General features: G+C 39.7%; 9 protein-coding genes, 1 long non-coding RNA gene and 1 pseudogene across 16 annotated transcripts in view; 6 read left to right on the forward strand and 5 right to left on the reverse strand.

Moving 5' to 3' along the window:
• The window catches only part of LOC5519379 (protein GPR107), a 33,798-nt gene extending 17,873 nt beyond the window's left edge, over positions 1–15,925 (forward strand). The window contains exons 7-19 of one of the 3 annotated variants that reach the window (XM_048731736.1): positions 8,391–8,476; positions 9,078–9,153; positions 9,599–9,672; positions 10,104–10,221; positions 10,938–11,006; positions 11,302–11,363; positions 11,745–11,788; positions 12,074–12,123; positions 12,531–12,578; positions 12,964–12,999; positions 13,096–13,139; positions 13,875–13,958; positions 14,437–15,925. In XM_048731736.1, coding sequence (XP_048587693.1) covers positions 8,391–8,476; positions 9,078–9,153; positions 9,599–9,672; positions 10,104–10,221; positions 10,938–11,006; positions 11,302–11,363; positions 11,745–11,788; positions 12,074–12,123; positions 12,531–12,578; positions 12,964–12,999; positions 13,096–13,139; positions 13,875–13,958; positions 14,437–14,524 — 879 coding nt within the window. In that variant the 3' untranslated portion in view covers positions 14,525–15,925. Of the gene's footprint in view, positions 1–8,390; positions 8,477–9,077; positions 9,154–9,598; positions 9,673–10,103; positions 10,222–10,937; positions 11,007–11,301; positions 11,364–11,744; positions 11,789–11,823; positions 11,868–12,073; positions 12,124–12,530; positions 12,579–12,963; positions 13,000–13,095; positions 13,140–13,874; positions 13,959–14,436 lie in introns of all 3 variants that reach the window. The other 2 variants (XM_032364193.2, XR_007312622.1) reach the window with 2 other exon arrangements.
• On the reverse strand, positions 15,382–19,506 carry LOC116603145 (zinc finger protein 37 homolog). The gene is made up of 2 exons (XM_032364195.2): positions 19,284–19,506; positions 15,382–17,699 (listed from the first exon to the last, which is right to left on the reverse strand). Exon 2 carries the CDS (start codon positions 17,691–17,693, stop codon positions 16,041–16,043), a length of 1,653 nt encoding a protein of 550 aa, XP_032220086.2. The 5' UTR covers positions 17,694–17,699; positions 19,284–19,506; the 3' UTR covers positions 15,382–16,040.
• A 1,376-nt stretch (positions 19,507–20,882) lies between these two features.
• On the forward strand, positions 20,883–32,899 carry LOC5519349 (ATP-dependent RNA helicase DHX58). Its single transcript, XM_032364224.2, has 16 exons — positions 20,883–21,252; positions 21,625–21,699; positions 22,302–22,432; positions 22,794–23,037; positions 23,133–23,186; positions 23,546–23,593; positions 24,263–24,439; positions 24,810–24,997; positions 25,381–25,545; positions 25,962–26,250; positions 27,183–27,421; positions 28,151–28,400; positions 29,568–29,751; positions 30,426–30,573; positions 30,959–31,274; positions 32,309–32,899. The coding sequence occupies exons 1-16, from the start codon at positions 20,976–20,978 to the stop codon at positions 32,461–32,463; spliced, it is 2,940 nt and encodes a 979-aa protein (XP_032220115.1). The 5' UTR covers positions 20,883–20,975; the 3' UTR covers positions 32,464–32,899.
• A 3,676-nt stretch (positions 32,900–36,575) lies between these two features.
• Positions 36,576–40,103, reverse strand: LOC116603158 (somatostatin receptor type 4). The gene is made up of 2 exons (XM_032364226.2): positions 39,166–40,103; positions 36,576–38,176 (listed from the first exon to the last, which is right to left on the reverse strand). Exon 2 carries the CDS (start codon positions 38,159–38,161, stop codon positions 37,247–37,249), a length of 915 nt encoding a protein of 304 aa, XP_032220117.1. The 5' UTR covers positions 38,162–38,176; positions 39,166–40,103; the 3' UTR covers positions 36,576–37,246.
• A 373-nt stretch (positions 40,104–40,476) lies between these two features.
• On the reverse strand, positions 40,477–48,433 carry LOC5519351 (high mobility group protein 20A). The gene is made up of 9 exons (XM_032364225.2): positions 47,919–48,433; positions 47,085–47,194; positions 46,481–46,590; positions 45,263–45,469; positions 44,056–44,173; positions 43,782–43,831; positions 42,789–42,987; positions 41,175–41,529; positions 40,477–40,589 (listed from the first exon to the last, which is right to left on the reverse strand). The coding sequence occupies exons 1-9, from the start codon at positions 48,206–48,208 to the stop codon at positions 40,559–40,561; spliced, it is 1,470 nt and encodes a 489-aa protein (XP_032220116.1). The 5' UTR covers positions 48,209–48,433; the 3' UTR covers positions 40,477–40,558.
• Positions 48,434–48,626: 193 nt separating this feature from the next.
• On the forward strand, positions 48,627–96,610 carry LOC5519352 (epidermal growth factor-like protein 8). Of its 5 annotated transcripts, none has more exons than XM_032364227.2 (9): positions 48,627–48,714; positions 50,178–50,639; positions 52,021–52,152; positions 53,491–53,606; positions 54,079–54,180; positions 54,501–54,565; positions 68,643–68,693; positions 90,081–90,150; positions 96,200–96,610. In XM_032364227.2, exons 2-9 carry the CDS (start codon positions 50,419–50,421, stop codon positions 96,232–96,234), a joined length of 792 nt encoding a protein of 263 aa, XP_032220118.1. In that variant the 5' UTR covers positions 48,627–48,714; positions 50,178–50,418; the 3' UTR covers positions 96,235–96,610. The 5 variants fall into 5 exon arrangements, with proteins under 5 accessions (XP_032220118.1, XP_048587694.1, XP_032220119.1 ...); XM_048731737.1 differs by lacking the exon at positions 54,501–54,565 and adding an exon at positions 56,416–56,480; XM_048731738.1 differs by lacking the exon at positions 48,627–48,714 and adding an exon at positions 49,525–49,595.
• LOC116603162 lies at positions 56,729–62,630 on the reverse strand (annotated as a pseudogene).
• On the forward strand, positions 84,107–86,859 carry LOC5519380 (zinc finger MYM-type protein 3). The gene has a single exon (XM_001639192.3). It carries the CDS (start codon positions 84,402–84,404, stop codon positions 86,055–86,057), a length of 1,656 nt encoding a protein of 551 aa, XP_001639242.1. The 5' UTR covers positions 84,107–84,401; the 3' UTR covers positions 86,058–86,859.
• Positions 92,163–94,989, reverse strand: LOC125570267. The gene is made up of 2 exons (XR_007312623.1): positions 94,178–94,989; positions 92,163–93,705 (listed from the first exon to the last, which is right to left on the reverse strand). It is a non-coding gene; the product is annotated as an uncharacterized LOC125570267 (long non-coding RNA).
• A 23,676-nt stretch (positions 96,611–120,286) lies between the features above and the next one.
• LOC125570307 (involucrin-like) lies at positions 120,287–120,766 on the forward strand. Its single transcript, XM_048731854.1, has one exon. The coding sequence runs from the start codon at positions 120,287–120,289 to the stop codon at positions 120,764–120,766; it is 480 nt and encodes a 159-aa protein (XP_048587811.1).
• On the forward strand, positions 120,756–121,421 carry LOC5519355 (involucrin). Its single transcript, XM_032364140.2, is given in 1 exon segment — positions 120,756–121,421. A coding segment is annotated over 1 exon segment (564 nt). The 5' UTR covers positions 120,756–120,766; the 3' UTR covers positions 121,331–121,421.
• Positions 121,422–121,903: the final 482 nt, after the last annotated feature.

Below are 121,903 nucleotides of genomic sequence, written 5' to 3' on the forward strand. Positions count from 1 at the left end.
CAGGTTGTTAGGCATGCAGTACAGATCCCTAGGTCTGTGTATGAGTTTGGCGCAGGTTGTTAGGCATACAGATCCCTAGGCCTGTGTATGAGTTTGGCGCAGGCTGTTAGACATGCAGTACAGATCCCTAGGTCTGTGTATGTGTTTGGCGCAGGCTGTTAGGCACTTCTTACAGATCCCTAGGTCTGCGTATGAGTTTGGCGCAGGCTGTTAGGCATGCAGTACAGATCCCTAGGTCTGTGTATGAGTTTGGCGCAGGTTGTTAGGCATGCAGTACAGATCCCTAGGTCTGTGTATGAGTTTGGTGCAGGTTGTTAGGCATACAGATCCCTAGGCCTGTGTATGAGTTTGGCGCAGGCTGTTAGACATGCAGTACAGATCCCTAGGTCTGTGTATGTGTTTGGCGCAGGCTGTTAGGCACTTCTTACAGATCCCTAGGTCTGCGTATGAGTTTGGCGCAGCCTGTTAGGCATGCAGTACAGATCCCTAGGTCTGTGTATGAGTTTGGCGCAGGCTGTTAGGCATGTAGTACAGATCCCTAGGTCTGTGTATGAGTTTGGCGCAGGCTGTTAGGCATGCAGTACAGATCCCTAGGTCTGCGTATGAGTTTGGCGCAGGCTGTTAGGCATGCAGTACAGATCCCTAGGTCTGTGTATGAGTTTGGTGCAGGCTGTTAGGCATGCAGTACAGATCCCTAGGTCTGTGTATGAGTTTGGTGCAGGCTGTTAGGCATACAGTACAGATCCCTAGGTCTGTGTATGAGTTTGGCGTAGGCTGTTAGGCATGCAGTACAGATCCCTAGGTCTGTGTATGAGTTTGGTGCAGGCAGTTAGGCATACAGTACAGATCCCTAGGTCTGTGTATGGGTTTGGCGCAGGCTGTTAGGCATGCAGTACAGATCCCTAGGTCTGTGTATGAGTTTGGCGCAGGCTGTTAGGCATACAGTACAGATCCCTAGGTCTGTGTATGAGTTTGGCGCAGGCTGTTAGGCATGTAGTACAGATCCCTAGGTCTGTGTATGAGTTTGGCGCAGGCTGTTAGACATACAGTACAGATCCCTAGGTCTGTGTATGAGTTTGGCGCAGGCTGTTAGGCATTCAGTACAGATCCCTATGCCTTTGTATGAGTTTGGCGCAGGCTGTTAGGCATGCAGTACAGATCCCTAGGTCTGTGTATGAGTTTGGCGCAGGCTGTTAGGCATGCAGTACAGATCCCTAGGTCTGTGTATGAGTTTGGCGCAGGCTGTTAGGCATGCAGTAAAGATCCCTAGGTCTGTTTATGAGTTTGGGGCAGGCTGTTAGGCATACAGTACAGATCCCTAGGTCTTTGTTTGAGTTTAGCACAGGCTGTTAGGCATGCAGTACAGATCCCTAGGTCTGTGTATGAGTTTGGCGCAGGCTGTTAGGCATGCAGTACAGATCCCTAGGTCTGTGTATGAGTTTCGCGCAGGCTGTTAGGCATACAGTACAGATCCCTAGGTCTGTGTATGAGTTTGGCGCAGGCTGTTAGGCATGCAGTACAGATCCCTAGGTCTGTGTATGAGTTTGCAGGCTGTTAGGCATACAGTACAGATCCCTAGGTCTGTGTATGAGTTTGGCGCAGGCTGTTAGGCATGCAGTTCAGATCCCTAGGTCTGTGTATGAGTTTGGCGCAGGCTGTTAGGCATACAGTACAGATCCCTAGGTCTGTGTATGAGTTTGGCGCAGGCTGTTAGGCATGCAGTACAGATCCCTAGGTCTGTGTATGAGTTTGGCGCAGGCTGTTAGGCATGCAGTACAGATCCCTAGGTCTATGTATGAGTTTGGCGCAGGCTGTTAGACATGCAGTACAGATCCCTAGGTCTGCGTATGAGTTTGGCGCAGGCTGTTAGGCATGCAGTACAGATCCCTAGGTCTGTGTATGAGTTTGGCGCAGGTTGTTAGGCATGCAGTACAGATCCCTAGGTCTGTGTATGAGTTTGGCGCAGGTTGTTAGGCATACAGATCCCTAGGCCTGTGTATGAGTTTGGCGCAGGCTGTTAGACATGCAGTACAGATCCCTAGGTCTGTGTATGTGTTTGGCGCAGGCTGTTAGGCACTTCTTACAGATCCCTAGGTCTGCGTATGAGTTTGGCGCAGGCTGTTAGGCATGCAGTACAGATCCCTAGGTCTGTGTATGAGTTTGGCGCAGGTTGTTAGGCATGCAGTACAGATCCCTAGGTCTGTGTATGAGTTTGGTGCAGGTTGTTAGGCATACAGATCCCTAGGCCTGTGTATGAGTTTGGCGCAGGCTGTTAGACATGCAGTACAGATCCCTAGGTCTGTGTATGTGTTTGGCGCAGGCTGTTAGGCACTTCTTACTGATCCCTAGGTCTGCGTATGAGTTTGGCGCAGGCTGTTAGGCATGCAGTACAGATCCCTAGGTCTGTGTATGAGTTTGGCGCAGGCTGTTAGGCATGTAGTACAGATCCCTAGGTCTGTGTATGAGTTTGGCGCAGGCTGTTAGGCATGCAGTACAGATCCCTAGGTCTGTGTATGAGTTTGGTGCAGGCTGTTAGGCATGCAGTACAGATCCCTAGGTCTGTGTATGAGTTTGGTGCAGGCTGTTAGGCATACAGTACAGATCCCTAGGTCTGTGTATGAGTTTGGCGTAGGCTGTTAGGCATGCAGTACAGATCCCTAGGTCTGTGTATGAGTTTGGTGCAGGCAGTTAGGCATACAGTACAGATCCCTAGGTCTGTGTATGGGTTTGGCGCAGGCTGTTAGGCATGCAGTACAGATCCCTAGGTCTGTGTATGAGTTTGGCGCAGGCTGTTAGGCATACAGTACAGATCCCTAGGTCTGTGTATGAGTTTGGCGCAGGCTGTTAGGCATGCAGTACAGATCCCTAGGTCTGTGTATGAGTTTGGCGCAGGCTGTTAGGCATGCAGTAAAGATCCCTAGGTCTGTTTATGAGTTTGGCGCAGGCTGTTAGGCATACAGTACAGATCCCTAGGTCTGTGTTTGAGTATGGCACAGGCTGTTAGGCATGCAGATCCGTAGGCCTGTGTATGAGTTTGGCGCAGGCTGTTAGGCATGTAGTACAGATCCCTAGGTCTGTGTATGAGTTTGGCGCAGGCTGTTAGACATACAGTACAGATCCCTAGGTCTGTGTATGAGTTTGGCGCAGGCTGTTAGGCATTCAGTACAGATCCCTATGCCTTTGTATGAGTTTGGCGCAGGCTGTTAGGCATGCAGTACAGATCCCTAGGTCTGTGTATGAGTTTGGCGCAGGCTGTTAGGCATGCAGTACAGATCCCTAGGTCTGTGTATGAGTTTGGCGCAGGCTGTTAGGCATGCAGTAAAGATCCCTAGGTCTGTTTATGAGTTTGGTGCAGGCTGTTAGGCATACAGTACAGATCCCTAGGTCTGTGTTTGAGTTTGGCACAGGCTGTTAGGCATGCAGTACAGATCCCTAGGTCTGTGTATGAGTTTGGCGCAGGCTGTTAGGCATGCAGTACAGATCCCTAGGTCTGTGTATGAGTTTGGCGCAGGCTGTTAGGCATACAGTACAGATCCCTAGGTCTGTGTATGAGTTTGGCGCAGGCTGTTAGGCATGCAGTACAGATCCCTAGGTCTGTGTATGAGTTTGGCGCAGGCTGTTAGGCATGCAGTAAAGATCCCTAGGTCTGTTTATGAGTTTGGGGCAGGCTGTTAGGCATACAGTACAGATCCCTAGGTCTGTGTTTGAGTTTGGCACAGGCTGTTAGGCATGCAGTACAGATCCCTAGGTCTGTGTATGAGTTTGGCGCAGGCTGTTAGGCATGCAGTACAGATCCCTAGGTCTGTGTATGAGTTTCGCGCAGGCTGTTAGGCATACAGTACAGATCCCTAGGTCTGTGTATGAGTTTGGCGCAGGCTGTTAGGCATGCAGTACAGATCCCTAGGTCTGTGTATGAGTTTCGCGCAGGCTGTTAGGCATACAGTACAGATCCCTAGGTCTGTGTATGAGTTTGGCGCAGGCTGTTAGGCATGCAGTACAGATCCCTAGGTCTGTGTATGAGTTTGGCGCAGGCTGTTATGCATGCAATACAGATCCCTAGGTCTGTGTATGAGTTTGGCGCAGGCTGTTAGGCATGCAGTACAGATCCCTAGGTCTGTGTATGAGTTTGGCGCAGGCTGTTAGACATGAAGTATAGATCCCTAGGTCTGTGTATGTGTTTGGCGCAGGCTGTTAGGCACTTCTTACAGATCCCTAGGTCTGCGTATGAGTTTTGGCGCAGGCTGTTAGGCATGCAGTACAGATCCCTAGGTCTGTGTATGAGTTTGGCGCAGGTTGTTAGGCATGCAGTACAGATCCCTAGGTCTGTGTATGAGTTTGGCGCAGGTTGTTAGGCATACAGATCCCTAGGCCTGTGTACGAGTTTGGCGCAGGCTGTTAGACATGCAGTACAGATCCCTAGGTCTGTGTATGTGTTTGGCGCAGGCTGTTAGGCACTTCTTACAGATCCCTAGGTCTGCGTATGAGTTTGGCGCAGGCTGTTAGGCATGCAGTACAGATCCCTAGGTCTGTGTATGAGTTTGGCGCAGGTTGTTAGGCATACAGATCCCTAGGCCTGTGTATGAGTTTGGCGCAGGCTGTTAGACATGCAGTACAGATCCCTAGGTCTGTGTATGTGTTTGGCGCAGGCTGTTAGGCACTTCTTACAGATCCCTAGGTCTGCGTATGAGTTTGGCGCAGGCTGTTAGGCATGCAGTACAGATCCCTAGGTCTGTGTATGAGTTTGGCGCAGGCTGTTAGGCATGTAGTACAGATCCCTAGGTCTGTGTATGAGTTTGGCGCAGGCTGTTAGGCATGCAATACAGATCCCTAGGTCTGCGTATGAGTTTGGCGCAGGCTGTTAGGCATGCAGTACAGATCCCTAGGTCTGTGTATGAGTTTGGTGCAGGCTGTTAGGCATGCAGTACAGATCCCTAGGTCTGTGTATGAGTTTGGTGCAGGCTGTTAGGCATACAGTACAGATCCCTAGGTCTGTGTATGAGTTTGGCGTAGGCTGTTTGGCATGCAGTACAGATCCCTAGGTCTGTGTATGAGTTTGGTGCAGGCAGTTAGGCATACAGTACAGATCCCTAGGTCTGTGTATGGGTTTGGCGCAGGCTGTTAGGCATACAGTACAGATCCCTAGGTCTGTGTATGAGTTTGGCGCAGGCTGTTAGGCATGCAGTACAGATCCCTAGGTCTGTGTATGAGTTTGGCGCAGGCTGTTAGGCATGCAGTAAAGATCCCTAGGTCTGTTTATGAGTTTGGCGCAGGCTGTTAGGCATACAGTACAGATCCCTAGGTCTGTGTTTGAGTATGGCACAGGCTGTTAGGCATGCAGATCCCTAGGCCTGTGTATGAGTTTGGCGCAGGCTGTTAGGCATGTAGTACAGATCCCTAGGTCTGTGTATGAGTTTGGCGCAGGCTGTTAGACATACAGTACAGATCCCTAGGTCTGTGTATGAGTTTGGCGCAGGCTGTTAGGCATTCAGTACAGATCCCTATGCCTTTGTATGAGTTTGGCGCAGGCTGTTTGGCATGCAGTACAGATCCCTAGGTCTGTGTATGAGTTTGGCGCAGGCTGTTAGGCATGCAGTACAGATCCCTAGGTCTGTGTATGAGTTTGGCGCAGGCTGTTAGGCATGCAGTACAGATCCCTAGGTCTGTGTATGAGTTTGGCGCAGGCTGTTAGGCATGCAGTAAAGATCCCTAGGTCTGTTTATGAGTTTGGGGCAGGCTGTTAGGCATACAGTACAGATCCCTAGGTCTGTGTATGAGTTTGGCGCAGGCTGTTAGGCATGCAGTACAGATCCCTAGGTCTGTGTATGAGTTTCGCGCAGGCTGTTAGGCATACAGTACAGATCCCTAGGTCTGTGTATGAGTTTGGCGCAGGCTGTTAGGCATGCAGTACAGATCCCTAGGTCTGTGTATGAGTTTGGCGCAGGCTGTTAGGCATACAGTACAGATCCCTAGGTCTGTGTATGAGTTTGGCGCAGGCTGTTAGGCATGCAGTACAGATCCCTAGGTCTGTGTATGAGTTTGGCGCAGGCTGTTAGGCATGCAGTACAGATCCCTAGGTCTGTTTATGAGTTTGGCGCAGGCTGTTAGGCATACAGTACAGATCCCTAGGTCTGTGTTTGAGTATGGCACAGGCTGTTAGGCATGCAGATCCCTAGGCCTGTGTATGAGTTTGGCGCAGGCTGCTAGGCATGTAGTACAGATCCCTAGGTCTGTGTATGAGTTTGGCGCAGGCTGTTAGACATACAGTACAGATCCCTAGGTCTGTGTATGAGTTTGGCGCAGGCTGTTAGGCATTCAGTACAGATCCCTATGCCTTTGTATGAGTTTGGCGCAGGCTGTTAGGCATGCAGTACAGATCCCTAGGTCTGTGTATGAGTTTGGCGCAGGCTGTTAGGCATGCAGTACAGATCCCTAGGTCTGTGTATGAGTTTGGCGCAGGCTGTTAGGCATGCAGTACAGATCCCTAGGTCTGTGTATGAGTTTGGTGCAGGCTGTTAGGCATGCAGTACAGATCCCTAGGTCTGTGTATGAGTTTGGTGCAGGCTGTTAGGCATACAGTACAGATCCCTAGGTCTGTGTATGAGTTTGGCGTAGGCTGTTAGGCATGCAGTACAGATCCCTAGGTCTGTGTATGAGTTTGGTGCAGGCAGTTAGGCATACAGTACAGATCCCTAGGTCTGTGTATGAGTTTGGCGCAGGCTGTTAGGCATGCAGTAAAGATCCCTAGGTCTGTGTATGAGTTTGGTGCAGGCTGTTAGGCATACAGTACAGATCCCTAGGTCTGTGTATTAGTTTGGTGCAGGCTGTTAGGCATACAGTAAAGATCCCTAGGTCTGTGTATGAGTTTGGTGCAGGCTGTAAGGCATGCAGTACAGATCCCTAGGTCTGTGTATGAGTTTGGTGCAGGCTGTTAGGCATGCAGTACAGATCCCTAGGTCTGTGTATGAGTTTGGCGCAGGCTGTTAGGCATACAGTACAGATCCCTAGGTCTGTGTATGAGTTTGGCGTAGGCTGTTAGGCATGCAGTACAGATCCCTAGGTCTGTGTATGAGTTTGGTGCAGGCAGTTAGGCATTCAGTTCAGATCCCTAGGTCTGTGTATGAGTTTGGCGCAGGCTGTTAGGCATACAGTACAGATCCCTAGGTCTGTGTATGAGTTTGGTGCAGGCTGTTAGGCATGCAGTACAGATCCCTAGGTCTGTGTATGTGTTTGGTGCAGGCTGTTATATGTAGTACATGGCATGCCATACTTGCCAGTATAAATACCATATTTCCCCCCTCCATGGCATGCCATACTTGCCAGTATAAATACCATATCTCCCCCCTCCATGGCATGCCATACATGCCAGTATAAATACCATATCTCCCCCCTCCATGGCATGCCATACTTGCCAGTATAAATACCATATCTCCCCCTCCATGGCATGCCATACATGCCAGTATAAATACCATATCTCCCACCTCCATGGCATGCGATACTTGCCAGTATAAATACCATATCTCCCCCCTCCATGGCATGCCATACTTGCCAGTATAAATACCATATCTCCCCCCTCCATGGCATGCCATACATGCCAATAAAAATACCATATCTCCCCCTCCATGGCATGCCATACTTGCCAGTATAAATAGCATATCTCCCCCCTCCATGGCATGCCATACTTGCCAGTATAAATACCATATCTCCCCCCTCCATGGCATGCCATACTTGCCAGTATAAATACCGTATCTCCCCCCTCCATGGCATGCCATACTTGCCAGTATAAATACCATATCTCCCCCCTCCATGGCATGCCATACTTGCCAGTATAAATACCATATCTCCCCCCTCCATGGCATGCCATACATGCCAGTATAAATACCATATTCAGTACAGATCCTAAACCTTTAACCCTGAAAATTATAGACTGTTGTTAATTATTTAATTTCATTGTTATGCATCCGTCCTCTCCCCTATGTAATAGACACACAAGATTTCAAAGCTTGTCATGAGCAACGTCATACAATTACACCTTGTTGCATACTTTTCACAAATTCAAGATACAGTATATCACTCAGTGTGTCATATGCAACGTCACACAACTTGTCTACCACTTGCTGCTCACTTTGGACACACCCAAGATGTCACAGCATGTCATGAGCAACATACAACTTGTCTCCATCCTGTTGAATACTTTGGACACACACAAGATGTCACTGCATTCCTGTGCATCTATTAGACAACAGACGCGGAAACAAGTGCATACTTTGGACACACACAAGATGCCCAATCTTTGTTTGTGATACTTTAATTTTTTATCCCTGTGCATCTATTAGAGAACAGATGCATACTGCTGCTGTTTTTTTTTTTCTCAATTGTCTTTATATTTTTAGGAGCCTCTACCATTTTTGTTTGGAATCATGGCTGTATTGTTCTTTATCACGGCCTGCTACTGGTTCTACATACTCAGGCGAAACAGGTAAAAAGCTGATAATTTGGCAAGATGCTTTTACTTGACTGAGTACCAGAAAGCAATCGGTAGTGTTTAGCAGACTGTCTGGGAGGTGGGGGTGGGGGTGGGGTGGGGTGGGGTGGGGGGTGGGTACATATTGTCTTTCATTCTACTCTCCCTTGTTCACTTTCACTAAAATGCAAAATGTAGTTATAAAATTTCACATTTTAAAAACATTTTTTTTCAATTTTTATATTTATATTATATTAATTCCAGATATTTAATACTTTTTAGATATTTAACAGGCCTCGATTTGACCTACTGTATGTAGTTTGTAGTTTTTCTCACCCTATGTCCCTTCAGATTCACATGTGGCTCATTCTAGTTACCTTGTAGTTGCTTCATAGATGGAATAGAGTTCATTCTTTTCAATTCAAGGGAGTTTTCATCAAATACCCTAAGGGGGGAACGGAAGATCTTGTGGGGGGAGGAGGGGGGGGCTCTTGAAAAAATGGGCCCCAAGGGGGGGCTCTAATATTTTTATGAATCAAAATAAAAAATGTTTTCTGCAAACATTTTAAGTGCAGGTTTTAGCTGTGAATTTGACTGGGAAATCTCCTTTTCTCAGGGAATATACCTTCAAGGTGCATTACATGATGTTTGTGCTGGTACTGCTCAAATCCTTGGATCTGGTGTTTGAGTCTGTAAGTTTTACTGCTAAGTGAGATTTTATTGGTGTTATATCTCTCTAGCCTGCGTAGCAAGCGTTTCTGTGGAGTTTCACATATATAGAGAACAAGTGAAAGAAATAGAAACTGAGTGAAGAGTAGGGCCAAGCAAAGAATGGGGAGAGAGAGAAGGAAATGCTTGCTCACTTGTAGTATTTCTCAGATACACCTCCAAGTGACAAATCTTGACAAGCATGTATAATTCCAAATAGCTATCAAAAAACCTCCCATCTCATTTTGTTTCTGTTGCAGGGATTGCAATCTAAAGGGCCCCATGTTATAATTGTTTCTCTTTTAATTAAACTGAGAATTATAAAGTGAGCAATGGGACTTTGATATCAGATTAACATTGATTATAATTTAGGATAGGTAATCCCAAATCCCTGTGTTAAAAGGACTCTTTTTTTCTTCTCTTTTTCAGATCAACTATCATTTCATTGGGAGGGAGGGCATACCTAGCAGATCTTGGGCTGTTATGTATTACATCACACATTTGTAAGTTACTGGCCTGATCTGGCTTTGTGATCCTTTTTCACCAAGCAGAATGCTCCATCTCTCCCCCCCCCCCCCCCCCCCACAAAAAAAAAAAAAAAAAAACTAGCTTCAGGTTTATGACAGCCTGCAGGTAGCTCTTACTGTATGTTTGTAGTTTTCAAACTTTGATTATATAGTCATCCCTTGCACTTGCTCATTTAAAACTGCACCAAGTTTTGTACTCAAAAATCAGGATTAGCCTGAGGCCTGCCTAGGAAATACAACGTTCCTGTAAAGAAATTTTGCGCACAAAAAACATATAGGAAAATTGCCCCCCACCTCCCCCCTTCCTCCTCAAATACCTATAAGGCTGTCTCTTTTTATGACCCAGCTTTTGCAAAATAAGGCACTATGCCACTGAGCCAAAGCATGTAATGTACTTCCATGTGCAGGTTGAAGGGAGCACTTTTGTTTACTACAATTGTTCTGATTGGCACTGGGTACTTCTTTGTCAAGCATGTACTAACAGACAGAGACAAGAAGATCTTCATGATTGTCATCCCACTACAGGTAAGACAGGGTTTTCTAATCACCAGCAAATTACAGGGCTCAAATTAACCTTTTTTAAATCTGCTAGATTTTGCCAGCTTTCTGGATTTTGGTAGGGAAAAAAGCTTGCATACTCTAAATCTGAAAGGGGTATAAAGAGCCGGCAATGGCTAGAAAACAGCCAGCTATTGCTGGCAGCCCGCCGCTATTTTAAACCCTGAATTATGATAAGCAAGACCACAGTGCACTAGCACTGAGTAGGCTGCCCAGTGCTGACATTTGGGGCTACAAATTAAAGTTGACTGGGATATAGGTTAAAGAAGGATAACTACATCGCTGAAAGCTAGGAGATGATGTCTTGAAAATAGGGTCTGGTAAATTTGGTGAACAAATATCCCCTTACCCTGCCACCCACAAAAAATTATCCCTGCAGGCCTGGCCAGCTGATCATAGTTTATCAGCATTCCAATATTACATAAATGGCATTGCAATAACAAGCAAGTATAGCACAGTTTAAAGCATGATATTTTACAAAGCATTTTAATCACTACCCCCCATTCTCACTTCCAAAGCCCATCTCCTCTAAGTGTACAGTATCTATATTATGTATCTTTTATAGCAATCTGTCATTTTTTATGGAATAACCATCAAACATTATCATAGTTTAGGATAAGTCAACAGTAGGCTCTCTGCATTGTGCTCCTCGTGATTTTCACAAATGCTGTGTTTATCCATAGATATTGGCTAATTCCGCACAGATTGTCATGGACTCCACAGAAGAGGCAAAAATTCAGTATGCTACTTGGATATCCTTTAATTGACAGGTCTGATTGAAAGGTCTGATTGACATATCCATGAAAAGGGTTCCATTCAACTACTACGTTTTTGTATCATTTGCATATCAAACTTTTGTTTAATAAGCCTAGCCCTGGTTTGCATGAGCTTTTTCTCTATTTGTCCTGGCTTTTAAATAAGCATATGTAGTATGCATGGCAAGCATTGTTTTGCTCTGTTTGTTGTGCCTTGAACATACTATAGATGATTAGCACTCTTTGGTTTATACACATACAATTGCTTATGTGGTTCCTTAATCTTACTCACAAAGAACTGTTTATTCTTGTGGATTTGTTATGCTGTGGAGCAATCCTTTTCCCTGTTGTGTGGTAAGTACCTATACACTATACAATAATCCTAGGAATAACCATAGCATAACCATATACCACAGAACCGCTCTGTACTTCAGCTAACATAGATTTCTCAGATTTCTTTCTGTGTCGATCGCGTGCCGGCTAGGCCGTACGTGATTGGTCAAGGGGACCGAAAGTACGCAAATTAATTAATAGGTGGTCACACTTGGGCTTCTCGCGCTGTTAAGGTCAATACAGCATCTTTTAAGATGTATGTAATTTCTTGTCCAGGTCAATATGGCATCTTATAAGATGAATGTAATTTATTGTCTTAAAGGTCAATACGATGTATGTAATTTATTGTCTTCAAGGTCAATACAACATCTTATAAGATGTATGTAATTTATTATCTTAAAGGTCAATACGGCATCTTCAAGAGGCTTCAAAAACAGATGGCAAAGGTAACATAAGATGTATGTAATTTATTATCTTAAAGGTCAATACGGCATCTTCAAGAGGCTTCAAAAACAGATGGCAAAGGTAACTATCACCTTCTTCCCTTTCCCTTTTTTTTTGTGAGATAGATGTTTTTGTTATTTTTTTCAGCTTCTATATACTTGGCAAAGTTGAATTTGTTTGATTTTTGGCAAAATTGAAGTTGTTTGATTTTTTATTATTATTTTTCAGCTGCTATAAACCTGGCAAAGTTGAAGTTGTTTGATTTGTTATTATTATAATTTTTTCAGCTGCTATAAACCTGGCAAAGTTGAAGTTGTTTCGGCATTTTTATGTCATGGTGAGTATACATCTTTCTAAAAAGTTTTGCTTGTTCTGAGGTACTATAAGTTATCCAGCCAAGAGAATACAAACATGTTTAAGCATACTATATATGGAAATGGTGATGAATCAACAATATGTACATGATGATGGAGAATACATTATAAATAATATAAAGATAATAAACAAATCTGATGTGAATTTTTTTGTTCACTTGAATTCCACAATTTTTCAATATGGCAGGATTTTTATGACATTTTCAATTCACTGTAAATAAATAGGATAAAAAGAAAATAACTCAGTATTTCCAGCTCCAGTTCATTTATTTTAACCACCTTACTTTTCTGAATGCTGAGATATTATGAGGTATTTTTTAAATCAAATCTGGATGTAATTTAGAAGCTCATTATTTACTGTATCTTTCAGATTGTATGCTACATTTACTTCACAAGAATTATAGTTTACTTGGTCAAGGTATGGCATAATCCAAATAACAAATGAAATGGGGTGATGCTGCCATTAAAACTCATACCTTAAAGGGCCCTTGTCAGCCACTCCTTTGTTATTGTTTTGATTTTATATTAGAAGTCACATAATGCACTAAAATCTGGAAATAACCATCTAAAAATAAAGTTTGATACTTTATATTTGCCAAATTTAATAAAAAAATATTGCATTGGCTTCCCCAAATCCGTCGATGGAAATGGATTATTCTTTGCACTTGGTACTTTGCTAGTAGGATGACAAAATGGCGGCTGAAAGAGACTGTTTAAGTGAAATATATGTAATATATTTTTCTATAATATTTACATAGTTTGGTATCATGCATACTCACACACACTTAATGCTTTTTGTCTAGATAACTGTGCCATTCCAATACATGTGGTTCGATGAGGTAGGCCAATTAAATCTTCTTTGAGTTCTCATATTTGTTTTCTGATTGAGTACACCATGTAGTTAAACAATTTTTCTATTTTTTTTTTTTTTTTAGTTTTTCAAAAATGTTGCTTCATATATCTTCTTTGTCCTGACTGGGTGAGTCGATAAAGAAATATTTTTACACATACAGTACCATCTCTGGGTGCTCCAAACTATTGTATGTGTGTGCTCCTAACATTAAAAAAATAAATTGATAATGTCTCAGACACAAAGCCTAAATTTTCTGGATTTAAAGGGGTCTTTAGTAAATATTTTATGCCTGAAATTTGTGATTATTTTAATATACATAATGTCTTTTTAGCATCTGAAGGGGTGCATATGCCCCAGTTCACACTTCTACTTGAGCCATTCTCAGGCAGAAACTGGTGTTATCACTGATAACTATATCCATCAGGTATCGGGGACGATCGCCCCAGGGTACCGCCGCCCCAATCACACTGAGAACAATAGCTCCACTCAGAGAACGATCGCCCCACTCAGATAGAACCATATAGATCACCATGGGGCGTTCGTACCGTAACTCATCCATCAGCTAATAATCTGCCATCTTGGAATTTGGGCTGCATGCAGTCCCTTGAGTGTGCAGGTTTTGGGGGACTTTTACGCCCCATGCCCCCCCCCCGCCCCGCCCCTTTTCCCACCCTACTTACCTGCAGAACTGCGCTCAGCCTCAAGTCTAACTTATCACTGATTAAGTGAAGATGTTTTTGAGAAAAAGAACTATTTACTTCCAGCCAGCAACCTAACTTCTATCTGTGCTTTTATCTGTGAAAGTTTTTTTATTTATAAACAAGAAGTGTTGGTAATAATCATAGTGTTCTGCTGCCTTAGGTACAAGTTCCGCCCTGAGCCAGACAACCCTTATCTGCACGTGTCACAAGAGGACTCTGATAACGAGATGGAGATGGATGAAGTGTGAGTCTACAGTAGTTGATTATTTCATGATTATAAGACTTTCTAATGTGAAATACTGGTGGAGGCCATTGTGGTTATCTAAGCTGAGGCCAAGAGGAAAGGCTGAATATCAGAGGTCAGAGATGAATTGAAAGTATTGGATGAAGATCCCATTATTACTGCAGTAAAAAAACTCTAAAGATCTGAGTGAGCCTTAGTTTCCAATTTGTTCTAAATGCTGGGACTTAAAAATGTATACCTCTGTGCCTATTTTGACAATAAAAGGACCATCAATGGTTTTGTTCATCGGATTTTTCCATTGATTAGGAGCAGAAATTTGTCGAAGGAAAGGAGGGGGCAGGCTTTGAGCAGCTTTTGTTCTCTAAGTGGGGTCAGATTTAGCGATTATGAGGTTAAAATTATTCTGTTATTTTACACTGTTTTCTGTCACCCCTACTTCTGATACAAGCCCAGTCTTGATTTTTAATCTCTTTTCCAGTGTGACAGCCCAAGGATTTATGGAAGGGATCTCAAGGAAAAATCCAACACTTAAGAACAGGGACACTTCTGGTGTTGCACACTTCTGAGCATTGCTTGAAGAGTCTTTCTATCTTAGATTCTGTTGTCAATGGTCTAGACTAAACATATTGAGCTTCCTTCAGCACTTGACTGGTCTCAATAAGTGGTACTAGGTCAGAAATTATGACATTTCCATCATTGCTGTTGAAATATATATTACAGTAATATCCTTTACAGAAACCCAAAAATGGATTGTTTAAATATGTTTGCATACTTTTCAAGCTCCAACCAATCACCCAAGTTCGGCTTTGAATTTCGATTTTAAATGGCTTTAACTACATTTTGGACACAAAAATAAACAGAAACGTGAATTACAGTATTATAGCACAGGGCGTAGTTCAGCTGGTTTACAAATGCAAACTATTAAGCAGTCGATTGACAATGCTTTGTGATGAAATGCAACGGAAAACATATTCTCATGTGCCACCTTTCCAATTTTATTGTTTGTTATTTTTTGCTGTCTTCAAGGTTATTGTCTGTAATAACCCATGTACAAATACATTGTAAACTGTCCATAACTTTGATTTTTGCACTGTAAGACTTAATTCAATGTACTGTCATGTTTGAGGACTCAACGATCCTTGTTGGGACTCTAGTGGCCATAGAAAAAAAGTTCTGGGACCAAATGAAAGTTCAAACCGGCATCCTTAGCCATGGTAATAGGTCACTAGATCTGTATAGGTACTTTTTCTACCTAAATGCACACGTAAGATTAACCATCTTCTTAACTACCAACAAAGTCGTCAATCAGAAGTGAACTCATCCCCTCACATTAGCAGGGTGGGGTCCCCATCATCCCCCCCCCCACTCTGGACATGTGTCTCGACCAGTCATATGGTGTTTCCTGAAAAGACTTTGACCAATGTTTTCTGCAAATAAGTTTTAATATATTTTAGATTTCCTTCAAAGTCAAACTACCAGTAACAAACGATTCCAAGTTGAGCATTACTGTGCAGGCTGTGAGCTCATGAAAGAAAATAACACAGACCAAAAATTATCTAATAGTTGAAGATATTTTTTGTTTTGTCTTTGTCTATGATAGTGTAGTTTTTTTCCAGATGCAGAAACAGTAATTCTTCAGGCAATGTCAGAGTTCAATGCTCCACTAATTTCTCAGTGAAATGTAATGTTTTGAGTAGAGAATAGATGTATATAATTACAATTTACAAAGAAAATTTTGATGAAGTATACAAAATATGTAAAAAAAAGAGAGAATAAAATTATTTATAAGCGTCTATCATGCTAATTCGTGGTGACCTTTTTAGGTGAGGTGTAATCTTTACTTTGTCCCCCCATGATGAAAAGATCACCACAGATTGGTTTATTTCAGTTGATCATGACTTGTCAACATCATTGTGGTAGTAGCTTGTGTAAAATCCATTTATGTGATTAAATATTGTTCATCAGTATTTTTTTCCAATATCATCATTTAATTCCATACTATGCATAATATATATATATATATATATATATATATATATATATATATATATATATATATATATATATATATTTAGATTTACTTCAGTTCCTCCCCTCCCCTCTATTCTCATCCATTTTTTGCCCGTGGGTCTTGATCACATGTCTTTGTAAACTAATTCTTTGCCGAAAAGACATTTTGCAGTCTGAACACTTGAATGGTTTCTCCTGGTGAGTTCTCTCGTGGGATCGCACGAGACTTCTTTGCGCAAAATACTTGTCACATAATCTACATCTATACGGCTTTAGTCCTGAATGTGTCCTGGAGTGATACTCGAACAAGTCTTTTCGGGCGAATTTTTTGCCGCAGCGCTCATGCTGGCACTTAAATGGCTTCTCTTTCGTATGTATTCGTAAATGTACGTTATAAACATCTTTCCGATTGAAACCCTTTGCACAGAATTTACAGAAAAACTTTTTACCGTTTTCGTGATTCTGAGAATGGCGTGTCAGATCCCCTTTCTGAGAGAAGGCTTTGGAGCAGATGGTACATTTGAATGGCTTTTCACCGGAATGCACAACAGCATGTCTATTTAAATCAGTTTTGCTGCCCAAACTTTTACCACAAGTTGGACACTCCACATCCTGTCTATACCTTTTCTTTTTTATAATACCGGTACCATTATATTCCTTTCCTCTGTCTGTTTTCCTTTTTTTAGCCCCAGATGCCACTTTAGTGCTGGTTTTGCGCGACTGTTGCCCTGGTAACCACTCGTCACTGTCGTCAAGGGTTTCCTCTCCTGAGCTGGATGTATCGGGGAAATCGTGCTGATCGTAACCATAGGCCTCGTAACGTTCCCGGAAGTCTTCGGCAATGTCTCCGATACAAAGATCGTCCATCTTACATTCAACTTTGACTGTTTCGACAAGCGATCGCTCATGATTCGAAGTAGCCTCGGTCACTTCTCGTTCCTCATTTGCTTCCGTAGTAACCTTGGTCATTATCCGTCCATTCGGAACCTTTTCGTAGCAGTCTCGAGCTATTTTTCTATAACGATCGACTTGTTTGATATCATTCTCAAGAACTTTACTATCTCCCACGTGGCTGTTTTTTTGTCTTTTATCCAAATTATCTTCCTTTTGTCGCTTTAATTCACTTACATTATTGTCAGAAATTAAATGCTTTTTCGAATTGTTCTCGGTGCTATTTTTCTGTTTCATATTGGCCCTTATTACAAGACGTCGTATGGCAGCCATAAGCTTACTTTTAGGTCGATTTGCGATCGTTTCAATACCTATAACATTTTGCACTTCACTTGCGCTTTCTTCGCCACGCTGATTGGTCAACCTCTTTCCATCTGAACCTCGTGTCCCACTCGTATCCATGTCGCACTGACGATTTGTGCTCGTCCTGTCTTCGTGGACTCGAAAAATATTCGTGCTCTTGTTGTGCAGTCGAAAATCCCTAGAATCATTTTCGTCCTGTCGTACCTGGTTCGTTTTGCTATCGGCCTCTGAAAGTTGACACCTTCCATCGGTATTTTGCATTTCTTCGCATTTATTCACGTTTTCGTCTCGTATCTCCGATGTGCTCTCGTTGCAATGTCGAGAATCATCCGAGCTTTTGCACATCCTTCGTGTTTGATTCTTAACCCCGTCGATCCATCGTGTCTCGCCCGTAACAATATGACGATGCCCTAATGTTTCCCCTAATTCTCCAAAGAATGGAAGCCATTTCTGCCTTTCACAGCAGTTCATGCTGACCTGCAGGGTTAACCAGTAAAACGTTCTTTGAGACTGTAACTCCATGATAAAAAGTTATAAACAAGGGCTCAAAAGTACCATAAATGATCTAATAAACGCCTCCTACATAATGAACGCACCCCCCCCCCCCCCCCCCCTAGGCTTACAAGTTTGTAATGAATGCCCCTGTCTAACAAAAGCCCCCCTCTATTACCCTCCCATCTTAAAAACAAACGACATAGGAATTTCGGTTAGGGTAGAACTTGCTTATTGTCAAGAAACGCTTCATGTTTGAGGATCCAGCGTAATTTGCGGGCGCTCCAACGCCAATGTAGCGTGTTCGTACGGTGCGCGCGCATCTCCCCAGCAACCCCCCCCCCCCCCCCCCCATTCCCCTGGCCGTCAACAAGTGGACAAGGGGTAAGGTGAATTGGCTAGCCACTCATTCACTTTGAAACACGTCTCAAATGCGAACTTTTTCCTTACTAGGTATCTCCATCTTTCCTCCTCCCCCTAGCATACCTCGGCTCCCAGTTTCCATTCTCCCCGTCGCATTTGACTAGTACTTGGTCTTACCTCCTGATGATAAACCCTGTACTAGAAAACACGTAAGGCTGCTTAACCGTTCAAAGAGTTCTATGAAATATTCTATTCCTTATTTACCGTAATTTATTATACATTTATGTGCATGTTTATGAACTTTTGTTGTTTTCATTATATTTTAACTCACTTCTTTCTCCACCAGCGTGTACACCTTACCCCTTATCAGCCTTTTCGTTTTCCGGTCTATACCTCCCTACCCACTACCTCCTCCTTAATCTTCCCATCCACCCTATACGCCATGGTAAGAACAATTGCATCACTATCCCATACACTCCTTATAGTCCAACTCCACTCAACGTAGCATTATCCCCACAATGACCCTCCCGTCCTCACCCCTGCCACCTACCTCTACCCGTATCACAACCATTATCCCCCTTTTATGTCCCCCTTCTCCCCAGGTGCCATGGTACAAATACCCGCTTTTAACGAAAAACTTATGCCTGGTGCACACTAGTGTCATAAAACGACATTACGACATAGGCACACGCACTCTAATGTTTGTATGTTAATAATAAAATGAAAAATAACATGGAACGTATAATGAACTAAATAAATTTCTTATATTTCTTTTACGACCTTCTAAATAAACCATTTCTTAGCACCTAAAATATTGAGAGCAACAAGGTTTAATCAAGGGAATAAAAACTCCCCCTCCTTAGCGGAAAGGACAACAGAATCCTCGGCCGGCGAAAAAAGAAATAGGTCTAAATTGATTTTGAAACTATAAAACATGTTCTTACGTAGACCATCTCACATTCGTACCTATTTGATTGACTCAAGTTCTGAGATGTCTAAGCCGGTAGAGTTTGTTTTATTTGAAGACTGATGAATGGATTTTTTTCGTTGTCATTTTGGCAAAATATGTGTTTGAGAGAGGGACGATGCTCATATCATGTTTGGGCATCGTATCGGATCCCCGTCTATCGATTTTATTCTTTTAATCTAGAAGAAAAATATCAGGAAAAGCTAGTGGAGATCGTGCTGTTGCAATGACCATCTTACCTGGTTATTCTTGAAGAAATCTGCGAAGATAACATGGGTTTCTTACCAAAAGCTGAGAGCAAGAAGTTCACCACGCTGCCGCCATCTTGAATTCGATACTTACAGGAAAATCTGGAATGGACTTAGAGAGCCGTGGAAAGACATGGGACATGCCACCCACGGGCGATAGGATAGTCCCAGTCTTTAAATTATCTATATCTATCGCCGGAATGGGTAGGAATGGTGGGCCTAAGTAAAACGCAGCCCGCCAAGGCCCACGAGTGTCACGCAGACAATGTGTTCGCAGCCCATTCTTGGCTAGGCCCCGGGTAGCCTAGCCAATGCGAAGCAAGCCCGAACTGTTGGGAAGATGAGAGACAGAGATTCCATCCTTCTCTCCAGGCGCGCGTGGTCTATCCTTCATCTTAATAACCCAATTTCTAGTTCCACTATGTCCGCTGGACTTACAGACTAAGTACGCATAAGTACAGTGTAAGTCTCAATTTGAGACAAATTTCATGCGCATACCAGCAAGAATCTCCTAGAACTTATGATAAAAAAATGCAGAGACTTGTGAATACTTCATGATCTCGCTGGTATTTGCAAACGATTTACTTAAAACCGAGGCTTGCACTGTATTTATGCGTCCTCAGTGCCTATGACCAGCAGGCACAGTGGAACTCGAAACTGGACCATTCTCCAGCCCTTTGCGCTTGCTACGCATGCTGGGTCCCCTGATTTTCAGACGGGGCCTGTGCACTATGTTTCACTCCACCCCCACCCGGGCGATTTAAAGAGCTTTGAAGCTTGTAATGTATGTATGGAGAATTTGCAATGAAGTTAATTTCTATGTTATGTCGAAAAAAGAAAGCTCTGCCAGAGACCATTGTCTGCTATGCTAAATGGTCTGTAAAATGGAGCTTGACCGTCTAACGATAGCTCTAGAATTTCAAAGAGGACCTATACATTTGCAAGCAAAAAGATTGATAATGATCACAAACTAAACTCATGTTCTTTGCATTTCAGCGCTACTCTATATGATTTCATCCAAAACACTGTAAAATGACCCAATTCGTAACATCATCTCCTTACTTTTTTAATTCGCTTTCCTAAAGAAAGATATTAGATGATCACATGCATATTTTACGCCACCCGATTTTATCACTTCCGGTCAGATCTATGACAATTGATAATTCTTAACCATCAATTATCATTTTACCCTGGGTAGCTGGCGGTTATGTTGAGTTTCAGAGCAATTTTCCTATCGGAGAATGCGCGAAATCGTTTGTAGTACGTATTTTTATTAGATTTTTTTATTATTATTATTATTATGAATGGGAGCTTGGCTCCAGCTCTCTTGCGCGGCCATAGAAAATTGCTCTGAAACTCAACATAATAACCAGCTACGCAGGCTATTATCATTTCTTTAAGTGCATTTTGCCATACAACTTGGAGGCCTCAATAGAAATTCTCGAGCGTTCTCTAGCAGGGGAAAGCCCCCGTTTATGCAAGCACGACAGAAAGCAGGGGAAGCCCCCTGTTTACGTTGTCGGGAAAGCTACCATCTATTTATAATTTTTGAATCATCATTTTGACACTATAAATTGGTGGGGCGAGACATTTGCCTGTATCTGCTTCTAAATTGTATACGAGAAAACACAAAGCAAGTGAAATTGAATATTTTGAAAGATAACATAGCATACTAGGTTCAAAATGAGATTTGTAGAGAAAAAGATCCTTGAAGAAAGACTTCAACACTTCGTCGAGGATTTAAACCCGGTGGAGTTGCTACCTTATTTGAAATGTCTGGTTGACACGGATAAAGAAAAAATCGAATGTGACAGCAGAAATGATGGTGAAACACGAGCTACGCGAACTTTAGTTGATCGACTAAAGAAGCGAGGAAACGAAGCATTTACTGAGTTTGTGAGAGCTTTAAGAGAAACCGGCTGTGACCATGTCGCCATGCTTCTTGATCCTCTTTATAACGGTAAGTCGAAATGAACATGGTTTTTATTACATGTGAAATACATCCACTATATATTTGGGAAGACAGAATAACAGAACCATAATTCCAAGGTTTTTTTTTCTCGTTTGGGTTTCCTGTGTTTATTTTACGAAACGCCTGGTTCTTGGTATGATATTGAGAGAAAAATGGCGGCAAAACTGCGATATCAGTTGGGACTATCGTCGAGGATATTTTAGGGGTTTCACACTCAATATGTCTATTGGGCATATATTTGAATTTTCTTGAAGTTGGGAGACTTCTGTGGAATTTACCACACAACAGTGATGTGGGGCATATTTGTTGCATCATTCCATTACTTAAGTTAATGACTTGTTGTGTTTGATTTGTTCTTAGTTGCTCAGGGTCCTATGGAGGAAGACTCCAAAGATGAGTGCTCAACCCGGATACGCACCATGGGCACAGCAATCGGTATAAATATAATTTTGGATGAAAGTTTGAGTAGTTTTACGATCTCGAATTGAGTAGGAAATGGACTCAGTAAGTTATGTAAGTACCTCGGGGATTCCCCTTTGGTGAAGGGGGTTACTCCACTGGGAGAAAACCACATGCTTGGCGGAAAGATAAAATTTTGCCCTAATTGATATCCAGATGGCTTAAGTCAGATATATTTTATCTCCGAACAAGTTTTTAATTTTTGTACCTATTTCATCATAATTTCAACAGTGATGTCATTCAATTAATAAATTTGATAAAATTTGAAAAATAATTTGTACCCCTGGTTAAAGTCCATCTGTACCCCTGATTTTTTTTCCGGGAAAAGGCTGCCAAGCAATTTATCTGCTAACAGGGGCTTATAAAAAGGAGAACAACATCCAGAATTATACAAGACCAGGCCAGTAGCCAGGATTTTTAGCAGGGGAGTTATAACCCATTTTCTCTGAGTTAGCTCATCCTAGCCCTCATTATAGGAGACCTTTCAGTTGAGTGGGGGGTTCTTCCACCCCCCCCCCCCTGTCTATGGGCCTGAAAACTAAGATAAATGGATAACAATTAATTTATTTTGTCTGTAGATGTTCCATTGCAAGCTCATATAACAGATGAAGATGGAAACAGAATTTTGGAGCTGGAGAAAGAAATTGCAAACACCTTTTCCAAGGCAAGATCACAAGCATCCAGAGAAATAAGAAAGAAGTTTAGTGAGGTGAGTGCAATATTTTTGTTTCAGGGTTTAATCTAAGAATTTGAACCTTCTTGCACATGGTGACCCCAAATATTTTTATGTTGTTGTTTTGGCCAGAGATACTTAACAGCTGTTTGCACTGGGCTTAATAATTAAGAACATAGTGTCTACCCTCCTAGCAAATAAAAGGAATGTGTGAGCTCCCAGGGTTCAAAATAATTTTTCTAAATCTGCTAGATTTCTCCAGCTTTGTGGATTTTTGACCGCAACCGGCTGCTATTTTAAACCCTGAGCTCCTCCTTCCCCAAAATCATGATACTGTAATTTGTGCAATCATATCATCAATAATAAAGTGTTGTTTTTCTACTGTTCTTGTTTTCAGAAACTCCCCCAGGGTGCTACATTTCTGCATACCAAAAGTGGGTCCATTGTAACCATGTTTCGACTTTCCAAAGTAGATGCTGCTGAAAGCTTGCTGGAGATGTGCAATGGTTCTCAGATAGTCGATATTCTGACAGAGCTTCTTCTCACTAATGAGATTCGTGGCAAAGTGCCGGACAGAGAACCAAAGCTAACATTGAACATAACAAAGGATTGGTTTTCACACGCAAAGAAAAAACTGGAAGGTATTGTCTATAACATAAAATATAGTTGTATTACGGTTTCAAAATGTTTAAAAATTATCACTCTCATAGTATGATGTTACTTTTTTGTATTTCAGTAATAGAATCTGGTCTGCGAAGTGGAAAGGAATTTGAAATTCAAAACTGCCAGGGTAAGTCTTTCTATTAGGTACTGCAATTGTCACTTTGTTACTGCAATTGTACTCAAAGTTACCTTACTGGTAGATTTTTGACTTGATTCTTTAAAATGCAACTTATGAAATCAATTTGGTTACAACGTAGCAACCATAAGGACACATAAAGTATGAACCATAGAGTATGTTTTAAATCTAAAGAATATTTTGCATCATTTGAAATGACAACAAATGATGGAATGCTTTGTCCCAAAGCATTGTGCATTTTTATTGGTGCCAGTTGTGACATGTTTTTTATTTCAATAAAATAAACAACATTTTGCACACATTATACTGTGTATTTATAAACTATTTGTTACTGTTGTTCTCTTTTCCAGATGATGAGAATTTCACAGATGATCTTCCCAATTTCTACATTCCCCCAGGTACTGAACTGAGCAACAGTTGTTGCCAAACTGCAAAACACAATCGTCAACAAACAAAACTACCTCCTACTAAAAATAGAGTGACTAAAAGGTGCAAGTCACGCCAGTCTCTTTCTAATAAAAAGAGAATGATTTATAAAGATTCATCTAGAGACTGGCGTGGCTGGCATTTTTTAGTCATTCTATTTTTAGTAGGAAGCAATTTTTGCTTGTCAACGATCATGTTTTGCTGTTTGACAACAACTGTTGGTCAGTTTAGCATCATTTTAGAAGGATACCATAAAGGATCTGGTATGACTTTCCAAGTGAGCCAAGTGTTTAGAGGTTATCAAATCAAGAATAAAATGCAGTGGCAATTACTTATTCCAAAACTTATTACTTATTCATATTACTTATTCACATTATTACTTATTATTATTATTATTATTATTATTACTATTATTATTATTATTATTATTATTATTATTATTATTATTATTATTATTATTATTATTATTATTATTATTATTATTATTATTATTATTATTATTATTATTATTATTATTATTATTACTATTATTATTATTACTTATTCACATTACTTATTCACATTACTTATTCCAGGGACATTTAAAAATGTCCCTGTTATGGCACTGATAGCTAGATTAGAAGTTTTTTCCCTTGTTGCAGTTCTTCTTGATGATGGCAAAAGCCAGTCCGTGTTACCACTTGATTTGCGAGGATACCAAAAAGAGCTCTCAGAAAAGGCACTGGAAGGTCATAACACTGTTATATGTGCTCCCACTAACAGTGGAAAGACTTATGTTGCCCTGAACATTGCCAGAAACCATTTGGACAAGAAGAAAGGTAACAAACTATGCGAGGATACTGGACCTTTTGCTATCTTTTCTTGCTATCTCTATGCGGTGCTTAATAGTTGCAGCAAGTGTAGGGAAGGAAGGCAAGTGTAGGGAAGGGAGAGGGGAGGGATCAGGATGCTCAGAGCCTTAGTTATGCATTGTATTTTGTGGGCAGGATGGAGAGGGGAGAGAAGGGCAGACATCACTTTCCTCCATTTGTCAAACTTCAGACTTCCATGGGGCTGCCTTGTAGCTCCTATCACCTAACATACATTAACATTCTGAAAAACTAAAGAAAGACTTTGTGAAAAAGTGATTTCTCCAACAAAATAAGGTAGTGTTTTATTCTTAAATTTTCCTATCTTTCGTCCCCTCAGAGCAAGAGCAAGAAGGCAAAGTTCTGTTCATTGTGAGCACTGTGAATCTTGTCCAGCAACAGACAGAGCGATTCAAGTTATATCTCCAGGACAAGTACATTGTCAAGGACATCTCTGGCTCTAATGGCTGTGACATTCCACTCAGCGGGCTGTTGGGTAGTAGCCACGTGGTAGTGCTTACAGCTCAGGTAATGTTGTGTGTTTTGCTATAATGCTGTAGAAGCATGAAAGGGCTCTCTAAACTGTGAATAGAATTACTTACATAAAATGGCCTACATCTCTCTCAAGCCCCAGGGGATTAAAATGTCCCTAAATTGAGAACCGTAATAAAATGTTATCATTATTGTTAGTCTTTATCACAGTCACCCTAATCTTGATCACTGAAAGTGTTCAGTTCAGCGAACTCAATTGCTTTGCATGATAAAGATCAGAGCAGCTGCAAAGAGGCCGCAATACCAGAGTAGTCCCCAGGTTGATATCCTGGCACCTCTAACATGAACATGTGCCATACTTCTTAAATAATTGCCTGTGGATAAAGAAACACTCTAAATCGCTATTTTTGCTTGTCTAGATCTTGGTTAATGCATTGAAAGATGGAAGCTTGCAGCTGTCATCTGTGAGTCTGCTTGTATTTGATGAGTGCCACCATACACAAAAGGACCATCCATACAACAAGATCATGGAGAATTACATGACGCTTCGCCTGCAGCCGGCTCACAGCATGCCTACTCCTCAGGTAATTATATATCTCAGTACTAGGCAACCACCCTGAAGTAGCCACTTGTCCACATTCAGTCATTGTATTTTATACTGCTATTGTTAGAAGTGGGTTATCTTTTTATGGAATCAAAGCATGCCTTTAGTGGTAACTTTACTAAGAAATGGAATAGATAATTGTTAGCAAACAAGAGCTGTTATTCATTTTGTTGCAAAACACACTTCAAATTGAATGAAAATTTAAGGTAACATTATCTATCTCACTTTAGTTTTTAGCATTTAGATTTCGCTGCAACCCTATTTTTCAACCCTCTGCCCTGTTATGCCAAAAAAAAAAAGAATCTAAGCATTTTTCAGCTAGATTGTTGTTTCTTTCGATTAAAAATGCTAGCTTTAGGGAGGTAGGAGTACTAGACATTTACTACTTCCATTTAGATTGTCGGTTTGACCGCCTCGCTGGGTGTTGGGAAAGCTAAGAACACGTTAGAAGCACAGCATCATATTCTAGAGGTGTGTGCAAATATGGATGCTCAACACGTTGTCACAGTTCAAGATGAGACAAACTTAGAAGAGCTGCGCCTACATGTTGGAACACCACAGCGCACTGTCCACTCTGTCACATGTGACCGAACGGATGTGTTTGAGAGTGTTATTGGAAAGGCCATGGAACAGGTGGAGTTATACGTCAAGGGAACCCCAGTCGACACTGATATGCCCCCATCTGGTAAAGACTACAGTAATATTCTATAACTAAAATTTCTTATGGTATTTTGACAATGATAACAGGGGTTCCATTCATGAGATTGATAAGTAGCGGTAGAAGTTCTTTTAGTAGTTCGAATAAAACTTAAATCAACTTTTTTTTAAAGTAGCCGGTGCTCAGTGGAAAATAGCTGGCAGTTCCGCCGACTGCCAGGGCCTAATGAAACCCCTGGGTAACCTGAAGTCATATACCACATATGTCTATCAGCATAATGTAACTGAACACACACAATTCTTACAACATGTATCTTATTATGAAGGCAAACTCAATTTGTGTGACTTATGCACCCCCAAGTCCCAACCACAAACATACAGTATCTGTAACACAATCATAATGATCACACAAACAAATTATTGCATAAAAAAGTATCTTGCGTTCAATTGTCAGTGGTGTTTGATAAAAATCTGACCATCCCCGAAAGAACGAAGAGGGCTTTTTATTTATGCCTTTGCGGTATATCCACGGGGCGTTTATTGTCAGATTTGGCTACATACCAGAGTGATCTAGCTTATGCTTTATAGTTTTGTCTACAAATAACATGTCTATTGAGAATCAAAAGTGGACATTCGGCCGTTGTGTGTGTTGGGGGGCGGGGTGCGTTCACACCCCTGCACCCCCCTCCCAGGAACAGGCCTGACACTCAGTGCATCATGCAACTCCACCATTACCATACCACACATAACTGTCACACAATTATAATGTGTCACACAACTATCATGCCATGCCATCATGTACAAGACAGTCAGCAGTACAGCTTCTGATGGAAATACTTTGGGGCATAATCCAATCCAGCCATACTTCATCACACAAGACTGTCATACAAGACTGTCATACAAGAATGTCACACAACAAAATTTCAGGCTGACCATTGCTACCTTACATTTATTTATCAGGGCGAGGCAGTCAGCAATACCGTCACTGGTGCGAGACGCTGTACACACAGGGCATCAAGCAGTCCAACCGCTACCTTGTCACATACGCTGAGCAACTGCGTGTGTATAACGTGGCGCTGACCATCAAAGATGCCACTCGTTCCAAGGACGCCATGGCTCACCTAAGTAACTATTTCAACCACCTTGACGAGGACCGCTTCACTGTCGTTGACCGCAAACTTAAGAAGATTTATGAGAAGGTACAGTGGTTTGTACGATTTTGAAATTCTTTACGCTGTCATGGGTGAAGAATTTTGCTGACCACCCCTGTTTGCTAAGTTTTACTGTTGACTGCACCTATTTTAGTTTGACATGTTTTACTGTTGACTGCACCCATTTTTTGCCCCACTCAGAAAACAACCGCCCTACATTAGAAATGTTTGTCTTTTAAAGCAAGAGAGTCATGCAGAAGCAAATATTCTCAACCACGGTAGTTATTTTGATCAAGCAACGGCAAATTTCGATGTTTACTTTTCAATAACAGTACGTTGTATTTTCGTCTTTTAAACAAGAAAGTCATGCAGAAGCAAATATTCTCGACCACAGTAGTTATTTTGATCGAGCAACTGCGATAACAAAGCCGACTAAGTTGAAAACGTTTGTCTGTGAAGAACACGGTAGCAGATTAATTCCCGCTGTTATCGGGCTGACTTTCGGTGGTTAATAACCTGAATAAACATCGTAGGGAAATAATAATTTCACCAAAAGAGAACTGAAATGATGTTCTTTATTAGGGTTTTAAAAAGGTCTGTTGATTTGGATACGAGCCCCTAACGACACAATTTAGACGAAGCAACGATAAGATTCTTGTACACTGTACCAGCTTGCTTATATTCCTAAGCATGTATTGTGACATTTTTAAATAGAAGGAGTCCCATAAAGGGATATAGCTTTGCTGCTATAATTTGAATGTGCTTCCCTTGTTTTAGGCGATAGAGGCAATCACTGAAGCAATACAGCTGCATGGTGAGCCAAGAAACCCTAAGCTGGTGAAACTACAGGAGTTGCTCCTTGATTACCACAAGGGAGAGACTGAGTCAGGCCTTGATCATGCCAAAGGCATTCTGTTCTCCAAGACTCGAGAGTCCACCATTGCACTAGAGAAATGGATCAAAGAGACACCAGAACTAAGCCAGGAACTCATGCCGCTAAGGCTTGTGGGTAACAGCGATGGGCGAGGTAATAGGGGTGCAAATGCTTGTTGGATATGGGAAGAAATACTATAGCTCCACCTGTTAAGGCTTGTTAATAAAAGATTATGGTCTAATTTCACGTAATATAAAAATTCCAGAAATCGACTTACATTTCCGTTATTAACAAAGTATCTTGATGACTGACAATATTCATTTTCATAAGATTATGATGTTTTTGTTTGGATTGTTTTGGCCTGCTAGTAAGTTCCTATTTGGGATTATTCGGAAATTTTATGTATTCAACCATCAGATAGATAAGGGACACCAGCTAGCAGGCAAGGATCTTTTATAGTGTGAAGGGGGGGGGGGGGGGGTAGCTAATACTTTGTAATGCTGACTGGTTATTGCACAGGGGGTGGAGCGGTATAGTTAGTAGTTGCTAATGGTATGGTGCTAATGGTGGTAATAGTATGTTGCTAATGTTATGGTGTTAGCTAATAGTTTGTAATACTAGCTGTTATCATGCACATGGTGGAGGTAGTGATGGGGTGGTATGGTGTTAGCTAATAGTTTGTAATACTAGCTGTTATCATGCGCATGGTGGTGTAGTGATGGGGTGGTATGTTGTTAGCTAATAGTTTGTAATACAAGATGTTATCATGCACATGGTGTAGTGATGGGGTAGTATGGTGTTAGCTAATAGTTTGTAATACAAGATGTTATCATGCACATGGTGTAGTGATGGGGTAGTATGGTGTTATCTAATAGTTTGTAATACAAGCTGTTATCATGCACATGGTGGTGGTAGTGATGGGGTAGTATGGTGTTAGCTAATAGTTTGTAATACTAGCTGTTATCATGCACATGGTTTAGTGATGGGGTGGTATGGTGTTAGCTGTTATTATGCACATGGTTTAGTGATGGGGTGGTATGGCTGGTAGCTGTTATCATGCACATGGTTTAGTGATGGGGTGGTATGGTTGGTAGCTGGTAGCACTAGCTGGTTATCATGCACAAAGTGGTGCTGTTGGGGTAGTATGATGTTAGCTAATAGCTAATAATAATTGTTGGTTATTTTGCTCGTGGTGGTGGCGGGATAATATGGTTGGAGCCAATAGCTAGTTATGCTTGCTGTTTATCATAAAGATGGTGGTGATTGGGTGGTATGGTGTTAGCTAATTATAGCTAGTAATGCTTGCTGATTGTCGTTTAGGTGGGATGACCCAGAGAGAGCAGGAAGAAGTGATCGCCAAGTTCCGCGCCGGAAGTGAATGCAACATCATCATAGCCACCACTGTGGCCGAGGAGGGCCTGGACATTGATGATTGTAGCTACGTCATTCGCTACGACATGATGGGCAACGAGATTTCAAGCGTACAGTCACGTGGTCGTGTGAGGTAGGTCACGTGGCTACATCAGGTATATCACGAGATCGCGTCACCTTTTTCACGTGCCTATAATATCGCAAAGGTTGTCACGTACTGGTCCACATTGGAGTCGTGTGCTCAGCAGGTGACTTGCAAGATACCATGTGGCTTTATTTTTGAGTGGCAAACTTTCGCCAATATGAACATAGAATTGGCTGCAACCGTCATGTCCAAGAGTGAAGACAACGTAAAATCTTTCAATGAAAATAAGCTCTTTCTGAATGGAAATTTTCTGGCTGATTCGTAAGCACATATTGAGTTGCTTTCGATGTTGTTATTTTGCCGCCAAAAACAGGAGCGCGCGCGAGTTTCCGCCAAAATAGTCACATGATTTCTAACTGCAAGGCACTTTGCAATTTGCTCCTTAAATTTATCTGTTTCTAATCATTTGATACTATTCTCACCGGCCTCATTAGTGCGAGTATATGAGATATCCCATTAACATAACCGGGATCAGTTTCTTTTTTGCTCGCGTGCCTAGGTCAGTTCTCTGGAACTGTGTGTCAGTTATGTTTTCTGCCTCTTTGTACTCCCCCCCCCCCCCCCCCTATTACCCTCTCGCTATCTAGAACTCCGCCAGGTTTCACCTCCCATAACTTAATACGAGCACAATGAGGCTGGTGTGAATTGTATTACTATGTTAGGACCAAGACAGGCGGGCAGTACAGCGTGGTAGTAGGGCAGACTTCTGGCGCGCTTGTACGCGAGCAAAGGAACCTCTACCGAGAGTCTCTCATGGCTGATGCAATAGCTCGAGTGCAGAAGATGGACACAGAGAAGCGAAGAAAACAGGTAATGGTAATTCTGAAGCAGGATGGGAGGTGATGGGAGTTATCAAAAGACGGACCGCGTAAAACACGAAACATGACAAAAACAACGATAGATAACTTGTCTATAGGAAGATTGGAGGCCAAGGGATCTTTAACAAAGTTGCGCCAAGGAAATTCAAAAATCGAATGTCTTAAGGCTAGAGCGCTGGTCAGGGCACGGAGAAGAAACATGGGCTTTACATGTGTGAGGGAAAAACGCCGTCCCGGGTGTCCCATTGCTGTGGCGCTTTTAAATCAAGAGAGGCACTTAAAAGTCCCCTATTGAAGCGTAAGCAAAGTAGGATATCGATTCTTACTTTTAAAGGAATTTTTTCACCTTACGAAGCCTTTATTTATCTGTCAAATAGGTTGAGGCCCTACAAAGACTTACCGCTCGAGAGCGCATGAGTAGAGATTCACGAAAACGCGGGCTCAAGTCCACTTTTGACGCCAGTGACGTCACGCTTAACTGCCGCAAGTGTCACGTGTTCATCTGCCAAGCGCACGAAATAAAGCGCGTACGAGATTCATATCACGTGACCATTGCCGATGATTTCTCGGAAAGAGTTGATACTGAGGAGATTCCACCTGAACATGTGAAGGTTTTTGACGGGTTTATGTTCAACAAGAAGATGAAATGCAAGAAATGTGCGGAACCCCTGGGCGCAATGGTCAACTACAAAGGTAAACAGGTCATGTCAGGTGTTAAAATCTGGTGAAACAAGTCATGCCAAGTGTCAAAATCTGGTAAAACAGTTTATGCCAAGACTAAAATCTGGTTAAACAGGTCATGAAAAGTGTCAAAATCTGGTAAAAAATGACATGCAAGTGTTAAAATCTGGTAAAACAGGCCATGTTATGTGTTAAAATCTTGCAAAACATTACAGGCCTACCAAGTGTTAATGAGAAGGGTTAAAATCTGATCCTAACGTATTACGTTTTTAAATATAAAGCTGTTTTTTGTTTGTTTTGTTTATTGTTACAAATAAAGTAACTCATAAGTAATTCATACCTCGCATTTTTGGGCTATTCAATTAGAACCCGAAACAATCTTTTCAGAATGATGAATGTATGTTACCGTGTTTCTACTGCTCGCAAATGGCGAATGGCAAATGTTTAAGGTAAAAGGTTACTAATTATTCGTAAAATTAAAGGCGTTAAATAAAGTCCAGCAATGTCAGAGCCAAGCATTAGTAACCTTTAATATATAGTTGTTTTGATTTATCCATACTCTTCGAGACGCATCGTTACTCTCGGTCGTAGAACTGTCATTTGCCAATCGCCATTTGCACTGACAACCTTTATTGAAAGAGGTATATATCGGATACGGACGTAAACCTTGTTTCTGCGGCGTAAATAAAACCACCAAGAACGTTTGCCAGGGTGGCAGCATCGTCAGTGACAGTGGTTTACATATTTTTTTCACAGTCATGAGTGTAAACTACATTGGTTATTCCGTATGTACACACTGACGAGCAAGGATAACGCTATTCTCGCGCTGTACAATTTGCGCTTAACATTATATATTTAAATATTTAGAATACAGTGTAACCTTCGTCTAAATGGACTACCATTAAGAAAACTACTATTACCCAAAAATTATCAAATCAATCAATATGGATATAAATAAAAGCGCGGATATCTTAAAACTGACAATTTTCTTTGTTCCAATAGTGTGCGTTGTATAGATGTTCAATTGTGTATTTAACTTCTTGCAGGTATGGAGCTTCCATGTATTAAGATCGCTCAGTTCCAAGTGGCGATTATGCGCAACGGAAGACGAGAATTTGCCACGTACAAGCAGTGGAAGAAAGTTCCCTTCGAGGTAGAGGATATGGATTTCTGCGAGCTCCTGGAACTCAAGCTGTGCTGAAACACTACAACATTCTGCTCTGGAGGAATACTAGTGCAGATGCGCTTGTAAAAGAGGCTTTCCTTCAGCTAGTAGCGAGCTGTTGAGTTTCAGAATTTGTAATTCCAGAAAGGATCAACCGTCCCCTTTTCCACGGAGGAATTGGAAATTCCACAGTGAGGTCTTACAGTGCCGATATCTACGGGGGTGCAAATCTTGTTTTTCCCATCGAAATGGAATGACAGGATCTTGATCTCTTCTGAAATAACAGAATCCCGAGTAATGCCCTATTCTAATTTGTTCGCGACAATTGAGATGTTCTTAGTGTAGTTACTCTACCGTGCTTGAACGCTGAAGAACGTTGCGCCTCTTTCTAGTCTGTCTTGTATGCTCTATATAGGGATATCTCGCCTTTATTTTGATTAAAGTAATGACAATAAAAAGACAATAAAAAAGGGATCCGTATTGGATATTAACAATCCTAAGGGATACGGTGCAACAAATGGCTGAGCTATCCGGGTTACACACTTGACCACTGAACTCTCCGGGTTGCACACTTGACCACTGAACTATCAGGGTTACACACTTGACCACTGAACTATCCGGGTTTGCGCACTTGACCACTGAGCTATCCGGGTTTCGCACTTGATCACTGAACTATCCGGGCTGCACACGACCACTGAACTATCCGGGTTGCGTACTTGATCACTGAACTATTTGGATTACGTACTTGACTACTGAACTATCTGGGTTGCGCACTTGACCAATGAGCTATCCGGGTCACACACTTGACCACTGAACTATCCGGGTTGCACACTTGACCACTGAACTAGCCGGGTCACACACTTGACCACTGAACTATCCGGGTTGCGCGCTTGACTACTGAACTATCCGGGTTGCACACTTGACCACTGAACTAGCCGGGTCACACACTTGACCACTGAACTATCCGGGTTGCGCGCTTGACTACTGAACTATCCGGGTTGCACACTTGACCACTGAACTATCCGGGTTGCGCGCTTGACCAATGAGCTATCCGGGTTTCGCACTTGACCACTGAACTATCCGTGTTGCGTACTTGACCACTGAGCTATTCGGGTCACACACTTGACCACTGAACTATCCGGGTCACACACTTGACCACTGAACTATCCGTGTTTCGCACTTGACCACTGAACTATCCGGGTCACAAATTTGACCACTGAACTATCCGTGTTTCGCACTTGACCACTGAACTATCCGTGTTGCGTACTTGACCACTGAGCTATCCGGGTCACACACTTGACCACTGAACTATCCGGGTCACACACTAGACCACTGAACTATCCGTGTTTCGCACTTGACCACTGAACTATCCGGGTCACACACTTGACCACTGAACTATCCGGGTCACACACTTGACCAATGAACTATCTGGATTACGTACTTGATCACTGAACTATCCGGGTTGCACACTTGACCACTGAACTATCCTGGTTGCCTACTTGACCAATGAGCTATCCAGGTTGCCTACTTGATCACTGAACTACCCGGGTTGCACACTTGACCACTGAGCTATCCGGGCTGCGCACTTGAACGCTAACGGAACGATCATGGCAGCCCACATGTCTATAGAGCTTACCCCGTTAATACGTATTTTTGTTTGTACATTTTGATGTTTTGGTTTCGGGAATTTCCAGGCTTCGATCAAAGTCACGTCTGTCTCGCGTTACTCTACGCATCTCAGTTGAATGCGAACTTTCCACCGGACTGGTTACGAAAACCGCTTTGAAAGACTTGGTGTACGGAGATAGACGCAAGCCGTAAATGAAAGGATGAATGGCGGAGTTGCTGTACAAAACCAGGATAGACAAAAACTTGGCTTTAAGCAACAAATTCCCATCACAGGAAGCACAATAGAACGACAGTAAGATGACTACGAGGTAAGGGACTAAGGTTAATACCATGAATAGACCTACGACGCTCACTGTGCCAATCAGACGCCTCTCAATCTGAACTCTTCTCGAGTCAGCGGTATTGGTGTTAGCGGCGCGGCTTTGTTTTTTGAGACCGCGATGGATTGCAAAGTAGGCCACTAGTACAGCTACCAATGGCAACAAATGATGTAATAATACATCCGCTATGTTATATACTTCAGGGTTGACGCCAGCAAATTGAATTAACGAGAAAAAAAGGGAGTAGGCGAGTAATACCAGAGAAGACACGACTGCCGATTCAAAGCTCATGCGATTCCTGTGAAAAACTGGACATAAAATGGCAAGTAATCTTTCCAGTGTAAGCGCCACAACCACTAAAACTTGGAATGTGTAGGTAAGCACACCGGCAACAAGAGAGTATTTTTGGAGAGTTTCTTCTTCGAGGTTTGCCGTCAGGAATGCATCCAAACAATTCACGGCAACTCCCACAGATGACAGTAATCCAACGGCCAAGTCTGCCACAGCTAAGACGCATAAGAAACCACTCGATGGCTTACGTAGGCAGCGAAGAGGGTTCTTGATGATGACAACCAAAATAAGACTATTGGTAGTTACGGATGTGATTGACACAATGATTGATAGGATACCGATGGCGAGGTAATACGAACTTGTCATGGTGCGAGAGCCTTGATTCTGCAAAATATTCACAGTTAGTTTGATTTCAAGAGAGTTATTGTGTTCGAAGCGTTCGAACCGTTCTTGAGAAAATAACAGTGGTGTAACATTATTATAATCATGTTTGTCGACCGAATGGTTCTTTGATCCAATACCAGCGTCCAGTAATCTGGCCGCTTGATAGAGGTAAAAAGAATAGATAACAACATTTCATTTGGACTTAAAAATGTTTGTTGCGGCCGCTTAATTTAGGTGGTTGCTTCAGGAGGTATAAAATACAGTGTTTGAATGATAAATTGAAAAAAGGTTGCCACTGATACCGGCATAAAGAAGTCCACGAGTTGTTTCGGTAAGCTGCCAAAAATCGTAATTTCGCGCGTGCTACCATGGCTACCATAAAGTTTTTCTGGAAGGTTACCCACTTACCATACCAGAACTACAGTTTTGATTTATACGATTTTTCGAAATAGGAGGAATCTATGCCTTGATGTGCACTCAATTGTTTTGTCTCCTTTGTTTGGCTTAAATTCTTGTTTGTGCGTTTCTCGCATTATCTCCTATTTTAATTGATTAACTTTGCAAAACAATCGCGAGTCTCACCGTGAGGACAAAAATCGATTTTAAAGTGCCTTTATTGCATTTAAATAATTAGAAAAAAGGTATAAAAACGCTTAGACTACTGCAAAATAGCGTTTTAAACAAATTATAGAAACGTGTTTTAATAGTGAGTTAGAAAATAGTGCATAAAAAAGCTCGCCAAGCCAGACCATTTAACAAAAACATTTACCTTGAAACGTTTTTTGTTCAATTCCAATTTGAAAACATAAAGACGAAGTAAAAAAATCATATATGAAAACATTCAGTGCGTTAAAATAGAAATATGTTTTTATATACATACCAACTAAAACGTAGTCCGTTATTCAGCTGACGATCTGTTTATGCCTTTGCAATAAAAGGCAGGAGCACGGCATGTCCTTTACTACAAACACGGAGCAGGTGGAAGGGAAAGTTGATTATCCGTCCTTCCTACTGTTATCCATATTTCCACTTGTAGCGATTGCTTTATCAAAACCTAGTAGCCGACGCTGCCAATTTTTTTGTCGTTTATGAGACTGTCAGGGTAGTCTTTTGAGTCTGGGCCTTATTTATACTCTGGCTATAACGATCATGACTATTTGGGTATTTTTGTTGATTCGTTTTGATTGTCCAATATTCTAGTGAAATACAGCCAGGCTGCAATTCCAAAAAGGTTCTGTCCCGGTCGTGTTCTAACGTTGTCAATCAAACAGCTTTTACCAATAAACGCATGCAGTTTGCATAGAGAAAAAACATTCTAGGCGGTTAGATTGTTTGAGTAGCAATGGTGAATCGCCTAATATAAAGGACCTTTTGGCCATCATGAAGCACTTGCTCGGGTGTAAAATTAGTGGAAAAGATCTTTAACTGCTTCTAAATACACAAAGTGTGAAAATTAGACTCACCTATCATGATTATTATAACTTTCCAGATTGTTACAATTTTCCCAATACTCAAGTCGTGATATTCATCGAGCCATTTATTTTATTATATTATGTCTCGGTTGATAGGAAAGCAGTAATTTCTCATAAGCTGATTGTGTTTACCCTAGTGTCTTACAACATAAAACTTCGAAATTGTCCTTTCCTAGGCAAACCGTTTTTAAGTTAAAGGAGCTATCCGGATTGCGCCTTTAACCGGTTGCGCACTTGAAAACTGTGCTATTCGGGCAGCTTAATTTACTACTGAACTTTTCATCTATCTATGAACTATCCGGGTTTTGCGCATGTGATAGCTATTCGGGTTGCGTACTTGGCCACTGAGCTATCCGGGTCACACACTTGACCACTGAGCTATCCGGGTTGCACACTTGACCACTGAACTATCCAGGTTGCCTACTTGACCACTGGACTATCCGGGTCACACACTTGACCACTAAACTATCCGGGTTGCACACTTGACCACTGAACTATCCGGGTTGCGTACTTGGCCACTGAACTATCTGGATTACGTACTTGACCACTGAACTATCCGTATTGCGTATTGACCGCTGAACTATCTGGATTACGTACGTGACCACTGAGCTATCCGTATTGCTTATTGACCACTGAACTATCTGGATTACGTACTTGACCACTGAACTATTTGGGTTGCACACTTGACCACTGAACTTTCCCTTTTTACACGTCACCAACAATTTAAGAGGTATCTGTTTTTTGCTCAGTTGAAATTCCCGGAATTTGTATTTCCCTAGTTCGTTGTTGTTGCACTTTGCAACTCGAAAAAACTGCTTGAAAAGAACTCCTGTACTGGCGCAGTCGCCAACCATAGATAAACGGGTGCATTGCCGAGTTTACATATAACATCAGTATGGATACTAATCGTGCGTTGATCAGCCTCTCTTCATTACACGCCGTACAAAAAGACAACAAAACTATGATAAGCAAGTAAGGAGTGAGTGTCAATACTAATAGCAGACCTACGATACTAACAGTACCAACCAGTCGCTTCTCAATATGATATCTCTGCATTTCTGCAGCTTGGTTTGGGGTTGTGCGTTGCTTTTTGAGCCCACGGTGGATTGCAAAGTAGGCCAGTGGCACAGTTGCCAATGGTAACAGGTGATGTAATAAGATATCCGCAAGGTTGTACGCTTTGATATCGACTTCCGCATACTGTACGAAACTGAATACCGACGAGTAGAGGAGTATCGTTAATGATGTAATGACGGCGGCTCTGAAGGTCACGTGATTTCTGTGGAAGATTGGGCAAGTAATGGAGAGAAATCGTTCAAACGTCAGCACCACGACCAGCAGAACTTGTGAAGTGTACGTCATCATACCACTAACCGAGAGGTATGAGCGCACGCCATGGTACTCGAGTTCTCCGGTTTCAAATGCTCTCAATGTGATCGTTGCATAATAGCTCATGGAGAGTGCTCCGATAGAGAGATCTGCCACAGCTAAGGCGCCTAGGTAACCACTCGATGGCTTTCGTAGGCAGTGGAGTGGGTTCTTGATAATAACAACCAACAGGAGGCTATTGGTTGTTATGGCTGTAATTGACACAATGATTGACACGATGCCAGTTACAAGAAAAGTGACGTCAGACATGGTGTTTAGTAGCTTCTGAAAGCAAAAGCAGACGTTTCTCGATTTCTTTAACACGTAGTTTTTTAACTGATTCTACTGCCAATCTATATACACCTATTTCAATAAACGTTGTCAGTGGGAAAGGCGAATGGCAATTGGCAAATAGCAGTTATAAGACCAATTACTACTTAAAGTTATAATTATTTGTAAGAATAAAGATGAAAAATAATATAATCGCAGAAATCATCCACATTTATCCTGCATTCAGTAGAAATTTGACGTGTTCCGTGGTATTTTTCTATCTTAGAACTGCCATTTGACAATCGGCATTCGCCATTTGCACTGACAAGATATTTTTAATAGGTATATGTGAATAGGGCAAATCATAAGGAATTACCCCCACCCCCCCCCCCCCCCCCCCCCTCCCCTCCCGTCAATAGGCGCAATATCGCGATCAACACTTTGGGGGAAACAGGGTTACGCCACGAGTTTCCAATGGGCGACGTATTCAGCGAAAAGGCGAAAGCTAGACAGTGGCACCTTTAAATGGTTTAGTGGCTAATGTAAATATGTAATAATGTAAGAGTCTCAAGGCGCCAAAGGGTATCATGCACCAACTTCAGATGCGCAATTTGGACATAATTCATATAGCGCTGATCATGAATCTACAATAAAGATTAAATCTTTTGTAATCTCGCATTAAGTGCGTCGAATAATACCAAACAGATTAATATTTAGTAAGAAGGTGAGTTTGAAGATAAACTGAAAATATTTCAATGACACGCACTATTTTATTTCAACTAGGCGAACGTGGGCATTGTAAGATCTTTTTACCCTCGTTCTCACTCTGAGAGTGAGAAAACAAAAAACAATCCAAACTAAAACTTAAGTAAAGACAAAACATCATTATGAATGAAAAGCCTAGTTTTAGCAGAGACGTTGAACGTGCTTTCATGCATCTGTACCAAACTAGTAGAAGTATATCTTGTTGTTTTTCTGTAATTGTTAAAATCGTCATTTCTTACCTTTTCGCGTGTTGATGCTTTATGCGAATTCACGACTTGACAGTAACTTAAGTCAAGGCAGGTTTTCTTGTTTATCTATAAGGCATATCTAATTTGCAAAGCGGAATAAAATCAGGTGGTAGGAACCAATTGCCAATCAAAACTACAGTGAAAAGCAAGAGTCTTGAATCGCCATTTGAAAATGAAGAAAAGGTAATAAAACGCACAAAAAAACTGATTAAATGTCTATATACCATGCGATTCTGTTTACATTGTGCCATATGCTGGTGCTAAAAGTGACACTAACTTGACAACGATCCTCAATCAATCTGAGCTTAAGACCCACGCGATAACAATATGCGCAAAAAGAAGTAAACAAATACTAGTTTCTTGGGCTGACTGAAGGTTTTTCGATCTGCCCCTTAACGGGTTTTACATAAAAAAACTATTCTTAATGTTGTGACCTAAAGCCTATTTTTATTAGGGGAGTTGGAGGGAGTAGGCAAAAGATGCTGAAGGCGAGCGGAAAAGGAATGATAGGAAAGCGTTCCTGTTTCTCTTATCCGCATCCGTCTGCTGCGCTTAAGAATCGGTTCGGTTGTCCGCTTGTCATGTAAGACATCAAGTTGGACTGACCTCATATACGCAAAATGGAGTGGTTTGCAACTACAGTTTTTTTTATGATTTTGTACCAAACCCCAAAAACTGCGATTTCATTTGCACGTTGCGTCGCGCCTCGCCGACTATAAATATCTAATTTTTATTTCAGAATTTGCAAACTAGAATCATTGGTGAATATCGCCAAAGATCAGATCGATCGCACGCTTTGAAAGGGCTACTAAACGGGTTTCAATTTGAAGGAATTTTTTAAAACAATTACCCGCGAGAGGCCTTAAGTTCGCGTAGAAATCAACTGAACCCTAGCGGAGACAGAACGGTGTAAAACAATCCATCAGTATATCTGGTTCTGATGACAAATAAATTGCGCGCACCCTTCCCATGTTGAGTGAGGCGGTGAGCAGTTTACATTCGCAGTTCAAGGGATGGGATGACGTATGAGATAATAAGTGATGAAAGGTGAAACTTCAGCTAACATAACGGATTCTAAACGGAATTTATTCGGATTTATTAGTCTGCCAAGCATTGGGTAAACTTTTTTACTGTTTGCAGCTTTTTTGTCGTACCGTACGGGAACTCGGTACAACGGTTCACACACTACTTCTCTATCGTCTTGTTTTGGCACGGCAATGATACGCGCGAGGTATATTTTTAGGCTAGAACCTCCATAAACCGACCGAATAGGGACAACCAGACCATTATGATGCACACCTGTTAAACTGTACATTATATATGTTTCATTTATACACCAATTTAACAAAAATATTACAACTATCTTTTACGGTTGCCTTCGTTCTCATGTTGGGTCGAGCTCTTTGTCACCTTCCCTGGTGGGAAAGAAATATACACTAGTAAAAAAAGTCCCTACACAGTTTTGGTGGTCGTTTACAAAATAACTACTGTCATGGTAAATGTCCTGTACATGTGTCACGCTAAATGCTCTGGCCAAGTGTCGCGTTCGCACAAGGGTTGATCACGCAAATGTCACCTCAAGTAGTGGTCACGCCAAGTTTCGGTCACGCAAAGTGCTTGTCACAGAGTTTGTTAATCACGTCAAGTATTTGTCACGCAAAATATCACTCAAGATAAAAGTCACGTGAAATCACGCCAGCTATAGTCACATTAGTACAAAAATGCAGTCATGCAAATACCTGGTAACGCAATGCTTACTAGGTCACGCAAACAGCTGGTCACAAAACGCTCACGCCACTCAAAGAGCTATTTACACAATACGCAATGCTCATGTCACGCACTAATAATTCCACCAAAAGAGCTGTTCTTGCAATGCTTATGTCACGCAAACAGTTGGCCAGACGATGTTTATGTCACGCAATGTTTATGTCACGTAATGTTTATGCAACGCAATGTTTATTTCACGCAATGCTGTCACACAAAGAGCTGGGTATACTTACGACTGGAAGCAGAGTCTTGACACGATGTCCCTAACGCTACTTATTAACGTATCATTCTCCTGCGGCGAGTCGAGTATGACCGAGTATAGCTTGGTCATGTACGTATCTATACTTTCCATTGACGGCACCTCGTGACTCTGGGGTAACGGTAAATCCTGGAACCCTTGAGTGAGGACCGCCCGGATCGAGTCTAGGTGTTGTTGTAGGAGCCCGTTGGTGTTACGCTGTGTGTTGGTCTCGATACTGATTTTCTCAATCGCTTGTTTCATATTCTCGATGTGTTTCATAAGCATGCCGTTTTGCTCCTCGTATTCTGTTGCTGTCTTGCGCAGTTGACGAAGTTCCGTCTCTCTGTCTATGAAACCATGGAAGTAAGCGTCAACATTGGACGCGGTAACTTATCCAGTTTTTCACACGGTAGGGCAAAATCGCCCTATCGTGCTAATCATTTGATAAATGAATCGATGAATATCAAGAACTATTATCGGACTATGTATTATCTTTTAGGAAAAACGCGGAATAAGTGCCTCCCCCGATAAAGGCCTCGATTACGGGGAGATTCGCTTATTCGGGGTGGGGGTGGGGGGGGGGGGAGGGGGAGGCACATTTTATCTAGACAAAAACGTTTTTTGATATAAGCCCAAAATAATTGGCTCACCTGGGACATGAAAAAAAGCGCATCGCCCCTTATTCAAACAATTACAGTACACCTCACCACTTTTGGTATAAATGAAATTGTTATTAGGGACCGATCGTTATTTACGTCCACGGGGGGGGGGGGGGGGGGGGGGCGGTGGTTTTAGCGGGGAGGGGGGGGGGTATTTGGAATGCAGTTTCTTAGGGCGGGGGTATTTTTTATTTCTTATACCCAGAAGGGGGGGGGGGGTGTAATTTTTACCTTCTTCTCCGTGATATTTCGATTGCGCGATCGATGAGCAAATTTCAAACTATCGCCAATTAGTACTAATGTACCTAATATCACCTTCGAAAGGGATCCCACGCATGACTTTTTTATTCTACATTTCGAAACTTCTCCGATCGGGTGTTCATTGCCGTGATCGATCAGACAATTTGTTGCGAGTGCAGAAATACCAGCTCCACTCACGTAGAACCCATCTTGTGCTGTGGAGGTCATTACTGGACTTCAAAGCATACACACATGCATGAAAAAACCTGTTTAACCCTGCAGGCCATTGTCATTAAATATACAATTCAATTGCTTTCCCACAATTGGATACGTACTTGCTTATTTCATTTGTAGGCAGTGGCCTACTCGAAAGCACTTTAACCTGTTAACTCCTTTGGCCACTGGACACGATACAAAAAAACTAATGTAATCCTCTTTCTCTAAATTTTGTAAAATAGAATAGTCGTGTGAAATAAAATTGGGGGGAGGGGGCAAATTTCATGATTAGATTTTTTTATTTATTTTTTTTTTTGGGGGGGGGGGGTAAAAATTTCAATCTTGGATTTATCCAGAAAACCACCCCCTTTCCCCAGTGGACATAAATAACGATCGGTCCCTTAGTTGTAGAGTGAGGGTATTCTATATTCTATAAGTAGTAGTTAGTAGATGTGACAGTATGTAAACAAATGATTTTCAGCTAATCTTACGTTTATTGTGGTTGAGGAACTCTTCTGTGAAGATCGGAACGTTGAATCCAGGGAGGTCTTCTTCGTCATCTTCCGGCACTTGAAGTTTACCGCTGACAGTTTGGAGATGCTTGCGGCCGTAGATATGCTCGCGCTTGTTGTGCAGGTTGTTGAAGTACTGGTTACAGGGCTTGCAATACAGGTCATCCTCCTCACAAAGCTAAAGTAAGGCCATCAAATGCATAGCTGTCAACTCTCCCGCATTAGGTGGGAGTCTTAAGATTTTGAACCTTTTCTCAAGCTTAATTTTCTTGAAAATACCCATACATTTTCTGTATTCTCCCACATTAGCTATCTTGGTACTTCTGATACATTCACTTTATTTTTTTAAGGTTTTTTCCTAAAGCAAAGTTGACAGCTATGCAAATGTATGAACAATATGGAGGTTCAGACAGTGGTGGTGCATTTTCTGTATTCTCCCACATTAGCTATCTTGGTGCTTCTGATACATTCACTGTATTTTCTCAAGATTTTTCCTAAAGCAAGGTTGACAGCTATGCAAATGTATGAACAATATGGAGGTTCAGACAGTGGTGGTGCTGATGGAGATGATGATGGTCATGGTGGTAGTAGTGGTATGGCAATAGAAGCAGTGGCAGCAATGTAAATTGTGCAGGTTGCATGCAGACACCTAGAGGGAGTCTAGGGTATATGGGTAACACCCTTGGCTGCCATGACAAGGGTTATTTCATATTGTAGCACCTGAGTGTGAGCCCCCCTCATCAGATCCTGAGCATGTAAATTGTTTGTTGAAATATTGACTACAAGTTTCTCAATGAAGAGAACTGACTGGAAGACTCAAAATACAGCACCATTAAGAGTGTACATGAAAGGTGGCAATATAGAAAGTACAGTGTAGTCCGAGAGAGGGCTGCATACAATATTAAAGATACAGCACCACTGTAACTGCATTCTAATGCTATGGTAAATATCTATCTGAATTAAAGGACTAACCTCTATTCCATTTCCATTGGTAGTGCTATAGCCATCTGACATCTCAATACCTAGAACCAGATGGTCACGAATTACTGTATTCATTGATTCAATTATTTCGGGACTTCCCTCACTTTAATATATTTACATAACACTAAAAAAGAACAAAAAAGTGAAAAAAGGGGCAGGAAAACAGACAAAAGGCCCAATCCAGGCCAACCCAGAAAACTTTAACGAGTGCTGAGTGCTGATTTCTGCACCATGCCCACAAAAAGGGATGGGCAGACACACTCACTTTTTCTCTTCCTTTCAATTTGCTTTTTGACAAAGCTTTTGTATGCATCTGTTTTCTGATAATTCTCCAGTTCAATGATGTATCGCTCCTTGTCTCTCTCAGCGTCATCAAGATATCTCTAGAAAACAATAAACATTCATTAGTGTTACAGTTAGTTACAGGTTTGCTTTAGATATAATTATGATAATAATGACCTCACCAAAAAACCTTGTTTTTTATAAGACCTATTTGCTAGTTTATTTGACTAGAAAAATATAAATGTGAGAAATAGTCAATAACAAAAAAGCCACACACATGTAGCAAAATATTTTAAGGGTAACCACACCTTAAAATACAGTATAAATGAAGGTAACCAGGCAAGTTCCCAGGCTGAGAGGGGGGGGGGGGGTGTGCAGTCATACATACCTGTCAACCTCCGAAAATCTCAAGGCTTGAGAATTTTTAGGGGGAGGGGTGGGGTATATTCATTTTTTTGGGAGGAGGGTGGGTTTAACCTTGCAGGCTAAAAACCCCTCACGAACAAATCCACTTTTAGATCTCACGAGGGTGTTAGATAAATTGTGCTACGCAAGGGAATTATTGTTCAAATAATTTAATAGAAAATAGGCAAAATGACAATTTTCTATATAATAATCTTTCGGAAGCGATAAAAATAGCTAAAAAGAGGGAGATTTGGTGCTCAACGCGGGAGAAGGGGTCCAAAATCTTGAGACTCCTGCCTAATGCGGGAGAGTTGACAGGTATGAGTCATAGGTGAAAAAGCATATTATTTAAAGATTCCTTATAAATAAGAAATGATCCACTTTTTGGCCGCCTGTGTACGCGCCTGGTAACCACACCTCAGAATACAGTATTTAAAGAGCCCAAACAGATATCTTTATTTGTAGACAGTCACAAATCAGCAAATCACAAATAGAGGTTCAGAATTGAATGTAAAGAAAACCTAATCATGCATTACACTAACTTGTTTTTACAAGATTAAAAAAAGTTTTTGCTTGTACAGTGGCCAGCAGCCACTGTACCAGTAACTCAGCAAACAACAGATTTGGTTACTTTTGCACTATTGAAAACATCGAAGCTACCTTATTTGAATAAAAGATGCAAGGTTTCATTATACAGTATTTGTATGCACTGTGCTGACACAACTTAAGGTTTAGGGCTCGCCATAAAAAGGTGCCACTAATCTAATTATATGACTATTTCTGACCTGTTTATCATCTTGCGACATCTTGCTCCATTCAGCACCTAGTATTTTGGTAACTTCAGGGAATGGAAGCTCAGGGTGTTCGGAGCGCACCTTCTCTCGCTGCTCATTTAGGAACTGCACATAGCCTGTAAGGGGGGCCTTAGGTGCATTTGTATCTCTCAATGTTTTCCTTCTGCGCTTGCCTTTAGGCCATCCACCCTTTTTCTTCTGTACCAATAAATACGGTAACTGTTATTTACTATTTGATTAATGGGGCTCCCAAGGTTTTTTTTTTCAAGTTTTCATTTGTTGCTTTTGTATGTGTTGCCTATTACATATAAGCCAAACATGACTCATGTCAGGGGGTAAGTAGAGGAATCACGAATCATTAAACAAGCAATTATCAAATATTTTGTATGAGACCGGATGTCATGTTTTAGCACAAGGAAATTCAATTTCATAAACCAGAGTGCAACAATTTTCCTGCTTTTATAAACCACATTGAGCAAATTTTGGCCTTTTCAGAATAAAACCCCTCTCCTCTATCAGGGATATACAATATATTAGAAAAATATATAGATATCATATTAAAAACAAACAAAAAAGGAAACTGATTTTGGCAGAGAACTGTAGGGAAAGGAGTCACAGATCACTTAAACATGGCTTCTGGAATTACGCAGAAAAAAACTCAAAATTACGCGGGATTTTTGGCTAAATTACGCGGAAAATCAATCATTACGCGCTAAATTACGCGGGATTTTGCGATACATTTTTCTTTAAAAATCAAAATTTTGAGGGATTCTTTACTGAATTACGCTCTAAATTACACGGAATATCAACTGTTACGCCCAAACAACATTTTGTACTGAAGGAAAGCATGAAAAAACTTGAAAACGGTTATTTTTTTGCATGAAAATATATTAGGCGAGTTTTCATTGGCTCCCAGCCACCAGCCAATTAAAAAAGGTATTTTATTATTAGTCCTAGGCCTTCGTGGTTTAGCAAAGAACGCCTAGTCATTTTATTTGCTTTTTATCAGCTCTGCAATTAAATGTTTTGTCTTTCAAAATTTAGCCAAATTACGCGGGATTAAGCGGAAATTTGTGGATTACGCGGAAAAAGCCAAATTACGCGCTTCCGCACAAGCGCGTAATTCCAGAAGCCCTGCTTAAAGAAACTTACTGGAAAAAGAATTTATTATTAAATATTATTTATTGGCCTACCCATTTTTTGACTTACCACAGCTTTTTGGACAGGTTCCTGGGGGGAGGGGGAGGCATGAGGATCTTCATGACAAACTGAATCCCCTCCATACCCCCCTTCACTTTCCCCGCCACTCAAAATCTCAACTAAAACAAGACACCATAATGATTTTTAGATTTCTGAGTATTCAGATCACATGCAATTTTGACAGGGATTTTGTGAAACATCAAAACACACAGGCTAGACAGACATATTTACTTGACATTAAAGAAAATGACTTCTGTAGAGTAGAATATTTTCTTTTGTAATGACAAGTAAATATCAAGAATACAGAGGGAACTGGTTGTAAGTAGGCATCAATCATTTGATTAAGAGGTTTGAGTGGTATGCCATCTTTTACCAATGACGAAGGAGGTACTGAGTCATGTCCAGAAATCAACCATTCCCTGATTCTTTCCCTAAGGACACTGAATCCCTCTGCAGGACCTGCCTAAGTGCAATGATAGATTGCAGATTGTGAAGAGATATTAAGCGGGCAAGGAGGCCCAGGCACAAGGGCCTGAGGCCCAAGGATGATAAAGGACTCATACCCCAGTTTGCAACATGAGTATCCAACATTACTGTACCTGATTGTACTCACCTTGTGACAGGTCGGAGACAAAATCTGCTTCAGATGTCGGTAAGTTTTGGTTCCTCTGAGGAGTATGGAAGGTTGAAGGAGAGACATGGTGTGCTGTTGTGAACCGAAGGCTGTTAAAAATATAAGATTAAATTTTTTTATTGCTCCGCCTTTGCATATTTTTTAAACTAGCAGGACAAAGACAGAAGTTAAAATCCTACTTGGAGGGGGAAGAAATAAATACAACCTCTTTTGTATGGTTTTATATTTTAGTGTTTGTTTGGGAGAATTTCAAAATACATATTCCTCAAAACTTCTATATTACGGACCTCAAAGAAGGAAACCTCTATGTAACAGACACTATTAGATTCTATTTCATCGGGCCCTTAGCCAGGATTTTGAGCGGGGTGGTTCGTTTTTTCCATTTCAGCAGACCAAATTTCCGGTATACCCTCCCCCTCGCCTTATTACATTAGGCAATCAATACTTCAAATAAATTCAATCTTGTATTTTTAAAAAATGTTGTATTTTTAAAAAATGTTATTAATAGGGTGCTTTTAAACATATAACGATAATAATAAAGATAATAATTTAAAAAAAAAGTTTTTTTAAAGTCATCTTAAAGACATATTGATGTGCACGGTAATCCAGCCAAACGTTTTAAAATATTTCTTGTTTGCTCTGAGCGGACCTTCAAGCCAGGTAGGGGGACTCGTCCGAACCCCTGAAACCCCCCCCCCCCTCCCCCCTGGCTACGGGCCTGTTCATAAAATATATGGAAGAAGCATCTAGTAAAGTGAACCCCTCAAAAAATCAATTTAATACAGCTAGAAGGTGTTTCTCTGGGTATCTTACCTTCCATCAACTCCGACTGTGGCGACTGCGAGCTCATGTTCCCCTTTACTAACATCCACAGCATCGAAACTCGACAGAGAAAAGCCAGAGAGCGAAGTTACCGTTGTATGTCCGTCCAAGCCGGGAGTTAGAACTGCTAGTCCAGTAGTTGTCAAACTTACACGTTCTCCAGAAGACGTAGAAATGACTGTATTTGGGTCCAAAACGTGAGCAAGTTCGGCGGCAGTGGTTGAAACCACACCATTCTCTAATCCATGATCATGCAGACTGGCTTCATCGCCTAAATCCATGCTAAACGAGATTCATTGGTATTGCAGAAACTTTTTCAGAGAACAGGAAGTGAAAATGTTTGAGACTTTCGAACGGAAGTGATTCGCCGATGGAGTTTTTTAGAGGGGGGTTCGAGCTTTTCGTCTTCGAAATACGGCTACTTCAAAATGGCGAGCGAGCAATGTGTGCTACCACCCTCGAGGGTCTTACAAACCACATTCCCGGATGTTAGATTAAATGTCCCGAATATGTCAAATATATCTTGTTTGTTCTAGATACTTATTTGTGGATATTAAAATGAAAAATACATTTTTTTAAATAAATTCAAGTAGCTTCGAAAAAAGGTAAATAAAAAAGGATATTTTCGGTACAAAAATACAAATGGTGGGTTTCCTGTGCTACATTTGTCAGAGAGGGAGTAAGTAGATGTTTACACATTCCCGGATATTGGCGCGGAATACAAAGAAGAGAATGCGAGACGAGAAAACTCCAAGTCTAACAAAGGTGGAAAATTCATATCCTGAAGGTAGGTTTATGTTGGTTTACGTGTTTTTTTTCTTCGAGAAAAGATTTGTGTAGTCTAGCTGCTCCAAAAGGACTTGATAGTTGTGTATTTATTAAAGAAGTTAGATATCTCTAAGTGTTAGATCACACATCGCTAATGGCAGTTCTCATCGATGGTTCGGTTTATCCGTTTCTTTTTGGTGTTTGCCAGTGTTTTACACATAGCTGTCAACTCATCCGCTGTAGGCGGGTACATAAGATTTTGGACCTCGTCACAAGCCTAAAGTTTTTGTGAGAATGTTCATACATTCTCTTTATTCACCCGCATTGGCTCTATTGGGTTTGTCTCACATTCTTGTATTTAACCCTATTTCACAAGATTTCTGTCCAAATTGGGTTGACAGCTATGTTTACAAGACTTTATTCTGGCCACCACCTCCTGTATCTTGAAATGGGTAGGTGGGTGGGGGTGGGTGGGTAGGTGGTTGGGTGGGGGTGGGTGGGTGTAGGGCACATGTTCACCTCTATTCCCCACCCCCACCCCCAGTGTCTAATAGAAATTGTAGCTAGGGGTGGATGTGCCAGGGATGTGCTGTAAAAACAATGATTTTCCACATCCAGCAGAGATTAGTGCCCCTATATACATGGCACATTATCTCCAGACCCTAATATATACCAACTTCAAAAATCATAGTCAGTGCAATTTGCAAGTGGCAGTACCACAATCAAAGAGCACCATGGGTCTTGTTATATTTTAATCAAATGGAGGAGAATATGGATAAATTATCGATTTATGGCAATGTGATTTTTTTTGTTAAGGATTATGCAGTTCCCTGCCAGCCATCGTTAGTACCAGTTTAAGATCCCTTATTGAAGTTTATGGGCTATTATCACAGCGTCGAGGTATAATCAGCGTCTAGCACCCCATTGTGTCTAAATAAAGCGCATGCGCAGTACAACAAGGCACACGCCCCTTGTCGACTGGCAAAAAGAGCGGGAAAGTATACAGATTTGCCAGTACAAAGGCAACCCGAAAATCGTTATCAAAAAACGCCAAAAGTGGAGAAAGATACTCAAAAGTCACACTTTTATCTTTGTTTTAGTTTTACCGGATGCATTTTTTCGAATTAGAGATGTGAACATTTTTATTTATTTTTTCTGAACAAAAATGTTAGCGTAGGTTAGCGAATGGTGGTGTGCTGTGTTTTATGGTGTTGTGCTGTGTTTTATGTTGCAAGTCTTGATTGTCGCCAACTTCTTGACTTGTGGGCTTTTCCAATTTACGATTTTTGCGGGTTGCCTGTGTTGTGTTTACGGGACCTGCGCTTGCCGCTAGCCGCCAGATAATAAGGGCACTTGACTCTGGCACCAAGGGATGGTATATCGACCTTCCTTGAAATTGCCAAATAGAAAACCCTTTAAAACCTTCAACGATCCAAAGTCCGCCATACTTTTTGATAACGATAATGATTATTTTTTTTATAGGTCTCTCCTCTTCAAGATGTAGAATGTTGGCCGAGGGTATTTTGTGTCTGTTTAACCGGCAAGTGTTCTATATCAATTGCGACCGTCGGTTGTATGTAACGGAGGCTAGACAGTCGGTAATTTGCAACATAAACATTGGCTCCCTCACGGCCCTGGCGAAGCGATAGAGAGCTCATCAGGTCTTTCACGATGACGAGCGTAGGGATAATCTACACACACCAGCCTTGATGACGGGATTAGAATGCTTAGCAGGCCTCTGGACGCCAATCATTTAATGCATTTACTTCAGCGAGTTAATTCCGTTCGCATAACACAGACATTGAACGCGAAGAGAGAGAGAGGAAATCCGCGCGTCAAAATGGGAGCTCTTGTTTCTAACGTGAGCTTCTTGTTGGGGAGCTTACTGGCGTTCTGTTGCTTGTGGGATGCTCTGTCAGAGACTAGAGGAATACCGGGGCCTGGGTTAGTACATATCTTTACCTAATATTGCCATCAAAAGATAAGAGGCATGTTTACGTGTCATCGAAGTTGAGGACGACATGACAATCTTCGTAGAACATCGGTTTTTCATTTAGAATACACCAAAAACTGGAATTCGACTCTGCCAAATTTTCGTCTTAAATAAGACTTCTTCAGGGCAGACTTAATTTTTTTTTTAAGTTGATGAGCTTGTAGAAACCTTCCTTCATCAGTCCTCGGGAAAATCGATACGAATAAATACAAGAAGCTCAGATAGTCGTGTTCGTGAACCAGAAGAACGAATAAAATACACCAAAAACTTGAATTCGACGCTGCCAAATTTTCGTCTTTAATAAGACTTCTTCAGGGCAGACGTTGAGACAACTGCTATCTTACAAATTTTTATATTTTGTGTAAATCGGACACAAAGCGGGTTAGTGGATTTGTTGTCATGTCATCACTTGAAATCTCTTAGTACATTTCTGGGGGTAATAAATAAAAACGTAACGCAACGTGTCTACAAAAAAACGGACTCTAATTTTAGCTCAACGCAACAGAAAAATATCATTTTATATATCATTTTTAAGTGGTTCGATTAAACATTATCCGCAAAAGTTGTTGCAAAACTGCTTTTATCGATTTGCTGAATTCCGGCACGCACAAAATACACTCTCTTTTTTGTAAGAACCTCCATGCATTACCTTGCTCATATATCTTAAAAGTGCAAAAGGTAGAATGTGCGCTGTGCTGTTGAGCATTGTTTGCGTGGCAAATAATACTAGGCCACGTTTGGATAAAGGCCAATGCCTTACAATAAAGGCCAATGCCTTACAATTGCTTTTAAATATTCGAGACAAAACCCACGACATACGATAACTAACAAGATCTAATCTTCCGGGAGGCCATCTGCAGGGGCGGTAGTGGAATCCTCTCAGGCAAATCCGTGCGAGGGAGAAATCCCATTAGATCTCACTTTTTCTTATAAGAACCCTTTTTAATCGAGACTGAGATTCCAAGAACGAGGCTCAGATAACAGCAAAATATTGTTTTTTTAGTGCGATGCCTTCTAAAAATCAAATTGTGTTCATTATGATAGCCTTCTGTCTTTAATAATATTTTTGTATTTTTCAGTTGTGTAATGCGAAAATATGAACAGTCTTGCCTCAACTGAAAATTAGACGTTCTTATAAAAATAAAGGGTATCCATTATTGGGATATAATGATGAATGATATAATAATGATCACCTGATCAACAAGCTAGTCACAATGAATTATAGTAGACGGAATTGTTCTTGCAGCAATATCAAAAGACAGTGGGGATATTTTCACAGCCAGGCATTGGTCTTTCCAATCTTCAGTGAGAAGTAATGTCTTTTTTATTTAGGTTGAATGTCTGCGTTAAGAAGAAAACAGATACTCGAGTTTTTTACGAGTTTCGACCGTACAGTAAAGCTGTTTACAAGCCGTTCCTGCATAGATGCGCCTTCAATCCATTCAAGTTGTGCTCAAGTTACCGGTAGGTCAAATCTCGACCAGACGTCTCTCAGCCCCATCTAGTGTTGACGATTTTTCCCCAAGGGGAGAGGAGTGGTGGGTTCATTTGTAGTCCCAAGGAGGGAGGGGGCGTTACAAGGAGGTTTGCGGGGGGTACTCAAATAAACCCAAAATGCCTAAGGGAAACCCAATGCGAACCGTCCAGGGAGAAAAAACAGTTACAATCCTGAGTAGATGTCCCCAGGGAACTCTTAGTCAATTACTTAATTTTATACGGAGTGTTATCCGATTTTGAGTAATCGGTATTAACGTATTACTCAAATAAGCACCCCGGGACTTATTAAATTGTTCGACCCTCAGGCCTTCGGCGCTTATTCGCGGGAGGTGCTTAAAGGCTGAAGTATTTTTTTTTTTCTTTTAATATCAACCTTATACTACTACGACAGTTTCTCTGTATCTTCATCATTATAACAACCTGGAGTAGCCTTTTTAATAAACCTCCACCCATTTATTATTCGTCTCTCGCTCCAGTGCTTTCTTAGAATCCCATGGCTTTATAATAGTTCTTTTCCTCAGTCACATAAAACCGCGAGGGCGCTTGTTCGAGTGAATACTGTACATTATGTTCTTAAAATGTGTCATTGCAAATTGGCTTACAAAAAATACAAAGCAATTGAAAGTGTGTTTTACCTTGAAAAATATTCCCGCCGGTGCATTTTGCGAGTACTGCACAAGTGGTATTTCGCCAACAATGCTCAATTTCAAAATGACTGATATCAGACCCAGGGCCTAAATTAACGGCTAGGTTTTCTAGTTAGGCGCCAAGCTTTTAAAGTTGTTCCTTATTTGTTTAAAGTGGATTCTATATTTAACAATTAAATTTATAAATAAATTTTTACATTTTTACTTCCTTCCTATGAAGGTTTTAGAATTCATGAGCAGAGTACAACTTCACAACATTACTTTTTGTACCAAGAATTTATCATATTACAATAATGAAAAAATAATGTTAAACAGTTAATTCACTAAAGCCCCTTGGGACATATTCTTGTTTAGTGCTCTAAACCCCCACGTTAATCCCACACTTTCCCTATCATATTTATCATATTACAATAATGGAAAATTAATGTATTGTTTGCCTAAAGTTTAACCGTAATTTCTGATAAATCTCGCACGCAGACCTAGATTTTCCGCAAAGCATAGGAGAGAGTCAGACTTACAGGATATATCAGTCCGGATTGTGTGTTTATGTCGTTTATGACTCTATGCCATGTCTTGGAATGTATGACTGTCGTGTCTTGGATTGTGCGACTATCATGTCATTCAGTATCGAGCAGCTGATTGTATCTTTGTTTCTCAGGACTTTGTTCCAGTTAGCGCACAAGAAAGTGAAAAAGACGGAGGTCTTGACTCGCACGTACTATGATTGTTGCGCGGGTTGGCTTAGGCACCTCGATCACTCCCACTGCACAATTCGTAAGTCACGTGACCTTTTGATGGAGCGGTCCGCAATTAATTTACATTATTTTCTTGTTCGTTTTCGGATTTAGGCCTGGGCCGAGCTGGCCCCGCGCCCCTCCCCCTATTCTCAGACATTTGGCTTAAAGATAACAAGTAATATAAGGAAATACACGGAAGATCATTGAATCGCCCCCCTTTCTTGAAGCACTTGCTTTGGCCCCCCTTTTTAGAGCTCATGAATTCGCACCCTCCCCCTGCGGAGCGCATTATCCAAGATGGCGGTCGTGGTATGCGAACTCCTTTCGGGGTTTGTGCCGGAAAACTATCAAAGCCTACAGGTAGGCTATATCGAATTTTGCCATATCAAGGGTCCGATGTGGCTTTTTAGTATGAAATCTCCTCACAAGACAATGACCGGTAAAAAAAGCGAAGTGTTGCTACGATTTGTAGCGCGAGTGTGGTTAATACATGTTCTTCCTCCATTTAGCAATTTGTGATCCACCATGCTTAAATGGTGGGAGATGTAAGGCTCCGAACACGTGTGCCTGCCTACCAGGATGGACTGGCAACGACTGCAGTCAACAAGCCGGTGAGAACGCACCGATGTTCTTCACCTAGAATATGTACGTGCATGGCGCGCGCCTTATTCTATTAAGCCACGTGCAAACGTTGCCAACATCAGTCAGCATTGCTGCTTCCACTACGCTCAGTTAGCCACAAGTCATGAAATGTTGCGGTCTGCTCCACAACACCTCCCAACCTGAGTTCAAGCAGCGCCAGGGCCAGCGTCTCGAGCCTTTCGCCAGCAATGTTTGACACTGTCTGCACGGGGCTTTCCGTACCTTATAGCCAGAGATTCGTCGACACCTATTTTTGTCCTGGTTTTTACGAGTTTTTGTTGTTCGACAGCTTGCGAAGATTGCGGTGACCGCTGGATCGCTGCCGTGGACGCGAGATTACAAATATTAGAAAAGGTATTAAAGAGGCGTTGACTGTAAGGTTCGAGAAAAGTTGGAAATTGGCTGAAAAACCAAAATTTTGTTACTTTGCCTGAATGAAGTATATTATATGACTGATCGATTGACCCAATAATTATTTTTTCTTAAGAATTATTTTTTTCCCTGAGCGACCATTTTTTCAAACACCACTTTTTTGACTGCCAAAATCGAAAAATCAGCATTTTTTAAAAATCGTTAAAAAATTAAGAAAAAGACTGAAACAAACGACGTTTATTCTGATGACTAACCTATGTAAGTACATTTGAAAGAAGTAAGATTTAAAAGGATGGATCAGAATTTGATACCATGAATCACCAAGATATATAACCTATTTTATCATATATCTACATAGCATGCGACTATGCTCCGTTTCGACGGCTATATCTCGAGTAGTTGAGGGTGTCTCCTTTATTTTCTGAAAGTCCTGAAGTTGGGGAAGTTTGTGATTTAAAAATACCCGCGGGCAACTATATTGTCGGAAGAGGAATATGTCTCAAAAATACCCAAAGTGTAAGTTTTGCTGGAAAGTGATCTGCCAAATTTGGACGATAAAGGACTGGAAGCGAGTCTTGATATTTCCTTCCCCATAATAAACAAAAACAAAAAGACATCAACAAATATTTTAGACCACGTTTGGGCAACATTTTTTTTTTAGAAATACTTTCAAAATACCTCAGAAATTCAACTTTTCGCAAAAATGTTATCTGGTATCACGGATCACGTATCACTTCGATAACTGAATTATTAACATTATATGATATGTCACATTGGCGGATCTAAAGAGGCATATCCTTGGATGAGGGGTGAACTATCCTAGAAGAAATTTAAAAAAAAAATTACCTAGGGTAAATTGATGCATTTCAGCATTTTATATCTTCTATACCGACTGTATGACAAATAAAATAAAACGTTATTTTTATGTCATCAATCTATCCGCAATGGACCTCCAGCAGGTAATTTTTATTGATTGCATATCATAACGACAACAAAAGCCGTCTTTCTTACACTGATAAATATGAAGAGAATGAAATATGAAGAGAATGTTTCACTCACTGGCGAAAGCAAACCGTAACCATAAAATGGCGAAAAAGAGAAATAAAGGCTTTTATTTAAAAATAAAAAATAACAATTTTTAGAGAGGCCTTAAAATGATGAGGGCGGGGAAGGGAAACATTTGTATTGTTTACTTTGCTTTACAGGGGCACTTGTTCAAAAATGCAATAATTGCATCAGAGTAGACTACCTTGCCCTTCCTTTAACGCTTAAAGCCATGTGACTTGCTATTGAACGTAGCTGAGTAATTTTTACACTAGCTACGTCGGCTTCTGTTAAACCGCAAAGGTTTGTTCCAGAAAACAGCACGGGGTGGTTGATCTGCTACAGTGCCTCGAGCAAGTTTGATTGGACTTCAGATTGCATTTGCGCAAAGTCTTCAGCTTCGTCGTCTGACTCGGTTGTCCCACCTACTATTTTCTTCGCTGCCATTCTAGAAAAGAAGGAAGTAATTTGTTGAGGACGGAGAAACTCCTCAACGCCAAACACGCGCCAGCCATCGTCATCTCGTTCTATTAAGCCACGTGCAAACGTTGCCAACATCAGTCAGCATTGCTGCTTCCACTACGCTCAGTTAGCCACAAGTCATGAAATGTTGCGGTCTGCTCCACAACACCTCCCAACCTGAGTTCAAGCAGCGCCAGGGCCAGCGTCTCGAGCCTTTCGCCAGCAATGTTTGACACTGTCTGCACGGGGCTTTCCGTACCTTATAGCCAGAGATTCGTCGACACCTATTTTTGTCCTGGTTTTTACGAGTTTTTGTTGTTCGACAGCTTGCGAAGATTGCGGTGACCGCTGGATCGCTGCCGTGGACGCGAGATTACAAATATTAGAAAAGGTATTAAAGAGGCGTTGACTGTAAGGTTCGAGAAAAGTTGGAAATTGGCTGAAAAACCAAAATTTTGTTACTTTGCCTGAATGAAGTATATTATATGACTGATCGATTGACCCAATAATTATTTTTTCTTAAGAATTATTTTTTTCCCTGAGCGACCATTTTTTCAAACACCACTTTTTTGACTGCCAAAATCGAAAAATCAGCATTTTTTAAAAATCGTTAAAAAATTAAGAAAAAGACTGAAACAAACGACGTTTATTCTGATGACTAACCTATGTAAGTACATTTGAAAGAAGTAAGATTTAAAAGGATGGATCAGAATTTGATACCATGAATCACCAAGATATATAACCTATTTTATCATATATCTACATAGCATGCGACTATGCTCCGTTTCGACGGCTATATCTCGAGTAGTTGAGGGTGTCTCCTTTATTTTCTGAAAGTCCTGAAGTTGGGGAAGTTTGTGATTTAAAAATACCCGCGGGCAACTATATTGTCGGAAGAGGAATATGTCTCAAAAATACCCAAAGTGTAAGTTTTGCTGGAAAGTGATCTGCCAAATTTGGACGATAAAGGACTGGAAGCGAGTCTTGATATTTCCTTCCCCATAATAAACAAAAACAAAAAGACATCAACAAATATTTTAGACCACGTTTGGGCAACATTTTTTTTTTAGAAATACTTTCAAAATACCTCAGAAATTCAACTTTTCGCAAAAATGTTATCTGGTATCACGGATCACGTATCACTTCGATAACTGAATTATTAACATTATATGATATGTCACATTGGCGGATCTAAAGAGGCATATCCTTGGATGAGGGGTGAACTATCCTAGAAGAAATTTAAAAAAAAAATTACCTAGGGTAAATTGATGCATTTCAGCATTTTATATCTTCTATACCGACTGTATGACAAATAAAATAAAACGTTATTTTTATGTCATCAATCTATCCGCAATGGACCTCCAGCAGGTAATTTTTATTGATTGCATATCATAACGACAACAAAAGCCGTCTTTCTTACACTGATAAATATGAAGAGAATGAAATATGAAGAGAATGTTTCACTCACTGGCGAAAGCAAACCGTAACCATAAAATGGCGAAAAAGAGAAATAAAGGCTTTTATTTAAAAATAAAAAATAACAATTTTTAGAGAGGCCTTAAAATGATGAGGGCGGGGAAGGGAAACATTTGTATTGTTTACTTTGCTTTACAGGGGCACTTGTTCAAAAATGCAATAATTGCATCAGAGTAGACTACCTTGCCCTTCCTTTAACGCTTAAAGCCATGTGACTTGCTATTGAACGTAGCTGAGTAATTTTTACACTAGCTACGTCGGCTTCTGTTAAACCGCAAAGGTTTGTTCCAGAAAACAGCACGGGGTGGTTGATCTGCTACAGTGCCTCGAGCAAGTTTGATTGGACTTCAGATTGCATTTGCGCAAAGTCTTCAGCTTCGTCGTCTGACTCGGTTGTCCCACCTACTATTTTCTTCGCTGCCATTCTAGAAAAGAAGGAAGTAATTTGTTGAGGACGGAGAAACTCCTCAACGCCAAACACGCGCCAGCCATCGTCATCTCGAAGATGACGCATTTCCTTAGCAACATCTTCCGGATTTGCTTTTACCCCTGATCTCTCTCTATGTTTAAATCTCTTCTCTAGAAAGGTCTTCTGTTTGGTGGTGAAACGCTGAGTGCGTGTATTTTTTACGTCTCGACTCGCCCATCCTTCTGTCATTGTAGATGCTCTTGACCCGGCATCTGGGGCCGTCGCGGTCATTAGCACGGCTCCACCTGCCTCTAATCGCTTGGCATAGCCAAGCTTTGCTTGGTCTAGCAGGGGAAGGCTTCTTTCTTGGTGGAATACGTGTTGACCATACATCAGGTGTTGATCAAGGCGGCCGTGGGTCATATAACTCTTCATGCAGCCATACTCGGTACACTGAAACAGAGGGTTGTTAGTGTGTTCGACTGTGTCTTGGGGGTCTTCAGTACCTACTTCACCTTCTGCCGCACCGCTTGAGGGTGGCTTCTTTGCTTGGCGCTTGATGACTGGCACAAAGTCACCAAATCCTGGAGCAGAAGTTATCCATTCGAACTGCCTTTCGCCTGGAAATTCTAAAGTATCAAATGACATCAACTTAAACAATTATTATGTTTTTATCCTAAGGTGTATATACAATGTTTGAGAACATTATTATCTATGATAAATTATACAATGATGAGAGGATCTGTTGTTGTGTCTCTTCTCTCAATGCTGTTTTGCTGAAAATGTACCTATCGCTGTGAAAAGATGCTAAATCCTGACCCTCATGTTTACCCCGAAAAGAGCTCCATGCCTGGAATTCTTCATCGCCAACACCGTACGCTTTGAAGGCTCTCACGCCAGCTGATGACATCACGAAGTTAGAGAGACTGCTGATTCCACTCCACTTAATAGCAGTGCTGTTGATTGGTCCATGACTGTAACCACTGTATGACTGTCCTGTAGCCCCGACTCGACTATATGGATGAACGTTTGTGCAACCATCTCACCATCTCTCTTGGACTGACAAACTGTCACGTGCCATGATATTCCCTTCTTACCAAAGAATTCGGACTGCGTCTCCCTGTATTGCGCTGGTAAGTACTTCATTGCGAAGTCTTGGTATACCAACACTTCGTCATCTTGTCACCCCTCCACGGCGTCTGCCCTGGCTGTATCTTGATGTAACATGCGTAGCTGGTGTGCCTTCCAAGAAAGGATTGCGTCGCAAGATGCTTTGGACAAAAACAGGGCGTCATCCCGCACATCATCTGGGAGATTTGTCGAGTGTACTAGGGCCACAACTAAATCTAAACACTAAGAAAATAAACAATTTTCCTCACGGGAGAATTTAGCAGTTCTAGTACCGAAAGGACCTTTTTATTTGATACCCATTGTCGTACATTGCAGGCTTAGAACTGCCATGCGCTCCGAAAGTATTTTTCTAATAACTGTTTATTAGTCATGGTTATTTTGCAAGTTAATGCAAATATGCTCGCCATCTTTTTGCAATGAATATGTGTGTTTGCTTACAGATTTCAAGGTCTCACAATTGTCGCAAAGCTGATCATGGGTGTGATGGCATTTACAGCCGAAACACTCCTTCTTGGGGTCACTCAGTGCACTCAGTGCGATAGAACAGTGGATCTGAGGATATTCAATGTGTAATTATTGTGTTATTGTTTTATACAATACGTGATTTATAGATTCGTATGCATACTGAAAACGTTCGGAAACAAAGTCCCCCGTTTACTCGTGATTACCTTGTAATCGCTCTTGATGTACTGTTTTAGGTGTCTTAGGTTGTCTTTTAGGCTACGAACACTCGCATCATCAGCACCATGCTGGAGAAGAGTTTCTAAAATGGACACGAGGTCATCAAATCCACGTCCACTTTCAGGATTTACTTTTTCCCTGCTTTTCGGTTTCTTGTGGAAGTGAGAGTCCAGCACCGATTTCTCGTTGATATCATCTTGCAGCGGTAAACTCATATCGGGTGAGTCTTGGAATTTGCTGCTTTACATCTGCGAAGCTTACTTTGCTGGCCACCAGACTGAGTAACCGACGTCTAGTCTCCGGATCTTCTGCCAGCTTATAAGACTCCACGACGGCAAGCAGCAGATCGTTGTCAGTGGATGTCTGCAAGAGTCGGCTACTATCCCTTTGCTCGTCACTGCCTTCCATAGATCTACTGGGGAATTCGGGGCCACAGTCTTGATGACCTCTGCGATTATTTGGCTTGTTTTGCTGGCGTGGTGGCGTTTTGTGTTTTAGCAGGTGCATTCTCCCACTGGATTTTCATCATAGATCCTAGAGGCCCTAGACAGCTTTCCTCCATAAAGAAGACTGGGGAGAGGCAATTCAGTAGGTGCTTGAGCTGCTGCTAGTGGTCTAATACAAGTCGTCTTGCGATGATGAAGGTTGGTACAACGAAGTGTCAGGACTTAGTACCAGTCTGTCGAGATCCTGAGCCAGTGCCTCGGCATCAGGCTCACCTAGGGTGTCGTTCTCATTGCTTCCCTCTACATCACCCTACAACGCAATCAAATCAAGTGATTCGTAAACAGCATCCACTGCAAGTATTTGCCACACCCACCTAACCCGGTGCTAAGAAAAATCTAATCACGGGCGCATACAGTTAAGTCTAAATGGTCGAAAATAAGGTCCAAATCCAAGAAAAGTAAAACATAATTTGAGTTATTAGGGAGTTCGTGAAGTTCGACCTTACCCCCACAAAGCTTTGTGCAGCAAGAAAAAAAATCGTTCGAGCAGGAAAAAAAAATCGCTCACCCATCCCATCACTTTTCTACTGGTCCGTCCCTAAAAAAAACACAAAACTCGCACGGCAAAATAACAGAAACGACGGTGGGTGGTGAAATATTACACCTTCATGTCTCACCAGTTTACTTCCGGTCGATTACGTAACAATCTCCGATGATTTTTAACGAAAAAACCGAAAAATATTTTAAAAATCTAAAGCAGTGAGTCTTTTGAAAGTTTCTTTGAGGAATGTGACTGATAATTTAAAGCGGATAGCCTGGTGAATAGCGTGTATTCTAATAGATTTTTTGTCTCTTGTCGGTCGGCCCTCTCCGAAGTAAACTGGTGACAATACCATACGCGCTGTAACGATAACAATAATAATATTACTTTATTATATCGTCTCAAGTCTTCTAGCATTAAAAAGTTTTCTTATCGGGAAGACATAAAAGATATAAACTGAAATTTGTATACAGTCTCGCAGAGTATTGTTTCCAATTATTTCGGTGCGGATAAAAAGACATGCGGACACTCACGCACTGTGCATACCTCTATCACTTGATCTCGCGATAACTTCTCACGACACTGCCGGCAAATCGCTAAAAAGATAATAATATTTTATCTTGGTCTTGGTTTTCTTTAATCGTGTTCTACATATTTGTCACGTACCTGATCCGATAGTTAATAACCTTCCTGTGAGTTTAAAGATACATTGAGAGAGATGCTTATTAACAGAGCGATCAGCTGTATGGTGTTTGGAAGGGTGTGCAGAGACTGTCTCTGGAACACAGCATTGTTTGTTTCGTCCCCGCCATCCAAGGCCATAGCTGTTTCGATGCTTTGGGCACACCGAAAAGCTCAATGACTCGAACCCCTCAAAGAAACCTAAGATAAACAGTCCTTTTAAAACTTGGTAAAATGCCGTAGCCGTGCAAATGCAGACCCTTACCTGCTCTCAGCAGTATCAGTTCTTTCTCTGAAGACACATTCTCTCTTCGGAGCTTCACCATTTTCAAGTGAGCAGCAACATCGCGCCAGCATTCACTTAGTGCGCAGAATTCACTTATTGTTTTGCCCTTTACGGTAATAGAACCGCAATCCGTACCCGTGCCCTCGCCAATACCGCACTTAGACGTTATTTTTTTAAAGCGATTACATGCTATATTCTATGTCCTCTTACTACTAGTTGTGTAATGTTTGTGTAATGAGTGCGCACGTGGGCGTTTAGAAGAGACGACAGGAGCCCTCTGAGGGAGGGGCTGGATGTGAAATCGACGCTGAATTGATGTTATTAAACAAGAGAGGAAATGGATTTTTAGTTCGCTTTTTTCGTAATTACACGATATAAGCGAGCTTTTATTCAGGTATTTGATAATCATACAGCTAGATACGCCATACATTTAGGTATTATTTGCAAATAACTCGGTTAAGCACTATCTTCAAATAGTCGGTTTTCAAGCGTAATATTTCAAAAAATAATTTCTTTTATACCCAAGCGTAGTTTAAAGTAGCTGTCAATGTCTTCTCTGCTTTTGTTTTTTAAGGGAAGGAAATATTGAGACTCTCTACCAGTCCTTTCTCGTCCAAATTGGTCCAAAATTCTTGCAAAACTTAAACTTTGGAATTTTTAAGACATATTCCTTTTCCGACAATATAGTTGCCCGCGGGGATTTTTATATCAAAAACTTCCCCAACTTCAGGACTTTCATAAGTAGATTAATAAGTAGATTATGAGAACTTTAATAAGTAGATTATGAGAACACCCGCTACTCGAGATATAGCCGTCGAAACGGAGCATAGTCGCATGCTTTGTAAATATACGATAAAATAGGTTATATATCTTGGTGATTCATGGTATAAAATTTTGATCCTTCCTTTTAAATCTTGTTTCTTTCAAATGTACTTACATAGGTTAGTCATCAAAATAAACGTCGTTTGTTTCAGTCTTTTTCTTAATTTTTTAACGATTTAAAAAAAATGCTGATTTTTCGATTTTGGCAGTCAAAAAAGTGGTGTTTGAAAAAATGGTCGCTCAGGAAAAAAAATAATTCTTAAGAAAAAATAATTATTGGGTCAATCGATCAGTCATATAATATACTTTATTCAGGCAAAGTAACAAAAATTTGGTTTTTGGGCCATTTTCCAACTTTTCTCGAATCTTACAGACAACGCCTCTTAATTATCGTTATAATAAATTGGGCTGATCCGGGCTGTTTTTCGACAAGACGTAAGGAGAGTTGGGAAGCGCTAACATGGAAATGTTTGAAATGGCTCATATGAATCCTCTGGCTCCTTGAGTTTGCATTTCATAATTGGTCATTAATGATGTGAGGGCAGACAAAATAATGCCTGGTATAGTCTTACGGAAAGCGTCAAACACTCTGTATAAACTTGTACAATTTGTGGAGAGCTAGGCGTTTTTGGGTGCAAAGGTTGCGTAAAATTTTCTAAGGATTGTTGTACAAGGTGCGATATGTACTTTGAGCATTAGGGTGCGATATCAGGCCCGTACCCATGGGGGGGAGGGGCAGGGGGTGCGAACGGACCCCCCACCACGGCCGAAATTCAACTTTCGATTCTCAATAGACTGCATGCTATTTGTAGGCAAAACTATAAATCATAAGCTAGATCACTCTGGTATTTGGCCAAATGCGACAAAAAACGTCCCGTGGAGATACTGCAAAGGCATAAAAAATGCCCTTTTGTTCTTTCGGGGATGGTCAGATTTTTATAAAAAAATGCCTCCCTCCCCATTGTTGTCACAATGTGCGATATGTACTCTGAACATTGTTGTATATTGTGCGATATGTACTCTGAACATTGTTGTATAGGGTGCGATATATACTCTGAGCATTGTTGTATATTGTTCTATATGTACTTTACGAGCATTGTTGTATATTGTTCTATATGTATTTTATGAGCATTGTTGTATATTGTTCTATATGTACTTTATGAGCATTGTTGTATATTGTTCTATATGAACTTTATGAGCATTGTTGTATATTGTTCTATATGTACTTTATGAGCATTGTTGTATATTGTGCGATATGTACTCTGAACATTGTTGTATAGGGTGCGATATGTACTCTGAGAATTGTTGTATATTGTGCGATATGTACTCTGAACATTGTTGTATAGGGTGCGATATGTACTCTGAGCATTGTTGTATATTGTTCTATATGTACTTTATGAGCATTGTTGTATATAGGCGATATGTACTCTGAGCATTGTTGTATATTGTGCGATATGTACTCTGAGCATTGTTGTATATTGTTCTATATGTACTTTATGAGCATTGTTGTATATTGTGCGATATATACTCTGAGCATTGTTGAATAGGGTGCGATATGTACTCTGAGCATTGTTGTATAGGGTGCGATATATACTCTGAGCATTGTTGTATATTGTGCGATATGTACTCTGAACATTGTTATATAGGGTGCGATATGTACTCTGATCATTGTTGTATAGGGTGCGATGTGTTCTTTGAAAATTGTTGTATAGGGTGCGATATGTACTCTGAGCATTCTTGTCATAAGGTCCGATATGTACTCTGAGCATTGTTGTATAGGGTGCGATATGTACTCTGAGCATTCTTGTCATAAGGTCCGATATGTACTCTGAGCATTGTTGTATAGGGTGCGATATGTACTCTGAACATTGTTGAATAGGGTGCGATATGTACTCTGAGCATTGTTGTATAGGGTGCGATATATACTCTGAGCATTGTTGTATAGGGTGCGATATGTACTCTGAGCATTGTTGTATATTATTCTATATGTACTTTATGAGCATTGTTGTATATGGTGCGATCTATACTCTGAGCATTCTTGTCATAAGGTCCGATATGTACTCTGAGCATTGTTGTATATTGTGCGATATGTACTTTATGAGCATTGTTGTATATTGTTCTATATGTACTTTATGAGCATTGTTGTATATTGTGCGATATGTACTCTGAGCATTGTTGTATAGGGTGCGATATATACTCTAAGCATTGTTGTATAGAGTGCGATATATACTCTGAGCATTGTTGTATATTGTGCGATATGTACTCTGAACATTGTTGTATAGGGTGCGATATATACTCTGAGCATTGTTGTATATTGTGCGATATGTACTCTGAGCATTGTTGTATAGGGTGCGATATATACTCTGAGCATTGTTGTATAGGGTGCGATATGTACTCTGAGCATTGTTGTATATGGTGCGATGTGTACTTTGAAAATTGTTGTATAGGGTGCGATGTGTACTCTGAGCATTCTTGTATAGGGTGCGATATGTACTCTGAGCATTGTTGTATAGGGTGCGATGTGTACTTTGAAAATTGTTGTATATTGTGCGATATGTACTCTGAGCGTTGTTGTATAGGGTGCGATATGTACTCTGAGCATTCTTGTCATAAGGTCCGATATATACTCTGAGCATTGTTGTATATTGTGCGGTATGTACTCTGAACATTGTTGAATAGGGTGCGATATGTACTCTGAGCATTGTTGTATAGGGTGCGATATATACTCTGAGCATTGTTGTATAGGGTGCGATATATACTCTGAGCATTGTTGTATAGGGTGCGATATGTACTCTGAGCATTGTTGTATATTGTTCTATATGTACTTTATGAGCATTGTTGTATATAGGCGATATGTACTCTGAGCATTGTTGTATATTGTGCGATATGTACTCTGAGCATTGTTGTATATTGTTCTATATGTACTTTATGAGCATTGTTGTATATTGTGCGATATATACTCTGAGCATTGTTGAATAGGGTGCGATATGTACTCTGAACATTGTTATATAGGGTGCGATATGTACTCTGAGCATTGTTGTATAGGGTGCGATGTGTTCTTTGAAAATTGTTGTATAGGGTGCGATGTGTACTCTGAGCATTCTTGTATAGGGTGCGATATGTACTCTGAGCATTCTTGTCATAAGGTCCGATATGTACTCTGAGCATTGTTGTATATTGTGCGATATGTACTTTATGAGCATTGTTGTATATTGTTCTATATGTACTTTATGAGCATTGTTGTATATTGTGCGATATGTACTCTGAGCATTGTTGTATATTGTTCTATATGTACTTTATGAGCATTGTTGTATATAGGCGATATGTACTCTGAGCATTGTTGTATATTGTGCGATATGTACTCTGAGCATTGTTGTATATTGTTCTATATGTACTTTATGAGCATTGTTGTATATTGTGCGATATATACTCTGAGCATTGTTGAATAGGGTGCGATATGTACTCTGAGCATTGTTGTATAGGGTGCGATATATACTCTGAGCATTGTTGTATATTGTGCGATATGTACTCTGAACATTGTTATATAGGGTGCGATGTGTACTCTGAGCATTGTTGTATAGGGTGCGATGTGTTCTTTGAAAATTGTTGTATAGGGTGCGATGTGTACTCTGAGCATTCTTGTATAGGGTGCGATATGTACTCTGAGCATTGTTGTATATTGTGCGATATGTACTTTATGAGCATTGTTGTATATTGTTCTATATGTACTTTATGAGCATTGTTGTATATTGTGCGATATGTACTCTGAGCATTGTTGTATAGGGTGCGATATATACTCTAAGCATTGTTGTATAGAGTGCGATATATACTCTGAGCATTGTTGTATATTGTGCGATATGTACTCTGAACATTGTTGTATAGGGTGCGATATATACTCTGAGCATTGTTGTATATTGTGCGATATGTACTCTGAGCATTGTTGTATAGGGTGCGATATATACTCTGAGCATTGTTGTATAGGGTGCGATATGTACTCTGAGCATTGTTGAATATTGTTCTATATGTACTTTATGAGAATTGTTGTATAGGGTGCGATATATACTCTGAGCATTGTTGTATAGGGTGCGATATTTACTCTGAGCATTGTTGTATAGGGTGCGATATGTACTCTGAGCATTGTTGTATATTGTGCGATATGTACTTTATGAGCATTGTTGTATAGTGCGCTATATTTACTCTGAACATTGTTGTATAGGGTGCGATATGTACTCTGAGCATTGTTGTATAGGGTGCGATATGTACTCTGAACATTGTTGTATATTGTGCGATATGTAGTCTGAGCATTGTTGTATAGGGTGCGATATGTACTCTGAGCATTGTTGTATAGGGTGCGATATATACTCTTAGCATTGTTGTATATTGTGCGATATGTACTCTGAGCATTTTTGTATAGGGTGCGATATGTGTAATTTGAACATTGTTGTATATTGTGCGATATGTACTTTATGAGCATTGTTGTATAGTGCGCTATATTTACTCTGAACATTGTTGTATAGGGTGCGATATGTACTCTGAGCATTGTTGTATAGGGTGCGATATGTACTCTGAACATTGTTGTGTATTGTGCGATATGTACTCTGAGCATTGTTGTATAGGGTGCGATATATACTCTGAGCATTGTTGTATAGGGTGCGATATATACTCTGAGCATTGTTGTATAGGGTGCGATATATACTCTGAGCATTGTTGTATAGGGTGCGATATGTACTCTGAGCATTGTTGTATATTGTGCGATATGTACTCTGAACATTGTTGTATAGGGTGCGATATGTACTCTGAGCATTGTTGTATATTGTTCTATATGTACTTTATGAGCATTGTTGTATATTGTGCGATATATACTCTGAGCATTGTTGAATAGGGTGCGATATGTACTCTGAGCATTGTTGTATAGGGTGCGATATATACTCTGAGCATTGTTGTATATTGTGCGATATGTACTCTGAACATTGTTATATAGGGTGCGATATGTACTCTGAGCATTGTTGTATAGGGTGCGATGTGTTCTTTGAAAATTGTTGTATAGGGTGCGATGTGTACTCTGAGCATTCTTGTATAGGGTGCGATATGTACTCTGAGCATTGTTGTATATTGTGCGATATGTACTTTATGAGCATTGTTGTATATTGTTCTATATGTACTTTATGAGCATTGTTGTATATTGTGCGATATGTACTCTGAGCATTGTTGTATAGGGTGCGATATATACTCTAAGCATTGTTGTATAGAGTGCGATATATACTCTGAGCATTGTTGTATATTGTGCGATATGTACTCTGAACATTGTTGTATAGGGTGCGATATATACTCTGAGCATTGTTGTATATTGTGCGATATGTACTCTGAGCATTGTTGTATAGGGTGCGATATATACTCTGAGCATTGTTGTATATTGTGCGATATGTACTCTGAACATTGTTATATAGGGTGCGATATGTACTCTGAGCATTCTTGTCATAAGGTCCGATATGTACTCTGAGCATTGTTGTATATTGTGCGATATGTACTCTGAGCATTGTTGTATATTGTGCGATATGTACTCTGAGCATTCTTGTCATAAGGTCCGATATGTACTCTGAGCATTGTTGTATAAGGTGCGATATGTACTCTGAGCATTGTTGTATATTGTGCGATATGTACTCTGAGCATTTTGTATAGGGTGCGATATGTGTAATTTGAACATTGTTGTATATTGTGCGATATGTACTCTGAGCATTTTTGTATAGGGGTCGATATGTACTCTGAACATTGTTGAATAGGGTGCGATATGTACTCTGAGCATTGTTGTATAGGGTGCGATATCTACTCTGAACATTGTTGTATAGGGTGCGATATTTACTCTGAGCATTGTTGTACAGGGTGCGATATGTACTCTGAGCATTTTTGTATGCTGTGGTAGGCTGCGCGTAAAGTATGCAGGGCGCTTCATGCTTTAAGTACAATATGAGTATTTTTATGTAGGGTGCGTGAAAATCATCCATAATAATTCCCAAGGTAGAAAATAAATCAACCATGATAAAAAATGCCTTTCCCTTATCTTGTTGTCTTTTCTTTTTAAGAAACTTAAATTGCGTAAAGCTCTACCCACGAGGCGTCGACCTGACCAAGAGGTTAGTATGATCTGGTCTCACACGAACAGGATTTTGTGTGGCTCTTTTATTTGCCATGTAATTTCAGATATTTTACATATTCATTCCTCTCCTCCCTCTTCATAGTTGGGATGATGTCCAGGAGTCATCAGTTCGTGGACAACATTGTCGGGTTATGGAGAAGGGGGTTAACTAATTCATCGAAATATGTCTTGTGGTGTGTTTTGTCCGAACAAATGATTTAGAAGATTAGAAATTGAAACTCTGCCATCCGCCATTTTGTCATCCTAGCAAAGTACCAAGTGTGAAAAAGAACCCGTTTCCATCAGTTGATTTGGGATCGAAATTGGTAAATAAGGCATAAAACGTTTGATTTTCGATGGTCATTTCGAAATGTCTTTAAATTGTTGTTCTTGCAATTTCGAATGAAATCAAAAACAAATGTGTGGCTTACCTGGGCTTTTCATTATTCTTGTCATGAATCTTTCCAGTTAACCGGCTTCGAAAAGAGTGAAAACGAGCTAATATAACCATAGCTTTGAAAAGACGTGGGTTTCAATTTGATATGAAATCGGCCGTATTTTCGCACGATTGTTTGAAGAAAATATGAGAAAATAAAACACTATAGGTGACGCAGTAACATCAAATTTCGTATTTACTTTATCCAACTCTAATCAACAGAAGGGGAGCCATTATCCGTTAAATAATTATGTGTGGGTGATGTAGCCGGTTTTTCCCTGTGCAAATTCAAGGTTTTCAAAACATTGCCATCGGCTCAATGATACCACAATATTGTAATTATCCGACAGATCCAAGGTCGTTTAATAAACCTGGAAAGTTAATGTTACTTTCCAAGTGATTTCGATTTTTTAACTTTTCCGAAATAAGGTGTAAACTTGGAAAAATATATATTTTAATATAAAAATAACTCTTTTAAAGTCTTCCTTTTCTTCTTAATCTGATAGATTGAGATGAGAGATTCGTTTGAGTACTAGGTTCGCGGATGGGACATTTCATTTCAACCCAAACATTTTTTTTTTAATTTTGAGAAAAGGACACTAGATTTAACTAAAGTGGACGTATTCAATACGATGCAAGTCAATAGTTTCTTTCAAATAGATTTTTTTCTTTTTTTAACACCTAATGGTGTTTTGGCTCAAATTTGCATGTTTTTTGCATTTACTCTTTCACCTACTTTTCCCCCTTAGTATTTTTTTTTAAATTAGAGGGCCCTTTTAGCTTTGTTAAGAGTAAGATAAAGTAGAAATGTATGGATACTTGTATGTTGGCTCTAAAAGTGTTGAAACCAAGTATTGTTATGTTATTTCTCTGTCTTTTTCCCAGTTTGAAATGCTTTTTGAGTGTTTTAAGGCTAAAAGGCAAGTCTATTTCTGTCGTTTCTGCATTATGTTATTTTTTTTCTTTACCAGAAACATAACTTAGACAAACATCTCAGCAAACCATTACTTTCTTCCGTCTCAGTTTTTAATCCACTTAAATCCCCGAATTTAATGGACTTCCCAGGCTGAGCATTTTCTTTTTTCGCTTTTTTATCGATACCAGGTGATACTTAATGTGTCAGCAAAATGAATGATGGTTCTTGAGTGATTCCCCCCCGAATAATGGAACTCTATAGGGGTGCGATTGGAATCCAACCTATTCTCCTTCCAATCACATCTCTGTTTGACGAGCTATAATTAATAGCCCCGCCTGACGATTTTAAGATCGTTTTACGATACTTGAACTTTAAAGAATTCTCAATAAACACCGATGAAAAACAATTCAGGGTCATTATTCGTCCCAAAAGTGCTTAATTCTATTTGTCTGTAGTCAAAGCTTAAATTGGGATTTCTTGAAGGAGGGTTTTTTTTCTCGCTTATGTGCGGAGAGATATGAAAAAGAAACAATTTATCTGTCGCACGCATTTGTCGGTTCAATGGACGGGATTTAGGTTTTGTGTTATCTGATTGATTCTGGGCTGTCAACAGCTGAGGGATTTATGTGCCGTGCTAGCTAGCAAGCGAATGATTGCTCATTTTCATTACAATTCAAGTGGATTTTCCTGATAAAAATCGTAAAGGAAAAGAAACACTTTGAAACGTTAATCGACCCACCGCCTACTACTAAAGTTTTAATCCGGAGACTAGAAAGCGAGACACGGAGATGCGTTTTACCGAGTGTAAAGTGCGAGATATAACAGCCTAAATGAACGCTTATTTACACTTTCACCGTGAGCTCAAAAAACTTGCTTCTTAGTTTAGTTTAATAAATTCTAAGTTACATTAATTACATTCATAGTACTGAATAAAGAATATCGACTCCTAGACCGATTGAGTAAAATAGTTCTTCAGTCCAAGGCATGGGATTGCTATTGCAGCCTAGAAGTTATCGCTAGTAGATCTGTAAACTCAATACATGTTGACTCGTGAGAATTTCTCACCTCTAACCGATGTCTTTTAGGGATTTATTGGTGCAGAATCGAACCCAATACTCAGCAAATATTGCTAAAACCTTAGAGTCTTCTAGACTTTATCGTATATTACATGTTAGATTGTACTTCGTTCTACCTGGACCAAAGCCACGAAGTCTGTTTAGATATTGAAGTATAAATCAGCCAGTGAATATAGCGTAGAAGTGGAAATATTCCGTGTAGGGCTGACAAATAAGCTAGTCTAATAACATTATTGCTTGTGCACCAAAGCCATGGCAAAGAAAGAGGTATATTACGGGCAATACGTATTAAGTACTGCAAAGCTACATATAAGAAGCGAGCGAGAGCTAAGTTATCTTGAATTGGATCCACCGTCGTGTGGTAAACTTATCCCATGAAGTAAAGGAAAACGAAAAGAAAAAATGAGACTGGAATGTAAATCTGAGAATACCGGAAACTTTGGGTTGTGTCGGAGATCTTTCCAAAGTAAGTAGTCAGGGTTCGAACCAAATGTCATCGAAAATCGGTTATCACGATTATGCTGCATTCAGAGATTATAAAATCAAAGGGAGACTGCCCTCTCTTACATTTGATACTAGTGGTCTAAATTTCAAAAAGTTCCTTTTACAATGTAACCCATTATTTGATAAAGACACATTTCTCTTAGAGTTGATCTGCTATCTCGGTATCTAAGAAAAAAAAACAAGTAATTTCTAGACACTGAAATCCCCTTTATAATCCTTTGGGAGATGTCTTTATGTACTTTTAAAAGCTTTATAATTTGGTAAAACTAGCACTAGTCGCCATTGGGCCATTTTGTGAATGGTAGATGAAAGAAGCCACAAAAGACGGATTAAGGGTTTGTTATTTTTATCACAGAGAGATCATTTACTGAAACCTTTATTGTACTTTCCAATAAGACTTACAATGAGAGAAACTCGAGTAAGTTTTAGCATCAGCATGAAAATACATGTCACCTTTCCTTCAATTTTCTTCAATCCCATTTCCTCCATTAGAGATTATTTTAGGCTTCCAGATTTGTTGCGCTATCATTTCTTTGTTCCTAGCTTTTACTCATCACATACCAAAAATGACACAAAGCATTCCTAAGATTATGTTTTTTTAAGAAGAACCATCTCGCTTGGTATTTTTTATTTTTTTTTTACTTTACGTTGAGAAGATGGTTTCCCTGACTTTTATCTTATGTATCGATAGGTACATATACGAATGAATTTATAAAATCTTTGTACATGTTTCTTTTTGGTTTTCAAAACACAGTTACCCACTGTGTATTTAGTAGTATAATCATATAATCACGAATTTGTAAAAAAACTTATCGACTTATGGTTAGCAAATAGGTTTAATCCCTTGTTTTAGGTTTCGTGTGAGCTAGCCTTGTAGCGAAGGAACAGGCTCTTATTTCCTATTTTTATCAATATTTAAAATCTTATCAAAAGCAATCGGGCTTAGATGACAGCAATGGTCTGTGGCCTTTTCTCATTTCTGCACCGAAAAATAAAACTTATTCTACATGTATTATGACAGTTCCAGAAAGTATTTACTGTCTAGGTGCCATTTAAAGTATTCACTGCCTTTTGTTTCGTGTTTGTTCAGCTAGGTTGGGTTAACTAACGGTTTTTTAAACATCGAAGCCCATAAAACAGCCTAATACGACATAATAGTTTCTTGCTGTTTATTGTGGATTGCCTAATGGGCACGTCCTCCAATGACCTAGGGGCAAAAATTAGGGATTACGCACAGGTCGCACTACGACTTTTCCCAGAGAGAACAACCGAGAGTAGAGGTTTTTTTTAATTCTGCTCAGGTGTTGCTTCGAGCCACAAAAGGGAAGCCTTGCAATAAATTACGATTAAATTACTCGGCTCGTCGAACACGGTCAAGCTGCAGAAGTACCTAATTGTTGGTCAAATCCTAGTCTATTGAGTCAACAAAACTAATAGACGTTGCAGCCGTTGAAACACTTAATTTCCAAGGGCGTTTTACACACTTAAAACTGTTTTATGCCTCTCGTTTGTTTATCGAGACGAAACAAACGCGTTACTAAGCCTTTTTGAGACTCAGACCAAGTTATTGAATGAAACCTCTGTAAAATTGAATTGTTTGGCTAAATTACAATATTTTAGTAAATTGCGAGCCCAACAATACCTAGTTGTTCAGCTTGTCTAGATCCTTGTGCTGGTTTTCTTGAGTCTAAAATACGTCTTGTTACTTGTTTTATACAGGTGAGCACCTTTAGGGAACTTCTCTGATTTACCCATAACTATTTTCTTTGAAGGAGCACTTTTCTTAAGTGCTGTAACATCCAAAAAAAATCGTAGTTACGGCCTTATTTTGCACTCCAGTTTAGGCTGTTCTCATTTATCGTTGGATTATACAAAGTAATTTTGGATTTACTTTTTTATCGTCCCTTAGATTTTAATGCTCACTTCTTGGCTTCTTTTACATAACTAATATTGTATAGTCAAATTTCATTGCTCTTTCAGAATTGAAAGCTTTGATTTGGTGTTGATTCTGATTTTGTTAGTTCTCATTCAGTTATTTCTAGTATTATTTGCCTTGTCTGTTCATTGAATTTTACTTAAAAAACTAATTTACTCGACTATGTGTTTACTGTTCCAATCTACTTCATCCTTAATGCCTTCGTGATAAGTTATAGATTCTTTGTGAATGCAATTAAAATTGACAAAAGTGAACTGTTTTTTACGTGAATACTTTGCTCATCTCAGACTGTTCCTTAGCGAAGAAAACACTCAAAGTCCCAATCGTTTTATTTTAATCAAGTGATATTTTTTTATACAACTGAAACTTTTTTTTTTTGCTGTTGTTCTAAAGGAGCCATTAATGATTTCTAAAAGACTTCTTATACCACACCCGGCAAGCCTATATTTCCATGTCTTGGACAATGTGAAGTAAATGAAGTCCAGATATTGCCGACCCTCGTACGCTAATGGTTCATAGTGGTCAAGGGATGTTCAGCTTCATAAACACAACATCCTCCATAACGCCATAAAATATATGTGACCTTCAATACTTTGTATGTGGTCTGATTAAGCATTCGGCTAAGTACTTTAGAGCCATAAAATTGGCAATCCATATTGAGAACTTCAAGGGATTTTCTACTGTTGGCTTCTATAGAATCTGATATCGTTGTTATGTTGGATATATCATAAGGTTTTCTTGATCCACTTACCAAAAATAGTGCTCCAAACATTATATGTATGTTCCTCCTTCAGAAGAATTTATAGACGTACATGAATCACCCAGTAAATTTAGAGGTAGGCGTTAATTCACTCAAATGGCGCGCGCTTGGTGGAAATATTGCCCGCTCGAAAATTCTCCCATATAGTAACACCGTATTTGCTTTTAAAGCGCAAGACAATATTTATTGTCAAGTGTATTTGCGCACTATTTTCTCCTAATTAATGACCACACTACTGCGATATTGCTCGGTTTATTACCCCTCTTTCATTTATTGCGGCTGTTTGCATAGCGTTATTGTTGACATTCATCGCACTGACTGAGTTCCGTGTCCCATTTTTCCGCTTCGGCGCACAATACTAAAAGCTCTAATATCGCTGTTATAAATGAGAGATATTGAAACGCTGTATTCTAAAGGCAAAGTGCGCTTTTTGTTGTGCTATAATTTATCTAATTTAATTAGAAGGAAAAATCCTCATGTTGCGTATATTGAAAGGATGTGTTTCCCTTTCTACGGCACTGTAACTCCCTGGGGGGGGGGGGGGGGAGGGGCTGTACATCTTGTTCGTTGTGGAGCTAAGGATTTTCTTATAATAATCAAGCAGCCACTAACCTTACATAGTTTGGTCATACATTTATAAAAGAATAGCTAGATATTGAGTCTTGCACAGTCCCTATTTCACTTTGCAAAATGGGAAAATCCTGACCTGAACGGCAAAAAAGCACCAGCGCGTATGTCTTTCCTCGCTAAAATATTGATGAAATCGTCTAAAATGCAAGGCTAACAAACGCTTGTTTTCTTGTATGGAAATATTGATAAAATCTTATATAATGTAAGGCTAAAACAACAGCAAAACCAAAATATCATGTTTTTTTTTCTCGCATGTCATTTTATGATATCGATATGTTTCTCTTGCGTTATGTGAATACGTCGCAAATTCGCAGGACTTTGCACATGACTTCCATAGCGTGCTGGTGTAAAGCTTGGAGAACTTCAAGCTTTGTGGTATCCTAGAGATTAACGTAATGCTTTTGGATCGCCCTTTCCTCCCTACACTATTAAAACAAAACGAGAAAAAGCTGACATGAATAGTTGCCCATTGCGCAGTTTGGCCATACCTTCGTTAACTGCACGTAATATTTTCCAATTTTAAGCGCTCATTCTTCTCCATATTCTTTAAAATAAACTAGTTTTTCCTGGGCATTGGGCAAGAATCGTGCTAGTAATGAAGTAAAAACATATACGCCAAGACAACTCTGCAATGTTATCATCCCCTCCCCCTTAACCAAGAAAACAATAACAAGTGATAAGTTCAATCCCAATCACGACACATTTGCCGAAGAAACTAGGTCTGATAAGAAATCAGATTTTATTGTGAGGAAGACCTGGTAAATCTAGCTTTGCTCTGCCTAGCCTTGTGGGTCGCTAAGGTTTTAATCCCTCATTATCTCGGTAAGCTGTATGGTTTCCGCTTGTTTTTAACGGCTCTCGTCCCACGAAACACTAACAAGAAGGGACTGAGAATTGAACAGGAGGTTGTAAGAGTGGGGATAGTGTACTGGCACCTCTGCGCCCTACACTTCGTCTACCCGAATACTACACTAACGCCTCCTTAATATCCCCGAACCCTAGACCAGTGGACTAGAACGCCCTTTACCCATAGCTCAACCTTCTCTAGGGATCAAAGCTTGAGAGGAGTTTTATCATTTTGTTTTCTAAACGGGGATTTCTAGCTTTTTCTATTGACGGTTCAGACAACACGGCGACTAGCGTGTTAAGAGACCCGAGTCACCAGGTTGCAACACCTCTTAACCGCCCTAAAGAACTGACTAAGAACCCTCGGAGTAGCAGTATTTTAGTGTTAATTATGCTACTCAGGTCTCAGAGATCTAATTAGGTTGGTTATATCGATTGTTTTGATAGTAAGCGCTTCAAGATTTTTCCGACCCGATTGATATTGGTTTGGTTCCTCCCAAAGTGCTTCGGCACTGGCCGACTCGCCGTAATATTGCTCACACGGAAGAAACTCAAAAATTGAAACACTTGTGAGAAATTCTGAAGAACCATGGAGTCGAGACTCGATTCCGTCGACTTCAATTAAGTTCATTAAACTCTTGACTTTCCCTCCTTTACTAAAAACCGACGCTTTAGGTACGCCGCCCAAAGCAATCTCGCGCCAGGATCTGTCCCATGTACGTTATGCTTACCCTGAGAAGACTTTTGTATGTAATGCTTAGAAGGATCCCGAGCCCCGGCATCTGTCCTATGATAAAGGCTTTTTGGCCTGTTTATTATCGCGGTCTATTATAAGTGGTAACTGCTAAATGAAAAGTCTTTGGTCTCCATGGAAACTGTGTCTATGCCACGTGCGATTTTTTAAAGAGTTTTGTTGGGAACAGCCAGTAAAACTTCCCAGACAGAATCAAATCCGCTAACAAAAACAATAGTATTTAAGTTAATCTAGGTAGACGAGAGTGGGTTTCGGGAAAATTGGATAAGATTTGTATCTTTTAGAATGTCCAATTCACCATTCAAGAAACCATAATCGAATCTGAAAAATTTGAAATTTTAATAATACCCCTTTACCTATCCCACCTAAAACAAAAACTTTTCTTCTTGACCTCGACTGTGAAAAACGAACATTCATGGGTTTCCGAATCGGACCTATCTGTAGTATTCAGTATATAATACAACACATTGGGTGATGAAACATAAACGGTAACATATCAAGCCACAACCGCCGGTATTATTTCGCTGAAGCCAGTTACTCAACCTTGTTAAGATTAGTAATTTTCATGAGTATGCGTGAGAAACTGTACCTTAGTACCATATAAAGCCCTAGAGTAAGTTTGCATAGGTATATAGTCAGATTTGCAGCTTTGTTAGGTTTATCTCAATAGAGATATGGATGGTACTTTCAAGTTGTCAAAAGGGTTTCGAACGTGAGAAACATTTACTAGAGTTTCCTTTTGCGAAAATCTGGCAATAGAGTCTGTGTGAAACCTTTTATTGATCAACTAATCCTCAGCTCTGACTCACGTGTAACTTTAATCACACGCGTAAAAGTATTATTTCTTCAGAGAGAGTTAATTGTTCGATGAAAGAGGCAGCGCCACCCTTTGGCAGGATAGGCGATAAGTTAGAGAGTACCATTTCACTCCCTTTCCGCCCAGATCATTGAAGCTTGCATATACAAACAGGGTAGGGAGATTCACCAGGGAGAGGGCCTTTAAGTGGGCCAAAATCAAACAATTTCTTTTAACAAAGTTAATTTGCTAATTGACTCAACACGAAAGAGATGTTCTGAATCTGCGAGCATAACAAAAAGAACTTCGCAACTTTCCGATGTGAATTCCACTATTTTAATTTCAATCATACATAAAACACTACCAGCTTGTTTATACCAGAAAATTCGTACCATTTATAGCCCGAACGCATTTATCTTTGCTTATCTATTTGACTCCAGCGCTTAACTCGTTTTTCCCTTGTAATTTTTGCCAGAAGGACCATGCCCCCGGCGCACGAGCCGAGGCGTCCGTGGAGAGACTTATAACAACACGCGCCGAGAGAGGCTCGTAGGGCGACGTCTGTTGTTACCTTTAGACAAAGAACCCGATTGTCTCCTCACGTGTAGATAATTAGCTGCCTCGACTTGTTAGAATACGAGTTTACTTGGGTAAATTGACCAACAGTATCAAGCTAGAATATGAGATTATGAGGGGTAAAATTGATCGTCTTTAATAGCATCATGCTAACACACTGAAACCCGAAATGTAGTATACACGGCCTCGAAGTACAGAATAATTTTTTATTATTTGATCTGAACTTCTCTAGTTGATAGTTTTCAAATTTTAATTCGAATTACATTGTATTTTAATTGTATTTTTATTTTAATTTTAATTCTTAAAAGACGATACTTGATAATTTTGCTGCTAGAGCCCTGCAGGCTCTCACGCCGCTAAAGCAAGAGTCCACTATCTTGCTAAGATCATAAGCGCTAAACGGAAAGCCTAGCGTTTATATCTGTTGACATAACGCTAATAAAAGCTAGTTTTGGTTTTCACACTATCCATGTATGCACAGCAAACCAAGGCATTCCACGAGATCCAGAAAGCATATCTTTTGACTGAAATCAGGTTTAATAAAAGAATGACTCAACGGTAAAACTGTTTGTCGGAATTGTATTATTTTCTTTTTCCAGTTGTACAATTAGATTGTTAATTCACACCTCAACGGAGTGTTGGTATAATGCTATTGTCACATGCTATTGTACATTTCTTAGTTATATTATCCATTAATATTCGTTGCCCTTTGAGCGTACTCGTTTTCCGTTTATACTTTAACGTACAAAATTGTTTGATTACTTATTATCGGATCATTTTCTAAAGAAATCCAGGCGCCGTTAAAATATAGTATCCGTAGCTAATTTCAAACGACTCGGTGCTATTTCCCCTTTTCCTTATCTTATGCTATTCAGAGCGGTATCGTTGGATCATCATTGGACAAATATTGACTCTTCTCGGACTAAGACACTCGTAGGCTTGACTCTAGACATAACTGGCTTTGGAAGGTTCTCGTTATTGTAAATTACAGCCAATGGCTCAAAGGGATCAAAACTGGGATTGTCATTGTGCTAGAGCCAAATTTATCAGGGTGTGGACGGCTGAAAAGTTGTAAATAACATTGTTAAGACATTGAAATTGGATCCTTGGTTTATAAGAGAATGTAACTATGCTTAATCTTCCATTAAAAGATTGAAACATTTGTAGCTCTAATTCTTCCTGCCTCTGTTGTGTAAACAAATCGTGAAAAAAACCCTGTTGAGTTGTCTTCTTTCAGGTCAGTTTCATAATGTCTCGGGGCGAGAAGGAAATTTGAAAAATAAAACCCTAAATCTTTGGATTTCCTCAATTAGATAAATACTCATAGCTCGGAGTGTACACCAAGTTCAAAACAATAGACAAAGCTTATTCCGAGGGTCAATTTCTCTGTATTTGCCAGAAATATCGGCCTTATCGGGCTCACATGAACACAAATAATATCGATCACTTTCAACTATAGCGTGTGCCCAATCAATGCTACATCTACTGGTCAAATATACATCAAGTAGATTTGTGCACATCTGACAAAAATCCTTTTACGAATAAATTTTGCGTTTTTTTTTTTAGCTTATCTCTAGTTTCCTTTTTTCTGTTCGCTGGGCTTTTTATCAATGGATAAAAGTCTTGCTTTGTTAAATCTTAAAATAGCAGATATTCGAAAAACGAATTTGTACCTTTCACACACTTTTGAGATTGTTTTACTTTGCCTTTTGGAGTCCCTATTCATGCAAAATGATTGCATTGTAATAGAATTCAAATTTCCAACAGTTTTTATACTTGTTTATTTTATACCCTTTTTTCTCACTTATGTTTCGCCACAATTGAACCGCAAATTATAGTTTCATTTATTTTATGCAACGTACGTTTGGTGAATGCCTAGTTAGGAAAGTGCTAAGTAAGTAACTGCCCCTTGCCGTTATTTCATTATCTCTTGGTCTTTTGCTTTCCGCTTTTCATCTACGGTGGCAACCCCACGCACTCGAGGTGTCTATAGCAGATTTACGTTTTAATTTACCAAAAAAGGACAATCGAACGGTGCTAACTAGCTCATAATAGGCCATAGATTTCGTTAAGCTCCCATAGATTTGACTTTAATTTCCATGGTTTTGTTGTCCAAATTTTCCATTCAATTGCTGATTGCTGACTTTTTTCGAGATATTTTTTTGATGTTTGAATTAGTTCTAGTCCGAAAATTCTTTTATGAGCGAGTAGAGTTGTAATAACGTAAACACCTTAATCAGAAATCCATGCGTTCAATAATTGCAAATGTTGGCAACTATTCTCATTTTGACCTTGCAAATTTTGTCTCTATCTTTGCTTTGATACAAATCCTACCCCTGAATCAGAAAATAATAAAAAAGTATAGAATATTACTTTGATTTCTTTCACACGGTTCGACATTTCATTCCTTATTACTTCCATTTCTTTTATATTATTTCAAATTGTAATACTTATATCAGAACAGTGTCTAGAAATAGGTACAACGATACCAAGGCCTATATATTCATACTAAATTTGTGGCCTTTCGAGACAAATTTTAACAATCTTATTTGTTTAGTATTTCCACTTCTACAAATCTTGTTGTGCTATTTTTCAAACAAGTTCAGAAACCCCAGTAAACAAACTTCGAACGAATGACACAAATGATCATTCCCTATAAAAACCCTATTTCCTTTCGATTCTTAACTCTAGAAGGCGACTATTTCCTGCATAGATCCTGGATTATCGCTCAGTGCCTTTTATCCACTAAAACGTAGTTCATTCAAACTATAGCATTCTGCGGCCTTCGCCCGCTGGCAATATTTGCGCGGGAGTTTTCGGCGGGAAAATGTTGAGACGTCGCGCGTCTGGTTATCTTTGGAGCTTCTCAAAGTCAACTACAATAAAACAAAAATAGAATAACAATTTAACATTTACCGGTTTAAATGTCACCAGCTATGTTATGGTGTACCGTTTACGTGTACTTTGGTATTTAGATTCTAGCAAAATCTGTTTATAGCGGTGAAGGTGTTTCTATATGAAATGTCTGACTGTGGCTAAAATCAATATTAAGTTTTGCATGGTTTTGTCTTTAACATTAGAATCTATTGAAAGAACAGTTCATAGTATTTTTGTTTATTCATTTATTCCATATTATATATTTATTTTCTGTACTGTGGGACGAGTTCATTTGGTATTACATTATTATTTAGCAAAATGTGTTCATGTAGTTTTGTCTTGATAAAGTGAAACATGATAAGAAGTCTTTCAAATCTATTCTTCACAATTATAGAAATATCGTAAAACGAAATTAGACAAACGCAGGTCTATCTATATTTCTAGCCGCTGTCGTAGTAATTAATCACGTTTTCTCTGTTTGCTGCTCCGAAGGGCAAGATAGCCTTATCTTGAGTCTTCCACCAGGAGGTGTTTCGAACGGCATCACTTGATCTTCCCATCTTTTACGATAACTTTATTCTTGGGTGACAGAACATCGCCACGTTAATCACTGCAATTCAATGTTTAAATGATTTACTCGACTAGCAAGGGCAAAAGCGATTGTGTGCTCTAGGGAATAGAATTATTGTTTGTTTCGAAAGATTTTACAACAGGCAGTATTCAGGGTATTGCGCAAGAGCGAATGTTCTGTATAATATTTGTAGAAATTCACAACAATTTTCAAATCATTTCTTCATTTTTTACTGTGAGAATATTGTGAAAACTACTTTTTTTCTTAAACACAAAATCGCCGAATTTTTTAATGGTATATGGTTGAATGGTATTTTCTTTTCTTGACTCCTTTATTAAACTACCATCTTGTCAGAAAAAAAAAACAAATTTGTAAATAACCCAGCTTTGTTTATATATTTATGTACATTTCATTCAAAAGCACATTGCTTCACGGCTGGGTAAGATACCGAAAAGGCTGAAAATGGCTTTTATTATTCCTTAAAAACGAATAATATCAAATACCCCTGTCTGGTACGACCTTGCATTTTTATATTGCTTTAGGTTTCCTAAAATTTTCTAAAGCAGCTAATAACCCTTTCCACCCTTTCGAGTTAAGTACAAAGCAAACAAGAAGAGGTGCTCAGTGTTTTAAAACTCTTGCATTATTGGACCAGTATATTACTATTCAAAGACAGTTCAGTCTTGACAAACGAACATTGTTCATTGTAACTTTCCGGAACCTACAAATATCGAATGGCGATCCATGAAAGCTCTACCCGTTTCTATATTTATTTTCGGCTTCTTTTTAACCTGGAAAGTTTTTTTTTTCTATTCGTGTTAACGTAAGGCATATTTTTGTTATGTTTTGCCTGCTAATCGAGTGCCGTGAAGGTCCTGCAAGGGTTCTTGGGCGTTCAATTGAAAGTCAATGGTACTGGTATAACTCTTTGATTGCCTTCATATACAACTAATAGAAAACAATACGGAGAGAACTGAATAATATATTTATGGTTTACTTTAAGCAACTTAGATGGTCTTAATAAATTAAAGTGAATTCGTGTAAAATTGAATCTACGGAATTATGTTTATACGACCTTGCCCTTATGCCATGAGCCACCGTGGCTTAGTGCGATCCCACCAATAACTAACTCCTGAAAAAAAGAAAAAAACAAATTTTGAAATTCTCTTTTTTAAATTTTATTTAAGTTTAACGTTGAAATCCAGTTTAACAAAATTATGTGTCCTAATTTGGACAATGTTTCACCCGCAATTACAAAGCGAGAAGGCTGCTGTTTGAATAACACGTGCACCTTTCCGGAACCCACGGAATGGCGAGGTCAAGGGGGGTACTATTCAACTATGAATTATCGGCTCAAAAACGCACTAAACTCGAAAGTTACTGCTACCCAAGAAGCTTACCGTAAGAACTCACATTCCCCACGCAAACGTCAGTGCCGAAATCGACTTTGCACTTCTTACAATTGGATTCGAAATAAAGAAACTTCATCGTTTGTGACGCTTTGTCATCGTGAAAAGCCCGTTGGCCATTTTTCGGGGGTCGATCAGTCGTTTACACCTGCAAGACCACCAAATCCACTCAAGCGTGCTGAATTTTAGCACATTAAACACGAAAGCTTTCTAAAGCCTTTCCTCGCTTGTCTAAAGCACAATGGCCTGTGACTTGACTATTCTCTGATCACACATCAGCCTGAAGAGTTTGTGTATCTGATGGTAAAATTTGGTTGTAAAAAGCCCTGTGTCCTTTAGGCGCTTTGAGCCCGTACGAACTATCTGTGTGTAGATTGAGAGTTTCCCGCCTTTGAGGGACTCGAAACAATAGTTAATTTGTTATACAAACACACACAGTTTACCCTTAGCCCCTGTGTCATAAATGCTTTTATTATCACCAAACTGAGATTTCGACCCCCGTAGCGAAACTTAGAATAGCTGGCTAAACCTCCCGGTTGGATTCAATTGTGTTTCAATTAAATTACTGAAAAGTTGACTCTAAACAGACGGGTTCTCTGTCAGACGGGAGTACGTAATAGTTCTCAACTCGTCTGAAGGCACTCGTTCAATTTACTTCACACAGGGAGTTTAATCGTTCTTAAAACAAAGTTAGAAATTACAGTTTTCCTTTCATTCGCGCACAATGGCTCGAGTTGTGGCTTTGTTCGAGTGTTGGTAATTTGTCCATCGTGGCAGGCTTGTGAGCAAGCTTCACCAAGTATTTTCAACACCTTTCGCTTGGCTCGAAGACGCTATTAATCATAGGAACAGCTTTTGAATTTTATGTAAATAGGATAATAGTAAGTTTTGGCACCTTATTGCTAGCTTTCTTTCAACAATTTGTCATTAAGTTCTGACATATTTGCATATAACGAGATCATAAATCGGTACTGACGTTCCTGTTACCTGTCAAAGTAAAGAACTTAACTTAAAGAAAGTAAGCGAACACAGGGTGATAATTCTGTTGTGATTTGCGAAAATCCCGAGCCTTCGCTTTCCCGTCTGTTTGCTTAAGTAATTCATATAAAGCTGTTATTTTCTAAAGAGAGAGCCTCGATACTATCTTCACGAATCGTACGCGTGATGTGTCAGCTTTGAATAGACTGGCTATGACGTAGCTTGTCAATCACTGTCATGCAATTAGCGACAATGGGTGAGATGGAGCGCAATGTTATTCTATTCAATCTGACTGGTGGAGTGTTCCCTGTGAGTGCTGTAATAAGCTAGAGTGTGAATCACCCCCTCCCCATTCGCCCATAATATAATAACGTACCATTTATAGTTGTGATGTTTGAAGTTTCGCGTATAATTAGACCTAGTCGTGGATGAATTGCGCACTAAGTTGACCGGGATCCCTGGAGGAAAGTCGTTAATGGTAATTGAGGGGCCTGTTCACGTATAGCAGGAAACATAAATTCAGCCAAACAATAGCGACTTTAGCATAGCATCGCTATAAAGTCGTGCGAGCCAGTCAAGCGGTCAGTCAGTCGGAGCACGGACATGTGAAGTATCATCCGCACTACTCACTCAACACAGAAATGGAAGGAGGCATTAACTCATTTGGAATACAGATCAACGACATTACACAAGACCAGTATGGGTTTCCCTCGCATTTGAGGACTGGAGCTGTGAGTTACAAGCCTACGAACACACGGATTGGACCGTCGGTGCCCAGTATTTACCCGAGTGCCGAGAGCTTTTTGGCGAAGAAAAACACAGAAGATGTTAGGAGTCATTTCCAGCTGGACGGGATCGGGGAATTAGAACAAGAGCACGGACTTGCCTTCTCGACTTCGTCTGCGACAATCAGCGAAAACTACCTACCGGCAAGTTCCTCATTTAACAATCCGTACCACAACAGCTCTCACCCGTACTACTCGAGTCTGTCAAGCAATTCCTTAAGCAATGAGAATCCCGCTGCCTTGGACAATTCGTATCACAGCAGGGATACTCACGGGAACTCGCCGTACGCTCCTATCGCCGAGTACAAGACAGACTCCACGCTGAGAATACACGCGCCATCTACACTACAACAGAAACCATCCAACTTCATGCGCTCGGCAGTCGCGCTGTGCAACCTGAATCCGTCATTTCCCGACACAGCGAGCCCCATGCCATACTGGCCGCAACCGAGTGAACCTAAAGGCTCTCACGCGCACTTCTACCCTCCAAGACCTTTTGCGTACAGCACTAGCCTGAGTAGTGCCTTCGAACACGCTCCGTACGATCACACGACGGAAAGCCACCAGTGCAGAGAAGACAAGGGATTGTTCCGCCGAGAGCACATGAAAAAGGCACTCGTCGGTGACAGTCGCGAACTCGAGGACGTGGACGATGCCAACAGATGCAAGAACACAGTGGAGGGAACCAAGACATCGGTGCGCAGATTTAAGAAATGGTACAAAGACAAGACAGGCAAGTCCCTAGACATGAATGCTATCACCAAGAACATGGCAGTGGAGCTACTTAAAGACTTCTTTTTAGAGATCCGTGATACCAGACCTGGCAAAGAAGGCAACGAATACGAACCTGTCACACTAACCACATACAGAAATGGCCTCAGGAGGTATTTCTTAGAGAGAAAAGTCCCTCCCGCCGTAGAAAACTTCGACTTGGCCGACCGAGAATTTGACGTGGTGAATTATGGACTTGTCACGAAACGCAACGAGTTGAAAAGAAAGGGGAAAGGGAATCACCCAAATGTGGTAGAAAGCATCACGGAGACACAGCTCGAGAGGATGTGGCAGTCAGGAGCGATCGGGGTACACGCGCCACGGCCTCTTCTCCGTCTACAGTGGTGGATCAACACAGTATGTCACGGTATCCGAGGGCGCATGGCGCACCACGACCTCAGCATAGACGACTTCAGAATTTCCCGCGGTGCGGACGGCAAGATCGTCATCGACCACATCAAGGCTGGCTCCAAACGGCCTCGCGCTGGCTCTGACGAGAAAGAGATTAACAGGAACAAGAAGAAATGCAAGGCGAAGGTGACCGCTACAGACGGCGGGGAGAGAGACCCTGTGCGCGCGTTTGAAGTTTACCTCCGCCACCGTCCACCAGGCATCTCGTCATTCTACCTTACTCCCAAACACAAGCCCAAAGGAGATGTGTGGTTCAACAAGGTGCCTATGGGCAAGAACTCAATCGGCCGCATTATGCGGGAGATTAAAGCAATAGCTGGTATTGGATAGGACTAAGAGACACACTCCTATAGCGGTATTCTAGTTCAATCTAGTTAAGGTATAGTTTGATAAGTGCGGCTCTAGACACCGTTAAAACAACACTCAGGTCATCATCTCAACTCACTGCCAAGCATGTTATACTTACGTTTTTAACCTCGAACTCATCAAGGGAAATTTCTATCGAGTAGAATGGCAGGAAATGATCAAATTTAGAGTCGAAATTGGCGTTAAATAACATTAAATATAAATATTTTTTTTGACAAATATCGAAGAATATCGACGCCATGGGAGAGTTTTAAAAAGCAACGTCGTTTTGGGTTGTTAAGTATTTTTATTATTATTAACGAAAAATGATACTTAGATGCCTTTATTTTATCCCAAAACGATCATTTAAGTAACAAGTCTGAATAATGTGGATATTTTAAGAGTTAATGAGATGAGATTATTTGGTTGGCTGAAGTCCGTCTTGTCGTGGTTTTCGCTAGAAGCTATCAGTTTTTACTCATTTACCACAATCTCAAATTACAAAGGGGTATATAAACAATGCAAAGTGAAACTTTGCCTACAGATTATTTAAGATTCTTTAAAGCATCAAACATATAATAATAAGTTCAAATCTTAAAGAAGTTTAGAGTTCATTGGTTTATGTAAAAATCGCCGGAGGATGTCGAGAACTGTAATGTCGTAAATGTATCATCGCAGAGCATTATCTGCACAACTGTTGAAAGTCTTATTTTGTCAAAACTAAAGATTGCAATAGAACCGCCCATTTTGAGACTTGTAATGTAAATAAAGATACGCAAGGATAGAACTTAGTAGACATTGTGATTTCAAATTGCATACACGAAGGGTGCTCGGCTTGCTTGAGCGAGAGCGAATGGAATTCCATAAGCGTCTGCTTATTTTGATTGATTGCTGTAGATTCCCAGCGTAACATAGAAACCTTATTCAGCCACTCCGGTCTTAACAACCATGGTACATTGTGTTCCCGTGAAAGACATTCGCAGGCTGTAATGAAAAGACACTGATAAGATAGCAAAATCTAAGGCTTCACGATAAAGTCTTTTTATTGCTAGATTTCGCGAATTACCACAATCTTTGAGGAGTAGAGGAAAAACACTGCACAAGCTTCAAGCCTTCTTTTATTTCCCGACATTAACACCTGAGGTATATTTGTTATCGTTTTGCCATCTTTTCAAATTTTCCCAGCACCAACACGGTCAGAAATGCGATTTTAATGCCTCTTTTTAGGTATTTTACATTAAGATAAGTTTCGAAACAATGCCTTCTTCCGGGCAAGACCGTGTCATGATTAATGAGTGAAAAAAAATGGATTGTTTTCCCGCGCTCGTCATTTGACGTCTGGACAGACGCTTACCCTGAGTAAAAGATGCACCCTACAATCTTAATAATCTAGACTTGCAATTCTAAAATTTCCCTTGTGTTTTTTTTTTTATCTTTTTAACTGAACCCTGAAGCTTCAACGCTATTAATGACTCAAACTGTTAAGTCAAAGAAAATAAAGCTATCTTAAGGTAAAAAAGCCATTTGGAGGTGTAACTCGTTATTTATTATGGAATACCTTTTTCTTCTTAAAACCATGAACAGTTTATATCTAACCCTAAGGCTTAAAAAGCCTCAAATACATTATTGAGGTACATTCTATGTAAAGTTTGAAAAGGTTTGAGACCTTTGCCTTCATATTTTTTTACCGTTTCAAGTTTGTAAACTTTTATATAAGAGCATAAAAAAATTTGCTACAGTATTCACTTTTATAAGCATAACCTTGTACTGACCGCTTCAGGCTAAACTACTGTAACTCGGAATGGCTTTCGGATCTTCCCTAATGGCCCTAACACAAAACCGTCTGCCTGGGAATCACAGCGAGGTCTCCCACATCTCTTTGTCATTAGTCCCCAGCATTCTAAATACATACATGGTTCGCCAACACTCAAAGCTTTGTATACTTTGTGTTGATTAATCGACTTAAACGATTATAAATGAATAGAAAAAAAAACGACAAATTTTATTCTCTAATTGGCTTACTCCTCTATTTCTCCTCCTATTGATTTTAGTCGCTAGCAAAATAAATTCTTGAGTGAGGAAAATAATAGAAAAAAATCCTATAGTCTTAGAAAAAGCTTCTTTATCTTTAAAAAAATATCGAAATTGAACAATCTCTCTTATTAACCGAAGCCATTAGCGAAATTAACTTTTTATATCGTAGAAAATAATCTCGAGGGAAAATATCAAAGTTTTAATGCCTTTGCGCTAAACGTTGTCGTAAACGAAATTAACCTTTTATAGTTCCGTTAAAACTCTCAGCCATGCACTTAGTGACAATAGGACTATTAATAAAGCCTTTTTTTACTCAAACGAGAATCGAAGAGACCGAGAAACGATCAACCTCAAATTTGTTTATAAACAGCTTGAAAATAAAAATCCATAGACCTGAAATCCCGTCCATTTCTCTTCGTCTTTTTGAGTTCCTTGGACCCTTTTGACAGGTATTGAATGGGATTACTTGTATTGCGTGCAAATCGGACACAACTTTCCACCCCAGCGACTTTTGCGGTGACTAAATAAAGACTAAATAAAAACTCGGGTCTTAGGGAACCGATACACTTTAACATCCTTTTAACTTCACCAAAACAACGCGATTTCAATTCCTACACTAGAGAGTAATCCCTGAATCTTTAGTTTTGGAAAATGCGCGTTGTGTTCTGAGGTGGCGCCGAATTCTCGCTATTGAACTTTTACTTTCAAACCCTTCAGCAAGTGCTTATTTCAAGCGTTTGGCCTCTAAAAGAACTGGCTAATTATGGCCCTCAAATAGACTGCCAACGGCTCTCCTTCCTCTTCTGAAAATTATTGAACAATGCAATAATTTGGCGAACTGTTCCATGCTTTAATTCCTTTAGTCCGTTGTTTTTTAACATGTTGGGGCTGTAGTCCTTCCTATATGTTTTGTAAGGTAAAAGTATACCTAGAAACATGTTGTTATTGGGCAAAAAAAAAATTGCTTCGCTATTTAATAAGAAAAGCGCCTCAAAATCGTTTGCTTGTTGCTATCCTCTCCAGAATGGACTAGCTCGAGATTGAAATTTGTGTTTCTCAGGTTAAGTTTTAGGTACAACTGGTACAGGAAGCAACACATGTTTTCAAGAGCAACTCTTAGCTAAATTACCTTCCATTATTCCAACAGAAGCGATATTCCTATAGTGTTTTCAAATTCAATTAAAACGATCGACAATTAGGGGAAACAAAATCGGACCGAGAACATTAAAATACTTTGATCAGCTTTTCGCCTTTGTGTTGTTGTTTTTTATGACTACCTCATAAGTTGAGAGAACATTAAAAAACTTTTAGCAGCCTTTCGGCTTTGTGTTGTTGTTTTATGATTATCTAATAAGTTGTTTTGAATGTATTGATATTGGAAATAAAATCTGTGCGCCGCGTTTTCGTTTTCTATCCATACTCTCTTAAATTGTCTTTACTTTCAGAAAATTGCACTTAATGAGCTCTAATGATAAATTAATATGTACAGCGAAACCTCGAGATGACAAAAGGGCAAGGACAGATAATTCGCTTCGTTGTAATCGAGAAATCGTTAATCGAGATTATTTCCCATACATTTTACCGTTATTGGGACCCATAATGCTGGTCGTTATACCGCATTTATTGTCATATAAAGGCTTCACTGCACTATGTATAATTTCCTATACGATCTGCAGCCCCACGCCTTGCTATGCTTTTGTATGTGTCTTGAATTTTTTGGGGAAAAATGACTTGAAATTGACCGTGGTGTTGGCTTCCAACTTATCAATACCCATCCCCGTGCATTCTATATCATTCGGAAACTCGCAGTAACCTAATTCTATTACTGTTTTGTCCCGACATTTTAGATCTATCGTATTTACGCTAATATAGCCATCTAGGTTTCATATCCTGCACGTAGGGTACTCCTATAATCCCTCGTCCAATACTGCACGCTAGCAAATCACCCATATTCATGACAACTTTGTATTCCAGCGACCCAGAGCGGATACCATGAAAGCTATCACTACAAGATTAGCCGTTCTCGAGAAGCTAATACAACAATGTAAGTATTGTAAGAGCTGTGGGCCTTAATACAGGCGCTCAAAGTCAACGAGTTTGGGCGCCATGTACGCGCTAATTGAGATTATCGCCAGATACGATAGCCTTGTTTCGTGAGAGTTGTGTTGTGGCTTTCGCCGCGGAAGGAGGTCGTAGTTAGAGAGGCAGCGCGGTGTGCACAATATACTAAAGATCAAGGAGAGAATATTAGCTGATAACACGAAAAGACGCACGTCTTACATAGTCGAGTAAACGCCAAAACAGGTTTAAAGGGATAAAAATGTGATCTGCCATTTCTCTTCCACTGACAAGAAGTTCCAATTATTGTACCTAAGCACCCTTTGGTAACAAAATAATTTTCAAATGCGCTGTTGGTATTAATATAGATATTTAATCGGTCCGCCATTAAGCAAGATAGGCCTCTGGTGTTACATGTGACGGCATGTTTTACTTTTGAATATACAGCATTTTTCTTCGTAAAGCGCCCATCAAAGAAGTTAAATCGGGAACACCAAGTAATGATAAGCAACAATTTCCCACATTCAAACATATATTGTAATTATATAATCAGACGAAATCGTGGATATAATTTTCTGGGAGTTTGCCTAAAAGTAGGAAAGGAGGAGTGACCAAAAATAACCCCACTCCCCACCCCTCCCATCCTTTTCTTTTACCCCCCCCCCCCCCCATCCCCTTTTCCGAAAAAGTAGATCGTTTTATTTACCATTGTAAACAATAAGAAAATAGTGGCTGTTAGCATTCTTTGGGCAGTTTATTTGTTGTTGTAAGGTTCTGTCTTGCATACATTATGTTTTAGACATCATCAAATCATTACACATCACTTTAAGGTGGTCAACACTCATATACCCCAGCGTTTGGAGAAAAACCGTTAAAGAATGTCGATCAACCACTCCTTTGTCATCGTTTATAATTGAAAATACAACGGTTTATTCGCAAGGAACCTTCAAAATAACAATCTACGAATAAAGTATGTGACATTATTGACATTTGATTGAAAATGTCTTGGTTACTCGCTTGAATTAGCCGATGGACATGGACGCTCTGTGTGACTCGGCATTGAGCGGGAGCATAAAAATGGTGGCGTAATTGGCCTTCTTTAAAAGGCGTAGGGCTCCGAGTTAGATAAGGCCACAGGTAACCCGGCCCAGTCACTTGTGACTCGCTTTGAATAACGTAATAAGATTAATATTTTTAAGTTCCTTTCCAATAAAGATTGTAAGAAGTCTCATCCAATTGAGGCATAACAACCCCCGTTTTGGTATTTGTCATCTTAAACACGAAGGCGCGGTATAAAAGGGCCTAAGCCCCGCCCCCATTTTTCAAATGGAGAGATAGTCCAACATGGCGGCCATTACCGTTACGAGCCCAGTCAATAAAGAATGCCCCCAATCTAATGATTTTATATCCAACGAATAAAAAAATTCCCAAATGAAAGAAAAGATATGTTTGATTTGTACTTCAAGCCTTTCTTGGCAGCGAGAAATGCATATTTGTCTTAGAATTCGTACATTTACGGCGCGATTTCAAATCTCCCGCCTTTCCCTTTGACGCCATTTTTGGTATGTATACCTTTCCGACTCTCCTAGGGAAGGATTTGGTGAGCTGGGGCCCGCAATGACCACAGTCATTGCTTAGCAGTCTATCCTAAGGGATTATGCGTGCAATGGGGTACAAACAGAGCTAAATTTTGCCATTCTTAGCGTGTTTTAAAAAAAAAATAGGTTTCGTGGAGCGATTTTGCCTCATTTCTTCGCACTTTTCTTGGCCGGTTGCATGATTCGTATTTCAATCAGACATTCGGGGAAACATGAAGAGCATTGTACTCTGGAAAGAAGCCCCTAAAATGGTGAGAAGAGGAAAGAAAGACAGGAAGAAAAAAGACATTGCAGAAAATAATGTGTTTTTGTAAGTTCTGTACTGAAAAGTAGCACACAACAAAGCAGGACATTAGAACTAAACATAAGCAGCAAACATCAGGTATAAAGTCAAGATACATCATATATATATATTTTATTATTCATAAGTCACTTTACAGCTGTAGTGTAAGAGGACACTTCAGTAAAACTTATTCTAGTGAAACCATTATTTCTACTTTCTTGTTGCTGCAACAGGTGTAAAACAAAAATGCAAAGTGTGCCTATCTGCTGTTGTACATCTGTTCAAGAATTAACCAAAAATCCATAAAGTGTTTTCACATTTACCTGAGCAGAAAGAAAATTTGGTGTGGTGGGCAGGTCAGGGAATGTTGAACCCCCAGTTGACTTCTACTTTGACGAGAAAGTCAATTTGTCTTTATTATCTTTTTACCAAATTTAATAGTTGATCAATACATGTTACCATGATCAGGCTTCGGCAAATGACCCAAGTTTCATAAGAGATTTCAGCGGTATCCAGGGAGTGTGCAAGTGAAACTCTTTTATTACATTATCTAGGACCAGACTTCTTGATCCAAAACATAAAGAAAGGCTAAGGAAATTTGTCAACTTACCCTCACCCTGTCATTTATAAGTATACTAAACAGAGTACTAGGTACACCTGTTTGAATAGGGAGCATAGTGCAGTCAATTTGATTTCTAGGAAAGCAGTTGGTCATTAGACCATTGTGCCCTCGTGCTAATTTATCAGATATAGGGTTAAAAGTAGGGCTTAGTACCATCCCAATAAAATGCAAAACTTACTATTTGTCTGTACAGAACAAAGGAAGTGGTATACAATAAAAGAAAACATTTGTTTCAATATTTGTTTTTATAGTGCATAACTGGCTCACAGAAACTGTACAAAACAAGGGAGTGGTATACAATATAAAGAAAACATTTGTTTCAATATTTTTTATAGTGCATAACTGGCTCACAGAAACAGCAGATAACCCTTTGTACAATGTATCAGCTTATATACCCACACATATATGTACACCAAACCACTGAAGGGCTACTAAAGAAATGCCTGATATCCATCTAAGTGAGATTGAGCCATAATTGAGTCTATCTTTCTACTTTTTGGATCAGAATGCACCTGTATAGTATTTTGTTTTTATCTTCCAATCTATGATGACTACAAATAATTTAGAAATAATAAAAATTGAATTAGCTTTTGTTTCTATTTGCCCAAAACGGTCTGGATCCTTAGTTTTATAAAGGGTTTACCCAAACATATGTTTTATATTTAGTTAATTATAGGTTAATTATACAAAATAGAGACATGACTTTTATTGTTTTCATTCAATGGATATCCTCCCTGTATCTACACTTGCATTTACTGTAAGAATGAGAAGTCTTGAACTGAATTGATGAAAGAGAAAGCTTTTTTGGTTTATTAAAAAGTATAATCTATAATGCAGTTTATAAAATATGACTGGTTCTTTTATACACTTCACTAGCACATCAATCTTATAGCAACAAAACATGTTTGCTTTACAAAGGAATGTTTATGATTTAAAATCACATGGAAAATGTAATACATGTCTATGTATCTGCTTTTTCTTGAGGAATATATCTTGTTGATTATTCAGATGTCACCATGACTTGCTTCTTGGGTATAGCTAGGATGAAATCATATAATTGATTAGAAATTATATAATAGATTTAACATGCAAGTTTGGCCCCCAATTCATTCAGACAAACTGTTTAGTTAACATTACTAGAATACAAATAATGGACTGATCCAAAAAAAAACACTACCATTTATTACATATTTATACTTGAATTCCAACTTATAGTAGCTTGTAAATAAAATGAAAACTTCCCACACCACAAAACAATCTTGTCCTAGCTCGAGGCGATGTAAAAATAAAAACAAACAAGAGGAAAGCAAAATTTGATCTACAAACAATATCTTTTCTATATAAGGCCTGCATTACTTCTATCGGCAGTAATGTGGACAAAGTCAAGATGCATTTTCTAGCAAAACAGAGTTTCCCCGCCACTTTAAGTACCTATAAGCTTATGATGACTAAATCCTGTTTTCTGAGTTTTAAAGCTATGAAAAGTAAATTTTAGGCATAAAAAGCTTACCTTTTGTCGAGGTTTGAAATCGTTGTTTTCCGATCATGCGTTTGCTCCTTTTTTGCATAAATCACGTTGGTTTCGTAGCTTTACTTCTACTGAGTTTCCTTTTTTTACACATTCAATCGGACTAGAAGGTAGAGTTGACATTTTAATACATCAGAAGGCGCTTAGAAACCTCTCCCCTCTGTGTTTTGTACTTGACTCGGTACGCCATCTTGAATTTGATCCTCACTCCACGGCGGTTGATTGACAAATGAGCCGATGCTTCCAATGGAAGCACCTTTTTATACCGCGCCTTCGTGTTTAATGTTTCTATACATATAAAAGCATTCCTCGCCAATGTATGTGAAAGAGTGATAAAGGTGAATGCTATTCATTAGTCTAAATAGCGGCCGTGACAAAGCCATCTCAAATAATCTGATTCCGCTTTAATGGCCAGCTAATAATTGCTTGCTGTTGGGATTATGAGCTGTAAAGCACTGTAAAGCATTGTATTGTATTGTATTGCGGGCGAGAGGAGGGGAGGGTGCTCAAGACGTCTAGTGTCTAAACGCGGACGCCGTCGGCCGCGGACGTCTGTCTGATACATTTCAGCCGTTTTCCATAAAACCACGACGTGAAAACTCAAGTTGTCTTTCCTTTCGTACAACGGCAACAGCTAAGCTCGTGTAACCGTGAACTTAACCGTGAATTACTTCGTTCGCTTTCGAATAGTCAAATAACTAGTTTTAAAGAACGTGTTTTCTTTACACCGCCGTCGCTGAACTCGTTTCTTGAAAGGCAACATAAGTTTGTGAGATCGTTACACTATTTTTTTATAAGGACGTCCAGCCTGAGATTTAGTGTAATTCTCTTCCTAATGATTCATTAGGTATTATATTCTTATGTACACTTAAATTTAAGGACATATTTAGCCTTAAAATTCTTCTAAAATAAGAACGGCTCAGCTTAACAGAAAATTAGACGTTCTTATAAAAAAAGAGTGTATTTCAGAATTTTGTCGCATACTGTGCCCTCCAGTATTGAATGAAAACAATAACAAAGGTGCGACCAGCTAAGGCTCTTCTCATTAAAAGAAGTTGTCATTTTGATATGATTTATGTCGTCTAGACCGTAATTCGCGTGCTAAGGCCCATGGACGCCATTTTCCTATCACCAGAGTAAAATTCGTTTTATCCATTTTATTTACCGTTATATTGTCCACTTTGATTATCTTACTAGTTATAATTAATTTCTAAAAAAAAATATGTAATATTTTGCAATGTGGTTAACAGTTTCATTGTAGGGAAAACACAAGGTAACAAGTGCAATATTGTTTTGTGATATACAAAACGTCTGTAAATAACGCGTAGTATAGGAACCTGATCCTATACATTATAAATGGAGCTTGCAATCCACCCTTTGAAAGACTCATGATATGTTTTTGCGAAACAAAGTTGATAAACATAGCAACAAATGGTTCTTAATCGTTTAAAAGTACTTGGAGCGTGGAAACCACTACAGAGGTTACAAAAATGCTTTGAAACTCATGAAACAATACCTTGAATCTCGCGTAACAATACCTTGAAACTCATGAAACAATACCTTGAAACTCGTGAAACAATACCTTGAAACTCATGAAACAATACCTTGAAACTCATGAAACAATACCTTGAATCTCGCGTAACAATACCTTGAAACTCATGAAACAATACCTTGAAACTCGTGAAACAATACCTTGAAACTCATGAAACAATACCTTGAAACTCAAGAAACAATACCTTGAATCTCGTGTAACAATACCTTGAAACTCATGAAACAATACCTTGAAACTCATGAAACAATACCTTGAAACTCGTAAAACAATACCTTGAAACTCCCTGATACAATACTCTGAATATCCTGAAACAATACCTGACTCTTGAAACAATATAAATGTCCCAGTGTTTGTACGAACCCTGCAATAATGTCTGTTTTCCCACCGCCTTTGCGTCTACCATCTTTTTTGTCCATAATTTTTGGTGTAACAATTCCGTTGTCACTTTTTAGGTGATTGCAAAGGAAAGCTGGAAGCGACCCCATAACAGTAACTCTGAGCCCACACTGCTGTAACTTCGTCAAGTCAAGAGGACAGCCCGCGGTCAACCGCAATTTTTGCCAAACAATTTCAAAAAAGAACGATTTGCATGGAGACGTCTCGCAGTCGGCCGACATTTATTGTCAGCTTTTTTTATAGGGAAGCCTTTATCATTTGCACCATCCTATTTATGACGGCCGGTTATATTCACGGATTGAAGTAAAAGTAAGAGAAACTGAGCTTAATGCAGATGTTTATTTTTCACCAGAAGGAGTGTTAATAGTATCACCATTTCCAGAGTGCTCTAAAGTGTTTGTAAGTTTCCTGTTTTCAGTCAGGAATACACAGTAAATCCTCCTTTAATACGTTCTTTGGGGGATTTTTAAATGTCCGGTGTGAAACTGTATATTTTCAGCTTTCTACTGTCATGTTTGCAGGCAGTTTAAGGTGTTCTATTCGCGGAAAACTTGGTCCATCAGCAAATCGGTCACCTTCTTGTATTTCAAGGCTGGTTCTCACTGGGACGCAAGCGTAAGCGCAAACGGAAGCACAACACAAGTGAGCATCAGTCAAACAAAAAAATCAAGCATTTGCGTTCTCTTGCGCTTGCGTTCCGGTGAGAATCGGAAAATTACGTGCGCTGCGCTTGCGCTTACTTCCAAGTCAGAACCAACGAGCATGAAAACAGATTACGGTCGAATCTCGCTATTGCAGGTACCATCCTGGATGTAATTTGGTGTTTATATTAATGTTCATATTAGCTAGAGTCCGTAGCAACGTGGATACCTCTCAGTCATTTATTTGTTTTTTTTCTTTTCGGTCTTTTGGGATATTTTGTATTACTGTCCCTAATAACGAGGTGTCTATGATAGCGGCGTGTCCTCAAGGCTAGATTCAACTATATCCAAAAGACCGTGTTTCTCGAAGTAACACTACCAGCCGCGTGTAAGTAGGCTAAACTTCTACAAGAACCTTCCTTCTCGAAGAATCGACCACCGATCCCGGAAGTGATATAATGTGAGGTTACCTGAACACAGACACAGGTACCCTATCCGGTGGGACATCGCATGACATTTCCAATACTTTGATGAATAGACCATTGAACAACCTGTTAGGTAAATACTTAATGTCGTCTTCCCGCGTCTATTTATATTTAGACTTTTAAAGACGCACTTCATCGTACAAAGACCTGTTCGGCATCAATAATGGAAGTCACGAGATTTGTTTGTTTTTTTGAACAGCCAGTTAGGTAAATACTTCATGTCGTCTTGTCGCGTCTAGTTATATTTAGACATTAAAAGACGCTATTTACCGTAAAAAGGCATCAGTAATGGCAGTCATATGATTTGCTTGTTTGTCTGTTTTCAAAAACGAGATTCAAATATTATTAAACGTGAAAGGAGAATGTGGAAATAACTTTAGAAATAAGCTTTCTATTTTCTCATAATGATGTTTTGAGCAGAAGCACTACTATTATTTGGGCTAGTCAAAAATTGTTTATAAAAAAAAAAACTCCTTAAGGTATAGCTTACGCGGATACTCGCGACTCATTAATGACCTCATGTCGCTATTCATAGTGCATGCGTCCTTTTCATTTGTAGTGTGTCAATGGTCCTGCGCAGAGATCGTTTAATAATATTAATGAATAAATAAACATTTTTTTAAACTATTAGTATTATTTCACGACCTTTGAGTAATGCTACCTTGATCAGGAATCTTCTGAAGTCAAACATTGCCGAAACGCCATGCCGAAACGTGATAGGGATATATATTTTTAGCGTCCTTTTCATTTCATTTAAGGTGCATAATGTTTGAACTCAAGTACGTTCAAGTGCACTCGAAAGATTGCGGTGAGGAGCTCGTGTCATGTGCCACTCTCTTGATTACCGCCTTTGATCGTACTCCATGGGAAGTGGCGATGAAAGCCTCAAGTGTGCGCTAATCTTCGATAATAAATTGAGTCAATCTTTGCGAAATGAGCAACCGCGCACTTGATGCTTTATCTTGGACATCCTCGGAAACACAGCGAAACCGGTCGACAAGTTTTTTTCTCCGGTTGTGGAATTTCGAAACTGAATCAGCCATATTGTACTGATGTTATTCCTTAATATTATTTTCTTAATATACTGATTATTTCCTTAATATACTTTTTTAAAGAACGTCTAATTTTCAGGTGAGACTGGGCCGGGATTAGCTTTTGTTTTTGATATGACTATTATCGAATCAATTTGAACCAACTAAAACATGTAAGAATATAATACCAATGAAGTATTGAAACAATGACACAAATGATAAAATTTTCCAAATTTATCTGTATTAGATAGACGACAATAGGCCCGTAGCCAGCCCCCCCCCCCCCCCCCCCCTCTCGACTGGGGGGTCCGCTTATAGGACGAGCTACCTAAGAGAAAATGGTCTGCTTTATAGGTAAACATCCCCGCCCCCCTCCGCTCAAAATCATGGCTACGGGCCAGGTTATCGTTGGTGGTGATGATTAGGACTATTTGTACTATGTTTTGTTTTATTTCATACCGTAATGCACTATTAGTTAGGCTTGTTCGCCAGGCAATGAGAAATCCCTCAGCGTGTATTTATTTTAGTAGAGGACAGCACACGAGGACGGACGAAACAGGATATCATTACAATGATGACGACGATGTTAATGATATTCTATAAGGTGTCGTTATAATTACTAGAGGTGACATACAAAACGTGTTTTCAGTATGATACCTCTCCATACTAGAGTCCTAACAAGCACCTTATATTCCAAACCATTTATAAATGCCGAGTACTTTTTTACTAATTTTCCTCTAAGACTAAGCAGAACATCGAATACCCTTGTTAGGCCACCATGCTAGCACAATGAAAGCCCTTTAATTTCGTTTTGTTTTCCGTAGTTTGATGACCACGCTGCCAACACCACGTGTGTGTTATCTAAAGGCTCGTGCTTTTATTCGGTGTATGCTGGACTTAACATTGAAGTTCTCCATCATTACATGAATACATATTAAGGTACTTGGATGGTTCGAATTCGCTATTTGATCTTAACATCCCCTCTACCTCTATATTCCGTGAACCAAATGGGCGGGCGGCGATACTACCAAATCAATAAACATAGTTAAAATTACCAATTTGTCGATGCGACGGTCATTTACAAACTTTTATTTATCGGACCTCATCAGCAAAGTCAAAAATAGGGGCCGTCTAAACAAATTTGAGTAGAAGGCTAAAAGTGAGTGAGAAGTGTGTATGAGTAAGTGTGAAATCTAACGGCAACCATCAATTTTCCCATTGTCTGTTAGACTGAATTAATAGTGCAAAAAACGACTCGGCTAATCGGCGTCGTAAACCAGTCGCCCAAATGATACTCAGTAACAAAAAAATGTCTCCTTCAGCAAGCAAGTAATATGCTTTCAGTCATAAATAAAGTAGAAAATTCATAAAGTATCAGAATTCAGTCATAAATGGCTATTTTTCCAATTTTATTTTCAAGTGTGAACAAAAAGTAGCATTCCTGAAAGAATGGCGAACAGCTACTTCTAAATTGATGTTTACAATTGAAAATACATCGGCTTATTTGCAAGAAACCTCAAAATAGCCATCCACGATTGAAGTCTAATGCCTTATTAACAAAATTTTATCGAAAGCATCTCAGTCACTTGTTTGAATTCGCCGATGGAAATGGTTCGAAGGACAACTCGAGTCGTGAGTGTAAATCAGCCTCCGCTACGACACGATGCTCGACCTGCGAAAATCGGAGTGTGTAATTCAAGGCTGAGACATGAAGGCAGGTCAGATACGGCTAAATCGTTCTGTCTAAGCCTTTAAGGCTTATTTCAAAGTGTATTTTGTGCCCAATTTGGACTAGGCCAGACATATTTAACAAGTCTGCAATATTTGCATCTCTAAATTAACGCCATTTTTCATTTTGCATATAGTAAGAGGTGTTCTTGAGCACTCAATGATTTTCGTGTGTCTCAAGCAAGTATCGGTTACATGTGAGACAGACCAAATATCATTTGATTGAACTCATATACAGTATACAATATCAGAAACTAGTACCATCTTCATCAAGAACGGTAAAACCGAACCGATGCGATGAACTCAACTCCCCGTCAGAAATAACAACCGTGTAAAACCGCCATTTTTCGTATAATTAATGTGTCTGTATTCAGAAAAAAAAAAGATGTAATCACCACCCTCTAAGTCATTTCGGCAAAGCAACGTGATAAATGATCGATTGGGACGCGTCAAGCGAGACACAAAAATGCCTGATAATCGTCTTTCCACCACATTTGCCACTCCACAAAACAACTACATGATTTTTCCGTCTGATAAGAAAGACCCTGATTTTATCTCGAACCAATTAGCGCGCCTCAAGAGCCAATGGGTCGTGCTTTGATGTGTTGAACTCGCCAAGTGTTTAGAGATGCTTAGACGCTGTAATTGCTGCCATTTATCATCGGCTGATTGATTCTTAAATACCTTAATCCGGTAACCCTGAGGCTATGGTTGCAGAACCCCAAAAATGCCACCTTGACTTTCGTGACAAGTTAGTACCTGTTAGACACGACGGAAAAACCTGGAAAACGCGCAATTCCAGATAGAGAGAAGACACAATTTCTTCATTGGCTATAGGTTCCTTGTATTACGGACTGATTTTCAAAACAACAATAACGTGAGGCCGAAGTGCACATAACCAGATTTTGGCTTTTTAAGATATTTTTCCTTCATCATCATTGCCCTGTCTATCTACCCAGGGACGAAAAGCTCAAATTTCAATGACACTTTACAAAAAGTCGCATCAATTTAAAAAAAGTCGCACTTGATATTTTGTTTGCTATAAGTTACTAAGTACTCTGAGAAATTCTCCGCCTTATTCGATGTGAAATGGGCTTATTTGAAGCGTCATGTCATGTTTTCCGTCATGTCTACCTGTTAGGATAAAACGGTGGAAGTACGGTATCTGAAGAACCCATCCCATGGGGTTAAGCCTACAGGGAACTCGGAAGATGGTGCGAAAATCGTGATCCGAACTCGGATAATCGGAATTACCGATAAACTCGGGATTTGATTTCCCTTGGATTTGCTCCTGATTTTTGAACACTAACGCAAAACGTGAGTAACTCAACTCCAAGCTGACTCGATCCATTCTTTCTTTAAGTACATTTAAACCGGTTGGTTAACTCGAGCTTGTTTCCCTCAAAACTAGCAGCACAGTGATGATCATGATTCTCAATCCTATAAAATAAGAAATCTATTTGTCTGTCTGTTGTCTGTCTGAATGTTATTTAAAAGTTATAATGGTTGCCTGAAAGAATAATGGTTATTCTGAGAACGCCTACCTAGCAATCAAAGCATAGTGATAGGGGAAATACTTAAGCATAAAAAAGCTGATATAAACTAGTTTACCCAAAAGCACTGCTCTCGTTTGTGTGTGATTGATAGATGCTTTAAACTACATCAAACCAATTTTGTCTGTTTGAGGGGGGCAGGGATGCTTTACCTTTTTATTTTTTGCCTTTTCTTGTTTTACAAAAAGGAACCTGTTAACCATAAACTTATAGATATCTGTCGGCCGACTCAACTTAAGCGATGCCTCTTCCAGTCGTATGATATTTTTGTTTCAAGGATTGCTCATTATTTAGAGCCCCTCCGTATCTACGGAGAGCTTTTGCTTGAATTTACAGGCAATGATCAGTATAGAAAGAGTCACCAACCCCTATTTCGAGCGCGTCAGAATCAGTTAAGAATCATCCTGTAAAACTCAGACAGACAACGTTTGACATCATCATCATCAACGACGTTTGTGAAATTAATCACCAATAAAACGGTAAAAAAGACACATGGTGCAAAACAAATGTGTTTAAGACCGGTTGCCATGGTAATATGAATCGTCACAACGATATGTATTAAAAGTTTCCAAGATGTACTTGTAGCTACTTTGCTTCAGAAGTTTTAGCCATTTTGCCCCAGTCTGAATCCATAGGGTCAACCCAATCTTCATGCGTAGACCCTGTGTTATTTTCTAGACGAAGTAGTTCTTTGGCACAGACAAAAAGACCCTTTGTGTCTCTATAAGAGGCGATTTATCACAATGCGTATCTAAACTTTCCTTTTACCTCAACCGGTACACGCACTATGACCTTTAGTAAAAACTTACAGTAGAACACTAAAGTCAATTTGAGCTCTGACGGTAAATAAAACAGCAAGAATTATTTTATTATTTTATTTTATTATGTTTTCGCCTTTTCTATATTCAACAGAAGTTTTTTCTTTAACATCATTTCGCAACATTATTTCCAAAAAGAACAACCAACCCAGTTTCGGGTCACAGAAACCTGTGAACCTGAGGGTAGGACATCTTGGTGAATGTTTGGCATAATGATCCGGTCTTTAGCGGACGTGCTGTTGTACACACACTCAATCAAGTACCCACTCGTCACCACTGATCCCTGAAGTCTACTGGGGCGTGTACAGTTGACCTGACCGAATTAGGATGGAATATATGTACACATTTTAAAGAAGGTGTGAAGGTAATCAGTTGACTTTGCCGTCAAACCGATTCCACGAAAAGCTTGGTGTTTTCGCCGACATCCCCACTTGCCGACACTTGATACGATAAGAGTAGAGTTTTTTTTTTTTTTTTTTTGTTACTATACTGCTATTAGACGTACTTGACTATACCACAAGTTCTCTTACTTTTACACACAGAAGGGGACATATAAAGGAGGGTACATAAAACATACGGATACCAGGAGGGTACATATATGAAAAAAGTTTAATAACTGACTTAACTTGAAGATATACCTGAGCGATGATAGATGTCCCATTAGGAACATTTTCAGTATTTTATCACTTTCCATTTGAATCCAAATGTATTTTGAAGTGTTGTTGTATTTGCATAATAAAAAGAGGTACTCAGAAAAGTATGCTAAGACTGTGTCGGAATGCTCGATGAACAGCTGAGAGACACCTCTAAAGAAGATAAGTGTTCTGTTTTGCGTCCAGCAAACCTTGAAACACGTTTCTCGACTTATTTCGTCGCACGTAGCACGACAGAACCTTCGAGAAAGCCAATTTTTACTAAGTGACACCGCTTTTTAGCATTATTACGTGCACTAAACTTAGTTTAGAAGAGAAACTTATACGGAACAAGCTCTGGGTGAAAATGTTGATATATATTAAACGTGGCATTGTATTATATTACTTTTTGATGGGTATCCCAAGTCCCCCTTTCTTTCGCTGTCATTCAAAGAATGTCGATCAACCACTAATTTATTATTGTTCATCTGAAAACAGAACGGTTTCTTTACTAGAAAACTTTAAAATAACTATAAAAACCAAAGGCCCATACTTGATTGACAAAATTTGGTTGAAAAATATACAACTCATCACTCGCTCAAATAAGATAAACTTTTTAAAAGAATAAAGATCACTCTCGTATATGTATAAGAGCCTGCCTCGAACCGCGTTAAGTTATTCGCACATTCATGTTATTCGTACAGGATATTGGCTAATTCCTTAACTCATTACTGTGTTTACTGATTTTTATATTGCCTGGGCGTATTCAAAGCTGTTTATCCCAAAATATTGGAGCATAACATTGATTCTTTAAAAATGCTTTATCACCGAATCATGTAGCATCGCTTGTTTAGGGAGCGAGCGACGCCTGCCTGCGAGGGAGGCAGTCTTATAGATAACAAAATGTGACCGTGAATGGAGCGAGCCAGACTTCGACACAATCTGCATCTATTCGCTGACGTTATTCAAGTTATTTTTGGCGTTGGTAGTAGGCCATTAGGTACTCAAGGACGCTAAGACATTCATATTATTTAGTACTTTCTCAAGCGTGAAGCACACGCTATAGATTTTTAACATCTCATTTTCTGTATTGTACTGTTTGAAGTTTGAGCTATATCGCTTACAAGACACGATTCATCTACCTCCCCGGTGAAGTCTTCTCGGTTCACGGGTTGTGGTCAACGCAGTATCTGGAGGTGTGGGACAATATGAAACACCGAAAAAAAAAAAACTTTCTGCTCGTTCTTGACCTTGTAACTCATCACTTGTTGTAAACACTTCTAAATATGGAAAAGGACTTTGAATAGACCTGAGGAGTATCTCTTGATCCTTTTGTGCGAAGTCTGACTATTGTGCACTGACCGTCATCGTGCTATTAGTCCATAAATACGTCTGATGAATAATTGAAAATAACAGTCACCCACCCTATTGTTAATGTTTTCTTTCAATGTTTGAAGATGAATGATGCGATGAAATTTCGAGAAGAATAATCTTAAAAACCTAAAATAATAATAAAAAAGTTTTATTCATTTACTAAAATCTAATCGAATTAAATCAGTAGATGGAAATAGATGCGTTAACCACACTTTGTATTTAGCTAAAATGACCTAATGGCAGTAGTAGGGTGACAATATGGCGGCTGTCAGAGGCTGTAAACAATGTCAACAATATCGGGTCCATAACAACTTCAAGTTTTTGGCTTGAGGGGGATGACTTTCTGCTAATAATTTGTTGTTTGTTCTTATCGAGATATTGCTTTTATTTATTCTTAATGAATACTCATTTACTAATTACACGTATTGGTCGTATTGCGCCTCTTTATGACAAAATATCAAGTCTGCCTTGTTATGATTCTATAAGGTGGTTTTCTGAGGGGCCTTCGAAAATTGGTAAAGACGAAAACTGCTAAAAAAAATATTACCATATGTTTTTCAAGTCACAAGTGTTTTGTTGCATTGACGCTATTCCAAGCTATTTCTGGCAGTAATGTGTCTATTAGATATTCACTGGAGCAGTAAGCTATCATTTAGTATTCTACCATCCGTGAATGGCAGACGCTAGACAAGACAGCTATAATGGCTTGAAACACCATGTCTCTCCTCCTAACCCGCAGGCTATTTGTCGATGTGAATATCATAAGAGTACGGCTTTTTGTGCATGGCTATTACAGCGCTTTTCAAGCTAAGCTAACAATATCTACCTACCTACCTACCTACCTACCTACCTGCGAACGCACCCCCCCCCCCCCCCCCCCACAAAGGCCGAAAGTCCAATTCTCAATAGTAGGCGTGCTTTTTGTAGATAAAACTATAAAGCATAAGCCAGAAAACTCTGATCCACAAGTCAGACTTTATTTGTAGCCAAATCCGACAATATACGCCCCGTGGAGATACTGCAAAGGCATAAAAAAATCCCTTTTTGTTCAGATTTTAATATGAAAACTCCCTCCCTCAACCCCGTCCCCCCTCCCACAGATAAATTAGGACCACTTTTTCGGATTTCGGCTGCTGCACTCATCAGGGACTAGTTTATTTTAGTTTCCTGCAGGTATAAAAATAGCGAAATTTGCATACATTACTAACGAGTAGAAATTTGCTCGGATGCCGCCCGACTGGTGCCAATGTGTGTATGCTAGTGTGCTTCTAAAGTTCACATTTATGTATACATACTCGCAAGGATAGTTTGGCTATCCGACGGAGTTTTAGACTAGCAAAGGTCGCATGCGTGATCCGCACAATTGGCATCACGCTAGCCCGGTCGCAGCTCTAGATCCCACATGGATCTAAGCTGTGGTTTAAAGCACTTCGTTCGAGTCGAAGTCGCCCTGCAGTTTTTTGCCGATGAAGTTTAACTGAGGCAAACCGGCTATGCCATGCTGATGAGTCCTAATAAGGACGAAACAGCTGTCCATGGTTGCCGAACTGCACGGGTAATAGACTGTGCTAGCGTCCCGTCTTGGCCCGACTGGTGCCAATGTGTGTATGCTAGTGTGCTTCTAAAGTTCACATTTATGTATAGGTACTCGCAAGGATAGTTTGGCTATCCGACGGAGTTTTAGACTAGCAAAGGTCGCATGCGTGATCCGCACAATTGGCATCACGCTAGCCCGGTCGCAGCTCTAGATCCCACATGGATCTAAGCTGTGGTTTAAAGCACTTCGTTCGAGTCGAAGTCGCCCTGCAGTTTTTTGCCGATGAAGTTTAACTGAGGCAAACCGGCTATGCCATGCTGACGAGTCCTAATAAGGACGAAACAGCTGTCCATGGTTGCCGAACTGCACGGGTAATAGACTGTGCTAGCGTCCCGTCTTGGCCCGACTGGTGCCAATGTGTGTATGCTAGTGTGCTTCTAAAGTTCACATTTATGTATAGGTACTCGCAAGGATAGTTTGGCTATCCGACGGAGTTTTAGACTAGCAAAGGTCGCATGCGTGATCCGCACAATTGGCATCACGCTAGCCCGGTCGCAGCTCTAGATCCCACATGGATCTAAGCTGTGGTTTAAAGCACTTCGTTCGAGTCGAAGTCGCCCTGCAGTTTTTTGCCGATGAAGTTTAACTGAGGCAAACCGGCTATGCCATGCTGACGAGTCCTAATAAGGACGAAACAGCTGTCCATGGTTGCCAAACTGCACGGGTAATAGACTGTGCTAGCGTCCCGTCTTGGCCCGACTGGTGCCAATGTGTGTATGCTAGTGTGCTTCTAAAGTACCCACAAATGTAATCATAAGTTACCCACAAATGTAATAACTACCCACAAATGTAATCATATGTTACCCACAAATGTAATAACTACCCACAAATGTAATCATAAGTAACCCACAAATGTAATAACTACCCACAAATGTAATCATAAGTTACCCACAAATGTAATAACTACCCACAAATGTAATAACTACCCACAAATGTAATCATAAGTTACCCACAAATGTAATAACTACCCACAAATGTAATCATAAGTTACCCACAAATGTAATAACTACCCACAAATGTAATCATAAGTAACCCACAAATGTAATAACTACCCACAAATGTAATCATAAGTAACCCACAAATGTAATCATAAGTTACCCACAAATTTAACTAACCCACAAATGTATTAACAAGTTAATCACAAAAGTAATAACACGGATCTTATGGCTCTACCTGCAAAGGGGATGTTAAAGACATGTCTGCCACCTACTTTCAGGACAGGACATTCAGTCCAAAAATATATTTTCAATGAACCTTGTCCATCGCGTTCGGTCTATTTTCACGAATGACAACAATGCTCACCATATATGGCGTAAGGCTTTTCTTGGATTCAGTTCAAGAGAAGCCAATTGCAGTGTAATTTTCTTTCTACATCCGAAAAGAGCAGTTAAAAAGTATTACAGATGATAAGATAAATCCGTGAATTTCGTGATTTCCCCTTTTGCAAAAAGTGGTCACAAACATCTTATAATATCCATCCATTTTCTATTCAACGCATTTTCTATTAAAGTGACGACGAAAAGAGTGACTCCAGCTCGGAATCTCGATATTTATTTGTTTTGTGAAATATTTTTTTATCCAATCAGAGTCTCGCTTAGCCAGGCGACCGCACTAGGCGAAATAGAGCATGATACTGAATCGTGATGAGTTTGCAGTGAAAAGTAACTAAAGCTTACGACGATAAACGTAACCATAGCAACGCATGACATACCTAGATAAACCTTTTTTCACTTTATATATTCTGGAAGGGCCCATCAAATAGCAAATTCTTGAAGTCCAAGAACAAAATAAAAAAAATCGCTAGCAGCATGCTCACGTCAGCAAAACCTGATTTCATCATTTAATGACAAAAATCGGTCAATAACTAGCGGACAGCAGTGAACTACATGCTAATAGGTTAAGAAAACAAAATTGTCAATAAAATCGATGTCATAAACAGCAAATTCGATTTGATAGATACTGGTAGGACGTCATCGACAACAGCCGTGTATTCGAAGCAAACTCCGCTAGGCAGTGTCTAAATCTTTATATGACATTATTACATTTATGTGTTTACATTTGTGGGCTCTACAGCGCTTTTACGTTTTCAAGGCTGGACAGAGTCCCCCTCACGGATCTAAATGGCGTCCACAGAGTGCCACAGTATGTGCTGGAAGTACCTAAAAAACGCGTATTAATTTTTTTGTCTTTTTTTTTTGTCTTAATTGTTTTACTTTATTTCTTCTAAATCTGCTATGAGTTGCAATTATCGGGTATTTCCACGTTGGCCAAGAAGGTAGAGATGGAGTTAACTGGGGGCTTTGTAAGTGTCTGTCAACTACTGACCACAGAACAACGAGATGCTTTTAATTTGCCTCTTCCATAAAGCTATTTGATTGTGATTTCTTTTCTTGATATCTAAACCCTCTAATATTAAATATTAGAGGGTTTGGATGGTGAAACTTTCGTCGCAAATAGCGCAAAACGGCACTGGAATAAACTGTCACATATTTGCGGTAATTGACGCTTTGAGGCACGCAAGAACGAAACCAGCTTACTAAGCAGACAAGGACATAGAACGAAGCCCCCGAAACATGTTAAAATGGCATATTTCCGCCGGTCTGTATTAGTTGATATTCATTCTTTGAAAAAATATATAAACATTAATTATGGAACTCTATCAGCTAGGGTTATCTGCTTCATACCGAGTGGTTGGAATTCAAGGGCGTCTGCTGGCGCCCACGCTTTGGCCCGTACTAGCATAGGGTAGAGCGAGGCTCTCGCCTCGGAAACAATTGTATTAATTTGATTTGAGAAAATATAGGGCTGCAATGAAGATAAACAAATGATCCGAGTCTTCATGATACATTTTATGAACGCACAACAAGCATTGAACTTGTATGAAAATTCTCCCTTATCGGTAGGGGATTTTGTAACTTCTGACAGGCCCATTAATTACAGCCGCGCTGGTTGTAATAAAGATTTGTAACCTTTATTGGAGCCATAAGTGTAATAACTGGCTCTTAATGTAATAACGGCTCTTAGTCTAATAACAAGTGTGTAATAATGACTTGGGAGGACTTCTGGAGACCGTGAATGGTACCTTTATTTCTGACAAGTGCTCAGTGGGTACAGTTGAGAGTAAAGTGAAAGATTTACAAGTTGTTTCTATTTATAGTAAAATAAGTAGTAGGTTGATTGACAAGTACTGACCACGTGCGCAGAGTGCAGTGATTGGACAATACTTCACAATACTAACAGCTCATTAGATATCATTAACTGTCGGCAAAATTAGCGAGGACAAAGGAAAGTTTTGAAAAGAGTTTTTAACTGAGTTAAAAAACTCTTTTCAAAACTTTCCTTTGTCCTCGCTGGCAAAATTAGCGAGGACAAAGGAAAGTTTTGAAAAGAGTTTTTAACTGAGTTAAAAAACTCTTTTCAAAACTTTCCTTTGTCCTCGCTAATTTTGCCAACAGTTAATGATATCTAATGTAGCTGTTAGTAGTCTTAAAAGGATAAAAAAAGAATGTCCTTTGCCATGAAACTAAGGGGGTCGGTAGGAGAATTAAAAAGGTAACTTTGGAGAAACAAATATTTAACTTATAATCGAAATTTACTGAATGTAAGGGGAAAGAAGTGGTCGTCCAAGTAGCGTAGATGTGGTATTTCCTGACTACTCAGATTTCCAACCTAGCAACACTAAGCAACTCCTACTAGTGTGTGGGCGGTCCTACGTGGAGCGTTATACCGATAGTCAACGTCCGACATGGAAACTGTATAAACAGAAGACTCGTTAATTTACTTACTCAACGGAAAGTAGAAGACATATATGTTCCGAAACATTGTTCGATCCCGCAAAGGTCATTATTGCACTAATCCTTATAATTTAAAAACTTAAAATGCTTCAGAAATACTTTAAACCTTTACCTTTCCTTAGAGTAATTATCTTGACTTGTATATTTCCTTACTACAATTAACATAACAGGGCCGTAGCAAGGGGTGGGGCACTGGGGGCACGTGCCCCTCCCCCCCTCCCCAATATTTGAAAGAAAAATAATGAAATGACCTGTAGGGGCGTGGCTGTGCCCCCGATATTTTCTTAAAGTTTTGTATTGTGCCCCTCCAATATTTCGAGGCCTCATACCAAGTTGCTCTTAAGGTAATAACTGGCTCTTAGCGTAATACCTAGTGGAACTCAATGTGATAATGACTCTTAACGTAATACCATGTGGCTCCCCGTAATAACTGGCCCCAAGCTGCAAACGGTGAGGCCCCAGTGTAATAATGGGTCTTGATGTAACAACGAGTGGCTGGTGATTTCTTGAGAAATGTCGCCCCCGAATAAACGCCGCACCTGGATTGCAAGAAATTAAATAGACGCCGCAGCACAGCGTCTGTTCGAGCCTTGGTTACGATCAAGCCCAGGTTTACCTTAAACCACTTGTTATCACGTCAAGGTTCATTATTACACTGGGGGCCTCACTTTTTGCAGCTTGGGGCCAGTTATTACATTAGGATCCACTTGGTATTACGTTAGGAGCCAATTATTACAGTAAGTGACACTTGGTTTACGCTAAGAACAAGTTATTACATTAAGAGCCACTTGGTATTAAGCTAAGAGTCAGTTATTACATTAAGAGGCACTTGGTATTAAGCTAAGAGTCAGTTATTACATTAAGAGCCACTTTGTATTAAGCTAAGAGTCAGTTATTACATTAAGAGGCACTTTGTATTACGCTTAGAGCCAGTTATTACAGTTAGGGCTTCAACAACCCTTAGTTAGAGAACTCATTGAAAGAAAATTTCTGGTAAAATTCATTTGCACCACTTTTTTGTGCTTACATGCATGTTAGGGAAGGGTCATTATTTGACGGGAGGACTGCAATGTTTGGGGGACGGGTCGCGATTTTTTGAGCCTCGATTTAGGGGAGGGCCTCAATTATTGATACAGGGTTTAGGGGAGGGCCTTATTTTTTGAACAAGTATTCTGATCAATTTATTCCGAGCCTCCTCTTTTTAGTTAATTGTTTATTGATTCTCAAGTGAGGTGAGTATTTTACAAGACTAATGTTTTTTACATGATTACAGAAATGTATTAAATTAAATAAATACATTGTTCACTATTATTTTGGTATTTTTCCCCCTCACAAGCCCCTCCCTTATTCTCCATCCCACCCGTCCCCATTCCTCACCATCCCTCCCCAGCCTACCCCTACCCACCCCGCCCAACCCATCATGACTAGTGTGAGCAAAAGGAAAAGCAGAGGGACGCAAGAACAACTACAAACAGAAAAGAAGAAAAAAAAGGATAAATTTTAAATATTCAAATGGTACCTGGGCCTGCGGCTGCAATAAAGATTCGCCAAAGATGGTCTTTAGCCTTTTTGCTTATAATTTATTTATTTTGTCCCATTTTCGTTTGTGGTAGGAAAGGGAATCATTTTTAATCGCGCATATTCTTTCCAATCGTTCGTATTCTTTAATTCTTACTAAAAGCTGCTGCAGATTCAAAAGACAAGGGTTTTGTCTCACTTTATATACAAAAAGTTTGAAAATAAGCACCAGGACATCACTGGGTGTTGAGTCAGATCCCAAAATAATATTTTGATAAGTCATGTTTGGAAGAGTGATATTGTTTTGTGTTAAAAGAGATTTGAATTGAAGATAGAGGGTTTTGGTGGCAGAGCAGTCTACAAAGAGGTGAGAAACTGTCTCCATCTCTGTCCAGCAAAATTAACATCTTGGCGTAGCTACATGCTTGAATTTATAAAGGTCACTATTTAGGTATAGGCAGTTATTAATTATCTTATACTGGAATGCTCTTAGATAGCAATTGTTTGTACATCTGTAGATTCTGTTATATAGTTATCTCCAATCTATATTATTTGAAAGATGCAGTTTGCGTGGGAGACTTTTTTGCGATGTTGGAGGCTCAACCCAATCTTTTAAGAGAAGCATATATAATTGATTATGTTTAAATTTGTTCAAATATATAACCTCACCCTTAATATAAACTGAGAACGGATTGAGTCCAGAGCTGGGCAAATCTTGGCCATTTTTCAAGAGTTTTTTTCCAAGCCAAGGGGATTGAATTAACTATAGCACGCCATTGGAGGAACTGATTTTCCGCAAAGCCTTTTGCTTTCGCAATCTCCCAACTAAAACTTCCCGCCTTGTCGCATAAATCACCTACCATACTGACTTACTTTATTTTCTAAGGGGCCCAAATTAACTATAGATAACGGGATTTTCACATTGCTGTTGTTCCAGAGAGGTTGAAAAAGAATAGATCCAATATCATTAACATCTACCGGTAGGCTAGCTGAGCATGCCCATGTGGATAAAATTGAATTGTAGAAATCTAGTGTCTTCTGGGAGGTTTTTCATATCAAGATTAGACTTGATTGATTTTCTGCCCCCTAGCTTCCTTAATTGCTAATTGGGGATAATTTTCCCTGTTTTATCTTCCTTTTCGGCTAGTTTGATAGCCCATTCTACCTGTCTTGTTTTAATAATTGTATTTAAGTCTGGGAGGTTTAGTCCTCCTACTTCGCGGTCAGCGATCAGAGTACTGTATTTTATTTTGTGTTTTTTACTGTTCCATAGAAAATCAAGAATCGCAGTTTTTACCTTATCCACAAATGTTTTTGGCGGCCATATGTTTGAACATACATAGAGCACTTTCGAGAGCGCCATAGATTTTATAACAGTCACTTTCCCATAAAGTGTTAAGGCTCGTGATGTCCAAATATTAAGCGACGTTTTCAAGTTTTCAAGAATCCTAGCAAAATTGTTTTTTTTTTGTATGTGTGATGGATTGTAAGAGAAATATAAGCCTAATATTTTAACTCCATCTTTATGATAAGTCTACAATTTTTAATTTATATTTGAGGAAGGGAGCAGCGCTTACGGAAGACGTGTAACCTATCCACCCTATCTCTGATTTCGAAACATTTATTTTTAGTGACGAGAAGGCGTAAATGGTGTCTAAGCAACGGAATAGTTTATCTAAGGATTTTACATTTTTCAAAAAAAAATGTTGCATCGTCGTCAAAGAGTACTAGTTTAACTTCACGTTCTCCTATTGTGACACCTTTTATATCTACATCTTGCCTCACGCAAATAGCTAAAATCTCTATTCCGAGCCTCCTAAAAGTCATGAATTTTGTGAATTTTTCTTGGGAGAACCACAGACCCCCTACAAAATAGATCATCCTTTAGTAAATGAATGTAATGCACCTTTTTAAAATTTCATGACTTTTGCTTGTGCCCAATCCTCTTTCTTTGTTTGTACAGCACGGCACCGTAAAAGCTGCTTGTTTTTACCATTGTGGGTTTACTGCAATTGTGAGCAACTTCTTATTACAGTTGTGGGTTTATTACATTTGTAGGTGTTTATAACATTTGTGGGCTCTACACTCATTCGGTTATAAGGCCATTAAAATGGGGAGGGTCGGATAGATTGGGGGAGGGTCGAAATTTTTGAACCAGGAAAAAATTCAACTGAGCAGCACCCCCCCCCCCCCCAGCCCCCAACCTTTCCCTTAGCAAGAGAGATGTAAAAAAAAAAGCCGTGTGACATTAGGTTTACCTCTTCAAATGGAGCTTTTTATAGCTATTTATACGCTTTTTGGTTCGGAATCTTATAAAGTAGAATCGTTTTTAAATATGTGATCTTTTTGGTCTCATGAAATGGTAAATCACCACATGAAATGAAATATCACCAAGTTTGGTGCTTTTGTCCGCTGTGTATAGATTGGGCACTTTTTGTTTGCTAAGCGATCTGACTGCTTTGTAGTTTTGTCTACAAATAGCACGTATATTGCGAACCGGAAGTGGACTTTTCGCCGTTGTTGGGGGAGCTGCGAACGCAGCCTCTGCACCACCACCCCCTCCCCCCCCCCCCCCCTGGGTACGGGCCTGAAATACACCTACAATAACCTCATTTTCTAGAAGGTGGCAAAATATTCCTCGATTTTAAGGTTAAGTTGTACTCTTATCAAATCTCGTCAAATCTGTGCTTGATAGCTTTTAATGTGTCTAAAGATAAGACAACCATTTCATGCAAACCCAGTAAAACAAGGATAGCGAGATGACGAGTATAGCGGAGCCGCACGCGGAGCCGCACGCGGAGCTCCCTCCTTACATAGAAATTGGTAAACCAAACGACTCAAAATGTGTGGTCAATGACGTCATGTCACACTTTTTTGTGCCCGCTAACTGTACCACTCACGTGACCAGCACACGGGACAAGGCCAGCTAATTAAAAATTGACCGCTCTCAACCAATGACAGAGTAGTCCCACTAAGAACCGGGGGCTTGGAAAAGGCGGGGGAAGCTAAGCATATTTTGACTATTGACATAAAACGATCAACAAGTTGTTTGCATTGTATTCTCCTTTTAATAGTGGGAAAGTGAGTGGTAGTTATCGTTTCACAGTCGGATGAAAAACACTATTTTTATTTAGCATTAAAATATATACTCTTTCACGGGGTTTATCGAAATGACTTTTAAATTGCTTGTATTTTAATGTGTTTCCACATGCGTAATTCAATAGAAAGTGAAACAAATAAATAAATCTTGGATATAAACGCTTGCGTACTGAAGTATGTCCTTTTTTTCAATTATTTTTCAAGTCGCAACTGAAATTTGAATGAATCTGAAGTCACAACTATGAAATTTGAAGTAACAACTATGAAATTGGGCCGAGTCATATAAACCCCGAACCCCCCTTTTTGGCTATTGGCTACTGGTCGGACCTGCTATATAGAAACACACGGCGACAACGACACTTGGCAGAAAAACATGGAATTCGGTCGGCAATCGTGTGTTGTAATGGGCTAGTTACAGTTTTAGTCGTTTTGGCTTGAAAAACTTGTACATGACCCGCAAACGCCTATTGCATGCGTGATATCAGGTGTATACATCTCTGAACATGCCAGTACACTCCGTATGTGACGGCATACAAGGGTGTTCAAGACGAACATCCTTGAACACGTGACGTGGCGAGTGCATCTTGAATATGCCCGCAACACGTGACGTGGCGCAATCATTTTCATGACTTGAACACTCTTGAAAATGTACTGTTTTGCGCTGTAAAGAAAAGCGTTTAAATGAGAATTTGAAGGATATATCTGCCTAAGGAATTGCTTTCTACTTACAAGCTGGGAATATCGGCAGGTTCGTCAAAAACCTTTTTCACCTGGTGCGGTGGTTGATGAAGATGAAGACCAAGCAAACAACATGGACAGTCAAGGTGAGTTCGGAAGAAAATTTTCAATTCAAAATAGTGTGATTAAAATATGAAAATCAAAACGTACTTTCCATCCTTTTTCTTTTATATGTAATGCTTTTTGATTGCAAATATTTCTGAAAATATTCCTCAAACAAAACGATTTTCGTCCCTTCACAACTTCCTTGATTTTCCCGGTGTCACCATTCAATCATCTTGTTTCCACTGTGTTTTATTTGGCTGAATGCTGATTTGATGCTATTTTGGCGCGCAATATAATGGCTTTCCAGTTCTGTAAGAATCGTAAAAAAAACTTCCCCAAATAAAACAGTACTTACCCACATATAAGAACCTAGGTTTTTCCAGGTTAGCCTAAAAGATTCTTATTTAACTGGTACTATTTTAAATTTTAGGCTACTTAGGTTTTTAAATAAGTTCTTAATTTAAAAGAAGAATTAATATACTAATGGCTAATAGAAGTGTAGTATCTAGATTTATACCTTCGTAGAATATGTGGTCAAATATGCTAATAATATTGATTTACTGCTTGAGAATCATGATTTTCATCATTGCTGGGAGATCTTAAAGGTTCACTAAAAAAAAGCTGTTTCAAATCTAAATTGGTATTTTTAGGCTAACAGGTTCTTATAAGCGGGTAAGTACTGTATAATATCTAATATCTACAAATCAATGGTTATCTAGCTAAGGTAAAAACAACCTTGAAGACTCATGTATACACAGTTGTGTAAGTAAAACTATGTAATTTATAGATTTAGGCATTGTCTTAAAGCGGAGCTCCAAACGACCAAACCCTTTTTTCGCTTAATGATTTAAGAAATATTAAACATTTTTGTATTTCTTATTTTGACGACGTCAACGATTTCACAGATCACGCGACCAACTTGTTATACCCGCTTCCCCCCTCCCTTGACATCTACATGACACATAACAAGTTTAGTTGTCATACGATATTTCGGCGTCAGGATAGTTTTACTTTATTGACGTCATCGATGACGTCACGTTGCCCCCACTTGAAACATACATCACACCTACCGAGTTTTGTTTTCATAAGATGTTTCTTCAATAAAATATAACTATTTTTTATTTTGATGACGTCAGCATACTTTTGCTTCTAGCGACGGCAATTTACGTCATATGATGTTTCGTTCATGAGATATTGATATTTTTGTTTTTAATGAAATCGGAGTATTTTTTTATTTTTGATGTGACGTCATCGATGACGTCCCAAATCACATGACCATATTTTTTCATATACCCCCCCTTGTACAAACATAACACTTACCAAGTTTGGTCGTGAAACAATGTTTATTTCAAGAGATATGAATTATTTGCTTTTAATCACGTTTTTGGCTTTTAGTGACGTCGTCGATGACGTCACACAATACGTGACCATATTGTTGCATCCCCCTGACACGTGACACCTACATGATGACACCTACCGAATTTGGTTGGCATACGATGTTTCCTTCGTTAAATATCAATATTTTTTTTATTTTGATGATGTCAGCATCTTTTTGCTTCTTGTAACGTCATCGATGACGTCACAAATCACGTGACCACAGTTTTGCACCTCCCTTGACACATACTACAAAGGCTAAAACTTTCATGATCGAACACAATATATGCAAACAAATGCAGGTGTACGATAGTGTTTCGGTTGAATCAAACAATAGAATAGTTGCTAAATCCCAGGTTGTTCAGGGCAGCAATAATTTCCAATATAATGTTTAGAGATTTTTTCTTTTTCTTTTCCTGATCAATACTTATTTTTATTAGATACTCTGCCTTGAGTCAATTGTGCAGAGAAAAAAAACATACCACTATCTATATCGATATATTTTCAAAACAAACGAAAAGCGCCTATGGTAACCCTATGATAATTGATTAAACAAAAAGTGGTTTTCATAAACCCGTGGTTCAGCGAATGGGTATTGACTTCTGGAAAAATCAATGCTTAAGCGGTTCTGCGTATGGAAAAAACAATGGTTGAGATTCCTGAGTGATACCGATTTCTTTTTGTTTTGTTATTATTTTCAATCTGATTGGATAATTTATTATTTTTATCCATGTTAGTTTTTATCCAAATTAGGAAGAAAATTCTAAGCATACCCCCACTGACCTATAAATGTGTCAAGTTAAGATTCCCTAGGTGAAGAGACGCCTTTGAAAGTGAACCGAGAACGGGTCTCTTAATCTTCAAGCTGTATTCATTTTAAAAGAGCCTTAATTAAAATAGTTTAAATTCTAAAGCAGTTCATCTTTTCTGACTTTCTTGACAGCATAGAGAAGTTAGGTGTTTGGATTACATATAGAATTAGTCTATTAATCCAAAACCACCTGCAAGTACATTTAGCGAAAGTCTATATGTAACTAGTTTTGGTCTAATTCTATCTATGTAATCCAACGAATAACTTTATCACAACTATTTTAAATAAACTATTTGAAAATCATTAGGGTGTAAGTCTCTTGCTCTGTTTCTTGCTTCACTGTTCATGCGTGCTCTCACGAAATGGAAACAAATATCGCTCTCACAAAATGGAAACAAAAACCTGCTCTCACGAAATGGGAACAAAAATGTGCTGAGTTGAACATTGCGGCAGACCATACTCAAAAAAAGACTACCGGTACTAATAATATTCGATAAACACAATACGTTAAGTACCTCTGTTTCTATCCTGCCTTCAAACGTGATATTATTTTAAGTATTCCTAGCCTGCGGTCGTAACTTATTTTAATACGGTTTTATAAAAGAATCAAAGAAGCAGAAAAACGAAAAAACATCTCGAACAATTTTAAAGAATTTTAAAGTGCTCCTTTTGTCATCGCCACCCATGCGCATGGTTGCGTAGCGCACTTAAGATTCCGGATTGGCAGAACTCAACAATTGCCTAGTAACCCAGTAGAAGACTAATACAAACTTTATTTTCCCACACACTCTCTTCATTGCCCAGCGCAGTTTTAACGAGTTGCAATTATATAGGATTGTCTATCTGGCCCCAGGGCATTCGTGTTAATGCACTGTTTATACTGTGCGTTCCCATACCAACCAGGACTAGCGTGATCAATAATATCTTAAAAGGTTCTAACACACCCTTAAAAATTATTTAAATGTTTTCCAAATGTAGTTATTGATATTATTATTATATTGTTATTGTATTTATTATTATTATTTTTCATTGTACCAATCTTGTAAACTATACATCGATCCTTCACTCCTGTACTCTTCATCCGGCTTTTGCTCTTCCTACATGTATGGTATTACCAAGTTTTACCAATAAAGAAGTGATTGATTAATACCTATTTTTTTATTAGATACACTGCCTTTAGTCAGTATCGCAAAGAAAAATTTTTTACTGTATCGTTGCATCTTCAGAGACAAACAAGCAAATAGTGCCGGCAACTCAAGTTGATAATTGATTAAACTTCGACAAACTCCATTCGTAATGAGATGTTAACTCGGATGAAACAATACTAATAATTAAGCCCCTAAGGATCAATGGTATTTTAAAAGGTCCTTGACACGAAAGATATACATTATTATTAGGATGTTTTTAATGATATTAGGGAAGTGTTTCATATTATGTATTTTTCTCTATTTAAAGGTTCCATCATATTCCGTATTTGCACGATTTGTTTAACACTAGTAATTGTTTTTTTAAATAGCAATGCAATCTTGAGAACTAAGACAAAAGAACTTGAAAAGCGGAACACGCGTCTAATCTTGTTACTGGAAAAATATCAAAAGTGTTCTATTCTAAGTGTTCTATAAAGTTATGGTGGTAAATGCAAAAACCGTCCATAATTGGGGCAATACACTGTAGTATGTATTGACAGCCTCATTATAAATAAATTTTCACCCCTCACCATATCTTAGTATGAATGAATAAGCGCCGCATTCCCTGACAGGCGCCCTAAATGTATGTAAATAACACCGCAATACTAAACAGAATACCAAAGAAACCCGTGGAGTTTTAACCCGCAGCGAGTTTTAGTTTTTAAAAAAAACATTACAATTTTTAAGTATTTTTTATTACCCCTCGAGGTCTCAAACCTCGTTACCAAGTGACTTAGGTAACAGGAATGAAATAGTGTGAAATGAACATTTACTTTCCCAGGTCGTAGTTAGGAGGGTTCACTCACGCTTGCAAACCTTCCAACGTTGCACGAGCGAAGAAATATTGCATGCCGGCGGTTCGTTTCCAGAATCAAACCACAGAATCCTCTTTTTCCTATCATTAAAGGGCGTCGCATTACACATGATTCAGGGTATAACCTCAGAGGCCTACTAATACGAGTCGTTTCAACGAGTTCGTTACTGTTAAATATGCTGATTACATTTAAATTAATTGTACTTTGTTGAAGTGTTTACTTGTATCTCTGACTCAACTGTAATCTAGTCTATACTTCGAGAGGTTGAATTAAACTTATTATTACTTTCATGTTTCTCATAATATAGAATTGAACACGAAGTTGCGTATAAGGATTTGATCTAAGGATTTAATTACACAGATACTTTTCATTTTTATGGTATGACATTTCTTTCCTGCTTCGAAAAATCTCGAAAAAATCCTCTCTTCCTGGGTAGGTAACCGCCCCTGCATGTTGCACACCCCACCCAACAAGGAGATAATGAATTTAATGTTTCTATGCCAAAATACTTCAAAACCCAAGGAGGCATTGGCACACACAGAGTGAAGAAATTGTTAATTACTATTATGCTTCAGTAGCTGTGGATGTATATCATGGATGTTGTCTTGATGAATGAACATGAAGCTCTGTGTGTGGTTGCCTGTTAATTTTTTTTTTTTTGGGGGGGGGGGGATTTTGTGTGTGATGGAAGATGTTCATAATAAGGAATAAAAGTTGTGATTGTGGTATTGTGTTTAAAGTTGAGCATTCTTATAAATTTCCTTTTTGCATGTAGTTTTAGATCACTCCCTATTATGGTAAAATATGTTTTACTATCAGGCGCAGGAACAGTTTGAGTTAAAAAAAAGAAGAGCTTGAACTAAGAAAGCAAGGACAGCTGTAGCACTCAAACAGCAGGAAGGGATGCTAGAGCACCTTCAGCAACAAAGCCGCCAACAGTTTGAGCTGCAACAGCAGGAAGGAATGCTACAGCACCTTCAGCAACAAAGCCGCCAACAGTTTGAGCTGCAACAGCAGGAAGGAATGCTAGAGCACCTTCAGCAACAAAGCCGCCAACAGTTTGAGATGCAACAGCAGGAAGGAATGCTAGAGCACCTTCAGCAACAAAGCCGCCAACTGTTTGAGATGCAACAGCAGGAAGGAATGCTACAGCACCTTCAGCAACAAAGCCACCAACAGTTTGAGCTGCAGCAGCAGGAAGGAATGCTAGAGCACCTTCAGCAACAAAGCCGCCAACAGTTTGAGCTGCAACAGCAGGAAGGAATGCTACAGCACCTTCAGCAACAAAGCCGCCAACAGTTTGAGCTGCAACAGCAGGAAGGAATGCTAGAGCACCTTCAGCAACAAAGCCGCCAACAGTTTGAGCTGCAACAGCAGGAATAAATGCTACAGCACCTTCAGCAACAAAGCCGCCAACAGTTTGAGCTGCAACAGCAGGAAGGAATGCTAGAGCACCTTCAGCAACAAAGCCGCCAACAGTTTGAGCTGCAACAGCAGGAAGTGCTACAGCACCTTCAGCAACAAAGCCGCCAACAGTTTGAGCTGCAACAGCAAGAAGGAATGCTAGAGCACCTTCAGCAACAAAGCCGCCATCAGTTTGAGCTGCAACAGCAGGAATGAATGCTACAGCACCTTCAGCAACAAAGCCGCCAACAGTTTGAGCTGCAACAGCAAGAAGGAATGCTAGAGCACCTTCAGCAACAAAGCCGCCAACAGTTGGAGCTGCAACAGCAGGAAGGGATGCTACAGCACCTTCAGCAACAAAGCCGCCAACAGTTTGAGCTGCAACAGCAGCAATGGCAACAGCAACAACGGCAGTGGCAGCAACAGCTACAGCAATCCCAGCTAGAGCAGCGACAGCAAGAGATGCAGTTACAGCAGCAAATGCAAATTGCACAAACAAAGCTCTTGATGTCCCTAATAGAAAAAATGAACAAGGAGCAGTAAATTCAATGCTTTTCTGTCCATTTAATTTCAGAGTAATTATGAAAAGCCTTGAATTTACTGTTCCTTGTCCATAGTCAAGGCTGCAAGTCTCTGTCTATGCTCTTTTAATTATAGATTAATTGCAGAGACTTTTCCATCTTTTTTATTATTTAACTTATATTTACTGAAGTATGAATCACTTGACCATTATAATTGCCATGATAATTAATCTACTCAAAAATGAACTTCATGTGCATTTTGTTTCCAAACATGCATGTAAAAAATGTATTAAATCATTAAATGCTGAGTTTTGTACTTGAGCAATTTTAAAATAAAGATGACATTTATTAGACAAATTGCAGTGTTTTCACCTCAAAGCTTTAAATCTCATACATGAAGTATAGAAAAAATAAGGAGATAATAATAAAAGCAATGTTTACAATCTTTATATTTTCCAAAATTCTTTGAGTCTGGATCCCAAGAACATTTTAAAAATTAATACCCAAAAGCCCCCCGAAAAAGAAAAATCAACATACAACTGACAATTGCAATGGTAGCAACTTTGTATAATTACTGTCCTTTTTTAAAGTGTTC

The sequence above is a fragment of the Nematostella vectensis genome, chromosome 8 (genome assembly GCF_932526225.1).
Source record: "Nematostella vectensis chromosome 8, jaNemVect1.1, whole genome shotgun sequence".
Taxonomy (NCBI): Eukaryota; Metazoa; Cnidaria; class Anthozoa; order Actiniaria; family Edwardsiidae; genus Nematostella; species Nematostella vectensis.

What these genes read in the sequence shown, in the direction of transcription:
- LOC116603145 (XM_032364195.2), bottom strand. Translation starts at nt 17,693, where the DNA reads ATGAACTGCTGTGAAAGGCAGAAATGGCTTCCATTCTTTGGAGAATTA.
- LOC5519349 (XM_032364224.2), top strand. Translation starts at nt 20,976, where the DNA reads ATGAGATTTGTAGAGAAAAAGATCCTTGAAGAAAGACTTCAACACTTC. An exon ending in CGCAAAGAAAAAACTGGAAG is followed by an intron (nt 23,038 to 23,132) that starts GTATTGTCTATA and finishes TTTGTATTTCAG; the next exon opens with TAATAGAATCTGGTCTGCGA. An exon ending in CGCAATGGTCAACTACAAAG is followed by an intron (nt 31,275 to 32,308) that starts GTAAACAGGTCA and finishes AACTTCTTGCAG; the next exon opens with GTATGGAGCTTCCATGTATT.
- LOC116603158 (XM_032364226.2), bottom strand. Translation starts at nt 38,161, where the DNA reads ATGTCTGACGTCACTTTTCTTGTAACTGGCATCGTGTCAATCATTGTG.
- LOC5519351 (XM_032364225.2), bottom strand. Translation starts at nt 48,208, where the DNA reads ATGGATTTAGGCGATGAAGCCAGTCTGCATGATCATGGATTAGAGAAT. An exon ending in TGTCTCCGACCTGTCACAAG is followed by an intron (nt 46,591 to 47,084) that starts GTGAGTACAATC and finishes GTCTTGTTTTAG; the next exon opens with TTGAGATTTTGAGTGGCGGG. An exon ending in AACCTGTCCAAAAAGCTGTG is followed by an intron (nt 45,470 to 46,480) that starts GTAAGTCAAAAA and finishes TTATTGGTACAG; the next exon opens with AAGAAAAAGGGTGGATGGCC.
- LOC5519352 (XM_032364227.2), top strand. Translation starts at nt 50,419, where the DNA reads ATGCTTAGCAGGCCTCTGGACGCCAATCATTTAATGCATTTACTTCAG. An exon ending in AAGTTGTGCTCAAGTTACCG is followed by an intron (nt 52,153 to 53,490) that starts GTAGGTCAAATC and finishes TTTGTTTCTCAG; the next exon opens with GACTTTGTTCCAGTTAGCGC. An exon ending in GGCGTCGACCTGACCAAGAG is followed by an intron (nt 68,694 to 90,080) that starts GTTAGTATGATC and finishes TTTGTATTCCAG; the next exon opens with CGACCCAGAGCGGATACCAT.
- LOC5519380 (XM_001639192.3), top strand. Translation starts at nt 84,402, where the DNA reads ATGGAAGGAGGCATTAACTCATTTGGAATACAGATCAACGACATTACA.
- LOC125570307 (XM_048731854.1), top strand. Translation starts at nt 120,287, where the DNA reads ATGCTAGAGCACCTTCAGCAACAAAGCCGCCAACAGTTTGAGCTGCAA.